General features: G+C 42.0%; 3 protein-coding genes across 5 annotated transcripts in view; 2 read left to right on the plus strand and 1 right to left on the minus strand.

The window, feature by feature from the left end:
- Positions 1-13311: 13311 nt before the first annotated feature.
- LOC311052378 (NACHT, LRR and PYD domains-containing protein 3-like) lies at positions 13312-83795 on the plus strand. Of its 2 annotated transcripts, XM_084067309.1 has the most exons (15): positions 13312-13385; positions 32506-32588; positions 33224-33269; positions 33479-33721; positions 34169-34213; positions 50918-50962; positions 52372-52434; positions 66352-68161; positions 71681-71854; positions 74057-74230; positions 75397-75570; positions 76889-77062; positions 78349-78522; positions 80329-80502; positions 83063-83795. In XM_084067309.1, the coding sequence occupies exons 2-15, from the start codon at positions 32586-32588 to the stop codon at positions 83145-83147; spliced, it is 3384 nt and encodes a 1127-aa protein (XP_083923435.1). In that variant the 5' UTR covers positions 13312-13385; positions 32506-32585; the 3' UTR covers positions 83148-83795. The 2 variants fall into 2 exon arrangements, with proteins under 2 accessions (XP_083923435.1, XP_083923436.1); XM_084067310.1 differs by lacking the exons at positions 13312-13385; positions 34169-34213 and having other exon boundaries at positions 32453-32588.
- Positions 83796-130927: 47132 nt separating this feature from the next.
- LOC311052385 (uncharacterized protein) lies at positions 130928-141187 on the minus strand. 2 transcript variants are annotated; one of them, XM_084067320.1, is made up of 4 exons: positions 140682-141187; positions 135327-135411; positions 132629-132910; positions 130928-132367 (listed from the first exon to the last, which is right to left on the minus strand). In XM_084067320.1, exons 1-4 carry the CDS (start codon positions 141018-141020, stop codon positions 131880-131882), a joined length of 1194 nt encoding a protein of 397 aa, XP_083923446.1. In that variant the 5' UTR covers positions 141021-141187; the 3' UTR covers positions 130928-131879. The 2 variants fall into 2 exon arrangements, with proteins under 2 accessions (XP_083923446.1, XP_083923445.1); XM_084067319.1 differs by having other exon boundaries at positions 132608-132910.
- A 1715-nt stretch (positions 141188-142902) lies between these two features.
- mysm1 (Myb-like, SWIRM and MPN domains 1) overlaps positions 142903-144179 on the plus strand; it is a gene marked incomplete at its 5' end in the record, with an annotated part of 25743 nt that continues 24466 nt past the window's right edge. The window contains one exon of the mRNA XM_084067313.1: positions 142903-142958. Within this exon, the coding sequence (XP_083923439.1) occupies positions 142903-142958 (56 nt within the window). The remainder of the gene's footprint in view (positions 142959-144179) is intronic.

Here is a 144179-nt window from a genome sequence, read left to right on the forward strand (position 1 = left end):
AAGAAATGATGATGATGCCAGTGTATCCAGGGGCTCCGTGGTTACCTAAATTTGCGGGCACAGAGGGTGAGGAGAAATACAGAGAATGGAAAGAACAGATTAAAGGATTATTGGGCACTCAGGATTTAACAGAAGAGAAAAAAATTGCTTTTGTAGTACAAACCCTTACTGAGGAAGCTAAACGACAAATTAGTGTAATTGACAAGGAAGACCGAAATACAGTGGCCAAAGTCTTTAAATGTTTAGACACTTTGTATAAATCATCCGTTTCTGCTTCCCAGGCTCGTGCCTTGTTCTATGGCTGTGCGCAGCGCACAGGCGAAAGTGTGCAGGCTTATATTTTGAGGCTTAGAGAGTTGTTCTGCGGGCTGCGGCGGCTCGACCCAGACACCGCCCCCTCTGATGCCATTCTGCGAGAGCAGTTACTTGTAGGGCTGTCTGAAGGCCCTCTGGGCCAAGCCTTGAGAATATATGCCCGTCGAAACCCCACAGAAGACTTCGCCGCCCTAAAAGACGAGGCCTTCCTATTAGACACTGAACATAGAAGAGAAGGAGCTGCTGAAATCTTGTGCCATGCTGTTAAACCTGTCTCTATTCCAAAAACCTCACAGGAACCTGAATGGAGAGAGAAACTGAAACAGGAGATTATGGAAGATGTCAAATCGCAAATGCAGGGGTTTACGCAGGAGCTCATGAAAGAGATCCGACCGCTCCTTCGACCCAACACCACCGATACACGACCTCGCGTTTCGCCCCCACCTGAACGACGCCGGGAGCCTTACCAACGCAACGAGTGGGATGAGGGAGGTAGGCCGATATGTAGGATTTGTAGGCAACCCGGGCACATTGCTCGATTTTGTAAATCCGATCCCAATCGTTTAAACTAGTACGCCCTGTCGCCGAGGTCCGGGAGACAGGGGTGCAGCGCGCATTCGCCAGATCAAGGGCTAATGAAGTGTTTATTGGGGACTGTCCGACAATTGGGATCACCATGGGAGGGGTCCAACTAAGGGGGTTACTGGATACTGGGTCACAGGTCACATTAATGCAGCAAAGCTTATTTGAGGAAAAATTCTCACACCTGACGTTGGGAAATGGGCCCCTTGTTTTTAAATTACGCGCCGCTAATGGTCTTGACTTACCGTATACTGGCTATGCCATATTGGACCTAGAACTGGAGGGAATGAAGATACCAGGGAGGGGAGTTGTAATCGTTAAGGATGAACATTGTACTCAACCACTGATTATTGGGATGAATGTCGTAAACGCTGTATGGCATGCCCTCTTTAAATGGAAGGACGCATTCGCCACCTGTAGGAGGGTGGAGGCAGTGACGAACGAAGATGGGTCCATAGGTTATGTGTGGCCTGTCGGCCGGCGGAAGATTCGAATCCCCGCGCAGAGTGAACTGATGATCTGGGGCCGCGCTTGGAGAGGACCAAACGGAGCGGACTACGAGGCCTTGATGGAAGCCTTGCCAGATGGAAAGGATTTGGGAGTGGCCCGTGCCCTCGTCACGGTGCGCCACGGACGCGTTCCCATACGAGTTTGTAACCCACACGCATATAGTCTGGTCCTGGACCGCCACCAGAAGCTGGGGAGGCTGTACCCGGTGGAAGAAGCCGACGTCCGAGGCGGCAGGGACCTGAGCCTGTCCCTGGGGACTGACGGAGAGGTGGAAGTGGCCGTAATCAGTGTGGAAGATGATGGACCACCGAAGACCGTGCCAGAAGAGATGGAGGTGTTGACGGAGCGTGATGACCTACCGGAGGCGCAGAAGAGAGAGCTGCATGAGATATTGTGTAGGTGGAAGAAGGTGTTCGCCATCCATGATGAGGATTTCGGACAACACCAGATACCGACCGGAGACGCTGCACCCATACGAGAGAGACACCGGCCGCTGCCGCCCTCCATGTACCGGGAGATGAAGACCCTGCTGAATGAGATGTTGGAGAAGGGAGTCATCAAAGAAAGTTGCAGTCCGTGGGCGGCACCTATCGTACTGGTCAAGAAGAAAGATGGCAGCTGGAGGTTCTGTGTCGACTACAGGAAGCTCAACGCCGTGACGCACAAGGACGCCTTCCCCCTACCCCGAATAGAAGAGACGCTCACCAGCCTGACGAAGGCGCAGTGGTTCTCCACGTTGGACCTGGCCAGTGGATACTGGCAAGTAGGAATGGATCCCCGGGACCGGGAGAAGACCGCCTTTACGACCCCCCTGGGGCTATTTGAGTTTCAGCGTATGCCGTTCGGGCTTTGTAATGCCCCCGCGACTTTCCAGAGGCTGATGCAGCAGTGTCTGAGTGGTCAGGTGACAGAATCCTTGCTGGTATATCTTGATGACATTATAGTGTATTCACCTGACTTCTCCTCTCATCTGCAGCACCTCGAACTCGTCTTCCAACGCCTGTGTTACAGGCCTCAGGAATGAGTACCCGTTAGCAGAAGATATGTCCTGTTTTATACAGGGAAGATATTCAGACAAGAGACGTTAGATTCACGTTGTTCAAAGCAGGCTGTAGTCTGTCTGAAGAACGGAAGCCTCAGTGGTCCATAATATCACCCACACCATGGCTCACCCTAGGGCGATACTCCCCCTGGTGGCGTGACTAAGTAACTACTTTTACTATGAGTTGAACACAAAACACATGGATTTGGCCTCTCTCAATACACATACACAAAATAAAATAAATAGCATATCACAATTGTGCACCTACACTTGTGGGTGTCACACCTGTGGAGACATGGACTGAAGCTGCGGTTAGACAAATGCAAACTTCTGCGGAGGGAAGTGAAATTCCTGGGCCATGTAGTGGACAAAGAGGGAGTGCGGCCCGATCCGGAGAAAGTGGTAGCGGTGCGGGACTGGACACCACCCTCAACGGTCCGAGAGGTCCGTGCGTTTCTAGGTTTAGCGGGCTACTATAGGTGTTTCGTGTCCTCTTTCGCCGCCATAGCACGGCCCTTAAACAATTTATTAATAGGAATCCCAAATGACGTAAAATCACACCAGTGTAAGGTTGAGTGGACTTCAGAGTGCCAGTGGGCGTTTGATGCGTTAAAGAGTGCCCTCACACAAGCCCCGGTGTTAGCGTATGCCGATTATACACAGCCTTTTGTGGTTTACACTGATGCGAGTGGCCGTGGGTTGGGAGCGGTTTTAGCGCAGGTCCAAGACGGTCACGAACGTGTAATAGCTTATGCGAGCCGGAGTCTACACCCGACTGAGCAAAATGACGCGAATTACAGCTCCTTCAAATTGGAGCTTTTGGCCCTTAAATGGGCCGTGACCGAGAAGTTTAAAGATTACCTCGCTGGCGCTCAGTTCACCATATTCACGGATAATAACCCCGTTGCGCATCTCCAAACGGCTAGATTGGGAGCTGTGGAGCAATGGTGGGCTGCTCAACTTGCGTCATTCACGTTTGACATAAAATATCGACCGGGCAAAAACAACGCCAACGCTTATGCCCTATCGCGGTTCCCAGTGCAGCCTGTAGACGTGGCGGCTGTACAGTTGACGCCAGCAGCACGGGAGGATGAGTGGAGAGAGACGCAGGATCGGGATCCAGATGTGCAGGTGGTGAAGAGGTGTGTGGAACGGGGGAGAGCTCGTAATATGGTGGAGAGGAAGAATTGGACTCGAGGAGCGCGGCAACTGTTACGCCAGTGGAACAAACTGACCATCCGAAATCATGTGTTATATAGGAAAGTGACCGATCCCTATACCAAAGAACAATACTCACAGATCATTTGTCCAGGTTCACGCAGAGAGGAGGTGTGGAAGGAATCCACACGGCCGCGGCGCATGCTGGGTTGGAGAGGACCTTGGCCCAGCTGCGGCGTCGGTTCTATTGGCCAGGCATGGAGGGAGCGGTGCGTCAGCTACAACAGGGTTGTGTCGCCTGCAGCCTGCAGAGGAACAGGTCAGAGCCTCGGGCCCCCTTACAACCCTTTGAAGTCTCATATCCGTTAGAAGTAATAGCCATTGATTTCCTCACACTAGGTAGGCCTGCTGATGCGTGGCAAAACATTCTGGTAGCTACTGACTTATTCACCCGTTATAGTTGGGCTATTGCCACCCGTGACCAGCCTGCGCACACCACTGTCCGTGCGTTATGGACGCACATTATCCAGCCGTTCGGCTGCCCGGCCCGGTTTCATTCGGATCGAGGCCCTAACTTTGAGTCCGAGTTAATGCACCATTTATGTCAGACTTATGGTATTGCAAAAAGTCGCACCACTCCGTACCACCCGGCTGGGAACGGTGGAGTGGAGAGGTTTAATCAGACGCTACTGAACATGTTTCAGATTCTGGGACATTGCGCCTCGAGTCAGGACCGGCAGTGGTGTAAAGTGACAAAGTACATTTACTCAAGTACTGTACAATAATATTTACTTTACTGGAGTATTTCCAATTGTTTGTACTTTTACTTCTACTCTACTACATCTGAGAGGAAAATAATGTATCTTTACTATATAAAAACTTAGTTATAGTTAGGTAGATTTTGATTATCATTACAAAACATACATTAACCACTTCAGCCCTATATACATTTCGGCCATTTGAAAATAGCTGATCAACATGCTCACAATGCGTTGCATCGCAACGCATTGTGAGCATGTTGGATCGGCTATTTTCAAAATATCTTTTATACATTTTTAACTTTAAAAATGGGACATATTTTCAAAAGATTTGTTTAATACATTTTGAACTTGTAAAATGGGACATTCTGCACAATGATTACTTTTGCTTTTGGTACTTTAAGTATAGGCCTATTTTGATGCTTTTGTACTTTTACTGAAGTGAATTTAGAATTCCGGACTTTTACTTAATGTATTTCTACATTGGAGTATTGATACATTTACTTAAGTAAAACATTTGAGTAGAGCAAATAAAGAGCCATCTTTTATAGTAACCACTCATTCAATAAAAGTGAATATCTCTTTATGATTGCATTGCATGCAATGAACTAGAATGTTTCACTTAGGTATGAAATGCAGTATAGTGTGTATAGGCCTACTGTATGCAGGAATGACTGCATGAGTGTATTCACAGTCATAATAAATGAGTAGGAGTCAGTGTAACAGCCTGTGTAGAGATGGTGACTCTCACTCTCCTATTATTGGTCATAGGCTATGGACCTATTATGATATGGTGCACCTTGACTGATGTGTGCACCATAATTATGTTTCCTATTCAATATCCACATTAATTTCCATTAAAGTCTGATATAGCCAATACAGACTGCATCACAAATTAATAGTGAAATACTCACTCACCTCAGTAATCTCTCTCTCTCGTTAGCTTGTAGAACAGATCTACAAGCTTACCTAGCACGTCGCAATGCAACACGTTTTTTGCTTGAAGATCTGTTGTTTTTGCACACGCATGCCTTTGCATGCATGTGCAAAAGTCCCTCCCCCTTTTAACTGCCTGCTCTTGGCAGCGCGTAGCAATCAATGGACAGACAAACACACAGAGGGAGTTCTAAATAATTACACGTCGGTCGTCATGAACTTGACCAGACGGAGAAAATTCCAGGGTACACCTGGCAGCTAACATTTTGGATGTGTAGAACATAGAACATTAGTTATTCTTAAGATCTATGTTGTTGATCCTCTGGAATGACACAAGCGTAAAATGCGTCCCCCACACGCGCGCGCACGCACGCACGCACGCACGCACGCACGCACGCACGCACACACACACACACACACACACACACACACACACACATCATTTCTGCTTTTCACTACAGTTAACGGGTGGGGCTACTTTAGAAACGATATTTTAATTCCCTTTATCGCTCGGCAGAAGTGGAGGTCTCAGTGGTGCATGAGTTGACGCAGTTTTCCACTTGGAGTGATCAGACGGCGTGAGAAATACGATGTGTGGCGTGAGTGTTGCAAGAGGGTCATTTGCGTGTGTCTCACGCTCATTGCGTGAGAGTTGGCAGCTCTGTGTGTGTGTGTGTGTGTGTGTGTGTGTGTTTGTGTGACAAACCAGAGTTCACACCTACTGTACGCCGCACCGCCGATCTGACTGGTATGCCCATATGTGCCCCTTGGTTCTTGTGACTTTGATTGTCCTACTAATGTGTGAGGAGACCGTGTTTTATCAATTACTTTTAACCAGGTTGCAAAACCTGGTCTACAGTACATCTACACTTGCTAGTCCTGACTTTTGCGTAACTTTTTCCTCATTGGCTGGTCCTTTAGCCAATGAGGGCTCAATGTCCACTCAGAATATGGGATCTAAAGACGACCCGCAATACTGTGTTCGGCCACTGTATGTATCTCTATGAACTGTGGCTCTGTTCCTCATTTGGCCTTTCAACGTTGCCATGTTTAGTGAGAAAAATAAGCAACCAGGTCTAGGAACACAAGCCCAAAAGAAGCAACTATAGGCCACATGAGCATTTTCAACCGCCACAACCTGTTATAATATGACTGTGTCATATCTTGTTTTCTTTTCTTTTCTTTTCTTTTTTAATTATTGTTTTTTTTTCCTTTTCCCCAAAAAATATGAAAAAGTAATTGAAAAACAGAAGGACCATGTCAGTCACCAGAATCAAGGACAGGTGTTTTCAATGAATGTAACATGGTTAAAATGGAGAAGGGATCAACGCTGGAGCAACACAGACATTTTAAGCCTTTTTTATTTAGGTGCAAGCATACAGTGACTGACATTTCGGTCTTACGACCTTCCTCAGAGTCATGGTTAAAATGGAGTTTGAAGTTATAATGTGTTTGTATAGGAAGGGGGCGTGTCTGTTAAAATGAATATCAAATATCTGAATCAAGCAACTTATAAACTGTCTGGGGTGTTCACGAAAGCCAGAGTAGACGTTAAAATGTTTAAAAGTGAAATATCCCTTTAAGCCAATTTTAATATAGGATAGCTTAAATATACAAAGAAGTCGCTGACATTTGTTTGTTTTTTATAGTGGAAATACCCGATCTGCAAGATTACAACACCTCACATCACAGCGTGTTTAGATTGTAGATCTGCTATTACCGTTATTTTTGGAAATGTTTGAACATTTTTCAACATGGAAACGATTATGACGATTATGCAAAATAAGTGAGATTATGTCAAATAATTGTAATCAGGATGATTATGTAATAATTGTGACAGGCCTGTATGTGTGCGTATGTGCATGCATGTGTGCGTGGGTGGGTGCGTGCATGTGTGTGTGTGCGTGTTAATGGGTGAAGGTAATTCCACATTGTAAAGTGCTTCAGAGAAACGTGTCATATGAATGCATCGTGTCTCTTGTAACACTTGCTAGAACTTGTTTGGTTGAAGCCTGATTTAAAACTAACAAGTAATCTTTGTACATTACAGTGTTTTGACTTGCAGTAGTGTAGTATAGCATTATTGCCACATCAGCTTCAGGTTCAGCTTCATCTTCAGCTTCAGTTTCAGCTTCAGGTTCATGTTCATGTTCATGTTCATGTTCAGGTTCAGGTTCAGGTTCAGGTTCAGGTTCAGGTTCAGGAGTAACTAAAGTTCCTGGAGTAACTAAATGTAGAAATAACTCTGCATTCATGTGTATTCTCTGATGTACATAACTTCAACTGGAATGCCCAGACTTCAAATTTGAAAATTATTTTGCATAATAGGATTTTTACTGACTCCCACTGACTTCCACTTTCACAATCATACGATGGCAACAATGGCCCAAGGGTTATGAGAATCTCTCTCAACACCCTTTAGGATAACCACCAGCCTAAATAGTATGTATAACTAATAGAAGCCCAGGCTTCATGACACAATCCTCTTCAAGGTCATTTAATATCATTTGTAACACAGTGTAAATGTCATGTCAACATTAAAGTCAATAACTGAAATCTAAAGTTATTGAATGATTCTAAAGTCTCATAGTGTATGACAGTGGTTCTCAAACAGTTTCATGTCAAGGACCCACAATGCATTTGGCCACGGACCCCCATCTGACAATATTTTGTGCCAGGGACCACCATACAAGATTTGTGTTGTTGTTTTCCAAGATATTTTGAAAAAAATCTACAGATCTACAAGCTCACAATGTGTTGCGGTGCGTTGTGAGCTTGTAGATTGGCTATTTTCAAATAGCCAGTGTAGGGTTAAAGTTTTTAAAACTTGATTCTATAGTAACTAATTTATTTAGCTGGGGACCCCCTGGAACCCCCTTAAGGACACCTGGGGGTCCCTAGACCCCACTTTAAGAACCAGTGCTCTATGAATCAATGGGAGCCTGAAAAAGATGACACAGCGTGTTTAAAACACTTGGTCAAAATGTCTGCATTAATTCCACATTCATTTCACCACCATCCTGAGAGTGACAGCAGTGGACTCAACCTATGAGGACTGAATTATAAAATGTAATTTGACAATTTCAATTCAATTCAATTCAATTTTATTAAAGTGTCAAATCACAACAAGTTGTCTCCAGACACTTTACATGTAGAGAAGAGACCCGACAATCCCACCCTGAACAAGCAATTTTTGCGACAGTGGCAACGAAAAACTCCCTCTTAACTGGAAGAAACGTCAGGCAGACCCTAGGTTCTAGGGCGGGGGCCTTCTGCCTCGACCGTGCAGGGGAGGGGAGAGAGGATAACTATAGGGTGACTGAGTCTATACACTTCGGCTATAGGCTTTATCATAGAGAAAGGTTTTTAGTCTAGTCTTAAATATACGGGAGTTATGCGTTAATCCGACAGACCTTTTCTCCGACTATGTGGCATCCGCGTGCGGTGTCTGCTTCGCGGACTGAGACTGGGGGTTCCACAGCTGAGGTGCCTGAAACTTAAATGCTCTGCCTCCTGTTTTAACTTTTTTGGGGTTTTCTGGAGCCGTAAGCATTTTTTCATACTGTGGGCGCAGTGGGGTTCTGGTTGGTTTATAGGGCTCGATGAGTTCTTTGAGATATACTGGTGCCTGTCCATTGAGAGCCTTGTATGTGAGGAGGAGAACTTTAAACTCGATTCTGTATTTAACCGGGAGCCAGTGCAAAGAGGCCAATGAAGGAGTGATATGATCTCTTCTTCTGGTTCCTGTCAGTATGCGCGCAGCGGCATTCTGGACAAGCTGCAGGCTATTTAGGGACTTACTTGGGCAGCCTGATAGTAGAGCGTTGCAATAGTCCAGCCTAGAAGTAACAAATGCGTGGACAAGATTTTCTGCATCATTTTGTGACAGAATGTGCCTAACTTTTGCAAAATTACGCAGGTGAAAAAAAGGCATTTCTTGAAATTTGTTTTATGTGGGACTGAAAGGACATGTCTTGGTCAAATGTGACTCCCAGATTCTTTACAGTGGCCCTGGAGGTCAAGGTAATACCATCTAGGGTAAAATTCTCATCGGCTAATTTATCTCTGAGGTGCTTAGGGCCAAGTACAATAACTTCAGTTTTGTCCGAGTTGAGGAGTAGGTAATTACGGGTCATCCAACTCTTGATGTCTATAAGACATGCTTGAAGTTTAGCCAGTTGATCTGTTTCATCTGGCTTCATTGATAGATATAATTGTGTATCATCTGCATAGCAATGGAAATTTATAGAGTGTTTCCTAATTATCTCACCTAAAGGAAGCATATATAGAGTAAATAGTATTGGTCCAAGTACAGAGCCTTGTGGGACTCCGTATTTAACCTTTTCGCGTAGTGAAGGTGTATCGTTAACGTTTACAAATTGAAATCTGTCAGACAGATAGGACTCAAACCAGTTCAATGCAGCACCCTTAATGCCAACCAGATGCTCAAGTCTCTGCAACAAAATATGGTGATCAATAGTATCAAATGCAGCACTGAGGTCCAACAGAACCAGTACAGAGAGAAGGTTATTATCGGATGCAATCAGGAGGTCATTTGTGACCTTCACCAATGCCGTCTCAGTGCTATGGAGTGCTCTGAATCCTGACTGAAAAGCTTCAAATAGCTTGTTGTTATGTAAAAAGTCACATAACTGCTTGGCGACTGCTTTCTCAAGGATTTTAGAGAGAAATGGGAGGTTCGATATAGGTCTATAGTTAGCCAAAATGCCTGAGTCGAGAGTAGGCTTCTTGAGGAGGGGTTTGATGACAGCTACCTTAAAGGACTGTGGTACGTAGCCCGTCACCAGAGATATATTGATCATATCGAGTAGGGATGAACCAACCGGGGTCAGGACCTCTTTAAGCAATCTAGTTGGGACTGGATCCAAGAGACAGGTCGTTGGTTTGGAAGATGTGATCATTAAAGTGAATTCGGAGAGCTCGACCGGGGAGAAACTGTCCAAATATACACTGTGTCGTACAGCCACTTCTGGGGATATTACGTCAGAGGGCGGTCCGGTAGGGGCTGAGAGTAGTAGGTTATCAATACTATCTCTGATAGTATTGATTTTACCATTGAAAAAAATCATGAAATCATTGCTGTTAAGGGATATAGGAATACGCGGATCAGTAGAGTCATGACTTTTTGTCAATTTGGCTAGAGTGTCAAAAAGGAACCTATGGTTGTTTTTGTTTTCCTCTATTAGAGAAGAATAATAGGTGGCTCTGGCATTGCAGAGAGCCTTCCTATATATTTTAAGGCTGTTCTGCCAGGCTATACAGGATTTTTTCTGTTTGGTTGAAAGCCATATCCTTTCAAGCTTACGTGACGTTCGCTTGAGATTTTTAGTTCCAGAGTTATACCATGGGGCTAGCCTCTGTTGCTTTATTACCCTCTTTCTTAAAGGAGCAACAGAGTCAAGCGTTGTCTGAAGGGAGCCTGTGACATTATCAACAAGGTGATCGACCTGAGAGGGGCTATAAGTATAGAGATCTTCAATTGTGTTGGAATATACTGAGTTGATGGCTGATGGTATTGCTTCCTTAAATTTGCCCACAGCAGTATCAGATAGATTTCTACCAAATACATTTTTGTCCAATGGTGAGTAATCAATTAATGTAAAATCAAAAGTTATTAAATAGTGGTCGGAGAGGTTCTCATTATATGGGAAGACTATGAGATGTTCAATTTCAATACCATAGACCAAAACAAGGTCGAGGGTATGGTTGAACTTGTGAGTAGGTTTATCTACACACTGAGAGAAACCGATAGACTCAGTTAATGTAATAAACGCTTTACTGAGGCTATCGGTTACTACATCCACGTGGATATTCATGTCGGCAGCCAAAATGATTCTATCAGAGTCTAGGACTAGGCGTGATAGAAACTCTGAGAATTCAGATAGAAATTCAGTGTAGGCCCCAGGAGGGCGATACACTGTAACAAATAATAGAGGCTGTAGTGATTTCCAGCTTGGGTGCGAAAGAGTGAGAACCAGACTTTCAAACGTTTTGTAAGTCAGCCTGGGTCTGGGGCTGATTATTAGGCTTGAGTTGAATATGGCTGCAACTCCACCTCCAATCTGGCCGGTGTCTCGGGGAATATGAGCATTTGTGTGACTTGGTGGGGTGGCTGTATTTAGAGAGACGTATTCTTGCTCACCCAGCCATGTTTCGGTAAGACAAAGTAGATCAAGATGGTTGTCTGATATGATTTCATTTACCAATACACCTTTATAGCGTAGAGATCTAATGTTCAGGAGTCCACATTTAATAATTTTGTTTTGTGGCACTACTGCATTAATTTTGATTTGTGCCAGGTTTTTATGCACAGCTCCACGAACCCTTGGTTTCACATGCCTAGGGGGTCGAGTAGTTTCAATTGTTCTGATTTGTAGGGTAGGTGGCTGCTCTGGTGGAAGCACAGAGGAGTGTGTAGGACTGCAACTCTGCTTCCTGGTCCCAACTCTGGGTGGTCATAGTTTATTGATAAACTCGTCTATATTTCTAGAGATGAGCGCCGCACCATCCCAAGTTGGATGTATGCGGTCTCTCCCCATCAGACCAGTTTTCCCCTCGAAAGTTTGCCAATGATTTATAAAGCCCACGTTATTATCTGGACACCACCTTGATAACCAGCGGTTGAATGAAGACATACGGCTGTACATCTCATCCCCAATCATATTTGGCAGGGGACCAGAGAAACGGAGTCCGACATTGTCTTTGCGTATGTGCACACAGACTCAATATTTATCTTTGTGATCTCTGATCTCTTACGTCGTGTGTCATTGCCACCGCAGTGGATTACAATTGTATCATAACGTTTATGTTTAATTTTAGCCAGCATTTTTAAATCTGATTCGATGTCGCCCGCTCTGGCCCCGGGGATGCATTTGACTATGGTCCCTGGTGTCACTAACTTCACGTTTCTCATTATAGAACTACCAATAACCAGAGTTGTATTCTCAGTGACATGCGGAGGGGGCGTGTCACAGAGTGGGGCTGACGTCTCACTGCTAAACTCAACGGGTGTAGCAGCGAGAGGGGAAAATCTGTTTGAAACGTGAAGTGGTTGGTGTCCCGTGTGCTTTTGTTTATTTCTACGCTTACGACCAGGAGCAGTCACCCAGCCGTCTTGGGTCGTAGGGTGCGTGTGGGGACTATGATCAGTCACGGTCGGTGACCGTGGCTGGTAATGTCCCCCTGTTCCCTGTTGCACGGGAGCAGAGGCTAGGCTAAAGTGAGCACCACTAGACATGGTTTCCTCTAGCCGCCAGAGCATCTCCTCTAGCGCTGCAAATACACTGCACTTGACACAAACATCCGTACATCCAATAAAGGCGTCGGAGCTGTAACTATGCATGAGACATACAGCACAGGAGCGAGGATGAGAGCGAGACGGGAACCCGGGGGGGAAGGAGAGAGAAGCCATCGCCCAGCAGCCCAAAATAGCCGCTAAGCTAAAGCTAAAGCTAGGCTAACTGTGAAGCCAACAGCCAACGGCAAAGTTAGTCCTTTAGCTAGACAGTCAGCCCAAGCAGCGATAAAGTCGCCACACAGTAGAGAGATAGGGTAGTAGTTAGCAGTGATAGTGTGTGTTCAAATCATAACAATACAATAATATCAACGTTAGCGTCTTGCGCAGCTAAACGATGTACGTCTCGCTAGCGTCGCAGACAGTATACTAAAGGGGAAAATGGAGAAAATGGAGAAAACTAAAGGAGAAAATGGAAAATATATTAATACATATGAACAACTAAAAGGCAACACTATTCCCTGACACACACACACACACACACACACACACACACACACACACACACACAGACAGACAGACAGACAGACAGACAGACAGACAGACAGACAGACAGAGAGAGAGAGCTACATGAGCAAGGATCATGTGATCTGAAAGTTTTAGTTCCTGTTTTATTGTCTTTTGAAAGAACAGTTGTAATTTTCCACTTCAGTGTCTCCTGTTCTAGTGTACAGATATACATGGTAAAATACAAACATCAGCCTGGACAGTGTGAAGAAGATGGACCTGGACAGTATCTTTGATAAATAACAGACCATACACAGATCAGGTTATACATCAGTTATTTATTCATTTGAAGTACTACTGAGTATTTTTACTCAATTTAGGTACTCTTAAGTATTGTTACTCAATGTATTTACTTGAAAGTATTTTTAATCACTTTATTAACTTTAAAGTATTTTTTACTCATTTTTACAACTTTTAGGTATTTTTACTGTTTTTATCAACTTTTAAGTATTTTTTTATAGAGAGAGAGAGAGAGAGAGAGAGAGAGAGAGAGAGAGAGAGAGAGAGAGAGAGAGAGAGAGAGAGAGAGAGAGGATCATGTGATCTGAAAGTTTTAGTTCCTGTTTTATCGTCTTTTGAAAGAACAGTTGTAATTTTCCACTTCAGTGTCTCCTGTTCTAGTGTACTAGTAGTGTACAGATATACATGGTGATCTGTTTTTATCAACTTTTAAGTATTTTTACTCTTTTTTTCAACTTTTAAGTATTTTTACTCTTTGTTTAAACTTTTATGTATTTTCACTCATTTTGAGTACTTTTAAGTATTTATACTCAATTTAAGTACTCTGAAGTATTTTTACTCAAGGTATTTACTTTTAAATATTTGTACTCACTTTATTTACTTTTAATTTTTACTCACATTGTAGATCGGTCGTTTTAGTGTGTGTGTGTGTGTGTGTGTGTGGTTGTGTGTGTGTGTGTGTGTGTGTGTGTGTGTGTGTGTGTGTATGGCGCTCGTTCCGTGCCACGTCAAACCTTGACACGTCACATGAACGTGTGATTTTTTTAAATGTGTGCGTGCGTGCGTGTGTGCGTGCGTTCTGCGCATACACTACACGAAAGCAAGCGTGGCGTGTTGCATCAGCGTGTGAACGTGTCGTGTAATGTGACTTGTTTTTTTTTATGCGTGCGTGCGTGCGTGCGTGTGTGCGTGCGTTCAGCGCAGAAAGCAGGCGTGATTATATGTGGCCTGCTGCACCGCATCATGTGAACGCCTGATTATGTGGCTTGCTGCATCGCGTTGTGTGATCCTGTAGCCTAAAAAATATAAAATTATTATCACATGCATGTATCCAGGTTAGTGGCATTGATACAATTTAGATATTAATATTTGTTTCTAAATACCCCGCATTAAATTAACTAAATAGCCTAATAATAATAAATAAGTATGTAAAAAACACTCAATTAAGTATTTCATGTTATCTTTAACAATTGCAGATGTATTCATTGATAGTCATGTTGTGTGAAATGCAACTTAGATGAAGTCTGCACCAAGTGAGGCTTGAACCTGTGACTTTGAGGTTGTGAGACATACACTTAAGCGGGAAGCTATTAAACCAACAGACAAACCTCTGAAAAAAGAGATCACTTTGGTCATACAGTTTCACGCAAATAGCTGAAAAATCCTGGGTTTAAGTGTTTTTCAAACTGCTCAAGATTGCGGACAATCTAAGGGCGGTGCTTACTGGTCAACGTAATAGATGTGTTCCTCATTAGTCAAGGCACATGTGTAAGCAGGTCTAATGGCTGTCGGCCAAACGAGGCATGACTTTTGCCTGTTTAAAGTTTGCATTTTCAAAAAATTGCTATAGCGCCCCCGTTTGACCAATTGGAGTAAGATTGGTTTCAGTGATATTTGGAATGGCCCTTTACATTTCTGCAAAGTTTCAAAGAATGGTAAGTCTGCATGTATGTGTTAGGGGCAGATGAATAATTGTCATAAAACTGCAATATTCATTGGCTCATTAAAGCTTCATTTTTTCACTTATGGAAAATCCGCTGCAAACGTTTGTCGGCATAGGTCCAAAGTTCATGTGTACATTGTTTCGTGCAGATTGCTCAAAAATCCCAGGAGGAGATAGGTTTTAACTGCTTTTTACTGCTTTTCATATAATTCGAAATGGTGGGAGATCTAAAGGTCAGAGGTCAAAAGTCAAACAGTGAAAGTTGTTAGGCATGAGGAGACGCATGTGTGCATCGAAGTTTCATGGCTGTAGGCCAAACAGGGCATCAGTTGTACCTGTTCAAAGTTGGCATTTTCAACTGAGTGCTATAGCGCCACCTTTTGACGAAAGATTGTGATATTTATTTTTTGATCGTTTTTCATGACCATCTATCATATGGCCGAGTTTCATAAAAAGCGTATGCACGGTTCAGCCAGAACTGGCAAAAACGGCAGAAGAAGAAATGGAATACTGCCAATAACAAAACGGGTCCATGCTGGAAGCCTGGCCCCGTAAATATTGTTTCGCCATTGTAAGCTATATCTTTATCTATATCTATATCTATATCAGCTGCAGCTCCGCCAGAGCAATATTACTGAAGTTTGTTCGGTATCGTTTGTTCCCATTATTATGGGGCCAGGCTTCCAGCATGGACCCATATTGTTATTCGCATTATTCCGTTTCTTCTTCTGCCACTTTTGGCAGTTCTGGCTGAACCGTGCAGTCGCTTTTTATGAAACTCGGCCATATGATAGATGGTCATGAAAAACGATCAAGAAATAATTCTCACAATCTTTCGTCAAAAGGTGGCGCTATAGCACTCAATTGAAAAATGCCAACTTTGAACAGGTACAACTCATGCCCTATTTGACCTACAGCCATGAAACTTCGACGCACACATGCGTCTCCTCATGCTGAACAACTTTCACCCTCTGACTTTTGACCTCTGACCTTTAGATCTCCCTCCATTTTGAATTATATGAAAAACAGTTAAAACCTATCTCCTCCTGGGATTTTTGAGTAATCTGCACGAAACTTTTTACACATGAACTTTGGACCTATACCAAAAAACGTTTGCAAAATATCTTCCATAAGTGAAAAAATGAAGCTTTAATGAGCCAATGAATATTGCAGTTTTATGACAATTATTCATCTGCCCCTAACTCATACATGCAGACTTACCATTCTTTGAAACTTTGCAGAAATGTAAAGGGCCATTCCAAATATCACTGAAACCAATCTTACTCCAATTGGTCAAACGGGGGCGCTATAGCAATTTTTTGAAAATTGAAACTTTAAACAGGCAAAAGTCATGCCTCGTTTGGCCGACAGCCATTAGACCTGCTTACACATGTGCCTTGACTAATGAGGAACACATCTATCACGTTGACCAGTAAGCACCGCCCTTAGATTGTCCGCAATCTTGAGCAGTTTGAAAAACACTTAAACCCAGGATTTTTCAGCTATTTGCGTGAAACTGTATCATCTGTGTGATCTCCTTTCACAGGTTCTTGTCTGTTGGTGGCTTCTCGCTTAAATGTGTGCCCCACAACCTGAAGGTCACCAGTTCAAGCCTCACTTGGTGCAGACTTCATCTAAGTTGCATTTCACACAACATGACTATCAATGAATACATCTGCAATTGTTAAAGATAACATGAAATACTTAATTGAGTGTTTTTTACATACAGCTGATCTACAATCTCACAACTTTTCAGATAGCAATGAGAGTATGTTTTTTCAATGTATAACATACTTCATTGTGAAAATAGCCGATGTACAATCTGACAACTTTTAATGGTTTGTGAGCTTGTAGATCGGCTACTTTTACTAGTTTTGGTTCTGAGGAGATGTACAATTTTGAACAGTTTGAAAAACACTTAAAGCCAGGATTTTTCAGCTATTTGCGTGAAACTGTATCATCTGTGTGATCTCCTTTTTCACAGTTCCCTGTCTGTTGGTCCAATGGTGTCTCCCTTAAATAAGTGCCTCACAATCTCAAGGTCGCCAGTTCAAGCCTCACTTGATGTAGACTTCATTTAAGTTGAATTGCAAACAACATGACTGTATCAATGAATACATGTGTAAATGTTAAAGATAACCTGAAATGCTCATTTGAGAGTACGTTTTTTCAATGTATGACATATTCATTCTGAAATTAGCCGATCTACAATCTCAAAACTTTTCAGATAGCAACGTGTTTCTGAGCTTGTAGATCGGCTGCTTTCACTGTTTTCGGTTGCGAGGATATATACAATTTCTCTATTTGTAAATGGTTTGTGAACGAGTGGTCTTAGTGTTGGCTTGGTTCATGACAGAATGCAAGAGTTTATGATCTTCAACAGACAACATCAGCCTGGACAAAGCTATAGCAATATAGGTAGTGTTGCAGCTACCTAAGAGTGCCTCATGACCGCAAGGTTGCCGGTTCAAGCCTCACTTGATGCAGACTCATTTAAGTTGAATTGCAAAAAACATGACTCAATCTATTCCGTTTCCATGGCTCTCTCTCTCTCTCTTCAATCTATTCCGTTTCCATGTCTTTCTCTTCAATCTATTCCGTTTCCATGTCTCTCTCTGTCGCTTCAATCTGTTCCGTTTCTATCTTCAATCGATTCCGTTTCCATGTCTCTGTCTCTTCAATCTATTCCGTCTCTCTCTCTCTCTCTCTCTCTCTCTCTCTCTCTCTCTCTCTCTCTCTCTCTCTCTCTCTCTCTCTCTCTCTGAGGGTCGGCCATAGCTGAGTGGCTAGGGAGCCAGAGGCTCTGGTTGACCTGGTTGATGAAATTTGTCCCTGAGCAAGACTCTTAACCCCTAATTGCTCACAGGCCCTCATTGGAAACAAGACCGCAAGGACTTTCATGAACTGACCTGTTAAAGGAATTATCATTTCTCTTTCTCTCTCCTGGCCCCATATTATCGCTGCTTGCAGCTATATTTTATGTTATGTTATGGCCTCATTAATTCGAAAATGCGTCTTTTATTTATTCGGACAGCAGTCGTATTTTGCGGAAATTCGCTGGCGACTGCTAGACCTTTGACCAATCAAAATGCGTTTATGTATTCATTATGTATTCATCCCATCCAACTCCTGTTGAAGATGAGCGCATTGGTGCTCAAAGTGGGGTCCGGGGACACCCCTGGGGGGCAGTGATGCGCGGGTCAGGTTTTTTTCATAACCCGCCCCGCCACGGAGCACAACAAAACAATATATAAATCAATATAGAGAGAGAGAGAGAGAGAGAGAGAGAGAGAGAGAGAGAGAGAGAGAGAGAGAGACCCCCTCGCCTACTTAAAGTAGGCTACCAAAAGTAGTAGGCTACTCGCAGAATGTCCCATTTCACAAGTTTTCTGTGTGACATAATACAAATATTTTGAAAATATTTTCGAATGGTCGAAATGTAGTATGATACAGACTTGGGCTGGATATAGACCAATTGACAGTGGTGTGCAGTAACTAGGCTACATTTAGCTGAAGGACCGCCTGCCGCTCCAAGCCGCTCCGGCTGGGGCCGCAAACCAGATTTTGGCTGAATTAACTCGCTTTGCGACTGGAGCCCCTCTCTCTCGCAGTGGTGTAAAGTAACAAGTACATTTACTCAAGTACTGTAGGCCTACTTAAGTACAATCTTGAGGTAATTTTTACTTTACTGGAGTATTTCCAATTTTCAATACTTTTACTCCTACTCCACTACATCTTAGAGGCAAATATTGTACTTTTTAGCCTACTCCACTATAATCATTTGAAAACTTTAGTTAGTAGCCTACTTTCTATATCTTGGTTATTATCACAAAACACACTTCAGCCCTAGCCATGGTTCACATGACGCTTGTATACAAGCGTCATGGTGCCATGTCCCCCTGGTTTATAGCGGTGTTCGATTTTTGTTACATTGCCAACTCTCACATGTACATAAACGTTCAGATTTGATTTTTTTTAACCCCTCCGAGCCATGGATGTTACAAGGCGATCCGGACCACGATAAGTAGCCGTATCTCCCGTATTGTTCAATAAAAAGCATTTTAATCCGAGCCATTTTCTCCAAATTTTCTCCGATACTTTCAACCATGCGACACTAATGGTTGGGAGGTGTATTGCACTCTGATACATTACAAAAAAAAAAAAAAAAGGCTGGCGATGGGATTAAAATGCTTTTTATTTAACAATACGGGAGATACGGGTACTTATTGCGGTCCGGATCGCCCTGTAACATCCGTGGCTCAGGGGTAAGCACTTTATATTTCAAATCTGAACGTTTGTGTACATGTGAGAGTTGGCAATGTAAAAACTGGGGGGACATGGCACCATGACTGTCATGGTATGACAGTCATGTTTCAGGGCTATCTTCAGCCCTATATACATTTCGGCCATTTGAAAATAGCCGATCTACAAGCTCACAATGCATGGCGATTCGACGCATTGTGGAGTGATTGATGCAACTTCTTGGATTTCTGCGATTAATTGTATAGCCTAAACAAAGCGAGACACGAGACTATACATACATCCCCTGCCAGCCTGCCCCCTGATCAAGAACTGTGGCTTTAGTTTTAGATTGTTGGAAAAGCCACTATATTAGTTAAACTCAAATGACTAAAGAACACTCTGTGATCAATCACCACGGGACGATCATTTCATTGTGGATTATCCTATACTTCAATATGGCTTGGAATTTGCAACAGCAATGGTATTGAACTGAACATGAACTTGGACCTGGACTGCTTTCGAGATTGATTGATTGAGAGGGCCGTGACACACACTCTCTCTCTCTCTCTCTCGCTCTCTCTCTCGCTCTCTCTCTCTCTCTCTCTCCCCCCTCTCTCTCCCCCCTCTCTCTCCCTCTCTCTCTCTCTATCTTTCTCTCTCTCCCCCCCTCTCTCTCTCTCTTCCCCCTCTCTCTCTCTCTATCTTTCTCTCTCTCCCCCCCTCTCTCTGTCTCTTCCCCTCTCTCTCTCTCGTCTTTTTTTTGTTGCGGGCAGGAGCCGCGTTCATGTCCAGTGACCCTCCGCTTGTAGATCTGCTGATTTTTAGATTTTATTTGAAAACTTGTGAAATGGGCAGCCTACTTCTTGCCTACTTTTGGTACTTTAAGTACATTTTCATAATTCCCCTAGACTGTGTTTTTATGAACCAAATTAAGTTGCAGTCGCAGACATGTTTGAATTGGATCGGACTTGGTAGGCTAATCACCGGTCAGTTATGCCATATTTTGCACCCAAGTTTATATGAGGGGGGATAATGTGGAGATTGTGGACACCGCTGGTCGCAAGTTTTCCCACATTTGGATTATCAATAGATCATCCATGATCCATCCATTGAAGTAATAAATACTGCGGGCCAAGTTGTTCAATCACAATCTCCAATCGGAACCTCTCCCTCCGCTACAGTATATTGCAGAGGGAGATGTTCCACATTGGGCTACACAAACCAAACGTGGCCTGCACTTGCACTCAGGGGTTGTGGAGATGAAAGCTCCCTTGTCCTGTAGCTTTTCATTATAGGCTATAATTATTTATAATTGTGTCAACCTGAGGTGCTGGGGAGGCCGCCGTGCGCAATGACAGTTATATGCCCACAGCACTTCATGGTTTGCCCATGTGGTCCTTGTCTCTTTGACTGACCAATAAACCCCAAATGATGGACTTCTGATCAAAGTTTCACACAAGTTTTAAAGATGAATACAGTTATTAGCTTCTATATGGGGACAAAAAGCATCATAGAATAAATGCAAGCCTTTAATTGAGCCTGGATCTGCGCACAAACTCATTCATGAGGTAGGCCTATGATGAGAGATGATCTTTATTATTCGTATTAAAGTGGACTTTATATAGAACGTGTCACACGCACGCACGGTGCTGTGAAACAACAATATTCACGTGTGATTTTGTGCAGCCCTCATTGCCTGCCTCCTGTAGTCGCGTGACCCAAAAAATAATGCGTGCGTTGATGCGTGCGTTCGCTAAAAACGCATAAACTAAGTGTTAACGTGTAACCCGCGTAGGGCACGGGGGAAGGGTACGCGGGGAGGCATGCGTTAATCCGACAGACCTTTTCTCCGACTATGTGGCATCCGCGTGCAGTTAGGGTTAGGGTGCGGGTTTGGTTCGGGTTTACTGTTTAATGTCGGAGCACTGCGCTGTCGGACTAACGTATTGCACCCGGGTACGCGTGCACGCATGCACGTCCCATCGCGTCGCATACCCATTGTGAGTCAATGGGAAAATAATAACAAGTTCACACGGTACAGTGCAGAGCAATAAAAAAATCACGCGTTCATGTGGCGCGTCAAGGTTTGACGTGGCACGGAACGAGCGCCATAGTATGTATGTATGTGTGTGTGTGTGTGTGTGTGTGTGTGTGTGTGTGTGTGTGTGTGTGTGTGTGTGTGTGTGTGCGTGCACACGTGCGGGCCAGTCTGTGTGTGTGTGTGTGTGTGTGTGTGTGTGTGTGTGTGTGTGTGTGTGTGTGTGTGTGTGTGTGTGCATGTCTTGAAGTGGCGCATGTGTTGCATCTTTGCCGTCCGCAAACATACGGACGGACGGACGGACGGACACACAGACACGGTCAAATGTAGAGCGGCTGGCACCGCTAAAAAAACTTGGACATGCATGGGTGTATGACCCTGTTGATTCACCATTCCATCTAATGATGAGCTAAGGAGTTAAATAGAGATCATGATTTCCAAAGTGGAATACATAACACTCACAGAAACACAAAACTCAGTGTTGAAAAATAAAAGGCTTAAATTGTCCGTGTTGCTCCAGCGTTCATCTCTTCAGCATCTATTGTCCCTACCCTTGTGACGCAAAGGACTGGCTGTTTAAGGCTGAGGCGCAACAGTAGAATCCCTTTGTTCTTGTGTATTGTTATTATTATTATTCACTATCAGCTGTGTGACTACATTTAATTTATAGATGAGTGATAGACTGTAGGATTGTAAAAAGCAGCTTTTATTTTATATCAGTGTTTGCCCTGACAGGGTGGAGTCTGTGTCACTGCTCTCATAAATATGTATTAGCTCATTTGTGGTGCCATGTGACTGTACCTGTACATATATTAGTTTATGTATGAGGTCGGTGCCTAGAGCCAATCAAATAGGGCTCATTCAATGTGATAGAATGCAAGGTCAGCCTCTACACACTACACAAAAATCACACCCTGTGTGAAGGAAGCGGTGCCTTTGGGGCGGGGCTTAACTCATTGCAGTTCGTCCCTATTGGTGGTCTGAGTCCACTTACCAAATTTGTACTTGGTAGCATGCTGCAAACTGGAATAATGGCTGTTTAAAGCCCAGCCAATGGGCAGACAGAGGGGGCGGGGCTTAAGTAATTGCAGTTTGTCCCTATTGGTGGTTTTAGTCCATGTACAAAATTTGTACTCCGTAGCATGCTGCGAACTTGAGTTATGGCTGTTTCAAGGCCAGCCAATAGGAAGACAGAGGGGGCGGGGCTTCAGCAATTCATGCTCGTCCCTATTGGTGGTCTAAGTCCACATACCAAATTTGGACTTGGTGGCATGCTGCAAACTGGAGTTATAGCTGTTTAAAATCCCGTGCTCATACGGGCGGACGGACATAACATACGCTGGGGGTCCCTGGACCCCTTGTTGATAACCAGTGGCACGTGTGGCCAATGAGAGGAGAGATGGCATAGGCAATCTCCAAGTCCGTGTGTGTGTGTGTGTGTGTGTGTGTGTGTGTGTGCGTGTGTTTGTATGTGTTGCTTCTTTGCCGTGCTCATCCCGGGCTCATACGGACGGACACACAGACACACAGACAGACACACAGACACACAGACAGACACACAGACACACAGACACGGATGTAGAGCGGTTGGCACCGCTAAAAATGGTGCTAAATAATCACAATAATTTGAGATAATCACAATTATTTTGTCATAATTGCTTCCATGTAAATAAATCTGTTCATACCTTTTCAAATATTTTATAAAAAATAGTGAAAATAGCCGCATTGCAATCCTAAGATTGTAGATCGGCTACTTCCACTATTGATAAAAAATGAAAGTATGAACATGTCAGTCATTTTGTTGTCTATTTAAGTTATTTGTCACTAGACCATACCCGGTCGACGCATCCGTGGGGGGATATGCGCACATGATCTGGCAACCCGGGAGGCGACATTGTTTGACACATAAACGCTAATAAGAAGCTGAGATTTGATGAAATTGAAAAACGGGCTTCACAGTTAAGTTCAGATGGTAATGGTCAATGGCTGTGTGCAAAATCAGAGCAATTGGTCCAGCCACTGAGGAGAACCGGGTAGTGACACCACTACAGACAGACACCACTACAGACAGACAGACAGACAGAGGTTACTAGAATTATAGTAGGATAGTAGGATATCTGCTCTGTGGAATTTGTGTTTACGAAGCCTAAAAGTTAGTTCACAAATGTGTGTGACAATGTAACGTCAAGTAACATTTCATGAAGGTGACAGTCCATCACAGCTCTTGTCTGGATTGTGGAGCCACACAGTGAGATGGGTTTCAGTGCCAGCAGGACTGATGCACTGAACTTGAACTTTGTCCTGAAGTGAGCTGAGGAGAGCTCTGCTAGACTCTGCAGTGTGCTACTGTGCAGCAAACACCTCCTATACAAAGCCCACGTGAGTTTATCTTAAGGTTAAACACCACAACAACAGGCTAACACTTTAATCTGTCAAAAACTGTCTTTGATCATGTATTAAGTAGGGGTGATGTTTTCACTGACTCCTGTTGTCACTGACTTTCACTTTCACAGTATTTATAATCATTATGAAAAATCGCTCAACAGCTAGATATATAAAAAATACCATCATAGGTTTCAGCACATGTTTTTCCATGTCAGTTTTGATTATCTGAGCCTTTATTGACCACTAGTATAGTCATGTTTAAGGGTGTGTGAGTGGCTTGATGTTTTTGCCGGAACTATACCCCAACCTTCACCTCCTCATATTGTTTTCCTCATTCATACATCCCCCGAACACATTCAATGTCTTTATGGCTGTACAGTATGGTGTAGAAATTACAATTACATGATATTATGCATAGAAAATTATATATTTAAATCAAATGGTGTGTGTAACACAGAATAACATGTTAGTGTTGACACAAAATGAATGTGTTAAATGTGTTAAAAAAGCTTCAATATGAATATCAATTGCGTTTCATTGCGTTTCTTTGAAGTTTTGAAATTAAAAGCACATAAAGCACTTGTTATAATATATAGAACAATGAAATAAAAGTCTGTATTGATATGCCGTGGCAGACCTGTCACTCTTGGTTCTGATATATCACGAAGGCAATTCGCTCCACATCAAAGTCTGCATGCAAACAAGCGTTCGGTTGAGCGCCTGGAGAATTCTGTTTATTACATTCTATCTATCTATAACATTCAGTATATCAACGCTGTGGCAATCAAGGCCTTCTTACTGGAGCAGCTACTGTGCTCCACACTCTATAAAGTAAAGGTTGACGGCCCAAGGTTCCACAATGGACCATCAGTATGTACCACAGATGTGTTAATCTTAACTTCAATATCAATATTAAATTCAACAAATTAATTTTGTTTTAAATTTAATTAAACATTACTGTAACTCACAACTAAATTAATTATCCTAATCATGTGTCAGCCCGGGCCAACCACAAACATGTTTAGAATGTTGGTGGAATTGAATTTCTCTGCCTGTGCTCCTCATGTTAAGAGTGTGTGGTTTGTTTGGTTGAGGAGGGAGTGTATTACTTTGTGTTTGTGGGTTCATTCCAGTTATTGAAAGAGTAGAGGTTCTTTACTGGTTGAATCTTGGTAGTGGTTACAGGAGAGGCACAACAACAACGTTCACTCGCGGGCTTTCAGACATGAATCAATGAGATTCTTGCGCATGCTCTGTGTGTGCTAGCTAGGCATTACTAGTCAACAGATGTACTGATCAACACAGGCAAAAGTAATCGAGTAGGCAAATAGGATTTGCTCATATCATTACATCTCCTTTTCTTAAAATAAAAGTTTTACTTTTATCAAATGAAATGAATAATTGCACTCTGCATTTTAACAGTATTCACAACTCAGTATAACAGTATTCACAACTCACACTCTTAGCTGCTTACAACAAACTTAAAGTCACAGTATTCACAATTCACTGTTTTCTTTTTTTTTTTTTTTTTTTTTTCATCATTCTGCAATAAAGAAATAAATGTTAAATGGTCACAACCAGTCTCTTTGTTGGTTTCACAGTCCTTGTGGACTTTCTGACTGATTGCTGAGGTTGTTCAACAGTCTCTGTTCCTTGACTTGCTGTGGCTGGTCCTTTGAGAAGGTCTCGGCGGTTTCTGCGTAGTACAGCGCCCTCCTCTGTCTGAATGGTGTATGATCTTGGTTGGACCTGGCTCAGAACAGTTCCTTTCTGTGACCATGTGTTTGTTTTGTCTTTGAACCTTATTTGGTCACCAGTGTGTAGTTCAGGTAGGTTCCGTGTTCCTCTGTCATAATAGAACTTCTGCTTTTCTTTCTGTTGTTCTTTGATTATCCTCACTTTCTCCCCTTCTTTTGTTTTGAGCAGGTTCTCTGGGATGGGTAAGTTTGATCTCAGCAGGCGTCCCATGAGGAGTTGGGCTGGAGACATACCACACTCGAGTGGCGTCGTGCGGTATACCAGCAGGCTTTGATAGAAATCAGTTCCACTGTCTGCTGCCTTGTACATCAGTTTTTTCACTGTTTTGACAGAATTTTCCACTAATCCATTGGACTGTGGAAAGTGTGGGCTTGAGGTTGTGTGCTTAAAGTCCCACTCTGTGGCAAAGGTTCTGAACTTCTCATTTGCAAATTGTGGACCGTTGTCCGAAAAAACCTGACTAGCCACACCGTGTCTGGAGAATATGGCTTTCATGCATGTTATCACTGCTTCTGCAGTGGTGGTGTTCAGTCTACAGACCTCTGGATACAGGGAGTAATAGTCTGTGACAACAAGATAATCTTTACCTTGACATGCAAACAGGTCAGCACCCACCTTCTGGTAAGGTCTGTCTGGCGCTTGGTGTGGGTGTAGTGGTTCTGCAGGGTGACTTGCTTGATATTTGAGGCATATTGTGCAGTTTGACACTTCAGTTGTGACATCTTGATTTATTCTAGGCCAGAACATCACTTCACGTGCTCTCTTTTTGCACTTTTCGATTCCCAGATGTCCTTCATGAATCCTTTTGAGCATCTCCTTTCTCAGGCTCTTTGGAATGACAATTTTACTGCCTTTGTAAATAATGTCATCGACCTCAGATAGCTCAGCCCTGTAGTTCCAGTACTCTGCTGTTTCTGGTGAGCAGTTTTGTTTCACGTTGGGCCATCCATCTCTGATGATTTGACTCAATTGTTTCAGTGTTTCATCCTTTTTAGTCTCAGTCCGTATGAGCTCCATTTTCGCATCTGCTACTGGCAGTGCACTTGTGATCATGTGTACGTAGGTATCCACATCTTCATCGAGTTTAGTGTTTGCACGCTCCTTAGGGTCAACAGCTCTGGATAGTGTGTCAGCTGTATACATCAGCTTACCTGGGGTGTATGCAACGTTTAGTGAGTAGCGTTGCAGCCTGATCATCATTCGTTGTATGCGGAGTGGACAGTCATTTAGTGGCTTTTGGAACAACGTAATCAAGGGCTTGTGATCAGTCTCCACACTGATTACTTGTCCTGACACAAACTGATGGAATCTCTCGCAGGCATACGTGATGCTGAGCAGCTCTTTCTCTATCTGTGCATATCGCGTTTCCGGGTCTGTCATAGAACGTGATGCATATGCTACAGGTTGCCAGTCCTCATATTTTTGTAGTAGAACTGCACCGAGCCCACTCTGTGATGCATCAGATGATATTTTGATAGGTTTGTCTGGGTCATAGAACCTCAGGACCGGTTCCTCTGTGAGCAGCTTCTTCAGTTCAGTCCATGACTTTTCATGCTCATGATTCCACTGCCATTCTATGTTCTTTTCAGTTAGTTGTCTCAGTGGGGCCATTTTTTCTGACAGGTTGGGTATGAATTTTCCCATGTATGTGATCATCCCATTAAATCTTTGCACATCTTTTTTGCATTGTGGCCTTGGCATGTTTTCGATAGCAGACACCTTACGTGGGTCTGGTCTGACACCTTCACTGCTGTCTCCCACGAATGTCAACTCTGTCACACCCAGCTGACATTTCTCTTTATTCAGCCTCAGGTTTGCTTTCTTTGTTGCTGCTAGCACAGCTTTCAGTCTCTCATCATGCTCAGCTCTGGTGGCACCCCATATAATGATGTCATCCATTGAGGTATCAACTCCTTCTACATGCTCATAGATCATGTTGATTGTTTTGTGATACACTTCAGGAGCTGAAGCAATACCAAATGGTAGTCTTAGAAATCTATATCTGCCAAATGGGCTGTTGAACGTGCACAGTTTTGAACTTGGCTCGTCCAGCTTCATCTGCCAAAATCCTGAACACGCATCTAGCTTGCTAAAATATTTTGCATTTGCAAACTGTGCCATGATGTCTTCACGAGTAGGAAGCTTGAAGTGCTCTCTCTTAATAGCTCTGTTCAGATCTCTTGGATCCAGGCATATTCTGAGTTTTCCATTCTTTTTGTCCACTACAACGAGGGAACTCACCCACTCAGTCGGCTCATCTATCTTCTGAATCACTTTCAGGCTCTCCATCTTGTCCAATTCTGCTTTCAGTTGCTTTTGCAGAGCAAATGGGACTTTTCTGCATGGATGTATGACTGGTGGCACACTTTTGTCTACTCTGACAGTGTGTTCTCCTGGCAGGCAGCCTAGACCCTGAAACAGGTCTTTGTACTCCTCCATGAGTTCATCATATATAGTCTCTTTTTTTCTGTCCACGACAAAGACTCTCTTCACCAGGTGTAGTCTCTCACAGGCTGATAATCCTAGTATGGCCTGTACATCCCTGGGTACAATGATAAACGATAGCTTATGCACTTTGTCTTTGTGTGTCACATTGACAATGCATTTTCCTTTCTTTGGTATATCTGCACCTGCATAGGCTGTCACTTTCATGTTTGCTCTATGTATTTTTGGTCTGGGTCTTATTTTCATGAAATCAGTCTCTGACATGACATTCACATTTGCTCCGGTATCCAATTTGAATGGAAGATGTATGTCATTCACTTTCAGTGTAGTGATCCAATCATTTTCTCCTTTTTCATCATCATTTACAGCGTCCACGTAGAATTCCTCCACTTCATCCTCGTCATCGACTGCATCTACCTTGCCTTTCTGTGCTTGGTTCTTGCAGCAACGGGCATAATGGTTGTCTTTATTGCAATCATTGCATTTTTTCCCATATGCAGGACACTGCTTAGGTGGATGTTGTGTACCACATCTAGTACAAGATTTCTGATTGGCCATTTTATTTTTGTATGGTTGTCCTGCCCCTTTTTTCACATCAAAGGTCTTATTTTTGTTGAATCTGTGTGTGTCTTTTTTCACTGCATCTACATTGCAACTAGTGTCACTTAACAGCTCTTTAGCCTGAGATCTCACTGTCTCTGCAGCTCTACACAGTGCTAAGGCTTTCTCCAGGTCCAGATCTGACTCTCTGAGCAGTCTCTCTCTCAGACCATTATCTGTGATGCCACACACAATCCTGTCTTTTATCAGTGATTCTGTCAATCCACCGAACTCACATGTCTTGCCTCTGTTTCTCAGCTCATTCACATACTGATCAATGTTTTCTCCCGTTTTCTGCACACATGTGAAGAATCTGTGCCTTTCAAACGTCACGTTGCGTTTTGGAATGCAATAAGCCTCAAACCTTTCCATTATTTTGGGTAGCTTCATTTTATCCGCCTCAGTAGCAAAGGTGAAGTTATTGTACACTTCTAGTGCTTCATCTCCCACGACATGCAAGAAAACTGATGCTTTCATTTTAGCACTCTTTTCATCAGCTCCAATTGCAGCTAGATACAGTTCAAAACGCTGTTTGAATCTCTTCCAGTTTCAGCCACGTTACCTGTTAGCTGAAGAGCTGCTGGTGGACGTAAAGCTTCCATTCTTGCTCCGTTTACAGTTCTCAAAGGTTAGTAACGTCGTCGTCTTTTTCAGCCGGTTTATTGCATCAGCTTACATTCCTCGAATTCCTCGGATTCCTTTTTCTCCGTGGATTCCGTGTATCGTTCCAATTTTCAAACTCTTCTCTTCCAAGCCAGTTCTGACACCATGTATTACTTTGTGTTTGTGGGTTCATTCAATGAAGACAAGTTATTGAAAGAGTAGAGGTTCTTTACTGGTTGAATCTTGGTAGTGGTTACAGGAGAGGCACAACAACAACGTTCACTCGCGGGCTTTCAGACATGAATCAATGAGATTCTTGCGCATGCTCTGTGTGTGCTAGCTAGGCATTACTAGTCAACAGATGTACTGATCAACACAGGCAAAAGTAATCGAGTAGGCAAATAGGATTTGCTCATATCATTACAGGGAGGAGGTCTGTTTACTGCTCAGTGATCCAATCCTGTGTAGAGCCCACCTACTGTATCCGGTAATTTTGTACACACACAAATAGGCACGCACAAAGGCCTTTTCTGTATCTGGTCTAAACCAGATCTGCGACTTGTAAAGTGAACTGATCCCAGGCAGTCTAGCATTGTTGCGCACACATGTGCACCACAGACATGGACGTTGTGGCTCACGGGTAAACAGAACAGAACACCATAATAAACAGCATGGAATACATTGACAGGAACACACTGGAACAATTTAGAAGCACTTCATAAGAAAACAAACATTTATGTTGATTTAACGCTAGTACTTGTGTTTTCTTTTTGGACATGCGTTTGTGGCAGGTTATATGGACTATTGACAGCAGTTACTTGCTTTCCCCTCTTCTTCCCAACACGGCGTAGCGGCACTGAATCTTTTAACCGAATGCCGTCCCTGGTCATGTTAAATGTAGCAACAATATCATATTCACCGACTATTTACATTAATTTGCATTCGATTGCATAGTTTTTGTCCCAAGTAGCCTACATGTGGTCTAAAATGCATAGAGCTACTGTCCTGGAGGTGGTTTTGATTTCAAATAAAACAGTTTATGTGACATTTCAATAGACTTGTGCTCCTGAAACTGCTCATTACGACTACGATTAAGATTTTGCATTTATTCTCCAGCTTCTGAGTAACAGCTGGTGATATGACACAATAATATCCTCATACTGCATCTACAGTTGACATAGAAACATTTGCACAGAGACCTGCAGAGAGGCAAGTGTTTTTTTTAGCGGTGCCAGCCGCTCTACATTTGACCGTGTGTGTGTGTCCGTCCGTCCGTCCGTATGTTTGAGCACGGCAAAGAAGTAACACACACGCGCACACACACACACACACACACACACACACACACACACACACACACACACACACACACACACACACACACACACACACACACACACACACACATACACAGCCCTCACATCTAGAGTTCTAGCAGCTACACAGCCCTCACATCTATAAGTGCTGGCTGCTACACAGCCCTCATAGCCGATCTACCAGCTCATTTTCCCTATTTTAAAAGGTTTTTCAAATAGTAAAAGATGACCAAAAAGTTTAGGCACAAGGGGTAAGGTGTGCAAGATAGGGCCCTTAGAGTTCTGGCTGCTACACGGCACTATGGTCATTCCAAATAGCGCTGAAACCAATCTTACTCCAATTGGGCAAAGGCTGTAGCAATCATTCAAAAACATGAAATTCTATTTGTGAGTATTTCTTTTCAATGTATGTCATACGTCCTTGTGAAAATAGCCGATCTACAAGCTCACAACCTTTCGTATCGCAAAGCGTTATGAGCTTGTAGATCAGCTATTTTCACAAGTTTGAGTCCCGGGGAGACATCAAATTTCTCTTATGGGTCTCGAGCTACATGGTTGTGAACCACTGATCTAGAGTAGTGTTAGTGAAACAGGGGCTTGGTTCATGACAGAAGGAAAGACTTATGCTCATCAACAGACGGCAACAGTGTGGCCATATAGCTCAAAGAGTACAGTGGCAGCCTGGAACGTCAATGGTTCGATTCCTGTCCTGTTAATTGCATGGTCTTCTTTCACTCAAGTTCAATCTATTGTGTTTCTATGGCTTATTGTGCATTATTGCATATTGCAATATTTGCAAAATATATTATTTTGAAATCCTGCCATTTAGGCCTGTCGAACACCTCTGACATGTGCGTTAAGGACATGTAAGCTGTGAGATGGAAATATGCATTATTTGTCACAGTACATTGTTTGTTTAGTATACTTTTGTGACTGTCTGCTTGTGGTTAATTGTTTTATTGGCTTATATACTTTGCAGACGGAGACTGGAGTTACTGGTTTTATTCAGGGTTAGTGCTAAATGTAGGTTTATTTAGGATGATGTACTTGCAGTGCTCACAGTGTTCGATGTGCGCAGGGGGAAACGTTTTTCCTACAGCACCGCAGACAGCGACTCTGGCAATACCGTCACATAAAACACACTACTATGGCGTTGTTTTCCTAACAACAGATTGCATTGGCTGCCAGGCTTAGCTGATACAGCAATTCTAATAACATAAATCTTTTTAGAATTAAGTGCAGAATTGTCGTGTGCTCAGGTTGCAATGTATTATAAAATAGCCTAAACACAATAGGATTTGCGCACACACAGTGGCCAGCAGGCTATATGGCACAGAGACCCATCAGAACAAATAGGCTATACACTATGGCAAGCCACCAATTATCAAAAGTTCAAAACATATTACAGTTTGGCAGTTGAAAGGCACAGTGGCCTGTCAGAACACAATAGTTACAGTAAACTAAAGCATTAGTAGTTGGCACAGCGGCCAGAACACAATACAGTAGACTATAGCATGGCAGCCCATCAGGACATAAACAGTCTGGCACAGCGCAAAACATGTTGTGTTTAATATACACAACAAGTCGAGAGCAATTTCTTCTTTACAAAACCCAAGCCAGCCAGGGTAATACACATTCCAGTACAATAGAGCTTTTAACCAAATAAATGAGCTATTATCTTTTTACCTTACGATATTCCAAATGTGATCTTGAGCTCTGGGGTGATGGTAATTCCCTCTTGTCAACAACTCGATAGACTCCGGCTATTTACACATTCAGGTGGCGATGTATCAATGCTAGTTGCTTCTGTGCTGTTCTTAATTGATTTGGGCCCACCAAAGAAATCAGACATTTGTTTGTTTCTGTGCCATGTTGTAAACAACCTGTTCACTATGAGGCTTGTGCGCCCCACGCGTAAAATATTTATATGAATAACGAGGTTTTTACTTATTTTCTTTTTTCCATCATTCCTTCGTTCTCAACATCCTTAACCTCCTGGCCGAGGGGGGGCACCACTAGTTCCTAGCCTTTATCACCATTGTTTCTATTTTCTCTCCCTGACAAAGTGGTTTTATTTTTATTTCCATTTCAGACTTGACATGACAGAAAAGACAAGTTGCTGATCTGGTGAAGCAGGGTTGTTGATGGTTGGTGGCTTGATTGAGCAACACAATGGTAAGTTTGAGCGATTTTTCCTACCATACCATACAAGACATAAACAAGGGATAATTGATAGTGAGCCAGCCATTGTTGAGAAATAGCCCGGACAGGGTGATAGACCCTGATGCAAAGCAGAGGGGTCTTTATCACCCAAGAAAACGATGTTATTGATTTGAAAGGATTTAATTACGTACAGTATGAAAGTAGTTATTAGTAGTTATTATTAGATTATGCCAGGCGTATACAGTGTCACACTGTCGGCTCGCAAAACTGGTAGTTAGTGTCAATCAAATATGAATCAATGTTCTGGTACTACATTGTCTATTTCTCTCCTCAAACATTTTCATAATCATTCTTCAGTGTACTGTTTAGCAGTAAATTGCATTGTGTTTATTTACTTGGCGCCACCATGTTGGATATGGCAAAAACAAATCACCATGGGCTGATATGAACCAGTAGCTCAGGCTCTGTCCATAGCAGTGGTTTGTTATTGATAGCAGCGGTCATTATTTAAAAATAACAGACCACTGAATTCAGTAATTGACCAAGCATTTAAGCATTTAACCAGTGTAATAACATTGCTTAATAGCGTTCAGTGATGATATGATTTAATAAAATGACTCTTATGTACAACACTTTGTGTACAACAGGATGCTGGTGTCGACTTGACTTCAGAAAAAATGGATGAAGCAAAAGGTGAGTTTTTTTTGTCAGTAATATAGTTCAATGCTTGACTAACCATTGAGTAAGGTGTTTACTTGTGCTACCTTTGAGTGTATATCCTTAATGTCTTATGTATGTGGGGATGTAGAGATGCAGAGCTTTATTTTTCATTGATATAATGATGTAATTTTCTCTGATAAATGTAATGCCAATTAACCTCTCTATTTTTCTGTTGCAAACAGCACGTGTTGTGAAACAGCACAGGGCAGATTTTATTCAAAAGGTTGTCACAGTGATGCCTATAGTAGACAGTTTAGGAATCATGGTCCATCCTGAGCTGTATACTGGGATTCGAGCAGAGAAGACGAGGCAGGACCAAATGAGGAATCTGTATACAACTGTGCTAGATCCAGGGGGAACACGCGTCAAAGCAGCATTTTACGATGCCCTTAAACAACACCAACCCCACATGTTGGATAGTTGTGGTAAGATCAAATGTCAATTGATTTTTTTTCCCACTTAGCTTTTTTAAATTATTTTCCTACAGCAGTTGTCACTTTAGTTTAAAAGAACAAGGGCCAACACACGCAACAACATTATCATAGGGTGGATGTGTTTCTTTGCATTACTATACAGTAGACCTATAATCCATCATGTCAATATTTCTAAACAACATAGCCTACTGTACATTATAATGTAAATGTACATACAAAGTATTGTCATGAGAGAAAACTAATCCAGAATAGCTCGTTCTGGAGTCATGTTTCAATATGGTCTGGTCAACTGTTCCAGGGGCCAACATGCATTTGTTACCAAATAAATGTGGTATTTCTACTGGAAAGATATGAATGTCATTCTATACAAGAATCACATGGAATGAATGTCATGTCAACTCACAGACACAACTTCATAATCCTCCTCTCCTTATGCAGGGCCTGTACTTGCATCAGAAGACTCAGCTAGCAATCAAGCCTCTGGTGAGTTATGAAAGAATCTGGGCAGAGATATTTTACTGATGAGAATGATCTTATACATTGATTGATTTGTTTAACTGCAAATACTTTAGATCAGTGGTTCTCAACCTTTTCAGGCTGCAACCCCCCAAATTAATTATATTTGAACTGGGGACCCGCCCCAAAATAATTAGATATGAACTGGGGACCCCCCAAAATAATCTTATTTGAACTGAGGATGACCCCAAAATAATTATATTTGAACTGGAGACCCCTAAAATAATCATATTTGAACGACCCCCACCCCAACAAGCACTTGAAATTGTAGTAGTCGAGGCATTACATTTAGTTTGACTCGGTTCCAGAGATAAATATTGTGGAAATAGCCGATTTATAAGCTCACAACGCCTCGCCACGCTAATCAACTATTTTCAAACAAATATCTTTCTTATATTGTTTGACAATTTGGCCAATATTTGAACAGTTTTTATAGTATAGTTTGTTGATTACTTTTGATGCAGTAATGTTTTTTTTTTCATTTCATATTGTTTTTTTTAGGTATTAAAAAGGTCTTAACAGTCCTTAAATTGTTACTTTACTGTCATGTAGGGACCCTCCCAAAATCATGTGGGGACCTCCCTGGTGGTCCTGAACCACAGGTTGAGAACCACTGCTCTAGAAAGCAGTATAAGCATGTTTATTCAAATCTTTGACAGGATGGGAGGGAGTAAGAAAATCTATTTATATCTTTAGCATGATGGAGATTTGTAATAGTCTTTATTCACAGCTTTAACAAGATGGAAAGGAATAGATTTAAATGTAATAGATGGAAACAATTTATCTTGCATCGAAGCATCAATTTTAAATTGAACGATCCAACTACACTGCTAAGGGAGGGTGCATTTCTCCTTGCCGACATGTCGCCTTTCCGACGTTGACGAACCCTATACCTAACCCTAACCCTAACCCTAACCGCACGCGGAAGCCACTAGTCGGAGTGGTGAGATGTCGGAATGGAGAGTGAACACCGCTAAGGGAACAGCAACTGTTACTTCTAGTGTGACTTGCATCAATCTAAAAGTGCTTAGCAATGCAAATCATTGATTGTATCAACACATACTAAGAGTTGTTCCTATTATGTTTAAATGTTCACGTAGGGTGTTGCCCTAAAAGAACATATTTACAAATTAAGAACACATCACGAAGCAACATATTATCTTGTAGATCTACTCAGCGTTGCCTAGAAATTACAATAAATCAGTGACCTCTTGATGAGATCATAAACAGTACAGACCTTAAAGGAGCATTTCACCCCTGGAAGAAACTGCAATCACTCAATGGTAATAGTATTTGTAGTAGATAACAGTAGCACAATTTAAAATGTGCACCCTATGGCCAGAAAAATAATGAAATCTGTGTGTTTGACTAGCTTTTGACTGGACTGCTTATTACTACAATGACCATAATGCTTTTGGTGCACTGCCCCTCCTTGTGGCAGGGGAGGTGCGGTGTGGGTGGGATCTCCAACAACAACGTTGAAACAGCATGGCAGTGTTGCCATGTCTGCTTATTATAAGCGGCTTCTTTCTAAAATGTAGTTGATATTTGGGCTTGTATCCAAATGTTTTGATTGTTGTTTAAACCAGTGGTTCTCAAAGATGTTCATGTATTTTTCCACGGACCCCGATCTGAAATTATATTTTGTGCCAGGAAGCCCCAACCAAATATGTGTTGTTAAACGATTAAAAAATACTCCACATTTTGCACTTTTTCCCCCTCAAGATTATTTGGAAAATAGCAGATCTACAAGCTCACAATGGGTAACATCGCAACGTGTTGTGAGCTTGTAGATCGGCATTTTTCAAATATATAATATCCCATGTTAAAGTGCTCTTGGCTTAGTTATCTTCTTTTGGGCTTGTTTTCATAGACCTGGTTTCTTATTTCTTTCACAATATCTGGCAACACTGGAAGTCAGTTTGTTTACCATCTCCACGTTGTATTTGGATTCTTTCACGCTTGCGCTTATGAAACACTACACAGGATTATTATTTCATGTCAACATTCAAGTACAACTATCAGAAGATGTAACTCAGGTAAAGTAATGCGTCACTCTTCAAATTTAACAAAAGGTCCTCGAACAAATGCGCAGTTTGGGCTGTTTTCTGTGTTCTGTTGTGTCTAAAATCTCTGGCAGGAGGGGGGTGGGGGGCTGTCCGCTGGCTGCATGACGCGTCGAGACAACATGTAGTGCGGAAAGGAATGATGTAATATCTCGTGACGTAAATAACGTCACGAGATGTTCGAAGATTACTATATATCTCAAAACACAGATCATTCACAAAAATAATAATAATTGAGTCCTAAACTTCATTACCATTGGGTCAGTTTCTTCCAGGGGTGAAATGTCCCTTTAACCAACCAAGGGTTTGAACACATTTTACCAAATGAAAAAAATGTGTCACTTAATGCTTTCACATACCTTGTAGTGAATTGTATCTAAAGTTGTAACTTTTTTTAGCGATTACAATGTTAGTTAGCCCAATCTTTATGGTAGACATAACATAACATAACATATACAATTGGGGTGGTTGTCACTGTTGGGCAGAAAGCAGCTCAATTTTGTTTACTTAAAAAATAAATCAGTGCAATTGAACACCCTTTACGTCTGTGTGTGGGTTTTTACAAATATTGAACCAATTAAAAGTATTAAAAAGCGCCTCTGACTAAACCTCCTAACTCCATTGGATCCTCAAACTATCAGTCAAACTACCTAACTCCAACTTGTGGAGATAGTTGTTTGTCCATCATTAATTAGAATGACAAAGTCAGTGGTAAAAAATATTAATGGTCAAAAACCTCCTCACTCCGCTTGAGCTGTATCTGGGTAAAGAGATGATAATATAAGGACACATTCAAGTACATCGCTCGCTACAGAGCTTAGGGAGGAGGTGTGTCTTATCCGGCCCCATCCCGACTATGTTCAAGAGCACTGAACGTTTCAGCCGTGTTTTCAATCTGCATACATGGATGCAAACTTACTGCTTTGCCACTGAAGTTGACTTTATCAGTAACTTTGACTCTTTCTGGACTCAGAGGGACTTATACAAACAAGACGGGCTACATCCAAACACCAAAGGAATAGCCGCACTCACCCGAAATTGTATAGATTTTATTGCTTTTAGCCTCAAATGATGTTCTCCCCAGCAGGACCAGAGCCCTCTCTTAAACGTAACGGGCCCTGCTGGTACGATGGCACTTGGTAACACTTGTGCTGGGAACGCTAATGTCACTGTTATAGCCTGTCCTCTACCCTCAGCCTCCTTGGGCTCTGACGCCCTCTACTGTCCATCTGACAGCACCACCCCCCATCAAACCAGTACCAACTTTATTCCAGTTTTCATCGGAAATAGGCCCCTCCTGAGCACCCCTTCTGCACATAGAGTAAATAAATGTAATATAATCAGACCAGTTAATCAGCATATGGTTAATTTCAATAACTTAGCCAGACCCTCTACCCATATCAAACCAACACGTTCCACGCCACCTGCCACCCCCCCAATCACTATGTGTCTCCTAAATGTTAGGGCATTAAAGGAAAAGGGTTTTTTATGTCAGGATTTTATTATATCCAACAATGTGGATTTTTTTATGATCACAGAGTCATGGATGATGCCAGAACACACAGCCCCTCTTATAGAGGCCTGCCCCCCAGGCTTCGCCTATTTTAACCAGCCCAGAGTAACCCGTGGTGGCGGTCTTGCTGTTATTTTTAGAGACAATTTTAAATGCTCCCAATTACGCTTCGGCAGTTTCACCTCCTTTGAATTTTTTTGTTTTTTAATCAATGGTAAGTCCCCCCTTTTATGTGTCTTAATCTATAGGCCGCCTAAGTACTGTGCAAGGTTCTTCGATGAATTTGCTGAATTTTTATCACTCATCATGCCCCAATATGACAGGGTGCTGTGCGTAGGTGACTTTAACCTACATGTCTGCTGCCCCTCTAAGTCCATATTTGCAACCGATTTTATCAAATTGTATGAAGCTTTCAATTTTGTGCAATCGGTTACTGGTCCCACACACATTAGGGGCCACACACTGGACCTGGTGCTCTCATATGGTTTTTCTCTGAAGAACATCGACATCAGAGAATTTCCGCCATCTGACCACAAGACAGTGCTTATTCAAACACTTCTTCCATGCCCGGCTCCTAAGCCCCTATCTTCTTCCTATGTGCGTGTTTTTAATACGAAGTCTGCCTCTCGCTTCCAGCAGGCCTTCACGGCCGTCTCCTCCATCCCTCCTCAGTCCCAACACTCTGTCGATGATCTAGTATATAATTTTAACAGTACCTGCACAAATATCCTGGACAAAATTGCACCTTTTAAAACAAAATATCAGAAACCAAATGCCCTACATTGGTTAAATGACCACACAAGGGAAATTAAACAACAGTGTAGAAGAGCAGAACGGAGATGGCAAAAAGATAAGCAAGAAGGATCTCTGAATATACTCAGACAAAGCATGGCCGCCTAACAGAGTGGGGTGCATTTCGCCTTTCCAACATGACGCCTTTCCGACGTTAACGAACCCTATACCTAACCCTAACCCTAACCCTAACCGCACGCGGAAGCCACTAGTCGGAGTGGCGAGATGTCGGAATGGAAGGAGCACCCCATCAGAGTGCCGTCAAGGAGGCAAGAAACTCATATTTCTCTAAATTAATCCGCTCTCAAAGTCACAATCCTCGAGTCCTATTATAGATGCAGCAATTGGTCCACCATCCAGTCAGCCTCTGGAAGCATTACCCGAAATGTGTGAAGAAATGTTAGTCCATTTTACAACCAAAGTGGAGGCCATCAGACAGCAGATCATCCCAGAGTCCAGAGCACTAGTCATCTGTCCTGTCCCTCCTCCCATGTTAAATATGTTCGACCAGATTTCTATGCTCACCCTGGAAAAAAACATCTCCCAGATGAAATCCACTACCTGCCCTCTGGATATTATTCCAACCAGATTTTTAAAAGAAATCCTACAGACACTTGGTCCCAATATTTTAAATATTACTAATTGCTCTCTGTCCACTGGCATCTTTCCCTCCACCCTCAAAGCTGCATTAGTGCAACCACTTTTAAAGAAACCAACACTCGACCCATTGATTTTAAGCAACTTTAGGCCTATTTCAAAGCTTCCCTTCTTAGCAAAGACCCTTGAAAAGATTGTGGCTAATCAGCTGATAGCTTTTATGAATTTTAACAGTATTTTCGAGGACTTCCAATCAGGTTTCCGTGCCTTCCACAGTACCAAAACAACTCTTCTAAAAGTCACCAATGATTTAATACTTGCAGCTGACAAGGGTGACTGTTCAATTTTAATACTTCTAGACCTTAGTTCAGCATTCGACACGGTAGACCACGCTATTTTAATTGACCGCCTGGAAAAATGGGTTGGCATTAGGGGCACAGCACTAAACTGGCTGCGCTCCTACCTTACTGACAGGAGTTTTTCGGTAGTGATCGGGGAGGCGTCTTCCTCTGAGGTCCCCCTGTCCTGCGGAGTCCCCCAAGGCTCAATTCTGGCCCCACTGCTTTTTTCAATTTATATGCTCCCACTTGGCCATATCATTAGAAATCATAACATACATTTCCACTGCTACGCAGATGACTCACAACTATACATCCCACTCAAACAGAATGACTCAGGTAATATATCCCGGATCCTCACATGTCTCTCAGACATTAAGTGCTGGATGTCCCAAAACTTCCTCCAACTAAACTAGGCAAAATCCGAGATCCTCCTATTCGGCCCCCCAAGTTCCACCCTCACTATCCAGGCACAACTATAGGCAGCCTGGCAAACAACGTGAAGACTTCAGCACGAAACCTAGGTGTGTGGTTCGACTCTGATCTGTCCTTTGATGGACAAATATCCAAAGTAGTACAGTCATGCTTTTTCCAGTTGAGAAACATCTCCAGAATAAAACCATTCCTCACATTTTCAGACCTCGAAAAAGTAATAAATGCCTTCATCACCTCACGCCTAGACTATTGTAACTCGCTGTATTCTGGGCTCAGCAAGAAAGCTATCTCTTCAACAAAGCCTCCAACTTATTCAGAACTCAGCAGCTAGATTACTGACAAACACTAGGAGGCGTGACCACATCACACCAGTCCTGGCCTCCCTTCACTGGCTGCCAGTGAGATTTAGAATTGATTTTAAGATCCTACTGACAACGTTTAAAGCCCTGCGAGGTCTAGCCCCCTCGTACATCTTAGACATGTTGACACCACATCAACCTGGGCGCAACCTCAGATCGTCAGGTAAGGGTCTCCTGACTCCCTTTCAAACAAACCTAGTCACTATGGGCGATCGGGTATTTACAGCCCAGGCACCTACTCTATGGAACGCCTTACCCCAGAACCTGAGGGATGCAGACTCAGTGGCATCCTTTAAATCACTCTTGAAAACCTACCTCTATATCAAGGCTTTCTCTTAGACCATGTGATTATTGTTTTGTTTTATTGTACTGTTTTCTTGTCCCTGCCTGTAATGATTTTATGGATGTTTATCCTACCATCTGTTTTTAAACTGAATTGCCTCACCGTCAACACCAAATATGTTCTTGGTGTACTGTATCTGAATGCCAATGTTAAAGCACTTTGTAACCATGTTTTGAAAAGCGCTTTATAAATAAAGTTTATTATTATTATTATAAGTATCTGACAATGTATAAAGTCACCATACCAACTTTGATGAGGCAGAGTTGTGTTGTTCTTTTTTTTGTTATCAATTGTTTTTATTATATCGAAAGTACAATCACATTTTTAAATGAATACATTTTTCAACAACAAAAACAAGATACAAACAACTTAAAACAGAAACAATAATAATACAAATAAAAATAAACCCACCCACCCCTCCCCGGACCAACAATGTCTCAAAATGTAAGGATCAAACACCATGTCTTTACCTGTGCAAGGTCATAACACTGTTATACAACACTTAAACCAAGTCTTTAATCTTATCTGCAACGTTAGACCACATATCAATGTTCTTCTCACTTGCTCCATGCAACCTTGCCGTTGACAGTTCTAAATAAACAATATCTAAAAAAGTTAAAGCCCATTGGCGAAAAGTTAGAGTATGAGGAGGTTTCCACCTTGTAGCTACCATTTTCTTTGCAGCTGTTAAGCCAGACATCATTTAATATAAATACCGATGGAGAAGGTGTAATATTAGCTCCCAAAAGTAATGACAATTTAGCAGCAACCATACTCCAAAAAGAGGAAACATTTGGACATTCCCAAACCATGTGAAAAAAGGTACCAATAACATTTGGATTACAAAATGTGCAGTTGGGGCTATTTATAAACCTCATAGCACATAATCTACGGGGAGTCAAATATGTACGGTGAACAAAATTTAAATGAATCTGTTGATGATCTGGATTCCTAGAAGACAGCAATATATTAGACCAAACTGTGTCCCAATCAAAATCAGGCTCCAAATTCCCTATATCATTTCTCCATAGAGTATCCACAGCTAGGGACCCATAATTAGATTCTAATAAAAACCCATACAATGCGGAAACAAGGCCTCTTGACCTACTAACGTCACAGATGAGTCTATGTAAAGGGTGCATTGCAAGGGAAGTCTGCCACGGAACTCCATAAGTCCTCATGGCTGTTCTCAGTTGTAAATAAAAGAAAAATGAGTTACCTGGCAAATTAAATGTGTCACATAAATTCTGAAACGAACGCAAACCATTCTCATCAAATAGATCACCCAACGTATGAATCCCCTTTGAACTCCATCTAGGAAAGCGAATGGGACGTCCCTCCAACAAAAGTCCTTGATTATTAAACACTGGGGAAAAAAGATTCCATTTCAAGTCAATCCTGCACGTTTTTTCTGCTGCCCTCCACACCGTTACCAGCTGAGATATTATTGGCCCAAAGCGAACTTTGCATTGATTAGTAGTTATATTTGAATAGATAAGATCTCTCAACCCAATAGGATGTACTAAACTCTCCTCAAGCTCTCGCCATGAAACCGTAGTTGCCGAGTCAAACCATTTTAAGAGGGGACGAAGGGTAAAGGCCCAATAATATAATTTGAAATCGGGCAATGATAAACCGCCATCAGCCCTGGCTCGCTGCAATAAAGAAAGTTTAAGACGTGGACGTTTCCCATTCCATACAAATTTAGACACAGCTGAGTGAAGCTTAGTCCAATACTGTGGTGGCGGTGGCAATGGAAGCATAGAACTTACAAAATGTACCCTAGGAAGAACGTTCATTTTTTAAAGACCTATTTTATTAAGAGTGTCACCATAGTTGTTTCTAACAATAGCTTGTAGAGAGGGGAAAATATCCATGCCAAGGTACTTAAATTGGCTCACTACTGGGATTACGGCCGGCAAAGTGGCAGTTCTCATCTCGTCATTCAGCGGCAGAAGGGCAGATTTTGTCCAATTGATTTTGTAGCCTGAAATGGCACTAAACAGATCAAAAACTTTAAGAACATGCGTAATTGACCTTGGGGCATTCTCAACATACAAAAGAATGTCATCAGCATATAAAGAAATGCGATGCTGTGTGTTTTGGATTGAATATAGGACTTATCTCCGTAGACTGACGAATCGTCTGATCCAGGGGTTCGAGAGAAGTGGCGAAAAGGAGTGGACTAAGAGGGCAACCTTGCCTGGACGACCTGCCAATCGTAAATAGCGGAGAACAAAGTTTGCCTGTCAGTACCATCGCTGTCGGATTGGAATACAGCACTTTAATCAAATTGATGAATGTAGCCCCAAATCCCATTTTACCTAAAACAGCCCATAAATAGGACCACTCTAAGCGGTCGAAGGCTTTAAGCGCATCAAGCGATAGCACAGCAGCAGGGGTCCTCAGTTCCTCAGCTCTATCAATGATATGCAGCAGTCGCCTGACATTATCCGAGGCCAATCTGGTCCTTATAAAACCTGTTTGGTCACAGTGTACTAACCTAGTCATATAATCCTGCAAGCGTTGAGCAAGCACCTTAGCAAAGATTTTTAGATCAGCATTGAGAAGCGAAAGAGGTCTATAACTCGCACAATCTGTGGGATCTTTGTTTTTCTTTAACAGCAGGGATATAATGGCTACATTAACATCCCTGGAGAAGGAGCCTCTCTCAATAGCATATTGAAACATATCGAGCATCACCGGGCCCAGATCATCCCAAAATGCAGCATAGAATTCAGGTGGTATCCCATCTAGACCGGGAGACTTGCCTTTACGCATTCCGTGAGCTGCCACTTTCATTTCCACTATGGAGATTGGACTATCTAGCGTCTCAGCATCTGCTTCATTTAGACTTGGTAGCTGTATTTTAGATAAAAAATCGTTGCACTTTTCTTCATCATGAGTGACCTTGGAGGTGTAAAGCTCAGCATAAAAGGCTCGAAAAGCAGCATTGACCCCTTTAGGTTCTGTGATCAGGTCTCCATCTATTGATTTGACACTAACTATATCAGAAAAATGTTCATTAGATCTAAGACGTAAAGCCAATAAATGACTGGGCCTTGAACTATTGAAATAAAAATTTTGTCTTGTACGTTTCATGAGAAATTCTGAGCGAAGTTTAAGAATGGAGTTAATTTCTTTTTTAACTAGCTCTCTCTGAGCTGCTGTGCTATCAACAAAATTGAGCTGTAAAGAAGCATCTAAAGCGGCAAATCGCGCCTCCAACTCCACAAGTCTGGCCGACCTCCGCTTTCTTAAAGTGGAAGAATAGAGTGTTGTATTACTTCTAATAAAGCCCTTAATCGAATCCCATAAAATTCTCGGGTCATCAACCGATCCTGAATTAATGTTTATAAATTCACGTAACCCAGATTGAAATTGAGCTACAAATGATGAATCACGTAATAGTGTGGTGTTAAATCGCCATCTAGGTGCTCTATCCATCACCTGGCGTAATGATGCAACACACAGCACTGCCTTATGATCTGAAAGTGACATTGGAAGCAACTCAGCCTTACAAATTTTGTGAAACAAATCAACAGGAGCAAAAATGAAATCGATCCGAGAAAAAGAAGCATGCCTTCCAGACAGAAAAGAATAATCCCTGACTGTAGGATTCGTTAATCGCCATACATCAACCATGCCTGTCGAGCCTGCCCAAGCTCTCAGCTCCGCAGATGCCGATGCCTGTTCTCTGCCTTCTGCATTAGAGGACCTATCCAAACCATGCTGCCATACTGCATTGAAATCAGAGCCGACAATAACTTTAAACTCTGTTAAATCCAATAGTGTTTTAGTTAGCAATTTGTAAAACTCCTTGTCCATAACATTAGGTGCATACACAGATACTAATGCTAGCATTTTGCCCTCCAGGCGGATTTTGGCAATAGCTATTCTCCCCTTCACTGTCTGACCAGTCACCCAGCAAATCTAATCTTAGTCTACGTCTAGCCAGAATGGCTACTCCCTTGACTTTGGAAGTTGCAGCTGAAAAGGCCAAAACACGATAGTGTTTATTAGCCAGTCGTTTGGCATGCTGCTTTAAAAGGTGAGATTCCTGTATAAAAGCAAAGTCAATTGATTTAGCACGCAAAATCCCCAATATGCTGGTCCGTTTATGTGGCACATTCGCTCCCCTTACATTAAAACTCAAAAATTTAAATTCTGTCATAACCGCAGATCAAAACCGACATAAGAAAAGCACAGTGAAACATTATTAAAAAATCCCTGTTGGTCCCTTGCAAACACCCCTCCCACTGAAAAAACAAAACCCCCCAGCAATAAAAATTCAACACACAAAAAACACAATATTGATGCTTGGAAGAAAACCCCCCATTAGCTTCATAGAACACACAAACAGTTCCCCCCAAAATATCCCTTGAGCCCATGCAATGGACTTCCTCCCCCCTCCCTACCTCCCACCTCAAAATGGCTAAAGACCATTCCACACTCAGTGAGGAGTAGTCAAGCATCACCATGCGACCTGTGGTGATCTCTCCCTCCACTAATGTAAATGAAAACAGAACTATATCAATAGTTTTAAACAGTGAGCAAAAATAAACAAAAATTGAAAACTTGTTACCACCCAAGTATGATTTTTTTTTTTTTTTAATTTTTAAATGTTTTAATTTTGATTTTTTAATTTTTTGATTTTGATTTTTTTAATTTTTAACTTTTTAATTTTTTTAAATAATTAGTATTAATTTTATTTGTATACATACATACGTGTATACATGCATGTACACTCCCAAACTCACATGTGCACATCCACCAGCCACGGTTATAACCTAGATATAGATACTCCTTCCCTGTATTAATTTATCCCACTAAGTATTTTCCTTTCAGTTCTAAATCATTCTTAAATGTAGAATGGAATATAGACAGGCGCACCCTAAAGTGCCCCCATCCACAGTCCATCCCTTCTAACAGATGTACATAAAAAAAAAGAAACTGTAAATCCGGGTGCAATACCGGAGGGCGCCAACACCAGCGCATACCTTACATTCTAATGACCCACCCTCTTGTACATGAACCGGAAGTATAACGTGAAACCGGATGCCAAATGCATCATGGGAAATTGAGTTCCTTGACTAACGCGACACCACATGCCGTTCAAACATACCGAAAAAAAAGCCAAAACAAGTACAAACTCGGTCGAATATGAACAGGATGATTATAAATGAAACATATCCCAACCAGTGAACAAGAACAGTGCGAATCACAAACAAAAACAGCGCAGAAAAACGCTAACCACAGGGTTAGCTTAACCATCGTCCACTATTAGCTTTTAGCCCCCCTGCTAGCCCCACTTCCAAGACACACTAAAGCGATAGCACAGCAGCAGGGGTCCTCAGTTCCTCAGCTCTATCAATGATATGCAGCAGTCGCCTGACATTATCCGAGGCCAATCTGGTCCTTATAAAACCTGTTTGGTCACAGTGTACTAACCTAGTCATATAATCCTGCAAGCGTTGAGCAAGCACCTTAGCAAAGATTTTTAGATCAGCATTGAGAAGCGAAAGAGGTCTATAACTCGCACAATCTGTGGGATCTTTGTTTTTCTTTAACAGCAGGGATATAATGGCTACATTAACATCCCTGGAGAAGGAGCCTCTCTCAATAGCATATTGAAACATATCGAGCATCACCGGGCCCAGATCATCCCAAAATGCAGCATAGAATTCAGGTGGTATCCCATCTAGACCGGGAGACTTGCCTTTACGCATTCCGTGAGCTGCCACTTTCATTTCCACTATGGAGATTGGACTATCTAGCGTCTCAGCATCTGCTTCATTTAGACTTGGTAGCTGTATTTTAGATAAAAAATCGTTGCACTTTTCTTCATCATGAGTGACCTTGGAGGTGTAAAGCTCAGCATAAAAGGCTCGAAAAGCAGCATTGACCCCTTTAGGTTCTGTGATCAGGTCTCCATCTATTGATTTGACACTAACTATATCAGAAAAATGTTCATTAGATCTAAGACGTAAAGCCAATAAATGACTGGGCCTTGAACTATTGAAATAAAAATTTTGTCTTGTACGTTTCATGAGAAATTCTGAGCGAAGTTTAAGAATGGAGTTAATTTCTTTTTTAACTAGCTCTCTCTGAGCTGCTGTGCTATCAACAAAATTGAGCTGTAAAGAAGCATCTAAAGCGGCAAATCGCGCCTCCAACTCCACAAGTCTGGCCGACCTCCGCTTTCTTAAAGTGGAAGAATAGAGTGTTGTATTACTTCTAATAAAGCCCTTAATCGAATCCCATAAAATTCTCGGGTCATCAACCGATCCTGAATTAATGTTTATAAATTCACGTAACCCAGATTGAAATTGAGCTACAAATGATGAATCACGTAATAGTGTGGTGTTAAATCGCCATCTAGGTGCTCTATCCATCACCTGGCGTAATGATGCAACACACAGCACTGCCTTATGATCTGAAAGTGACATTGGAAGCAACTCAGCCTTACAAATTTTGTGAAACAAATCAACAGGAGCAAAAATGAAATCGATCCGAGAAAAAGAAGCATGCCTTCCAGACAGAAAAGAATAATCCCTGACTGTAGGATTCGTTAATCGCCATACATCAACCATGCCTGTCGAGCCTGCCCAAGCTCTCAGCTCCGCAGATGCCGATGCCTGTTCTCTGCCTTCTGCATTAGAGGACCTATCCAAACCATGCTGCCATACTGCATTGAAATCAGAGCCGACAATAACTTTAAACTCTGTTAAATCCAATAGTGTTTTAGTTAGCAATTTGTAAAACTCCTTGTCCATAACATTAGGTGCATACACAGATACTAATGCTAGCATTTTGCCCTCCAGGCGGATTTTGGCAATAGCTATTCTCCCCTTCACTGTCTGACCAGTCACCCAGCAAATCTAATCTTAGTCTACGTCTAGCCAGAATGGCTACTCCCTTGACTTTGGAAGTTGCAGCTGAAAAGGCCAAAACACGATAGTGTTTATTAGCCAGTCGTTTGGCATGCTGCTTTAAAAGGTGAGATTCCTGTATAAAAGCAAAGTCAATTGATTTAGCACGCAAAATCCCCAATATGCTGGTCCGTTTATGTGGCACATTCGCTCCCCTTACATTAAAACTCAAAAATTTAAATTCTGTCATAACCGCAGATCAAAACCGACATAAGAAAAGCACAGTGAAACATTATTAAAAAATCCCTGTTGGTCCCTTGCAAACACCCCTCCCACTGAAAAAACAAAACCCCCCAGCAATAAAAATTCAACACACAAAAAACACAATATTGATGCTTGGAAGAAAACCCCCCATTAGCTTCATAGAACACACAAACAGTTCCCCCCAAAATATCCCTTGAGCCCATGCAATGGACTTCCTCCCCCCTCCCTACCTCCCACCTCAAAATGGCTAAAGACCATTCCACACTCAGTGAGGAGTAGTCAAGCATCACCATGCGACCTGTGGTGATCTCTCCCTCCACTAATGTAAATGAAAACAGAACTATATCAATAGTTTTAAACAGTGAGCAAAAATAAACAAAAATTGAAAACTTGTTACCACCCAAGTATGATTTTTTTTTTTTTTTTAATTTTTAAATGTTTTAATTTTGATTTTTTAATTTTTTGATTTTGATTTTTTTAATTTTTTACTTTTTAATTTTTTTAAATAATTAGTATTAATTTTATTTGTATACATACATACGTGTATACATGCATGTACACTCCCAAACTCACATGTGCACATCCACCAGCCACGGTTATAACCTAGATATAGATACTCCTTCCCTGTATTAATTTATCCCACTAAGTATTTTCCTTTCAGTTCTAAATCATTCTTAAATGTAGAATGGAATATAGACAGGCGCACCCTAAAGTGCCCCCATCCACAGTCCATCCCTTCTAACAGATGTACATAAAAAAAAAGAAACTGTAAATCCGGGTGCAATACCGGAGGGCGCCAACACCAGCGCATACCTTACATTCTAATGACCCACCCTCTTGTACATGAACCGGAAGTATAACGTGAAACCGGATGCCAAATGCATCATGGGAAATTGAGTTCCTTGACTAACGCGACACCACATGCCGTTCAAACATACCGAAAAAAAAGCCAAAACAAGTACAAACTCGGTCGAATATGAACAGGATGATTATAAATGAAACATATCCCAACCAGTGAACAAGAACAGTGCGAATCACAAACAAAAACAGCGCAGAAAAACGCTAACCACAGGGTTAGCTTAACCATCGTCCACTATTAGCTTTTAGCCCCCCTGCTAGCCCCACTTCCAAGACACACTAACGCGAGATATTAAAACCAACATATTCTTTCTCGACTGTAATAAAAAACTATATAACGTAAATCACGGGTTATTGTATATAAAATAAAAAATATAAAGGATCTGTGCCCTGTGTATTAATAGTGGTTTTTAGGTGCCTCAAGTTAGCTAGCTTAAAAAACAAACAAACACAAATAGGGCTAGCTAGGCCTGGCCCCCAGCCAACATTGACTCCTCAGATTAGCCCCCATTTTTAAAACAACAACAACAAAAATTTGAAATAAAAACAGTAGTAGTTGACTCTCAGGTATAATATAAAACAGTATCGCGTGCCTAGCACGACTGTAACCTAAGCATTTTAAAGACAAATATTACGAATTATTGTGTACAAAGTTCCACGCCCCGTTTTTTAGCTGCTTCGGGCTAGCCAGCTAGCATACCTCTCCTCGTCACACCGGCTCCAGCTCCGATGCGGGTGCCGGTGCAGATGTGTGTTGGAGGCCTCTCCTCGCTGGTGACGATGTAGCCGACGATGTAGCAGACCCTGGAGGTGATGGCGTAGCAGCCTTCTCCTTTCCTTTGATACGTCGGATAAAGTCATTCACATCCGCTGGTTTGTCAAAGGCCTGGGTCTCGTCCTTGTATGTTATCAGCAGTTTCGCAGGTTATAACATGCCTTGACGAATACCAGGAATCTCGCAGAGTTGTTGACGTACCGAGTCGAATTCTTTCTGCTTCTTCCGCACCTCCAGGGCCAGGTCCGGGTAGAATCTGACCGTCTTGTCATCGTACAGGATTTGGGCTTTGGCTCTGGCTGCCGCGATCACCTTGTCCTTGTCTCTGTAGTCCAAAAACTTCATGATCAAAGTTCTCTGTCCAGCGTTGTCGTCCTTCCTCCGGCCTACTCTATGAGCTCTTTCCACAGATAGCTTCGATGCTATCCCCAGTGTTTGAGGCAACCACGCTTCGAGAAAGGCACAAGCATCACTGCCTTCTGCTTTTTCAGGCAAATTGACCAATCTTACATTGGATCTCCTGGCCCTATTTTCAAAATCAATACATTTAATCTCCAATTCCGTGTATTTCTTTTCGAGGCTCAGGATCCTAGACTGTAATTCAGCGACAATGTCCTCAGTTCTAGAGATGCGAGTCTCCGCACATTTGACACGTTCTGTACATTCCCCGACCTCCTTCTCTATTCCGTCAATCGCCGACATTACAGAATCAAGCTTAGTGGAGAACTCGGACTTCAAATCCTTGATAGCCTCGAGTACTGGTGCATTACTGCTGCCCAGATCACCTCCCGAGTTCTCCGGTGTTCCAGAGGCCATGTTGCTATCGTTAGCTTCCTTTCCGGTGTTGTGTGTAGTGGAGCTGAAGTTTAACTTAGGCTGGTTCTTCCCACAAATTCTTTTTGATCTTCTGCTCATCTGGAGACTTCTAATATTATAGTTGCTCACTTTTCCATTATAGTCTGTTTCATATGTCACATAATTTTAACAAGCCTACGGAGCGGAGAAACACACGTCCGTCTAGCTCGCCGCCATCTTGGATCTCCGAGTTGTGTTGTTCTAAAAACATGTTTTTTTTTTCCTACAGTAGTTGTCACTTTAGTCTAAAAGAACAAGGGCCAGCACACGCAACTACATTATAAGTATCATAGGGTGGACTTGTTTGGACCAAGAAAGCCTATGTTCTACAACATAGCCTACTCTAAATTATAATATAAATGTACATACTGTATAACAAACATTTAATGTGAAGTATTGTCATGAAAGAAATACCTCATTCTGAAGTTATGTTTCAATCTGGTCTGGTCAACTGCTCCAGGGGCCAACATGTATTTGTTGCCAAATAAATGTGGTATTTATACTGGAAAGATATGTATGTCATTCTCGCCAGACATGAATCACATTGAATGAATGTCATGTCAACTCACAGAGACAACTTTATAATCCTCTTCTCCTTATGCAGGACCTCTACTTCCATCAGAAGACTCAGCTAGCAATCAAGCCTCTGGTGAGTTATGAAAGCATCTGGGCTGAGATATTTTACTGTTGAGAATGATCTTATACGTTGATTGATTTGTTTAACTGCAAAATGTCTAGATCAGTGGTTCTCAACCTTTTCAGGCTACAACCTCCCAAATTAATTATATTTGAACTGGGGACCCTCCAAAATAATTAAATTTGAACCGGAGACCCCCAAAATAATCATATTTGAACTGGGGACCCCTCACCCCGACAATTGGAATCGTAGTAGTCGAGGCACTACATTTCGTTTGACTCGCGGTTCCACATAAATATTGTGTAAATTGCCGATTTATAAGCTCACAACGCCTCGCCACGCTTATCAGCTTATCAGCTATTTTCCCAAAATAATCTTTTTTATATTATTTTACAATTTGGCAAATGTTTTTATAGTATAGTTTGTTGATTACTTTTAATGCAGTAATGGTCTTTTATCATTTCATTTTATTTTTTAGGTATTAAAAAAGTCTTAGCTGTCCCTAAATTGTTACTTCACTGTCATGTAGGGTCCCCCCCAAAATGATGTGGGGACCTCGCTAGTGGTCCCGACCCACAGGTTGAGAACCACTGCTTTAGAAAGCAGTATAAGCATGTTTATTCAAATCTTTGACAGGATGGGAGGGAGTAAGAAAGTTTAATAGCATATTTAGCATGATGGAGAATTTTAATGAAGTCTTTATTCACAGCTTTAACAAGATGGAAAGGAACAGATTTAAATTTAACAGATGGAAACACATTTTACCAAATGACAAAATGTGTCACTTGCTGTCACTTGTATCTAAAGTTATAACTTTTTTAATGATTACAATGTTATAAAGTCATGTGATTGATTGATTGAAATGTGTATTAGGCAAAAGAATGTAAAACAACACAGTTACATTTATAATACTTTTGTCTAAATGGTCCGACCAAAAAAGTCCTTGTGGACTTGTTTCCGTTGGGGTCCTTGAATTAATTTCATAGACATATATAGTAGCAACCAAACAGTTCAAAAATCAACATAAAAATACAGAGAAAAAATACCACTATGTACAAAAAAAAAGCATGAAAAATAAAAAATATATACAAAAAAAAGGGGAGGGGGGTCGTCTGTCTACCGAGAAATTGTTATAAATTGTTAAAATGTTAAAACTTTATTGTTGTCTCATCTTTAAATCAAATAATAGAAAAGGATCTATAGCAGTATTGATAAAGAGTGCTATTAAGATATTAAGATAAAGATCATTAAGCAGTATAAAAAATCTTATCAGCAACACAAATGCTGCTTTATCAAGATATTTATTTCAAACAAGTTTTGGCTAAATGACTCACTTAATCGTGTGTGTGTGTGTGTGTGTGTGTGTGTGTGTGTGTGTGTGTGTGTGTGTGTGTGTGTGTGTGAGATCCTGTTTATCCTAGATGTCAGTAATGTTCCAGATACTCCAGGGAGCAGTGTAGCTTCCTCTCAGAGACCAGACGATGGTAAACATTCATCCATTTATCCATTTATTTCAACAGGATACATTCAGGGTAGACCCATAGATTAACTCACTTTCTGCAAGGACGCACACACACGCACGCACGCACGCACGCACGCACGCACGCACGCACGCACACACACACACACACACACACACACACACACACACACACACAGTGGTACATGTACTCAAGTACTTTTGAGGTATTTTTTTTACTTTACTGGAGCATACAATTTTCAATACTTTTACTTCTACTCTATTATCTATTAACAGTAACTATTTTACTGTTACTCCACTACAAAGATGTGAAATCTTTTAGTTACAAGTAAGACGCGCGAACGCTGGAAGCGAACGCAGCTCGAAAACATTGTGTATTTACGGACTTGTAATCCGTGTTATTTCACCGTGATGGGGAGAGTGTTGAGAGAAAGTCACGTGACTGCCTCCGCCTCGTATTGAAGTTAATGGGGGGGATATGGTTCTCCTATGCACAGCGTTTTGGAGTTCCTAGTCATCTATGCACGGAATTGCCGTTTGTCCATCTGTGGCCACCCGGCCAGACACAGGCCTGCTAAGTTATAAAGTGCAAAATGTGCTGTGTCTGAACCTTAAAAGAATAATACCGACTACGCCACCTTTTTTAGAAGAGGTATTTGGTCCTCTGAAATATCAGTCACTTAACAAGTGACATAGGCAACACAGGTTCGACCAATAATTTAAAAAGCTTTGGCAAAGAAATATTTGAAGCAGGCAAGGTTAACTGGTTTAAAAAGGTAAATACCTTTTTTATTATAAAAAGCCCTTTACAATATTCTAAAGAATAAAACATACAACTTTAATTAAACACTTTAAAATATTCAGATACCACAAATAAAACTATGAGACCACTAAAACTAAATGAAAACACACTAAGCTAAAATTGTAAATTAAAGTGACCGTGACTGGGAATGGATTGGAGTGGGGACAGTTCTGTTTGAGGAAGTGTGGGGGTCTTCTGACGCGGCGCCGTCCACAGCTCCTAGAGGGACAGAGAGCGTAGCGGCAGATCACTCGAATTTCAACAGTTTACACAACTCAGTTTCTCAGGTAATGGCGTAGCCAAATGTGGTTAATCTTCGACAGTGCGGGACGATTCAGGTACTCACCGACAAGGCAGAGCTATTGCTCTGCCGCTGCGGTAGTTGCGTGTCGCACTGTTCAGTATTCTCTCTCCGTCTCTGAGGTGATCCACGCCGTCTGCTCGTCTCTCTGCTCTTATGTTGTGCTGGCCGTCGCTCTCCCCACTCTCCACTGTCCGTAACTGTTCCTCTCCCTCCACGGTGTTGTCGCTCCTGTGTCTCTCTCTCGTGTGTCTCTCTCCTCTGTCTCTTTTCCCTTTCCCTTTCAAACATTTCCCCGTTCTCTGTTGTACACACCCCCTGTGTGCCAACTGGCTCCGTGGGTTTCCAGCGCGTGCTCTGGTTGGCGGACCGTGTCTGTGCGTCTGTGCCCAGCTGTAGGCTTTTCGCTAATTCCAGTGATTGACAGGCTCAGTTCAGTCAGTGGCAGAACAAAATCATTAATACACACAACACAAATAAATCAACTCAAATAACTCAACATGCAGCAAAAAGTAATAAACAAAATCACAGCAAAGTAAGTATAATCGAAATCACAACAAACCAAAATAAATGATATCACAGCAAAGTAAATCATAATCAAAACACAGCAAAATCATAATAATAATAGTTCTGCCGACTGACATCCCCCCACACTTTTCTGTTGGCAGTCCCCTGCCACAACTCAGTCTCTGTATCGATTGGGCGGCTGGCCAAAGTTTGTTCTGGTGGAACGCCGGAGATGTCCATCTGGTTCTACTGGGGGAAGTCTAGCTGCCACTACTGGTGGGAAACAATAAAATACAGGTACTGGGGGCTCCTGGGTTTCTGTTACTGGCAGAGGGGCTTCCAGTGGGGGAGCTATACACACCTTCAAATTATTTCTGTGAATAGTCTGTTCTCGCCCGCCCTTCTCTGGTTGCACTTGGTACACCAACCTAGTATCACCCACTGAGCGTAGGACCACATAGGGTTCAGGATTCCACCAAGGGCACAACTTTCCTCTTCCTTGCCTGTTCCTATCTCTGACCCACACACGTTCCCCAGGCAACAAAGGTAAAGCTTTGGCTCTCTTGTCATAACGCTGCTTGTTTTGGGAGGCTGCATGACCCGTTCTCTGTCTAGTCAGATCATAGGCTGTGGACAATCTGTGTTGGTGCCCTGTCACCCAGCTATCCAAGTCGAACCTTGGCTGTTGGGGGCCCACACCTAACCCAACGTCTACAGGGAGTCGCAGATGACGCCCAAACATGAGGAAGGAGGGGGCATAGTTAGTTACAGTATGTGGGGTATTGTTATAAGCATGTACTAGCTCTTGCATATATTCGGGCCAATGATGCTGCTTATCTGTCTCTAGGGAGCGGAGCATATTCAACAGGGTTTGATTAAAACGTTCAGCACTGCCATTCCCTTGCGGGTGGTAGGGCGTGGTTCGACTCTTAGCTATACCATATGTGTCACAGAGCTGCTTCATTAACGTGGACTCAAAATTAGCACCACGGTCCGAATGAAAACGGGCCGGGCAGCCAAAAGGTTGGATTACATGGGTCCATAAAGCCCTTACTGTAGTCTGCGCCGTCTGATCACGGGTATGGATTGCCCAGGAGTAACGTGTAAACAAATCCGTAGCAACAAGGATGTTCTGGTAAGTATCTGCAGGTCTGCCTAATGATAAAAAGTCTAACCCTATGACTTCTAGAGGGTAGGAAACAGTGATAGGGTTTAGTGGGGCTCTAGGCTCAACTCTCTCCCTCTGTAGGCTGCAGGCAACACAACCCTGGTGGAACTGGCGTACCTCTCCCTCCATGCCCGGCCAGTAGAACCGCTGGCGGATCCAGCCTAAGGTACGGTCCACACCAGCATGTGCGGCAGCCTCGTGTGACTCTCTCCAGACCTCTTGACACCTGGAACTTGGGCACACAACCTGGAAGTGTTCTTCGAGTGTATGAGAGTCAATTACTTTTCTACATAAGATGTTATTTCTGACTTGCAACTTTTTCCACTGTTGGAGCAGACTCTGGGCTCTACGAGACATTGCCAAACGTTCTGGGTTGCTGGGACATGTTTGCTTCTCCACATACCTCCTGATGGTTTGAATGTCCGGGTCACCCAGCTGTGCGTCTTCCCATTCACTGCTGACCCATTCCTCTCCTCCACTAGGGGTCAGCTCAACAGCAGCCACGCTGGCAATTGGTCCAGGGGGCTCGGGGGGCTCAGCAGGGGCTGGGCACCTAGACAGTGCATCTGCATTGACATTACTCTTACCGGAGCGATACTTTATGTCGTAATCGAAGGAGGCCAGCTGGGCTACCCAACGCTGTTCTACCGCACCTAGGCGGGCTGTTTGTAGGTGGGCGACTGGGTTGTTGTCCGTATAGATGGTGAAGTGCGCCCCGGTCAGGTAATCTTTAAATTTTTCGGTTACCGCCCACTTTAGACCTAGAAGTTCCAATTTGAATGAACTATAATTGGCGTCGTTCCGCTCGGTTGGATGCAGGCTCCGGCTTGCATAAGCTACTACTCTCTCTTGCCCTTCTTGGACTTGGGCCAGGACCGCGCCAAGGCCCAGGTTGCTGGCATCTGTATACACAATGAAGGGAAGGTTATAGTCAGCATAGGCTAAGACAGGGGCAGTTGTCAGTGCCGTTTTCAATGCTTCAAAGGCTTTCTGACATTCTGGGGACCACTTTACTTTCCAGGACTTGGTGGCCCGATCGACTGGAATTCCTGTCAGTAACGCATTGAGGGGGCGGGCGACCTTAGCAAACCCAGACACAAAACGTCTATAATAACCAGCTAGGCCTAGGTATGCTCGAACCTGACCTACAGTACCAGGGACTGGCCAATTTGAGACTGCTGAGATTTTGCCTGGGTCTGGTCTTACCCCATCACGATCTACTACATGGCCCAAGAATTTAACTTCTTTTTGGAGGAGCCTGCATTTGTCCATCCTCACCTTCAGCCCGTGCTGCTGGAGGCGCTCAAACACTTTGTCTAGGTGTTGTAAGTGGGAAGCAAAGTCAGGGGAATAAATTATGATGTCATCTAAATATACTAATAAGGAATCTGTCACCTGTCCGCTTAGGCACTGTTGCATCAAGCGCTGAAATGTGGCCGGGGCGTTGCAGAGTCCGAAGGGCATGCGCTCAAACTCAAACAGGCCCAGGGGAGTGGTGAAAGCTGTCTTTTCTCTGTCTCGGGGGTCCATCTCAACCTGCCAGTAACCGCTGGCCAAGTCAAGAGTAGAGAACCACTCAGCTCGGGTCAAGTTGGTCAGGGTCTCCTCGATTCGAGGCAGGGGGAAAGCATCTTTATGGGTTACAGCATTTAATTTTCTATAATCCACACAAAATCTCCAACTGTTGTCTTTCTTTTTAACTAGCACTATAGGTGCTGCCCATGGGCTGCAACTTTCCTTGATCACTCCTTTTGTCAACATTTCTGCAAGCATAGTTTTGACTTCCTTATACATGAGAGGAGGAAGGGGGCGGTACCTCTCTTTGATGGGTGCTGCGTCGCCGGTATGGATGCGGTGTTGCACCAGGTCGGTCCGTCCAAAGTCCTCTTCGTCTCTGGCAACTACTCGCTCCCATTTAAGGAACAGGGCATGCAATTCCTCCTTCTGCTCTGCAGACAGATTAGATTTGTTAGTCATTTCGATCACCTCTTTTGGTAGGCCTCGGCTCTCCTGGTCACAGGTAACATCCACCAGTCCCACATCAACAACACAGTCTTCACCCAGGGACAGATCTAAATCATGGGAACCATGTACATTAGCTTCATCCACACGGTACAATTTCCCTAGTCTCTGGAAGCGGCCTATAGACATACTGTAAGGGTGGGGGTTACATACACGGATGGGGACTCTCCCTCGTCTTACTACCGCCAATGTTCTGGCAACACCAACATTGCTGGTCTCCTGTAGTGCTTCTACCATGGCATAGTAGTCTTCTCCATTGGGGCCCATTCGAGTTCGTCCCCACACTAGCATTTCACTCCTGGGGGGTACCTTTATGGTGCCACGGCCAGCCGGCCGCACATATCCTAGGGATCCATCCTCCTCCACGGTGGCTTCCACCCGACGGCAGGTTGCAAAGGCTTCTCTCCAGATCTTTGGGTTCTTAAGCTGGCGGGGAGAGAGGTCAGACCTTCCGGGCCACTTAAAGAGTGCATCCCAGCACGCTTCAACCACGTTCATGCCAATAAGCAGGGGTTTAGTGGTGTCCTCATCTTTTACAATTAGAACCCCCCGCCCCGATATCTTAATCCCGTCTATCTCAAAGTCTAATACAGCATAGCTGGTGTAAGGGATCGCAAGATTATTGGCGGCTCTCAATTTTAGAATTAAGGGGGCTCTACCAAGCTTTGCTTGTGTAAAATGTTCCTCAAATAAACTCTGGCTCATTAAAGTGACTTGTGAGCCGGAATCTAAAATGCCTTGGAGTTTTACCCCTTCAATAGTTACTTCTAGGTTTGGACATCGTCCAACAAATGCTTCAGTGGCCCTCAACTCTCCCAACCGGTTATCAACCCCTGCCCCTCGGGCCTCAGCAGCAGGGAACTCTAGTTTAACTGTGGCCTGCTCCTACAATTCCTAGCAATATGGCCTGCTCTTCCACAATGGCGACAAATGGGCCTACCCTGTTTGTCCCAGTCGTTGGCGTAAGAGGGCTGTGGGGAGTCTCTTCTGGTCTGTACAGGAGGTGGCTTGTCTCTGGGTGAGTGGAGGGGCGGTGGCGTTGTAGATTGGAGGAGCGGTCGGATCTCCTTCATCAAGTCCTGGGCGAGTCCCTTCATCTGGGATTTTACATCCTCCATTATCTCCCGTTTCATGGCCTCTTTCCAGTCGGCTTCCTGTGGAGTGGGAACACGAGGGCGGACATATGAATTGTCAACTGCAGAGCAAGTTACCTCAGCTTGTGGCCGTCCATACTCTCCTTCTAGCAACAGCGCCTCCTGGCGTAATGCAGTGAAATCCTTGTCGGGGTTGCGGCGTGCATAGACCTTGATAGCCTGAGACAGAGGGCTCTCTCGTAGGCCCAGTAGCAATTGATCCCGCAGGTTAGCTGCGGAGGGAGGGCCGTCAGGGTCATGTTGCCGCAGCCTACTATGAAGTTCACGCAACCTTAGCAAGAAAGATGGCATTGACTCACTGGGGCGTTGAACACAACTAAAAAACTGTGAGCGTAGTACTGCATGGGGGGTCGTCTCATGATAAAGGGAGTCTAAATATGTGAAGACTTTTGCCACAGTATTCTTTTCCGCAGCTTCTAGTACATTAACCTGTCGTTTAGCTTCTCCAGCTAAGGCCCCAATAATGATAGCCACACCTGTAGCTTCCTCTAATGCTTGTGCTCCCAATATCCCTCTAATTTGTTCTTTCCACTCTATGTATTTAATATCATTTGCTGTTCCATTAAACTTCGGCAGCCACGGGGCACCGGGAAAAATTGGCATCATCATGTTTAAATTGAAATGAAAAAGAACTTAATTTTAAACAAAAACACCTTGCTTCAAATTTCTTTGCCTTCACTTTATATTGGTCCTGCCGACATACGCCAAATGTGGCCACCCGGCCAGACACAGGCCTGCTAAGTTATAAAGTGCAAAATGTGCTGTGTCTGAACCTTAAAAGAATAATACCGACTACGCCACCTTTTTTAGAAGAGGTATTTGGTCCTCTGAAATATCAGTCACTTAACAAGTGACATAGGCAACACAGGTTCGACCAATAATTTAAAAAGCTTTGGCAAAGAAATATTTGAAGCAGGCAAGGTTAACTGGTTTAAAAAGGTAAATACCTTTTTTATTATAAAAAGCCCTTTACAATATTCTAAAGAATAAAACATACAACTTTAATTAAACACTTTAAAATATTCAGATACCACAAATAAAACTATGAGACCACTAAAACTAAATGAAAACACACTAAGCTAAAATTGTAAATTAAAGTGACCGTGACTGGGAATGGATTGGAGTGGGGACAGTTCTGTTTGAGGAAGTGTGGGGGTCTTCTGACGCGGCGCCGTCCACAGCTCCTAGAGGGACAGAGAGCGTAGCGGCAGATCACTCGAATTTCAACAGTTTACACAACTCAGTTTCTCAGGTAATGGCGTAGCCAAATGTGGTTAATCTTCGACAGTGCGGGACGATTCAGGTACTCACCGACAAGGCAGAGCTATTGCTCTGCCGCTGCGGTAGTTGCGTGTCGCACTGTTCAGTATTCTCTCTCCGTCTCTGAGGTGATCCACGCCGTCTGCTCGTCTCTCTGCTCTTATGTTGTGCTGGCCGTCGCTCTCCCCACTCTCCACTGTCCGTAACTGTTCCTCTCCCTCCACGGTGTTGTCGCTCCTGTGTCTCTCTCTCGTGTGTCTCTCTCCTCTGTCTCTTTTCCCTTTCCCTTTCAAACATTTCCCCGTTCTCTGTTGTACACACCCCCTGTGTGCCAACTGGCTCCGTGGGTTTCCAGCGCGTGCTCTGGTTGGCGGACCGTGTCTGTGCGTCTGTGCCCAGCTGTAGGCTTTTCGCTAATTCCAGTGATTGACAGGCTCAGTTCAGTCAGTGGCAGAACAAAATCATTAATACACACAACACAAATAAATCAACTCAAATAACTCAACATGCAGCAAAAAGTAATAAACAAAATCACAGCAAAGTAAGTATAATCGAAATCACAACAAACCAAAATAAATGATATCACAGCAAAGTAAATCATAATCAAAACACAGCAAAATCATAATAATAATAGTTCTGCCGACTGACACATCCGTGCTATTTCACCGTGTTTGGGGGCGATCGGGTTGGTTTCATTGTAAGCTCCACTCTGAGATCTGTCAGCAGCTAATGAGAGCGTGAGTCACATGGGGGCGCGGCTGCACACAGGCTGCACACAGGCAGTGCACACTGCACACAGACACACGGGACACACAAGCCGAGCAGAGTTTCATAGTAAGCTCTACTTGGGCTCTTTCCGCGTTCGCAACTAGTACATTTGTAGATTTTGATTATTATTACAGAACATAGTAATAGTAAAAACGAGGTTAGTTTTTTATATGTCTACGAAATGACACACAAAATGCCTTTTTTTATAATCAACTATTAAATCAATTAGTCTGACAAAACACATTTTTTTAGCAACCACAATTTTGTTGTACAACAACGTTGCACAAAGATAGTGAAAATAGCCGGTCTACAAGCTCACAGCTTGTCACAATACAACACATTCTAAGCGTGTAGATAAACCCAGGGTTACGTATGTAACCCCGGTTTTATTAGTAGCGTAAGCAACTGCTTACTATGGGATATCATCGCCCCCTGGCGATTGCACAGAGCAACAACAGGACTCCCGGAACTCCAATGTCCATTGGATAAGGGTCGTGCTCCGCCTCTGAAACCTTCCACTCTGCACGCTCAGAAGCACACAGAGGGGGTTCAAAACGTAAGCAGTTGCTTACGCTACTAATAAAACCGGGGTTACATACGTAACCCTGGGTTATTATAGCGTAGCTTTAAGCAACTGCTTACTATGGGACACATACACGTCCCCCGGGGGAGCCCCCAGTTGTGACAACCCTTACCCCCACGCTTGCCCAAGGCCTCAGGACCTGCCCCCGGCAGGACCCTGACCCCCAGGCACCCCAGACCCCTCGGGTCGGGACGCGCAGGACCTAAAAGGCAAGACCTTGACGGACAAAGGTCCTGTCCCTGTCACCAGTACAGGACAAAACCTAGATTATCCAACCAGTGACAGAGAACCCAAGGCCTCCTCCTCCCCGGACCATGCCTAGCCTGTCCCGGGAGGGCACGGAAGGCCAGCCAGGTAGGAAGAGAAGCATGCCCTCGGGCACCCCTCGCATTCCCCACCATGAAACTGGCCACTGCATACTTACAGGGAGAAACAACATGCCCCAGGGCAAGTTTTACACTCTCCCACCAGTAAGAAAAGTGCAAAAAGGTCGAGAGACGACCAATCAAACCGTGACAGGGAGAGAGAAGCACGCCCCCAGGCGTGCCTCGCAGTCCCTACCGTAAACCGTCTGCTGCACTGACCCAGGGAGAAACGGCATGCCCCAAGGCACTCTTCTACCTGGAGTCAGCTCCTACACCCAAAACTGTGCGCGCCATCTCAGACGCCGCCACGTCAAGGCTGTAGAAAGATGCAAAGGTCGAGGGAGACGACCAGTTAGCCGCGGAGTAGATTTCCTGCATCGACACCCCCTTGTAAAGGGCCCAAGATGCAGCCACACTCCGAGTAGAGTGGACCCTCAGTCCCACTGGGATAGGGACCCCCGTACTCACGTATGCCAACCGAATCGCCTCCACGATCCATCTGGCCAGGGTCGGTTTAGCCACCGCCTTCCTCTGACCTCGGCCAAAGGTCACGAAAAGCTGAGACGACCTACGGCCCATGGCAGTCCTCTGACAGTAGAGCTTCAGAGCCCTTACTGGACAGAGACAATGTAACCGTCTATCCTTCGCCGAAGAGAACGGCGGAGGATGAAAAGCCCCCAGTTCCACTGGGGCCCTGGCAACCGCGCCGGTTTTGGACACGAAGGCCAAGTTGGGTTTCAACAAAACCCTCTTGCCGTCGTCCGAAAATCACATGCAGTCCTCACTCACCGAGAGCGCCTGCATGTCACCGACGCGTTTTGCCGTACAAAGGGCCACCAGGAGCACCGTTTTGAAGCTGACGATCTTCAGATCTACAGTCTCAAAAGGTTCAAAGGGGGGCCGGCATAGCGCTTCCAGCAGTCAGGTCCCACTTCGGGAACAAAGGTCTGTTCACTGGCCTAGCTCGCTTAGCACCGGCCATAAACCGTTGCACCAGCGAGTGCATACCCACTGACTTGCCATCAAACCCATCGTGGCAAGCGGAGATAGCCGCCAGGTACACCTTGATGGTAGAGAAAGCCAAATCGTGGTCCAACCTGTCCTGCAGGTAGATCAGAATGCTTCTCACAGGGGCCTGAAAAGCAACCACAGGAGGCGACTGCTCCAGGCACCAAGTCTCGAACATATTCCACCGAATGTCGTACTGACTTCTGGTAGAGGCTGCTCTAGCCCCCTGAATGGTGGCTACCACGTCAGGGGGCAGCCCTAGTGAGCTCAGACTCGACCTTTCACGGGGTAAAACCACAGGTCTAGTCTCTGGGGGTCCTCGTGGAACACCTCGTTCTCGCCTTGTCTCAGGAGGTTCCTGAACAGGGGGAGAGGCCACGGCTCGTCGTAAAGGAGGGGAGAGGTCCAGGGGTGGAAAGGCATAGAGTAGCACGCTCGGCCAGTCGTGCGCTAGAGCGTCTACCCCCAAGGACCGGTCCTTGAGCCCCATCGAGAAGAACCGCGAGCACTTTGCGTTCTCTGCGGATGCGAACAGATCGATTTTTGCCCGGCCGAACCGGGCCCAGATCAGGTCCATCACTTTCGGGCATAGCGACCAGTCCCCGTACCGGAGCCCCCGTCTGGACAGCAGGTCCGCACCGCTGTTCAGGTGGCCCGGTACATGGGTGGCGCACAGCGAAGCTAGGCGTTGCAAGCTCCAAAGCGTCAACTCGCTCGCTAGTCTGTCCAAAACAAGAGACCCCAAGCCTCCTTGTTTGTTGACATAACACATCGTTGTGGTGTTGTCCGTCCTGACCAGGACATGGCACCCCACAATGCGGCTCTCGAAATGCTTGAGAGCCAGGAAGACTCCCAGCAGCTCCAGGTAGTTGATGTGGAACCTCCTCAGAGAGGAGTCCCAGAGCCCCCGGGCTGAGTAGCCTTCGTGGACAGCCCCCCAACCTGAGAGGCTGGCGTCCGTGGTAATCACCTTCCACGACACTACTGCGCCTATCCTGACTCCTTCGGACAGGAAGGTCGCGCGTGTCCATGGTTCGAGTGACGTCACACACTGTGATGTCACCACCACATTCCGTGAGCCCATGGAATGCGGTATCCTCAGAGACCGCATCCATCGCAGGAAAGGTCTCATGTGGAATCTGCCCAACCGGATCAGGTGTATGGCCGAAGCCATGAGACCTGCAGCTTGCATGCATGTCCTGTACGCGACCCGACGCCGCAGGCGCAGGGAGCGCACGCATGCCAAGAAGCTCGCCGTCCTGTCTTGAGACAGGCGCGCCACCATCGTGGTGGAATCCAAGGATATCCCCACGAAGGTGGCTAGTTGGGAAGGAATCAGAACGCTCTTCTGAGCGTTGATTGTGAAGCCCAGGGACTGCAGGTGCGCAATGGCCACCTTCATGTGCCGTGCCACCTCCTCCCTGGAGTCCGCTGCCAGTAGCCAGTCGTCTATATACGTCGCCAGACGCAGACCCTGCTGCCGCAGCGGGGCTATCGCCGCTTCTGTGCATTTCACGAAAACCCTGGGGCTCAGTGACATGCCGAAAGGGAGCACTGTGTACTCGTAGACCTTGCCTTCGTAAACGAAGCGCAGGAACTTGCGGTGCGGTGTGTAGATTGGGACGTGAAAATAGGCATCCTTGAGGTCTATACTCGTCCACCAATCTCCCTGTCGTATTGTCTGCAACAGCGTCGCCGTTGTGAGCATACGAAAATTGAAAACCTTCAGGAATCTGTTCAAACCCTTCAGGTTTAGAATAGGTCTTACGCCCCCCCCCATTCTTTTTCACCAGGAAATACTCTGAATAATAACCCAGACGGTTCTGATCCGGAGTCAATTCTCTGATTGCACCCTTGCTCAGGAGAGCTGAAACCTCTTCCCTCAGCGTTATGGCCGCTTTCAACATCCTTTCAACACGGTGCGCAGCACCCAAGGATTCGGTTCCATTCGGAAAAGCATCGAGCGAGAGGGTTCGTGGGGATGGTGGGGGCTGCTGACGTCACCTGCCCCGTCGGGCTTTGACCGATTGACAGTGGGGAATGCCCGTGACGTAGACGGGGAATTCCACACACCGTAGACATCCGCCCTGTAGCATTGCTTGGTAGCGCTAGCCGGGCTAATGTTGGTCTCGTCACAGAGCGCGCGGCCGTTCCCATGGGGACACGGGACGCTGCCGGCTCTCCAGACGTAGTCCCGGAACCTTGCCCCGGTGTAGTACCTACCCGGATCAGAACACCTCTCCCACCAGGGGAGTGTTGACCGGGGCCCGTCGAGGTGACTTCCGTTGAACTTCGTCCGCCATGTTGGTGAGGTCGATAGGAACGGACCTCTCGTGTGGTGTGTGTACCCGGAGCGAAAGCATGGTCCCCCTTGGGGACTTTAGCTGGTGTAACACCGGGGTTCTGTGAGACGTAAACTTCCGCCTCACCTCCGCCCTTTTGGCGAGGTGTGGGGAGGCGGCCATTTTGTGTCTCCTCCGTCTTGCAGAGGCGCTTTGCCGCCCTCTGCCGGACGGAAGGAGTAACTGCTGTGTCGCAGTTGGAATCAATGTTTTGTTTACACAGAACCCCCCTTTTACACCGCATATTAGAGACATTTGATTCGAAATTAAAGGTTTCTCTACCTGTAATTGATTCACAATTACAGCATGCACAGGATCTGTCCCTACAGTGTTTGGGATGTCGCCCCGTTCTTTTGGGGGACATAGCGAACACCGAGGGCTCATGAAATGTTGCAGAGGGCCCTGCTTCCCACCGGGAAACAGGTTGCCTTGACTTTTCATGGCACTGGAAAAAATGAGCATTTGTGTTTCTGACAATAGATTTATTCCACACACAGGAGGCATTTTTTACATGTATTTCTGGAAAAGGACACACATGACTTTGAACCGTATTCACTGTCTTTAGCGTCTTTCTTAGTCTCTTTGCACTGGTGGACTCGTCCTCGACTCTGTCCAACCTGGCAAGGAAAGCGCCAGTCCTTTTTCGTAAGTTGCGTTTCGAAAGCTGGCCCCGCATGATGCCGGCCGAGGGGCCGTGACGGGGCCCACTGTCCTTGCGTCGGGGCCGAGGTGAAGGGGGATGTGGCGGAGCTTTCTTGTCGTCCTTACGTCTCACGTCCTGGGCACCGAGAGAGCTATTGGGTCGCTCCCAGGAGCTGGCTCTGGTGGAGGACGCCCTGGATGCACCACGCTTGCGTCCAGAGGTGCGTCTGCCGCCCGCGGCTCCTTGCTGTTGAGGCCTGGCCACAGCGGGGGTTACGGGGGTTGAGAGGAGGCCTGTGGCTGTCTCCTCGAGCTGCTTCTCCGCCGCCTTGGTCTTGGTGATCAAGTTGGCAGCGGTGTCGAAGAGGTTGCCCGGCTTGAGCTGGAGGCTTTTCAGACCCGAGGTCAATATGGCCTTGCAACCGGAGGCGAGGTCGAGCCACTGTAGAGGACGGGAGAGTTACAATAAACTGAAACTGTTTTTAAACGAAAGCTCCCGTAGAGTAGCACGGTAGTGCCCTCGCTTTGGGTGTTTGTTTGATTTCATCATTTTCTCCTTAGTTATGCTTCGTTGGCTCTGTGTGCTTCGCGCTGGCAGAGTGGAAGAAGAGGCGGAGCTCATGTTAGACCCTTATCCAATGGACATTGGATTTCCGGGAGTCCTGTTGTTGCTCTGTGCAATCGCCAGGGGGCAATGATATCCCATAGTAAGCAGTTGCTTAAAGCTACGCTATAATAACTATAGATACTATAACTAAGATTGATTATATATATTTTTATAATCAATTGAATTGACACACACACACACACACACACACACACACACACGCACACGCACACGCACACACACACACACACACACACACACACACGCACACACAATTCAAAATACCAGGTGTAAGTTCGAGATTTTAGTGTGTGTTTTGTTATTCATGACCTTAAAATAAACATTTCTACAATGTCTATCATTTACAAAAGGAATTGTATTGTTTCTTACAGATTTTCTGGTGAAAACACAAGGGAGTGAACAACGGATTTCATTCTACCAAAAAAAGTTCAAAACAAATGTTGAGGTCCCCTTTGCGTGTGTACCTGAAGGGACAGTCCAAATGATGGACAAGCGGGAATTTGTAGGAAACTACACATATGTCAGCGTCATACAAGTTGAGAGCACAGAGGTCAGCAGTGAGCATGAGGTCACACAGATGGGGATGAAGAAAGCAGGCCAGGAGATCAAACTCAGTGAAATCTTTAAATCACCTTTTGGACCAAATATTCACATAAGAACAGTGATGTCCATTGGTATCGCAGGAGTTGGAAAAACCTTTCTTGTTCATAAGTTTATCTATGACTGGGCAACGACAGAAATGCAACATCCCCATCTCATATTTGTGCTCCACTTCCGCCGGCTAAATTTGCTGCATGGAAAAAGGTTTAGTTTGGCACAGCTAATTCACAAATGCATCGGCGCAGCCACATGCATCCCGGAAGAGGCTCTTAATTACATCTTCACAACGCTTCAAGAGTCAGGAATCTCTAGTTACGACAAGAGTCCCTTCAAACTTTTGTTCATCCTCGATGGATTAGATGAAAGTCGGCTGACCCTAGACTTCAATACTTTCCATGACTGCTCTGGTCCCACCTCACTGGAGGTCCTATTGGTAAACCTGATGAAAGGGGAGCTGCTTCGCTGTGCTCACATCTGGATAACCACACGCCCTGCAGCGGCCAAAAAGATCCCTTCTGGCTTTGTTCATATAGTGACAGAGGTGAAAGGGTTCAGTGATGACAAGAAGAAGGAGTACATCATGAAGAGATTCGGTGATGAGAACCAGGCCAACATAATCATCTCACACATCACTGCATCAAAGAGCCTCCACATCATGTGTGAAATCCCAGTCTTCTGTTCGATCACTGCCACAGTTCTGGAGGACATGTTGACAACAGACCAGACAGGAGAACTGCCCAAGACCCAGACTGAGATGTACTGCCGCTTCATGTTGGTTCAGACAAGGAGGGATGGGGAGAAGTATGAGACACAGACTGATAGAACTGTTCTTCTGAAGCTGGCCAGACTAGCATTTGAACATCTGAAGACAGGGAACCTCATCTTTTACCAAACAGACCTTAAAAAATGTGGTCTTGGTGTTAAAGAAGCCCCACAGTACTCAGCCATGTGCACAGAGATCTTCAAAAAAGACAGTGATTTCTGCAAGGAAGAACCCGTCTACTGCTTTGTTCATCTGAGCATTCAGGAATTTCTGGCTGCAGTTTACCTGTACCACTGTTTCAGAGAGAGGAAGATCCTGGCTGACTGGAAGATATTCCTGAAATTAAGAAAGCTCAAGTCCCTGGATGACTTCCTGAAATATACCATGCGCAAAGCCCTAAAGAGTGAAAACGGCCACCTGGACCTCTTTGTGCGTTTCCTTCATGGCCTCTCACTGGAGTCCAATCAGCGTCTGTTACAAGGCCTGCTGGGTCAGACAGAGAACAGTTCAGAGAGCGTCCAGAAAGTCATCCAGAACTTGAAGGAGATGAACACTGATGCCTCTCCTGACAGATGTATCAACATCTTCCACTGTCTGATGGAGATGAAGGACCAGTCAGTATATCAGTACATCCAAACATACCTGAAGTCAGAGAGCAAGAGGGTGAAGAAACTCTCTGAGATCCAGTGTTCAGCTCTGGCCTACATGCTACATATGTCAGAGGAGGTTCTGGATGAGTTGAAGCTGAGCACATTCAACACATCCTTGGAGGGGCGTCGGAGACTGATCCCAGCTTTGAGGAACTGCATAAAGGCTGAGTTAGTAGTCATGTCAATATCAACACATTAGAACAGTCAAAATCATTCTAAAGCCCTTCAGTCATTTTATACATTTTGACTTGCTTTAATGTAGTTCTGTTATCTGTTTGGGTTATAGGTGATATTAAATATAAAACACTTCATATAGTCATTATAAATGCAGCAAAATTACAGCAAGACCTTGGTTTATGTGCAGCCTATGTACATATTATTGCATTATTATGTTTTTGCTACTGTATCAATTATTGTTTTCATACATATTATTAATACTAGCATTAGTTGTTGTAATATTAGTATTATGGCCCATCACAACAAACAGATGATGGCTTGGGACAGATTTGAACATCTGTTAATATTTTACATCAACCAAGCAACGTTGCATGCGTGCTCTGTTACCTCGAATACAATACGTTTTTTATTTTAGGCCATTTATTATTAATTAAACTTTCACATTTTCCCCTCAATGTCCCTTCCTGCAATGGAAAAGGACTTTGTTATTCACTGTTAGAAAAATGGCCCGTGAGCCAGGTGATCTGACTCTTACGCTCACTACGTTAGTTGCAGAGCAAGTAAGGCAAAGGCCCCGCCTCCCCCTCATGTCAATGTAGTTGTCAATGTTTACAACTTGATGAGAGGACATATGGAAATATCCTTATGGACTCCTTGACGAGTGATCAGGTGAACGTGTTCTCTCTCTCTCTCCTTTGCAGATGCACATCTCTCTACTAGTAGTTGGTAGAGGGAGAGGGAGATAGTTAGATGGATAGATAGATCTATCTATGGATGGATGGATGGATGGATGGATGGATGGATGGATGGATGGATGGATGGAGATAGATAGATAGATAGATAGATAGATAGATAGATAGATAGATAGATAGATAGATAGATAGATAGATAGATAGATAGATAGAAAGATAGACCATTTCGCCAGTTATAAAAAAAGTATACACATATATATATCTTTTTTTTAAATGGCAGATCTACAAGCTCACAATGCGTCGTTTTACAGTGCGCTGTGAGCTTGTAGAGAAGTACAGGTGTACAGGGCTGAAGTGGTTACTGTATGTTCTGTAATAATAATCAACATCTATAAGTAACTAGTAACTAAAGGTTTCACATAGTTGTAGTAGAGTAAAAGTACAAAGTTTGTGTGTGTGTGTGTGTGTGTGTGTGTGTGTGTGTGTGTGTGTGTGTGTGTGTGTGTGTGTGTGTGTGTGTGTGTGTGTGTGTGTGAAAAGTGTTAATAGGACAGATTAACATTTTCATGTGTTCATATCCATTCAGTTTGCAGAACTGTGGACTCACAGAGAGATGCTGTGACGATCTGGCCTCCGCTATCAGCTCCAACTCCACTCGGTGCCGCGCTATGAGCTTGTAGATCTGCCGAGCCCGTAGTACTACGGGCTATGGTCTTTTTAATGGTTACCACGTTAGATTACCCCCTCAGGCATATTGTGGGTTAATCTCATCCATGAAAATTACATAGAAGTTGAAAAAAGTGGGGGGAAAAAGTGATCACACAAAACACATTATTACAAAACACTAAAGCCAAGATATAACGTCAATCAGGGGGTCCGCGATCTACCCGTAAGCTTAATCCGAGCAGCGAGCGGCTGCCTGTGATCAGTGAGAGGGAAGCACCCGGGGGAAGCATGCAGCACCCGGGGTAAGCATCCGTGTGCACGTCACATGCTTGCGCTCGTAATGTGCACGCGCCTGTGATCAGTGAGAGGGGAGCACCCGGGGAAGCATGCATGCAGCACCTGGGGGAAGCATCAGTTTGCACGTCACATGCTTGCGCTCGTAATGTGCACGCGCCTGTGATCAGTGAGAGGGGAGCACCCGGGGAAGCATGCATGCAGCACCTGGGGGAAGCATCAGTTTGCACGTCACATGCTTGCGCTCGTAATGTGCACGAGCATACTCATACACGCGCGGGGATGCACTATTCCTGACCCCAAACACATCAGCCGAGCCGAGTGATGTGGTCGCCTCGCTATCATTGTTTTGAAACAAATAAAGAAAAACTTACCGCGATCGCGATCATTGCAACACAAGTGCGTCACAGTCGCCATGAATCCGTCCATGGAGTTTATTTTTATATGGATAAATCCGTGTGCCATGATCGGCGCGTTGCAGAGGACTACTGAAGGTAGGACTTTGTTCTTTTTCCAGCGCCCTTACCCGCCACCGAACCACCGTCCCTGGGCACGGAGGTTGTGTGTGTGTGTGTGTGTGTGTGTGTGTGTGTGTGTGTGTGTGTGTGTGTGTGTGTGTGTGTGTGTGTGTGTGCGTGTGTGTGCGTGTGTGTGTGTTTGTGCGCGCGCCTCAGTGCAGGGAGGCTGCGCGCACACGCGCTCACACAGGGACCGTGAGTCTCTCATGTGTAGTTGCCGATCGCTATCGTTGTTGTTTTGAAACAAAAAGAAAAAGTTAGGCTTGTGTTTGTGTGTGTGTGTGTGTGCGCGCGCGCCTCACTGCAGGGAGGCTGCGCGCACAGGCGCACACAAGAGTTGCCGATCGCTATTGTTGTGTTTTGAAACAAAAAGAAAAAGTTAGGCTTGTGTCTGTGTGTGTGTGTGTGTGTGTGTGTGTGTGTGTGTGTGTGTGCGAGCGCGACTCACTGCAGGGAGGCTGCGCGCACAGACGCACACATACTCACACGTGAATGAGTCAGAGTTGCGATCGCTATCGTTGTTGTTTTGAAACAAACAAAGAAAGTTAGTCTCTCCCGTGTTCGGATCGCCGTGCTCACAACCGTGTGTTGTGGATCGGCTATTTCCCCAATAGACTTGAAATGTGATTTGTGGACTATTAGTCAATTTAGTAAGTTACGCGATACAAATAGTACATATCACTTTGTTTTTTGGGCTTGTTTTCATAGACCTGGTTGCTTATTTCTCTCTCACAAGTCACAACCTGGCGTGGAATGTGTCTCACGTGAGCAGAGAGTCTTCAACCTGTGGGTTGGGATCTCAATGCCTTGTTAGCTTGTTAGCTTGTAGACAGATACTTTATTGTCCTTGCGGAAATTCATTTTGTACCAAGCAGCCATCAGGATACAAAAAAATCACACAACATAACATAAATACATATGTGGGCAAAAAGTTTGGAAAAGATAGCTCTCGATGAATGTATTGATGTTGCACTTTGAACTTTGAATTATTATTTATTATTATTTTTCATTTATTATTATTTTGAAAAAAAAATACAGTGAAAAATGTTGTTTGAAATGAGCTGAAATAAGCTTGCACTTTGGAAACAGTGATAAACCTTTTTTCAAATGAAAGAAGAGATTCTAAGCTTTGTTTTGAGATATTCCATGTGTTCATAGTCATAGCACAAAATATTCTGTGAGTCAGAATGGTCAAAATGTCTGGCAGTGGGGAAGCCTGTTCTAGAAAACCCTATGGCAGTCAATGTGTTAATGGGTTAAATGTATTATTTAAAAAAAGGACTTGACCAAAGACAGTTAATAAGACAGATTAACATTTTCATGTGTTCATCTCCATTCAGGTTGCAGGACTGTGGACTCACAGAGAGATGCTTTGACGATCTGGCCTCCGTTCTCAGCTCCAGCTCCTCTAGTCTGACACGACTGAACCTGTCTGGTAACGTGCTGCACGATGCAGGGGCTAAGCGTCTCTGTGTTGGACTGAAGAGTCCACATTGTAAACTGCCGGAGCTCTGGTCAGTAGTCCTGAAGTTTGTCACAGTCCTGTCTTTTTCTTCAAGCCTGTCTCTCTCCCTGGTGTCTTTTCTTTGGCTTGTAAATCTATGTTGCAGATTGGTGCAGTCAAATTGACTGACATCACTGTATGAATTATTGTTCTCATACATATTATTAATACTAGCATTAGTTGTTGTAGTATTAGTATTATGGCCCATCACAACAAACAGATAATCAGTTGGGACAGATTTGAACATCAGCAATATTTCACATCAACCAAGCAACGTTACATGTTGACGACTAGCCTGCCTGCTGCGCTCCGGGAAATCTAGAAGGTGCTCCGTCACCTCAAATACAAATACGTTTTTTATTTTAGGCTATTTATTATTAATTACATTTTCACATTTTCCCTTCAATGTCCTTTCCTGCAATGGAAAAGGACTTTATTATTCACTGTTAGAAAAATGTCCCGTGAGCCAGGTGATCTGACTCTTACGCTCACTACGTTAGTTGCAGAGGACTCCGCAAGTAAGGCAAAGGCCCCGTCTCCCCCTCATGTCAATGTAGTTGTCAATGTTTACAACTTGATGAGTGGACATATGGAAATATCCTTATAGACGTGTTCTCTCTCTCCTTTGCAGATGCATATCTCTCTACTAGTAGTCGGTAGAGGGAGAGGGAAATAGATAGATAGATAGATAGATAGATAGATAGATAGATAGATAGATAGTTTGCATCAAAATAGCAGAGCTACAAGATTACAAGTCGCCGCAATGTGACACTCTGTAGATCTTGCAGATCAGCTATTTTCAAAATATGTTGGGGAAAAAACTACATTTTAATTTGGGGGTACTTGACATGAAAGGTTTGAGAACAACACTGGTCTAGAACAACTCTGACAGCTGGGTAGCCACAGTTTTTACAAATTGTTTGATATGGCACTCAACAACTACAACAGCAAAGCTTGGATAGAGATAAACTGCATCATATTTTAGAGGGAAATCTCAATGTTTCAACCTCAATGACTTGACTGACTATCATTCACTACATCAGTGATATTATTTACAACATCACTGCACACATTTTACTATTGTTACAGTGTGAAGGGCATACCTTGAACCTTACATTCCCATATTTATGTGAACATCCCCTTAACTTAGACATATTATGTAAACGATGAAAATGTAGTTTATTGGTCATTATGGTTTATTGTTCATTCTAATCTAGCATTTCACAGCCTTTATGTATTAATGCTGTTTCAAATGATACAGCAACTCAGTGGTTGCATACAGAAGCAATACTGTTAGATTGCAGTATGTATGGGAGAAAGGCGTGTGTGTGTGTGTGTGTGTGTGTGTGTGTGTGTGTGTGTGTGTGTGTGTGTGTGTGTGTGTGTGTGTGTGTGTGTGTGTGTGTGTGTCAGGGATAAACTAAAACAAATGTTGAATCTTAACAGTCATGCTTTCAATAAACCAAATTGAAAGCATGAGCGCGTGCACGTGTGCGTGTGCGCGCGCGTGTGTGGTCGGGGCCATATATGTTAGTGCACTGTGGTTGGGAAGCCTTGTGGCTTGCATTGCATTCTAGTGTTGGTTCTACCGAATTGCTTGGGGGGCGGTGAAAACGAGTGCTACTTATCTGCTACTTAACATTATACTGTATATGTGTTTTGAAGTGGCAGATCTACAAGCTCCCAAAGCGTCGCATTACAGTGCGCTGTGAGCTTGTGGAGAAGTACAGGTGAACAGGGCTGAAGTGGTTACTGTATGTTTTGTAATAATAATCAAAATCTAAGTAACTAGAAACTAAAGGTTTTACATACATAGTTGAGTAAAAGTACAAAGTTTGCTTCTGAGATGTAGTAGAGTAGAAGTAGAATGTGTGTGTGTGTGTGTGTCTGTGTGTGTGTGTGTGTGTGTGTGTGTGTGGGTGTGCGTGTGCGTGCGTGCGTGCGTGCGTGCGTGCGCGTGTTGTATGAAGTAAAGTCAAATGTTGTATGATTTGGATTGTGGATTAGTGGTTTAAAAATGCTTTATGTGTGTTTGTGGTTGGATGTGGTGGTGGCTGCACTTTGTGTATATGTTTATTTATAATTATTTGTTATTTTAATGTGAAGCACACTGAGTGTATCTGGTATTAAATGTGTTATACAAATAAAAAGGACTTGACCAAAGACAGTTAATAAGACAGAATAACATTTTCATGTGTTCATCTCCATTCAGGTTGAAGGACTGTGGACTCACAGAGAGATGCTGTGAAGACCTGGCCTCTGTTTTCAGCTACAATTCCTCTAGTCTGACAATCCTGGACCTGTGGGGTAACGCGCTGCACGATGCAGGCGCTAAGCGTCTCTGTGTTGGACTGAAGAGTCCACATTGTAAACTGGTGGAGCTCAGGTCAGTAGTCCTGAAGTTTGTCACAGTCCTGTCTTTTTCTTCAAGCCTCTCTCCCTGGTGTCTTTTCTTTGGCTTGTAAATCTATGTTGCAGATTGGTCCAGTCAAATTGACTGACATCACGTGATGGATATGAGTCCAAAAATACACAAACTAATTAAACGAATACATTTTCACCTTCCAAATTGTTCCAACTTCATCTATGTATTCATTCTATGTTTACCAAACAGAAAATGGAGTAGTTTTTCCTGTTCCATGACCCTGGTACCACCATAACACATTATATAATGCAAGAGTTTTCAAAGTGGGGTCCGCGTACCCCCAGGGGTCCTTGAGGTGGTTCCAGGGGGTCCGCATCAAAATGTGATAATAGTAGCACCAACAACTGTTCAATCTACAAGCCCACAACACGTTGCAACTTTAACAACATAAATCGTGTATGGGGGTCCATGGCACAACATATTTTCAGATGGAGGTCTGCGGCCATTGAGCATTTTCATGTGACCAAAATATGGACTCCTGGGTTAATGTGGTTAAAAGAACATCTTATTCTCCCAGGCCTGTGGTCAGTTTTGTTTGTGTGTGTGTGTGTGTGTGTGTGTGTGTGTGTGTGTGTGTGCGTGCGTGCGTGCGTGCGTGCGTGCGTGCGTGCGTGCGTGCGTGCGCGTGCACACTGAGTGTATCTGGTATTAACCCATTAAGGTTTAAGGTTCCGATTCTACAAAATGTCTTCTAAATCCTAACAGTTTTTTGAAAAAACTTATGTTGCTATTTCAGTGGTTTTCAAACTTTTTCATGTCAAGGACCCCCAAAATATATATGTATTTATCCGCGGACCCCCATCTCAAAATATTTTGTTCCAGGGACCCCCCAGAAGCAAAGATTTGAGTTACAAATGTTCGCTTTAAAAATATATTCAAAGATTTGCACAAATTTCCTCGATTTTTCAAAAATAGCAGATCTACAAGCTCGTAGCCGGCACTCGGTGCCGCGCTACGAGCTTGTAGATCTGCTATTTTTGAATAGCCAAAGTGTAAAATAATTATTTTTAGCTCAAATCTAAAAATGACACAGATGCGTCCCTGGTCTTAATCGGTTAAAAAAAAAGACTTGACCAAAGACAGTTTATAAGACAGAATAACATTTTCATGCGTTCATCTCCATTCAGGTTGAGGGGCTGTGGACTCACAGAGAGATGCTGTGAAGATCTGTCCTTCGTTATCAGCTCCAACTCCTCTAGTCTGACCATCCTGAACCTGTACGATAACAAGCTGCACGATGCAGGCGCTAAGCGTCTCTGTGTTGGACTGAAGAGTCCACATTGTAAACTGGTGGAGCTCAGGTCAGTAGTCTTGAAGTTTGTCACAGTCCTGTCTTTTTCTTCAAGCCTGTCTGTCTCTCTCCCTGGTGTATTTTCTTTGGCTTGTAAATCTATTTTGCAGATTGGTCCAGTCAAATTGACTGACATCACGTGATGGATATGAGTCCAAAAATACACAAACTAATTAAACTAATACATTTCAACTTCCAAATTGTTCCGACTTCATTTATGTATTTATTTTATGTTTACCAAACAGAAAACTTAGTAGTTTTTCCTGTTCCATGACCACCACGGTACCACCATAACACATTATATAATGCAAGAGTTTTCAAAGTGAGGTCCGCGTACCCCCAGGGGTCCTTGAGGTGGTTCCAGGGGGTCCGCATCAAAATGTGATAATAATAGCACCAACAACTGTTCAATCTACAATCTCACAACACGTTGCAACTTTAAAGGTTCTATGACATTCATTTTCATGGGTGTAATTGACCTTGACCTCAATTACACCCAAAAAATCTGAACTTTGAACATTCAGTGGATTTTCTGTGGTCCCTCAACAGCGACACCCGCAGGCAAAGATTTTTTTTTTCATTGCAGTTGAAAAGGCTTTAGAAATGTGAGAGAAAAACACCTGCCATGGATCAATGGAGTGGATTTTTTTGTTAAAACCTTTAATACACGTTTGAAGGACCATGACAAAAACTTTTAATGTGTGGTAAAACTGAACGTCATGAAACCTTTAACAACATCGTGTATGGGTCCATGGCACAACCTATTTTCAGATGGAGGTCTGCGGCCATTGAGCATTTTCATGTGACCAAAACATGGACTCCTGGGTTAAGAACATCTTATTTTCCCAGGCCTGTGGTCAGTTTTTTGTGTGTGTGTGTGTGTGTGTGTGTGTGTGTGTGTGTGTGTGTGTGTGTGTGTGTGTGTGTGTGTGTGTGTGTGTGTGTGTGTGTGTGTGTGTGTGTGCGTGCGTGCGTGCGTGCGTGCGTGCGTGTGCATGTGCGTGCCTGTGTGTGGTGTCATTGTGGGGTGTGTGTGTGCGTGCATGTGTGCGTGCATGTGTTTGTGTGTGCGTGTTGTATGAAATGAAGTGAAATGTTGTATGATTTGGATTGTGGATTAGTGGTTTATAAATGCTTATAAATGTGTCTTTGTGGTTGGATGTGGTGGTGGCTGCACTTTGTATATCTGTTTATTTATAATTATTTGTTATTTTAATGTGAAGCACACTGAGTTTATCTGGTATTAAATGTGTTATGCAAAAAAAAGGACTTGACCAAAGACAGTTAATAACACAGAATAACATTTTCATGTGTTCATCTCCATTCAGGTTGGGTCGCTGTGGACTGACAGAGAGAGGCTGTGAAGATCTGGCCTCCGTTCTCAGCTCCAACTCCTCTAGTCTGACACACCTGAACCTGTGGGGTAACGAGCTGCACGATGCAGGCGCTAATCGTCTCTGTGTTGGACTGAAGAGTCCACATTGTAAACTGGTGGATCTCTGGTCAGTAGTCCTGAAGTTTGTCACAGTCCTGTCTTTTTCTTCAAGCCTGTCTGTCTCTCTCCCTGGTGTCTTTTCTTTGGCTTGTAAATCTATGTTGCAGATTGGTCCAGTCAAATTGACTGACATCACGTGATGGATATGAGTCCAAAAATACACAAACTGATTAAACTAATACATTTTCAACTTCCAAATTGTTCCGACTTCATTTATGTATTTATTCTATGTTTACCAAACAGAAAACATAGTTTTCCCTGTTCCATGACCACCACGGTACCAACGTCCAGTCCTGTTTTAAGTTAAACATTATAAAACTGAATGAGAGAGAGAGAGAGAGAGAGAGAGAGAGAGAGAGAGGGAGAGAGAGAGCGTGATCTGTGTGTTTTTGTTTGTGTGTGTGTGTGTGTGTGTGTGTGTGTGTGTGTGTGTGTGTGTGTGTGTGTGTGTGTGTGTGTGTGTGTGTGTTGTGTGAGCAGCAGCGTGTCTGTCACACGGGAACCCGTGCCTTCTTTTGTTGTTGTTGCCAGATTTTGCCAGAGAAATAAGCAACCAGATCTATGAGAACAAGCTCAACAAACGCGACAGGCCACATGAGCACTTTTAACCTATATACAGATACATTGGATTTTTGAAAATAGCCGATCTACAAGCTCATGTTGTAGATAGGCTATTTTCAAAGAAGAACATATTGGAGAAAAAAAGATGGAAATTGTGGAATATTTTCCAGATCCACAAAGATCTTGTATGGGGGTCTGGGGCACAACATATTTTCAGAAGGGGGGAGGTCTGCAGACAAATATTAATTTGGGGGTCCTTGCCATGGAAATGTTTGAAAACAACTGGTTCAAACAACATTAGGTCACAAGGCCAAATAAGCAACTAAACTGTCAAGCAACTTCACAGAAAAAACAAGCCCAAAGTCGCTTATAATAAGCGGACATGGCAACGCTAGTACTGCGTAGCCTACTTGAAGAGAGAGAGAGAGAAAGAGAGAGACGCATCACGGGAGACGTCGATTAAAATGACTTGGAATAAAAACAAATGTATGTATTGGGTCTGATCCTGTATAGCATCTTAGTGAACTATCCTACAGTGTGTAATCCCTGGTCGGGGATCAATCTGTAGTGTGAAAACCACAACGATATATGAGAGCCGATTTCAAGAAATAAACTCCTGCTGTGTGTAATGTTCAACGATCAAATGAATCCCCGACCACTTTAAAAGTCCTACAGTGTGTACCTGCCCTTAATAAAACAGATTAACATTTCCATGTGTTCATCTCCATTCAGGTTGGGGTACTGTGGACTGACAGAGAGATGCTGGGACGATCTGGCCTCCGTTCTCAGCTCCAACTCCTCTAGTCTGACACACCTGAACCTGTGGGGTAACGAGCTGCACGATGCAGGCGCTAAGCGTCTCTGTGTTGGACTGAAGAGTCCACATTGTAAACTGGTGGATCTCCAGTAAGTAGTCCTGAAGTTTGTCACAGTCCTGTCTTTTTCTTCAAGCCTGTCTGTCTCTCTCCCTGGTGTCTTTTCTTTGGCTTGTATGGATGAGTGTAAATAAAAGATGAGTGTTAAAATGTTTTAATTTACTGCTTTCTATAGTTTTAGCAATTTTTGCGATCTTTTTTTACAGTGGGCGGAGGCATTCTGTCCGGTGGCTAAATATGTATTTTTTTTACACAATAACCCGGCGTTTTCTTTGTTATTATTTACAGTAGCTCTTCTAGCCCCCAATAACTCACATCTGGCCATCAAAGACCACCGTACCTTTTTTTATTGTGTAAAAAAGGCATATTTAGCCACCGGAATAGACAGAATGCCCCCGCCCACTGTAAAAAAGATCGCAAAAATTGCAAAAACTATAGAAAGCAGTAAATGAAAAAGAAATAACACTCATCTTTTATTTACTTTAATTACAAGCTAAAATATAAACAACCGTAAAAAAACAAAGTTGTCCTTTTTTAAGCCTTTTATTTATTCGTTGCACACATGAGCATTTGGGATTTGAGCAAAGGGTTGATGAGGCTTTCCGGTTGTGGAGTAGTTCTTCTTCTTCTTCCTCCTCATCTTCATCTGAACCAGATTCAGGTTCAAACATTTATGGCTGTATTTGTCCAATTTGTCCTCCCTCTGCCATTTTGTAAACAAATGGGCAGAACCATGGGCAGTCCTTTAGTGATAAGGGGGAAGGACTAGGACAGGTGGGTGGTCTTATAGGAGGAAGCGGAGGGACTGGATTAGATGTGTGGTGCTAAGTGAAACCAGGTATACTTAATGAACTGGTGGGTGTGTCTACATAAAAACAACATTTTAACACTTACCGTGCACTTTTTTTTTTGGAAAGAAATCCTTACATAATAATAATACCTTATGATCAGGTTTTAGGGTTGAAAAGTATCATGGCACTCCATCTTTAACAACATAAATCGTGTATGGGGTCCATGGCACAACATATTTTCAGATGGAGGTCTGCGGCCTTTGAGCATTTTCATGTGACCAAAATATGGACTCCTGGGTTAATGTGGTTAAAAGAAGAACATCTTATTTTCCCAGGCCTGTGGTCAGTGTTGTGCGTGCGTGCGTGCGTGCGTGCGTGCGTGCGTGTGTGTGTGTGTGTGCATGCCTGTGTGTGTGTGGTGTCACTGTGGGGTGTGTGTGTGTGTGCGTGCATGTGCGCATGTATGTGTTTGTGTGTGCGTGTTGTATGAAGTGAATTGAAATGTTGTATGATTTGAATTGTGGATTAGAGGTTTATGAATACTTTATGTGTGTTTGTGGTTGGATGGGGTGGGGGCTGCACTTTGTATATCTGTTTATTTATAATTATTTGTTATTTTATTGTGAAGCACACTGAGTGTATCTGGTATTAAATGTGTTATAAAAAAAGACCAAAGACAGTTAATAAGGAGTATTTAGCCGCGGACATCTCAAAATATTTTGTTCCAGGGACCCCCCCAGAAGCAAAGATTTGAGTTACAAATGTTCGCTTTAAAAATATTCAAAGATTTGCACAAATTTCCTCGATTAAAAAAAAATAGCAGATCTACAAGCTCGTAGCGCGGCACTCGGTGCCGCGCTACGAGCTTGTAGATCTGCTATTTTTCAATAGTTTAAGTGTAAAATAATGCTTTTTAGCTCAAATCTAAAAATGACACAGATGCGTCCCAGGTCTTAATGGGTTAAATGTGTTATACAAAAAAAAGGACTTGACCAAAGACAGTTAATAAGACAGATTAACATTTTCATGTGTTCATCTCCATTCAGGTTGAGGGGCTGTGGACTCACAGAGAGATGCTGTGAAGATCTGGCCTCGGTTCTCAGCTCCAATTCCTCTAGTCTGACCATCCTGGACCTGTCTAGTAACGCGCTGCACGATGCAGGCGCTAAGTGTCTCTGTGTTGGACTGAAGAGTCCATTTTGTAAACTGGCTAATCTCCTGTAAGTAGTCCTGAAGTTTGTCACAGTCCTGTCTTTTTCTTCAAGCCTGTCTATCTTCTCGCCCTGGTGTCTTTTCTTTGGCTTGTAAATCTATGTTGCAGATTGGTCCAGTCAAATTGACTGACATCAGTCAATTTGTCCTTGAGGGGGTTCTAGGGGGTCCCCAGCAAAATGTAATAATAATACCATTTAAATAATTGTAACCACTTTAACTCTATATCGGCTATTTGAAATCTACAACACGTTGCAACTTTAACAACATAAATCGTGTACATAGGTAAAAGTATCAATACCACAATGTTGGAATATTCAAGTAAACTACATATACAAGTAAAAGTCCGGTATTGAGTGAAAGTACAAAAGTATTGGCATCAAAATATACTTATATAAAATAAATAATAATATAAAAGTACTCATTACGCAGAATGTCCCATTTCGCCAGTTATCAAATTCTATAAACAATATGTTTTAAATAGCAGATCTACAAGCTCACAACGTGTCGCATTAAGGTGCGTTGTGAGCTTGTAGAGAAGTATATAGGGCTGAAGTGGTTACTGTATGTTTTGTAATAATAATCAAAATCTACAAAGTAACTAGTAACTAAAGATTTCACATAGTTGTAGTGGAGTAAAATAACAATTTTCTTTTCTGAGATGTAGTGGATTAAAAGTAAAAGTATTGAAAACTAGAAAAAGTGCTCCTCGGAGCACAGGTCTCCGCCAGGTTCGGTAGGTTATTGTGGCCTCCTGGTGGCGCTATAATAGGCCAATGTGAATTGGGTGCCATTTCTTCTTGGGCCTTTCACGTTAATCGGACCTTTCATTCATGATTTGAGGCATTTTGTTCCAAAAATGTGTTTTGCTAAATTATACCTGCTGGTGGCGCTATAACAGGTCAATGTGAAAAGGGTGGCATTTCTTCCTCGGCCTAGTGGGAATGTGAAATTGCACGGAAAGCGCAAGCTGCGTTCATGATTTCAGGCATTTTGTTCAAAACGGACCAATCCTGCAAATTTTGGAAGGCAACCTTAGCCAATGAGGATGGAATATGGAAAATCGGACAGATCTGTGTTGATCACATGACTATAGAGATACTGTGTACCGATTTGCATGACGTTTTGATAAAAATCTGTAGGAGTAAATGGCTTTTGCACAACTCGGCCTCCTGGTGGCGCTATAACAGGCCCTGTCTGTCAGTCTGTCTGTCTGTCTCTCTCTCTCTTTTATAGATGTATCTCTCTGTATCAGTCCTCTCTCCTGATTTGATGGCAGATTGGCCAGCCCAGTTCTGATCTATTGATTGATGAAAAAAAAAAACAGATCTAGCTCTGTGTTGAGTTCTCATACTGATTTGCCATTTCCATACAAGTGGCATTAGGCATTGTAAATAGATTGTGTATGAAATGAAAGCCTGCTAGATACTTATTAAGGATTAAGCACGCTGACGTCACCAAATTTAGAGCGACGCCCTTCTGCACTCTGATTGGTTAGGAGATAACAAGGTCCTAAAACCATCGTTCCTGCATGGTTCACCCAGGCTTTTTTTCTTTTGTAACAAAAAAAATCACACCCTGTGTGAAGGTAGCGGCGCCTTTGATACATTTTGTCATCGATATATGTTTATAATGTGTTTATAGCCACGTGTCATGACTGTGAAGCTTGACCAATCACTTTGTTGACGCACCTGACCAATCAAAACGTTGATGGACCTGACCAATCAGAACGTTGACGGACCTGACCAATCAGAACGTTGACGGACCTGACCAATCAGAACGTTGACGGACCTGACCAATCAGAACGTTGACGGACACGGACAAAGTCAGGTATAGAGCAGGATCCGCTCTACCTAAAGGTATAGAGCGGCTAGCGCCGCTAAAAAAAGCATGGGTTTCCGAGGCTACCCCATGGAGACTTGAATTCATGGATATCTTTTTTTTTTCTCGGATTCCTAAGCCAATAATTTGATGACCGTATCATATCGATGACAAAATGTATCAAAGGCGCCGCTACCTTCACACAGGGTGTGATTATTTTTTGTTACAAAAGAAAAAAAGCCTGGGCGAACGATGCAGGAACGATGGTCTTAGGACCTTGTTATCTCCTAACCAATCAAAGTGCAGAGGGGCGTCGCTCTAAATTTGGTGACGTCAGCGTGCTCCGTGCACAGGCCGTGGGGGGGAGGGGGGAGGGGAGGCGGGGACATAGATTGGTGAAGCAATAGGAAGCCCCGCACGAATCCGGGCGGCTGGGTTTGGATCCGCCCTTCAAGACCATCGATCGGGCTCGTTCTTTCAGTCTAGTCTCACCCAAGCACGCTCACACACACACGCACGCACGCACGCACGCACGCACGCACGCACACACACACACACACACACACACACACACACACACACACACACACACACACTCCTGGTAGACTCTGTGGTCAGATCAGTTCATAGTGATATTGAGTTCTAATATGTTATAACTATAATAATGTGTGTTTAGCTTTAGTTTTCTTCATGAATATACAAATACTCATTTTCTATTCTCCATTGTCTTGTATTCGTTTGTTTCAGGTTGCTGTACAACAACCTCACAGAGGAATGCAAAGAGGAGTTATCAGTTCTCAGCTCCAACACATCCTGTGAGATAAAAACCTAAAACTGTCCAACACATCAGTGTGATAACTGTGTAGCTGTGATGTGAGCTGATGTGGGAGGAGAGTCACAGTAGCAGGTGTGTCATTAGTAAGTCAGCAGCACACACAGGGTTAAATGTGGTGTCAACGAGGACCATGATCTGCTTGGCCTGCAGCCCACCTGCTGGGACCACCAGGTCAAGCGGTGTACAGGCACACACACACACATGCATGTTTTGTGCCGTTTTCCTCACTTCAGTTGGTGGAGACGCACCCAGATAGACCAATGGTTCTCAAACTGTGGGTCGGGACCCCCAGGGGGGTCCCCAAATGATGTATTTTTTAAATTTATTTTAGGAGTGGGGGGTGGGGGGTAAACAGATCAACAGGCAATAAACTGTAAGTGTATCTGCACACTAATTACTTTTGACCATAAAAACATGGTCAAACGTTGGCCAAATTGTCAAATATTACTTAAGAAAGAGGCAAATAACTCCTAAAATTCCGAGTGCTTGTCAGGCTGGGGGGTCTACACACCCTGATGAAGACCACTGTTCAAAACCTTCATCATTAAAACCACTGTCAGTGTTTGTACAGCAGTCTACACACCCTGATGAAGACAACTGTTCAAAACCTTCATCATTAAAACCACTGTCAGTGTTTGTACAGCAGTCTACACACCCCGATGAAGACAACTGTTCAAAACCTTCATCATTAAAACCACTGTCAATGTTTGTACAGCAGTCTACACACCCTGATGAAGACAACTGTTCAAAACCTTCATCATTAAAACCACTGTCAGTGTTTGTACAGCAGTCTACACACCCTGATGAAAACCACTTGTCAAAATGTTCATCAATAAAAGTATATAAATGGAGTTGCATTGAGTGTGTGCTTTTCTTCTCTGTTTCAACTTATCACTGTACCTACAGTATACAGTATACATGTTATTTAATACATGACAAGTGTTTTTACAAATACAGCTCCAAACAAATATGGATACATGTTGATAATAATACCATCAACAATGAAGGTGCTTGTAATAAGCATTAATTAACATTTGCCATTAACCAATCCTTGTTTTATGGTTGTTTGTCGTGTGTTGTTCTATGTCTCAAAGTAGACCACAATGGAAACAAGACTCAGCTTTTTACCACATCGGCGTTTTTTAAATGGAGATTTTTTTTAAACAATTATTATATCCTATTAACAGTTGATAAGACACTTGTAAAGTCCTTACAATATGCTTACTAACCTTATTAAATGTGAATAGGGCTATATAAGTCGTAATAATAGCATTGCAAACACACTTATTGATATGTTAGATGTGTATATACACATCTAGCAGTAAAACCCATAATATTAGACATGGCTGGAGTTAAAACAGTTCATGCTTGTTTCTTTGTCAGCTGAACCTCTGCCTTTCTCCCACATCACATAGTGACACAAATAAAGCATCTAAATGAGCTGGCGTGAATGAATAAGCATTGGTTTATGAATTGTGATAACAGAATACTACATCATCTACAGCACTTGTAGACATGTTTGAAAATGTTCTCATCTAACCTTTAGTAAGAAGAGAAGCATAGGAGAAACACATTTCTTCCTTTCATACACACTCATAAAGGGGAGAGCGTGAAGTCAGTCCCCCACTAGCAGAAATTATGCAGTGGAGATTCCTCTGTTTGAGGGATTCACAGTGGTGAGTGTGGTCTGAGTGCAATGGGACTATGCCTTGTTCAGGGTGAACGTCCTTGGTGATCAACATTCACCCCGGACATTTTACTCATTATGGATATCAACTGACGGCCAAAAAGTACTATTTTTCTCCAAACACAGACATTATCAAATGCAGTGGTGGAAAGTAACTATGTACATTTACTCAAGTACTGTACTTGTACTAAAACATTTTTTTTTAGCGGTGCCAACCGCTCTACACTTGACTTTGTCCGTATGTCCGTCCGTCCGTCCGTCCGTCCGTCCGTCCGTCCGTATGAGCCTGACGGCAAAGAAGAAACACATACAAACACACGCACACACACACACACACACACACACACACACACACACACGGACTTGGAGATTGCCTACGCCAACTCTCCTCTCATTGGCCACACGTGCCACTGGCTATCAAAGAGGGGTCCAGGGACCCCCAGCGTATGTTCTGTCCGTCGTCCGTTTCAGCACGGGATGAGCACGGCGCTATAACTCCAGTTTGCAGCATGCCACCAAGTCCACATTTGGTATGTGGACTTAGACCACCAATAGGCACAAGCATGAATTGATGAAGTTATCAAAGAGGCCTCCAGGGACCCCCAGCGTATGTTATGTTTGTCCGTCCGTTTAAGCACGGGACGAGCACGGGAATTCAAACAGCTATAACTCAAATTTGCAGCATGCCACCAAGTTCAAATATGCTATGTGGACTTAGACCACCAATAGGGACCAGCATGAATTGCTGAAGTTATCAAAGAGGAGTCCAGGGACCCCCAGCGTATGTTATGGCCGTCCGTCCGTTTAAGCACGGGATGAGCACGGGATTTTAAACAGCTATAACTCCCGTTTGCAGCATGCCACCAAGTCCACATTTGGTATGTGGACTTAGACCACCAATAGGCACGAGCATGGATTGATGAAGTTATCAAAGAGGGGTCCAGGGACCCCCAGCGCCCGTATGAGCCCGGGATTTTAAACAGCTATAACTCCAGTTTGCAGCATGCCACCAAGTCCACATTTGGTATGTGGACTTAGACCACCAATAGGGACCAGCTTGAATTGCTGAAGCCCCGCCCCCTCTGTCTTCCCATTGGCTGCCCTTCAAACAGCCATAACTCAAGTTCGCAGCATGCTATGGAGTACAAATTTTGTACATGGACTAAAGCCAGCAATAGGGACTAACTGTCATTACTTAAGCCCCGCCCCCTCTGTCTGCCCATTGGCTGGGCTTTAAACAGCCATCATTCCAGTTTGCAGCATGCTACCAAGTACAAATTTGGTAAGTGGACTCAGACCACCAATGACTTAAGGCCCGCCCCAAAGGCACCGCTTCCTTCACACAGGGTGTGATTTTTTTTTTAGGAATTTCTACTTTACTGGAGTAAAAATGTCAGTTGCATTATACGTTGTTATGAATATGTATAACTGCAATCATCACGTGTTATAAGCATGATACACGTGATGATTCACGTGATGAATACAAGTCATTATAACAAGCTTTATAATGTGTTATGGTTATGGTTATAAAGCATTATGAGTATGTATGAGCTCTTATAAATCTGATTATACAGGGTTATGAGCAGATTATAAAGCCTTATAAGTATGTTCATGATGCGTTATACACATAGGATGCATAGCAAGTGCTACCGATCATTTCTATGGCACTATAAACTGCGAGGCGGGAACTTTTATGTCTGCTTTGACTCTTTATTTATACTTTGTTGTACGATGGGAGTATAAAACCACACCCAATATAACACACATCATTTCCTATAGATTTATCTCTGCATTGTTATAAAAAAAATGACATTTGTCAGCAAATGGTGTCATGGAGCTCTTCCATTAATGGTGTGGTCGACACACAGACAGAGAAGTTACTGCTACAAGGCATCATACACAAATGACACCAACTAGGCTCTATGTACAGGACATTGTGTCTCTTCCTTACTTCCTTCACAGGCCTTAGCACTTAAACTAATTAAGGCTCTGATCCATTTAGTGTAGCACAGTGGTTCTCAAACGTTTTAATTTCAAGGACCCCCATAACTCTGAAAGGGTACAAATGGAACCATCCATTTGTACACTCTCAGAGTTACACACCCGTAAGGGGCCATTTGGAAGCTCCCTCAAGTGAAATAAGGCTAACTGATTTGCGTGTCACTGCGTAATGAGGTTGCACATTTATGTGCACTGCACACAGGAGTTACACTCCTGTGTGAGGCAGATTTCTGCATTAAGGTGCACTTCACTCTGCTCACCCGGGTAAGAATTATTATTATTTTATTTTATTACGTGCACGTAATGTGTACTGTATGTATTGAATTATTTTATTGTTACCCATTGTATTAATGTATTGGTCCCTTGAACTGTTCACCTTGAATGCCATGTTAGGGCATGGTTGAGTGCAGTATAGCCTACTAATTGTGTTTATTTTGCAGTGAAACTATTAACCTGATGCCTTGGTGTGGTGTGTTCTACCGGCTCTTAATGATGCACCGTATGGAGGCAAAAATGTGATTGTGTTAAAGGACCACTTTCATATTGGCAGTGACCTAATTTGTGTATGCCACTGACCCTGACATGAAGCTCAATGATATCAATGATATCAATGACTTCTATGAAACCATAGAAGTCTAAACTATGAAACTCACCTCCAATATCCACAATAATGCAAAAAACCTAGGTGTTATTTTCGACAGCAACTTCAAATTTGATAAACAGATTAGCTCAGTCATAAAAAACAGCTTTTTTCATCTACGACTCCTGGCCAAAATTAAACCATATCTCCCCCTCAAACAATTTGAATTAGTAATCCATGCCTTTATTTCATCTAGGATTGACTACTGTAATGCACTATATTATGGCATCGACGGTGTTCACTCTCCATTCCGACATGTCACCACTCCGACTAGTGGCTTCCGCGTGCGGTTAGGGTTAGGGTTAGGGTTAGGTATAGGGTTCGTCAACGTCGGAAAGGCGACATGTCGGAAAGGAGAAATGCACCCGGCATCGACCTCTCCCTACTCAGGCGTTTGCAACTAGTCCAAAACGCTGCTGCTCGCCTCCTCAAAGGTATAAAAATATATGACCACATCACCCCAGTTTTGGCCTCTCTCCATTGGCTCATGGTGAAATACAGAATTGATTTTAAAATTCTATTATTTGCTTTTAAATCCATCAATGGTCTGGCCCCCCCATATATGGCTGAACTTCTAACACCTCATAAGAGCACTAAGGTCTGCTGACCAGTCGCTGTTGACTGTGCCATCAAACCTAACCCTCAAAACCAGAGGAGATCGCTCTTTTGCGGTGTCAGCTCCACAGCTGTGGAACAATCTCCCCCTCCACATCAGATCTGCTCAGTCCATCCATATCTTTAAGAACTTACTCAAAACTCACCTCTTCTCTCTGGCCTTTAACCACATCCAATCATAAATGGTCCTGTTTTTAACTCTTATACAATCGTTTCCTTACCCTCTGTATAAACCTACATAGGTGTAATCATACAACATACAACATGCTATGCGTTTTTTTTTATACTTTATTATAAAGTATGGGAAGCTTTTGGGAAGATCTTCCACCAAGCTATTGACTCAACCGCACCACTTAGGCAGGTGAGAATCAAACAGAGGTCCAGCCGCTGGTTCAATAATGACATTTTGGAGTCAATCAGGTCCAGGGAGAAAGCTCACAAGAGCTATTGTAAAACGAACACAGTTGAAGATTTGGCCCTTTTTAGAGAGCTGAGGAATAAAACTCAGAGGCTCATTATTAGTACAAAACAGACTCACTATAAAGAACAAATATTAGAAAATAAAAGCAACACACAAAAACTCTGGAAAACTCTAAAAGAACTAGGTGCAGGAGATAAAATCAAAAGCAATAAATGCAGTAATATAGGTCTTAAAATTAATGAAGAGATGGTATTCGATCAAAAATTGGTTGCAAATAAATTCAATGACTATTTCACAAATGTCGCAGCAGACCTGGTCTCCAAATTGCCATTAGCACCGGGGATCTATGACATAGACAGGGTCAGGGAGTTTTATGGGAAACAAGGAGTGTGTTCCTACTCATTCTCCCTGCAGAAGGTAGAGGTGGAGGTGGTCTATGAGATGCTGTCCAAGATCAATTGCGCACAGGCCTGGATGGAATAGCTCCTCTCTTTTTAAGGGATGCTGCAATGCAGATAGCGCCCAGTATCACGCACATCTTCAACCTATCAATTGAACAGGGTGTCTTCCCCCATGACCTAAAAAAGGCCAAAATACTCCCCCTGTACAAAAAAGGAGCCAAAAATGACCCCGGTAACTATCGACCGGTGTCAGTTTTGGGTTCAGTGTCAAAAATATTTGAGAGGGTAATCAATGACCAATTAAACGAGTACTTAAATAGGAACAATCTAATGTACAAACTCCAATCAGGCTTTAGAAAGTCATACTCAACTGACACATGCTTACTATTCTTAACGGAACAAATTAGGAAAGAGGTTGATAGTGGGAAGCTGTGTGGAATGGTACTACTGGACTTACGGAGAGCATTCGACACGGTGAACCACATTAGACTTCTCAACAAGCTTGAGGCCCTGGGGGCAGACAGGGCAACATGCAAATGGTTTCAATCCTACCTAACGGACCGCGAACAGAGGGTAGAGGTAAATGGTGTTTTGTCAGATCCAAGCTTCATGAAATGTGGTGTTCCTCAGGGAAGCATTCTAGGCCCAGCACTGTTTTTGGTATACGTGAATGATATGACAGACGCCTGTAACTGTGATTTGTTCTTGTATGCCGATGATTCTGCTCTGCTGATGTCCCATAAGGAACAATCCACACTGGAGAGTTCCCTGAGTGAGGAATTGACAAAGGTTAATTCCTGGCTTATAGATAATAAGTTATCTTTACACACAGGGAAGTCGGAATCTATTCTATTTGGTTCTAAAATCAAATTAGGAAAGAGCCCAGAGTTCAAGGTCAAATTAAATTCTGACTTCATTGAGGCTAAATCATCGGTGAAATACCTGGGTTGTATCTTGGAGGGTAACCTAGATGGCCGAAATATGGCCAGCAAGGTGCTGAGCAAAGTCTCCGGACTGACTAAATTTCTGGCAAGGACAGCAAGGTACTTGGATAGGGAGACAAAACAGGTGGTAGCCAATTCTCTTATTATGTGCCATTTTGATTTCGCTTGTACATCTTGGTTCGAGGGCTTATTGAAATCTCTCAAAACAAAGCTACAGTCAGCTCAGAATAGACTGATCAGGGTCATTCTAGGGTTAGGACCCAGATCCCATATAGGTAGGAACCAGTTTAGAGAACTCAACTGGCTCCCAGTAGAATCCAGGGTAATCATGGCCAGATTGACCATGGTTCATAAGATAATATATGGAGAGGTCCCCATATTTTTAAAGACATGTTTTACTCAGAGAAGCGAAGTACACCATTTTTTCACCAGAGCCAGTGTAGCAGACGTGAGCCTTCCGGCTTTTAAAAGTAAAGTAGGCAGGGAATCATTTACTTACATAGGAGCCACACAGTGGAATGACCTCGAAAACAGTGTCAAACTGACAACTAGGGGTGTGCCGATACACTAATTTCACGAAACGATACGATACGATATTTGGCTCACAACTTCGATACGATTTCGATACGATACGATACGCACTTTTTTATTATGAAAATATATGGAGGAGAAAAAAAGAAAATGCAAACAAATAATTCTGTTTTTGCATTATTCAGACATGCAAACTTGTAGCTTTTCAGCTACAATAGCCGTTTTGAATCCAAATAGTATGACACCTGACCCGAAAAAAAAACATGTTGTCTCTCTTTTCACTTCGGGGCCGTTTGCATGCCTGATTATTATGATTGTAAAAAAAAAAAAAATATATATATATATATATTTTTTTTTTTTCAAAAACGATATTTTTTTTTTCCAAAACGATACATATCGTCGCGAAAACGTATCGCGATATATCGCGGGACGATATATCGGCACACCCCTACTGACAACAAATCTGAGGACTTTTAAATACAAAACAAAAGCATTTCTATTAGAAAAGGTTCCCCTATAGAGGGTCTTTAGACTAGGAAAGATAAGGTAGCACTTGTTTGTGTACTGTGTATGTTACTTGTGTTCTTGTATTGTTTGTAAGTATGTACTGTGACTGTTACTTGTGTTTTGTATTGTTGTGTAATGTGTACTGTGTCTGTACTGTGTATGTCACTTGTGTCTATGTAGTGTTACGTTAGTTACATGTGTTGTATTGTAAAGTATTTTTAACGTATTGATTGTTAATTGTAAGAGGACCTCAACGGAAATAAGTCTCAGGACTTTCTTGTGTTATCCTCGAACTGCGGTGACCATGTGGTGATGGCTTTTCAAATAAATCAAATCAAATCAAATCAAAAATATGTGTTTTTCTGTTATTTTTTTTTGATTTTTTTTTTTGATTTGATGTATTGTTGCTTTTTCGTTCTGTTCTGCTTTTTACCTGTGCAGCACTTTGGTCAACTAAGGTTGTGTAAAAATGTGCTATATAAATAAAGTTTGATTGATTGATTGATTGATTTGATGTCAAGGGAAAACTACATCAAGGCAGATCTTACATAACTGGAGTGGTGGAATCACGTCAAATTACCCCAGGACTATTGATTTGTAATGAAAACAACAACAAACAAACCATGTGGTAAAAACAAAAAGGGTTTTGTAAATGTACAGATGAAAGAACAACATTGTATTGAGAATTAACTAATGTAGAATATGTTGATCTCTCCTGATGAGGGAACCAAATGATGTATCAACCTTATAGTTTATAGATAACTTATAGAATCATATAGAATAGCAGTGTAATGGAAATGGTATGCATATCATTTCTAGTAGGGCGGTTAAGCAAACCAATTGTGCATTTTATGATAGAAGCATGAAACTTTCAGGATATCATCTACATACCCCAAGGTTTGATTTCAGACGTGGAAGCACTTTCAGATTGACCTCTGGTGACCTTGAGCGGTCATTGACCTCAGAATAGCATTTTTGCCCCATTATTCTCCATTATAATAATATATATGCCTGTTAAAATGACAGTTTTGTTCTAATAAATGAAAAATGAAACCTAATAGTCACTCTACAGAAATGGTGATTATTACTATTATGATAGTTCTGTTATGACATTGTTATGACATTAAAAACATCTAGGAGAGAGATAGAGAGAGCAGCAGTAAAATAAAGAAAAACAACATTGGTAAGAAAGTGCTAATGCATTCAAAGTGCAATATAGGTACAATGCTACTCAAAGGTGCTATTCATCTCATGTTGACTTTGGTTTTGGGGGCAGTACATGGTGAGCGTAGTGGGCAGATAAGCCCATATATGGAAGGTATTGTGAATTTCATGAAAGAAGCATGAAACTTCCTACAGTGTTTCTATATATCATGAAGTTTGTTTTCAGACGTGGAAGCATTTCTGAATTGACCTTTGAAACTTGTCAGAGGCTGTACACATTTTGGGCTGTCAAACCATGTTTGAAACACCCATAAGGCCCATCTTAAACCCAGAAATGTTGTTTCCTGTAAACCTTTATGATTAAAATGTCATCTATAGGCTTAGCAGATTTAGTTTAAGCTTGATTCCTAAAAGTTGCATTTTGGGCAATTTCTGTAATAAGCAGAATCAGCAAATGAATCGATTAATGTGCAAATTGCATGGAAATGACTAACATTTTGCGTCCAGTTAACTTAGAAAGGTGACTTAAGAGTCAAAGTCCATGTTTGTGATGTCCAGAAATGCATCTATTATCATGGTGAAGTCATGCAACCTTTCCTAATTTGCACAATTTGCATAAAGTATGTAATAATTAGGCCATGTTTTAGCTTGTAACCAATTTAGAAAGGTGCTCTTAGAGACTAAATCTATTTTTGAATGTTCAGAAATGAATCTCCTGCCAAAAAAAACAAACAATGTATCTGGATGCATGTCCATGTATTTATTCTCCACCTTCTCACCTACCTGCTCCCAATGAGCAGGTCGGGGTATTGTATGTTTCCTCTACCATCGGTGTGTGAATGTATGGGTGAATGTGAAGTACATTGTAAAGTGCTTTGAAGAGTCAGGAAGACTAGTAAGGTGCTATTTAAATGCAGTCCATATACCATCATCCATCCCAGCATGGTGCCCACTGGCACTCTGATGACATTCCTTGGTTGCAGTGGAACATTGATGAACATTTCTGGGATAAAAGCATTGCTTGCGGTGGCATCGCCTTCATTCTCAATGGTAAATCCTGGACAAAATACACTGTGCTTATCGGATGCTTGTGGTTGTCCTCCTCCAAGAACCTGTTAGGATGTGATACTGTCTCCTACCCTGTGAGAAGGGCAAGGTATGTGCTTAAAGTACTCGTAGAAAGTACCATGACTAGTGTCAATACAGTGCTTGGAGAATTTCATGCTACGCACAGTGACCATAAAGATACCGGTGCAGAGTTCTTCTTCGCATTATATTGACAGACAAATATGATTCTGCACACTGTATATATATATACAGTAGTTCATCTGCAGGTCATGTTGTGGAAGGCTGCAGATCAGAGCGAGCCACCTACAGAGGAAAGAGACGTTGTTTACTCCCAGGTGCTCCAGCTGCAGCTGCAGAGCATTGAAGGCATGCAGCGAAATTAACTGCAGACACCATTCTTTAAGACTATGTAAGTGTGAAGGAGGTGAGGTCCACTACAACCCATTCACAAGGGGGGCCAAAGCTGTATGAGTAGAGAGGCCACCTGGGAAACAGAAGGTCCCAGGTTCGATTCCCAGCCCTGACAATGTGTCAGGGTGTACATAAGCAAGACCCTTAATCCCTAACGTCTGATATCATGTCTGACCACTTGAGCAGCAATAACCTCACTGAAGCATAAGTCTGAGAGGAGGGCTGTGGACAGTTGCCTACCAGTGACATCATCAGTAGGCAGGTTTCAAACAAGATTTAAATGTTTTCATTTTATTTTGTATTAATGCCAGAACAATGGCTTCTATTATAGCATGCAAACTTTCCAGGAATATAAAGCCTGCAGTTTATATTAGCTTGGATTCCCCATTGATGTCACTGGTAGACAGGCTTCTGACAGAAATTGTACCATATTATCTCAAACCATATCCTTGAGCTCCTGCCATCTGATAGGAGGTTTAAGAGCATCAGGAGTCGGGACAAGCACCAGCACGCGGTCCAACAGTTTCTTCCCCCAAACCATCAGAACCCTGAACGCTCACCATACTGCCCCCACAACCAAAACCAACATCATGAGATGAATAGCACCTTTGAAACGCATTGTACCTATATTGCACTTTGAATGCATTAGCACTTTCTTACCAACGTTGTTTTTCTTTATTTTACTGCTGCTCTCTCTCTCCTAGATGTTTTTAATGTCATAACAATGTCATAACAGAACTATCATAATAGTAATAATCACCATTTCTGTAGAGTGATTATTAGGTTTCATTTTTCATTCATTAGACCAAGACAGTCATTTTAATAAGCATATATATTATTATAATGGAGAATAATGGGGCAAAAAGTGGGAAAAATGCAATTCTGAGGTCAATGACCGCTCAAGGTCACCAGAGGTCAATCTGAAAGTGCTTCCACGTCTGAAATCAAACCTTGGGGTATGTAGATGATATCCTGAAAGTTTCATGCTTCTATCATAAAATGCACAATACCTTCCATATATTGAGCTTAACAGCTGTACTATTCTACAGTATTATGTACATGCTCTTTTAATTTGAAATAGTATATACTTAAACAGTCCAGTATTGAGAACATAACAAGCTTTATTAAGCCATAAGAAGGAAAAGTCCATGAACTTGAATAATTGAATTGAATACTTTATTCCCCACAGAAAACAATACAGATACAACTGGTTTTATGAGAGCAGAACACATTCTATTCAACACTACTGTCTAATACTATATTGTTTGTGTGTGTGTGTGTGTGTGTGTGTGTGTGTGTGTGTGTGTGTGTGTGTGTGTGTGTGTGTGTGTGCGTGCGTGCGTGCGTGCGTGCGTGCGTGTATATATATATATATATATATATATATATATATATATATATATATATATATATATATATATATATAATATATTACAAATAATTATGTTGAGATAATATATATATATTTATATATAAAATATATTACAAATAATTATGTTGTGATAAAATAAGAATCTGCGTGTGTCCATGTTGGGAAGGCAGATTATGTATAGTCAATACAGTATGCTGTTCCTGATATGTTCCTGTTATTAAGAAATGAATAAAAAAATTAAAGATGATGTTAAAAAGTACAGGAAAAACACACTCCAACCTTGTGTAAAAATATCATCAGCAACAGGGGATGTGCAAAAAAAGGGATAATCAGTAAAAACACTTAATTATTTTGTTAACCGACATTTCAAAATGGTTATAAGACATTATATAAATTAACATTTAGACCCACAATACCTCCAGAAGTCTACGTCCTAGAGCACACATGGGCAACAAATGGTCCGGGGGCCGGACCCGGCCCTTTGACCATCTCAATCCGGCTGCCAAAGAAAAAAAAAATGACCCCCCAAATAATGTACATTCTAAAAGGCAGCTGTATGTTAACACATTGGCTGCCATGGACGCAGATCTGCGTTCTTTCAAATAATTCCGTGGGCTGCCAAGAACGCAGATCTGCGTTCTTATGTCTTTTTTGTGGTTTAAGTTATATTGCAATCTTATGCAACCGGTGTCTTCATATAGTCCTTCTACAAAAAAAAAAAACTCCAAAAAAAGTCATGTGATCAAAAAGTCACATGATCAGACCAAAAAGCACAAAGAAGCCTGAAACCCCAGTGTGCCGTCTTGCGCATTCAAACAAACAACACCAAGAGAGACACCGAGAGAGAGAGAGAGAGAGACAGACAGAGCAAGACAGACAGAGGAGCGATTGAGAGAGAAAGTGAGTAGCCTAATTGTTGAGGTTTAGTTTAGTTTATAGTTTGAGTAATTTGAGGTAGAGTTTAGTTTATAGTTTATTTAGTTTATAGTTTATTTAGTTTATAGTTTATATTTAGTTATAGTGTAAGCTACAGATAGTTGAGGGAGAGGAGGTGGACCGGAGTGTCGGAGGGTTTCGAGGTAGAGAGAGGTGCCTAGGTGCCTTTATATTTTAGGTGAGAGAGTAGAAAGAAAGAATAAAAGATGGTAGGGAAACGGACCAAAAAGACCCGACATATTGGGCCCAAGAGGACCGTTCAACCGAGCGATTCTCGCCAAAAGAGGCTGGAGGACTGCATGTCATTCGTAGCTCCGCGGCCGCGACCATCACCCCCTCGACCTGAGCACGTACCGGACTCACAGGAGGACGTTGAACCTGTAAAGGTCTGCTTCACAGCGCCTGAGAGATCACTAGTCCCGCGAACATCACCCCCGCCATTACCCCCTGGACCTGAGCACGTACTGGAGGATTTGAAGCCTTTCAAGGGCTGCTTCACCGCGCCTGAGCTATCGCTAGTTCCACGGTCATCACCCCCGCCATTACCCCCTGGACCTGATGTGAAAGACTGCTTCACCTCGCCCGAGCGATCGCTAGTTTCTGTACCTGTTCTGGACGTACCGGAGCCTCCGGAGGAGGACGTACCAGAACCAGAACCCGAAATCGACACCCGCCCAGCCGAGACCTCGGACGGGGAAGGGAGCTCGGATTTCAGCGACGAGGCCGGGTCTGTTGGCTGGCAGCCAAGCCAGAGATCATTGGAAACCAGTGGTAAGTTCAACACAATATAGTTTTTTCTATTGTTATGGCTCTATTTCATATTTTGATGAATATAGACGATCTACAAGCTCAAAATGCGTCGCGATGCGTGTGTATCTTTTTTTGTTTTACCTACCTTATGTAGAACGTATTATACATACTTTTATCAACTTTATAACAACATTCACCGCACCAAACCGTTCAATCACAATATATTTGTTCTATTGTTATGGCTCTATGTCGTAATAAAGCCGATCTACAAGCTCACAATGCGTTGCGATGCGTGTGTGTCTTTCTTTTTATTATCGTCCGTTCATCACAATATATTTTTTCTATTGTTATGGCTCTATTTCATATTTTGATGAATATAGACGATCTACAAGCTCACAATGCGTCGCGATGCGTGTGTGTCTTTTTTTTTTGTTATTATCGTCCGTTCATCACAATATATTTTTCTATTGTTATGGCTCTATTTCATATTTTGATGAATATAGACGATCTACAAGCTCACAATGCGTCGCGATGCGTGTGTGTCTTTTTTAGTTTTACATTACCTTATGTAGAAAGTATTATATATACTTGTATCAACTTTATATCAACATTTACCGCACCAAACCGTTCAATCGCAATATATTTGTTGAATTGTTATGGATCTATTTCGTAATAAAGCCGATCTACAAGCTGTGTGTGTGTGTGTGTGTGTGTGTGTGTGTGTGTGTGTGTGTGTGTGTGTGTGTGTGTGTGTGTGTGTGTGTGTGTGTGTGTGTGTGTGTGTGTGTGTGTGTGTGTGTGTGTGTGTGTGTGCTTATTGGACGATAGTGTAGCCCTGTGGATTGCTACGGTATTACCCCATAACCCTAATTATGAATGAATATTATGTATTTTATCATGGGTCTATGCATGTGATTTATTTGATTATGATGAAGCTTATGAATTTACTATGGTGCAGTAGACCTGGCTCGTTTTTGGGGGTGTGGGAGGGGGGGCTACTTCAAAGGGAAGAGAGGTTAGGTCATGTAAATAACAACAAATCCTTTGTTTTGGGTCATCGTAAGGCTAAAACAACAAATCCTCTGATCTTGTTGTGGGTCACCATTAGGGCTGTCAACAAGGATTTTCAAGTCCCTTTGATGTTATTTTCAAATGTCTGAAGAGTATATACGTTTATATCTGGTTTTGTGGGCTGCCAGGTGCACTATAGCCCCCACCTCTGATCCACTGTCATTTGTCAAAATCTTCAAAGGCCACTAAGGGGCATGTCATGTAAACAACATACATATATTTGGTTTCAGATGAAGAAGATTTTGAGGACAGACAGGTCACCAGAAGGGCAGCAGTGGGATCAGCTGTGTGTCTTGAGAAAGGTAATGCTTTTCTATCTATATATATGTTGAATATAATGTCTATACATCATTACAGTGCAATCAGACAATACAGTACAACACAGGATGTAAGGAGACAAATTGTTGTAGTGATCACATGGAAAGTGAACTGGTGTCATCATAAACTAGGACAACCATGACAATGTTATGTTTTACTGTGATCTCAGACGGGGCAGGTGGACAGGAGAAAGGGAGAAGGAGAAAGGGAGCAGGAGGAGGAGAATCTTCGCGTGTTGGCGAAGGTAAACACATTTCTATCTTACATTTGCACCACAAGTTTATATGTTGAATAGAATATCTAGGACCCCAATAGATGATGTGGTATGTTATATTGATGTGTGACACACACACACACACACACACACACACACACACACACACACACACACACACACACACACACACCTTTTTAGACAAGGTGTTTGGAACATATATTTACCACATATGCTTTACTGTGATCTCAGACGGGGCAGGTGGACAGGAGAAAGGGAGAAGGAGAAAGGGAGCAGGAGGAGGAGAATCTTCGCGTGTTGGCGAAGGTAACTACATTTCTATCTTACATTTGCACCACAAGTTTATATGTTGAATAGAATATCTAGGACCCCAATAGATGATGTGTTATGTTATAGTGTAATACATTGCTGTGTGTCTCTCACACACACACACACACACACACACACACACACACACACACACACACACACACACACACACACACACACACACACACACCTTTTTAGACAAGGTGTTTGGAACATATATTTACCACATATGCTTTACTGTGATCTCAGACGGGGCAGTTGGACAGCCGAAGGGGAGAAGCAGGAGAAAGAGAAAGGGAGCAGGAGGAGGAGGAGAATCTTCGCGTGTTGGCGAAGGTAAACACATTTCTATCTTACATTTGCACCATAAGTTTATATGTTGAATAGAATATCTAGGACCCCAATAGATGATGTGTTATGTTATAGTGTAATACATTGCTGTGTGTCTCTCACACACACACACACACACACACACACACACACACACACACACACACACACACACACACACACACACCTTTTTAGACAAGGTGTTTGGAACATATATTTACCACATATGCTTTACTGTGATCTCAGACGGGGCAGTTGGACAGCCGAAGGGGAGAAGCAGGAGAAAGAGAAAGGGAGCAGGAGGAGGAGGAGAATCTTCGCGTGTTGGCGAAGGTAAACACATTTCTATCTTACATTTGCACCATAAGTTTATATGTTGAATAGAATATCTAGGACCCCAATAGATGATGTGTTATGTTATAGTGTAATACATTGCTGTGTCTCACACACACACACACACACACACACACACACACACACACACACACACACACACACACACACACACACACACACACACACACAGTATGTGGTATTGCACTCTTGTCAACCAATGATGATAATGAATGATATGTATTTTATCATAGATCTATGCATGTGATGTATTTGATTATGATGAATCTTATGAATTTACTATGGTGCAGTAGACTTGTAGATCTGCTCCTTTTTTTGGGGGGGTGGGGGGGGCCTACTTCAAAGGGAAGAGAGGTCATGTAAAACAACAAATCCTCTGATCTTGTTGTGGGTCACCATTAGGGCTGTCAACAAGGATTTTCAAGTCCCTTTGATGTTATTTTCAAATGTCTGAAGAGTAGGCCACTAAGGGGCATGTCATGTAAACAACATACATATATTTGGTTTCAGATGAAGAAGATTTTGAGGACAGACAGGTCACGAGAAGGGCAGCAGTGGGATCAGCTGTGTGTCTTGAGAAAGGTGATTCTATCTATATATATGTTGAATATAATGTCTATACATCATTACAGTGCAATCAGACAATACAGTACAACACAGGATGTAAGGAGACAAATTGTTGTAGTGATCACATGGAAAGTGAACTGGTGTCATCATAAACTAGGACAACCATGACAATGTTATGTTTTACTGTGATCTCAGACGGGGCAGGTGGACAGGAGAAACGGAGAAGCAAGAGAAGGAGAAAGGGAGGAGGAGAATCTTCGTGTGTTGGCGAAGGTAACTACATTTCTATCTCAAATTTGCACCATAAGTTTATATGTTGAATAGAATATCTGGACCCCAATAGATGATGTGTTATGTTATAGAGTAATACATTGATGACACACACACACACCTTTTTAGACAAGGTGTTTGGAACATATATTTACCACATTATGTTATGTTTTACTGTGATCTCAGACGGGGCAGGTGGACAGGAGAAAGGGAGAAGGAGAAAGGGAGCAGGAGGAGGAGAATCTTCGCGTGTTGGCGAAGGTAACTACATTTCTATCTTACATTTGCACCACAAGTTTATATGTTGAATAGAATATCTAGGACCCCAATAGATGATGTGTTATGTTATAGTGTAATACATTGCTGTGTGTCTCACACACACACACACACACACACACACACACACACACACACACACACACACACACACACACCTTTTTAGACAAGGTGTTTGGAACATATATTTACCACATATGCTTTACTGTGATCTCAGACGGGGCAGTTGGACAGCCGAAGGGGAGAAGCAGGAGAAAGAGGAAGGGAGCAGGAGGAGGAGGAGAATCTTCGCGTGTTGGCGAAGGTAACTACATTTCTATCTTACATTTGCACCACAAGTTTATATGTTGAATAGAATATCTAGGACCCCAATAGATGTGTTATGTTATAGTGTAATACATTGCTGTGTGTCACACACACACACACACACACACACACACACACACACACACACACACACACACACACACACACACACACACACACACACACACACACACACACACACACACACACACACACACACACACACACACCTTTTTAGACAAGATGCTTGGGACATATATTTACCACATTTATGTTTTACTGTGATCTCAGGTGGTGGTGGTGAGGAGGAGGAGGAGGAGGAGGAGGAGGAGGAGGAGGAGGCAGCATTTTATGCAGTACCACACCGTAAAAGAAGAGGTAAGGACTTTTTTCTGTTCTGCTCATCACACCTCGTACCACACAAATAAAAGTATGTATTTTATGGTAATTATATATTTCTATAATTCACAGATCGTGGTGGCAGGCCTCCAGTTGTAGAGGATGTGTGGCAGGAAACGGAATTTCACCCACGGACCGACATTCCTTTCACTGCTGTTCCGGGTCCTCGCAACGCTGCAGCTGAGATCGAGTCGGATATCCCCGCAGACTTTCTGTCGCTGTTCCTTACAGATGAACTGCTCCAGATGATCTGTGATGAAACCAACAGATACGCTACGCAGTACATCGCGGCTGAAGACCAGAGTGAGACTCCGCATCCATGTGCCAGAACACTGGCATGGCGTAAACTCAAAGTGGGAGAACTAAAGAACTTCTTGGGCCTGCTGCTCCTCACTGGCATAGTGCGCAAACCTGCCATCGAACATTATTGGGCGACTGATGAGGCTCCTTATACACCATTCTTCAGCAGAACAATGTCTAGGAACAGGTTTCAGATAATATGGCGCTTTCTGCACTTCACTGACAATGAGGCGATGAGTGCTGCTGAAATTGAAGCTATGAGAGTGGATGACGGTGAGTCTATAGATCCTGCTCGCAAGCTGTGGAAAATCAACCCAGTCTTGGACTACCTCCGCATCAAGTTCAAGGAAATGTTTGTTCCAGGTCTCAACATCTCCATCGACGAAGGAATGCTTCTGTGGCGGGGGCGTCTGGCCTTCAGGGTGTACAACCCCCAGAAACCCATCAAATATGGAATCAAGTCTTATATATTGTGTGACTCCGAAACGGGTTACTGCTACAGCCTGAAGCCATATAGTGGAAAAGGATCTTCCCTTCCAGATACTATCACTTTCTTGCTGGATGGGCTTTCGGGTCATGGGTACCGTTTGTTTATGGATAACTATTATAACTCTGTGTCTATGTGCAAACTCCTTCTGAGTAAGAACATCCATGCCTGTGGTACCATGAGAAAAAAGAGAGGGGAACCACTAGACATGAGGGAGCTCACAATGTCCAGCCTGAAAGCAGGAGAACGAAAGATGTTGCACAATGGCACAGTGATGCTACTGGCATGGCGGGACAAACGCATCGTTCGGACAATCACAACGTTCCACAAGGATGAGATGGAGACTGAGATGGTGAGGCAGAAGGGCCACAGAGGGAAAGTGCCAGTGGAGAGGCCATCCTGTATCTGTGACTATAACAAGAACATGAATGCAGTGGACAGAATGGACCAGAACATCAGCTACTATCCCTTCGTCAGGAAGTCAGCGAAATGGACAAACAAGTTTGTGGTTTACCTTTTCCAGATCAGCTTATACAATGCATTTGTCATTTACAAGGCAAGGAATCCGAAGGGCAAGTGTAAGTGTATGTACGAATTTTTGCTCAGTGTCATCACCTCTTGGACAGCTGTGAGTCATGCCCCAGTCCCAGCAGATGTCCCAGTCCCAGCAGACCCACCTGTCCCCGCCCCCACCCCGCCCCCGCCCCCGCCCGCACCCCCCCAGCCCGCCCCCCAGCCCCCCCTGGCCTGCCCCGCCCCCCCCCGCCGACCCCCCCGCCACCGCGGCACCCCCCCCTCCCCGCCCCGCTCCACCCCCTCCCCGCCCCCCTCCCCGCCCCGCTCCCCGCTCCCCGCCCGTGCTCCTAGAAGACCATATGCACCAAGAAAAGACCCGGCGAGCAGGCTGAATGGTGACATTACAGCCCATAAGCTTGTCCCAATCCCCCGCACAGCCAAAAGAAAGTACGCAGCCAAGAAGTGCAAGGTTTGTACCCGAAGGGGAGGGAGGAAAGAAAGCAGGTTACAGTGTAAAAGCTGTAGGGTGCCTCTCTGTGTGGAGTGTACCACTGACTACCACACAAAGCCAAAATATTTTTGAACTAGAAAAAGTGCTCCTCGGAGCACAGGTCTCCGCCAGGTCAGGTACGTTATTGTGGCCTCCTGGTAGCGCTATAATAGCCAATGTGAAAAGGTTGTCATGTTTTCTCAGGCCTTTCACGGCAATCGGACATTGCATTCATGATTTGAGGAATTTTGTGCCAAAAATGTGTTTTGCTAAATTAGACCTGCTGGTGGCGCTATAACAGGCCAATGTGAAAAGGGTGCCATTTCTTCCTCGGCCTAGTGGGAATGTGCGTGTGAAATTTCACGGAAATCGCATGCTGCGTTTATGATTTGAGGCATTTTGTTCAAAACGGACCAATCCTGCAAACTTTGGAAGCCAACCTTAGCCAATAAGGATAGAATATGGAAAATCGGACAGATCCATGTTGATCACATGACTATAGAGATACTGTGTACTGATTTGCATGATGTTTGGATGAAATCTGTAGGAGTAAATGGGTTTTGCACAAATCGGCCTCCTGGTGGCGCTATAACAGGCACAAATGAAAGTTTGAAAACATCTACTGTACATTTGTGTACTGTACAGAATGTCTGTAATTGTAGTGTTGTACTGTCACACTGAAGGCGAAAATAAACGGGTCGAATCTCTTTAGTGCTTGAGAGTCTGTTTCTTGTGAAACTTTTCTGACATTTTGAATTTGATTTATTATTGTTATTTGATGTGTATATCAGTGGTTCTCAAACTTTTTCAGGTCAAGTACCCCTAAATGAATGCGGATTTGGTCGCGGACCCCCATCAGAAAAGAGTTCCAGATGTGGTGATAAAAATGTAAAAAATATTCAAACATTTTCAAAGAATATCAAGATTTTTGGAAAATAGCTGATGTGTATATATAGGGCCCTGGGGGTCCCCGGACCCCACTTTGGGAACCCCTGCATTAAACCACGGACCACCATAACTCTGAGAGTGTACAAATGGAACCAAATGGACCCTTACGGGTCCATTTGGTTCCATTTGTACACTCTCAGAGTTACAGCAACATAAGGGTCCATTTGGTTACTAACTATCCAACATTTATCTGGGTACCCCCTGGAACCCACTCAAGGACCCCTGGGGGTCCCCGGACCCCACTTTGAGAACCATGGGTGTATATAACTTGAGCTTGAACAAGTTCAACTAATCTTGCACTTTGGAGTGAAACGGTAATGACATAGGTATAAACAGCACCATAAAAGGTCATTCAAAAGTTTTTTTTTTTTTTTTTTTTTTATTATAAACTATTACTTTTGAGATGACTGGTGTCACTGAAGGTGCAAATAAATGTCAGATCACTTTTGAAAAGATTTTTGATTGTTTTGTTCTTTTTTCACTAAAACGGCCATAACTCTCTTTCTAGAGAAAAGGATCAAATTTTGGTGAAAGCGAGCTGTATTCAACTACCTCTAGCTAAAAAACGGAACATGCTATCAACTCACTTTCTTTTCAGGATTAAAGCAGAGATTCTATTCTTCGATTTGAGATATTCCATGTGTTCATAGTCCAAGCACAAAATATTCTGTGGCTCTGCGAAGATTGGCCAGAATGCTCAAAATAGCTGGCAAGGGCAGCTATGGACTATGTTTTAACTCTGGCAGTCAATGTGTTAATATGTACTCAAATGTTTTATGTTTATAATGTAACAGTGACCTTGATTCCATATTTTTTAACATGATGCAATTGGTTTTATCAGTGACCTATGGAGTGGTGCATATCAGATAAGAAACAGTATACATTTATAAGCTCATTTAAAAGTTGATACGGCATTGACGTGGATTGTTTTATGCAAACATTATAATCATTTTATTGTAAGGCCACAGTACACCAGAGTGATACAGTACAGTAAAATTATTGATGTGAAAGCAAGTACCTTCTTATAAAGTAGTCTGGCATGTCTATCAAATTCATGCAGTTTTAACATAATTCAGCATGTGTTTCAAGTTTCAATTCAATTGTACAATGTGTGGCCCTTCACTCACTTTATCGAAGTCAGTATGGCCCTCTGGAAATAAATATTGCCCACCCCTGTCCTAGAGACACACTGAGCCTGTTCGTACAAGTTTAAAAAATAACCTGAGTCAAGTGACGGCAAGGTTCATAGTCTACCTTACCCCTTGTGTTCGCCAGACCCAGGGGGTCGGCCTACATGAGGCTTTGTCTGTCCCCCTTTCGTCCATACATGGGCATAAAAGGGACCTCGGTCTGTCCCCCTTTCGTCCATACATGGGCATAAAAGGGACCTCGGTCGGTCCCCCTTTCGTCCATACATGGGCATAAAAGGGACCTCGGTCTGTCCCCTTTTCGTCCATACATGGGCATAAAAGGGACCTTGGTCTGTCCCTGTCAGACAACACCATCTCCCAGGTCCTGCAGGTCACCCTCTCCCACTAGATAATAACAAGCATGAGGATATTTGATTGGTTGATTGAAACCTTTATTTCAGGGAAATCCATTGAGACCAGGGTCTCTTTTTCAATGGCGCCCTTTGTACAAAAATAACATTTACAACAATGGTTTTGCAGACATGACAAAGACAACAAGGTACACATAGATACAATAAAAAGGTTGCAAAAAATATACATTAAAACCAAATATTACACCAAGCAGGTGCATAGGCCTTCTTCCAATGTAAGGTCAGCTAAAAAATCTTTTAAAAATAGTAAAAGAAACAAGGACATCTAACTTTCTATGCCAGGCTATGCCAGGCTGTTATTCATCAACTACAACTCGGCCTTCAACATTATAGTCCCCACCAGGCTGGCTAGCAAACTGGTCAATCTGGATCTGACCACTGTGTCTGGGTCCTGAACTTCCTAATTGTTAGATCTCAGGTAACCATGTGTAGTGAGTCCTCTGCTGTACTTCTATACCCCCATGGACTGTGTGGCCAAAAAAAAACTCCAACATCAGTGTCAGAACAATAGAATTAAACAAATAAAGTAGTTCCTGTACAGACTGCTCAATGAAGCACTGCTCAATGTATATACTGTATACAAGGTATCGGTACAAATGGCCATGCTTCATTTCTGCATAGTTTTCTCTATAATGTTATGTTGATGTTACACTTGGTCATACCTTGTTTTTGCATATTTCTGTTATTGCTATGTTGATATTTGCTTTAGTATTAAATACAAGGTAAGTGTTGATTGCTTTTTGTTGCCAACATAGTGTGTAGCATCAACACTAATTCATCAGAAGTTTAAAGAAACATGTCAAAGGATAGGCAAATATCAAATATACAGTATAGTATATAGATGTATGTGATTTTTGATTAATGCTAATACCTATTGACCTACTCCTCATTCCAAATACCACATTGTATTTAGATTGAGGAATTCCAAATACTACCTAAATGGAAAATTGTTAAAATTATAGCACTACCTAAAACTTAAAATGACCATTATCTGGATATAATAGTCATCATATAAGTTTATTACTGTTTTAAGAAAAGATAAATATGGAAAGGATATTGTGTGACCAGGTCAAATACTACATTTCTATGAATAATTTATTTTAACCACTGGTTTTCCACATAATATTGAGAGGGGAAGGGTATTCAACAGCTGCTGCTCTGAATCAAATAACAAATGATTGACTGAGAGAAATCCAAGAGAGTAAAAAAATGAATACTGTCCTATACTCGATTTTACAGCAGCTTTCAATCATAAATTAAAGAAAGGGCTGGAATATTGTCTTTTAAATACCATTTGTTTTGAGTTGCAATGAATGGTATATATGGATACAGAATTTAAAAAAATAGTTATTACTATAGTTTAATTTAGATTTAGATTTAGATGTAGTAGGAAACCAGTTTAACATATTTGCATTGATGACATGTTAATTAACAAAGTCGGGATCAATCTCGTAGGAAAAAAATTATACAATGAAAGAACATAATGCACAAATATAAGATAGTTGTTGGATGGAAAACATTATTTCTGTTATTGAAGTGCATAGGTGATTCAGGCTTTAATATTGTCAAATCTTGATTATTTCCCAGCAGTATGGTCCAGTGCTACAATGAATAAAATAAAATAAAATAAAATAAAATAAAATAAAATAAAATAAAATAAAATAAAATAAAATAAAATAAAATAAAATACAAAGTGTACAAACTCGAGCAGCAGGTTTAGCACTCGAATACAGAACTAATATTGTTTCAATGCAAAATTGTCTAACTTGGTTATTTGTTAAAAACAGATTACTCCAATCATTACTCGTATTTACTAAGTATTTCTGTTACAAACACTCAATTTATTTTATATAATATTAATCTACCACACATGCTGCAGGAGGAAATTTCACATTACCAGGAGCAAGATCAAACTCAATTAAACAAACATTTATGAACTATGCATGAATCTACTCCCCAGACATATCACACAATAAGATACATTAAGCTTAAATATGTATTAAAAGAGCATCTTTCAACTAGGAATTGATTAATAAATGCTGTAATAGAATGTTATGTATTATAAATAGGGATGTCCGATTTTATCGGCCTCCCGATATTATCGGCCGATATTAGCATACATTTTTTTTTTTTTTTTGGCTTTATAAATAAGTTACAGGAGTTCTTACTGTATATGGTGTGTGTGATATGAAATTTGAGCTTACCCTAATCACAATAATCCCCGCATATATCGGTATCGGTTGATATCGGTATCGGTAATTAAGAGTTGGACAATATCGGTATATCGGTTATCGGTAAAAAAGCCAATATCGGACAACCCTAATTATAAACCTCAATAAATTATTTGAAATTTCATTAGTGGGTGTTAGGAGTGTATGAATACTTGATTGTTATTTACTCAAATGTTTGGATTATTGTACTGTAAGGATATTTATTTTTATAATGTTGTGCATTATGATGTCTTGTATGTCATTATGCTCTATAACCAAGCATACATGAGGCATAAGGAAGAGGTGATGGATGCATTTTCTCAAAACAAAGTGGCGATAATAGTATCTTTCTAAATGTTTGTTTAATTCAATATTGATAGTGAGAAACAATGTTAACAAAGACTTAAACTAGGGACATTATCTCTATGATTATCGTTAGTTTTAGTTAGTATGTTGACTAGTTCATCTATATGGTATGAATAAGTTAATACAATACAACTAGTTCATCTGTATGGTATAGAGTATGTTAATATAATGTAACTACTGTAGTGGTGGTTAGAGGTGGTCTCCCTACTCTTCCAATGAGAAATATAGATGCTGTGGTTGGGTAGGACACCTACTGGTTGAGCAGAGGTATTGCATTAAACCCAGGTGGAAATAACTCACCTTCCAACATGCTCTCGGTTATAGCTCAACACAGGGCCGGTCCATCTGGGGACCCTAAGCGGGTTTAGGGAACTCAGATTTAAGACTTTTTTTAATGCCACTTAAATGAAATTTAAGACCAATTTATCAATAACAAAAAAGTGGTCAATGACAGTATAATTACTCATATTTAGGGTACATTTTGTCCACACATGTAATAGGGTTCACCATAAGGGTTGAAAACAATACACATATGGCATACATTTTAAATGTATTTCATGCAAAAACACACAATAACAATATTGTATCCCTATCCACTCAGTGTGGATAACTGAGTTGTGATCCAGAGAAGATTTTGCCTACATCAAAAAACAAAACAGAAACATCATCATCATCAAAGTACTGTAAAAGTGGATATAGTTTCTGATTCCCAGGAGGACAATTAGCTCAAGTATAAAGAGAATAATGGGGTTTGTTTGTTTATTTGTTTATTTATTTATGTCACTCATAAAAGTATCTCTGTAGGCAGTGGTGTGGCATGTTCCACACTGTGTTAAGACACAATTGCAATATAACAATATAATAATATTCCTGGGGTGCCTCTGGTATACTACAAATATCCACACAAGCCCTGGTCTTAGCTGCAGCAGAAAACTGTTCAGATACTGCCATTAACAACGCTCTCTGGATCGTAACTGGTTGCCTGAAGCCCACCCCTGTGTTCTACAGTACCTGCCAGTATAGCAGGAATATCCCTGGCTGGCCTACGACGAGAGGCTGCTACCCTCAAGCCCAGAAACATGACAGTCCTATCAGTCTGTTTGAATGGAGGCCATATATCTTTAACTTTTGTGTGAAAGCCAGCAGATGTGTCCAGCACTGCTGACTGATAGAGCAGTAAATATAACTGTAGATAAGTGTCTCAAAGTGGAGACCGGGCACCATAAGGGGGTCCTTGAAGATTATTATTTTAAAATTCAGTAATCTCACCAGTATCACCATGTCCCTATTTTGGGCAAATGTTTCAATTAAATAATGTATTATTCTTTTTCGAAAATAGCATATATATAAGCTCACAAGGCTTTGTGATGTGTCTCGAGTGGAGATACCAAGACGAAATACTCTTGATTATTAAAAAGAAAAAAAAATGTTTTTTACATGTTATAATATTTGATATATAAACTTCCCAGGTTTATTTCTGTTATGTCAATAGAGTTTGTCAGTTTGAACTGTAGGCAGAGACATACAGTAGAACAAAAAACAACAACATTTAGGCCTATTGATGTGGATGTCTCCATAATGAAGATGTGTGGCTGATTGTTTTTTGGGCTATAAACTGTTCTAAGATCAGCTGAGCTGACTTTGCCTGTATTCTACAGCCAGTCTGGAGAGACAGGCCGAGATCTGTTCACACAATTCTTTCTGAGTGATGTCATGTATGAACTATATTGCTGTGCAAAAACAGAACACTGTAAAGTAGATAAACACACACACACACACACACACACACACACACACACACACACACACACACACACACACACACACACACACACACACACACACACACACACACACACACACACACACACACAATCAATATCACATTTGTTTCAAATGTTTGCCTCTACCATGATTAATGAACGATTACTTAAAAACGAGTGAAAATAGCAGATATACAACCTCACAATGCGATTGGCTATTTCCGTAATTTGTGTACACCGCATTGTAAAATTAAGTATAACACAGAGTTGAGTGTTTAATCAGACGAATCAATGTAGTCTATTTAAAAAAAAACTGTCATACTAGTCAGCAACACTCCCACTATTCCCATGGATTGGATCCACCCCCCTCTCACCGGCTATCACTCACTATCAGGGCGGATTCACACTATGGTCCCGGGTGCGCACCATGGAGGACCACTCCCTCACTCCTCATCTGTGGCCTGCTACATATGCTAACCTTCTCAACACCTGAGAGTCCTCTGTCCTGCAGTCTCAGACCTGGCCGGTTGTACGTGGATGAAGTGAGTTTACTGCTCATGATTGTATTCATATGTTCCTTTTTGCTGGTATTTGTGATTAATGTAATGCTCAGCTCACCTGCTTGCCTTGAAACCGCAGATGGATTCGTGTAATGCGCTGTGCACATAATGTATTGTGGTTGGCAAGGAAATGCAGTAATCACTTTAACCTATGGATAACTCCACTGACACATGCCTACTGTACTTGACCGATCACATCAAACGTGAGGTAGACTCGGGCAAATACTGCGGCATGGTCATGCTGGACCTCCAAAAGGCATTTGACACTGTAAACCACGAAATTCTACTTGATAAGCTGAGGGCGATTGGTTTTGATTGCACATCACTAAATTGGATGAGATCTTACTTGGAGGGTAGAGAACAAGTGGTTGACATCAACGGAACCATGTCCTCATCCCTCCCGGTGAGCTGCGGGGTTCCTCAAGGCAGCATTCTAGGGCCGTTACTGTTTCTTCTATACATTAACGACATGAATGCTGCCTGTAACTGCAAACTGTTCCTGTTCGCTGATGACTCGGCACTCCTGATTTCGGGTGAGGACAAGTTGCAAGTCGAGGAAGCTCTCAGCTCTGAACTCTCAAAAATCCGTACCTGGCTTACCGATAACAAACTGTCACTACACCTTGGGAAAACCGAATCCATCCTATTTGGGACCAAACATTCCCTCAGTAAAATGAAGGTAAATGACTTCAAGGTCAAAGTCGATGACACAATCATCACTAGCAAAGAAGAGATTACCTATTTGGGATGTATTCTTGACAAACACCTGACAGGTGAAAGCATGGCAACAAAGGTGTTCAAAGGAGTAAACCAGAGAACCAGATTTATGGGCAGAGTTTCCTCTTTTGTCAACCCTCAGGCACTCAGGACCCTCTCTGGGGCCCTGATTCAGCCCCTTTTTGACTATGCTAGCTCCTCTTGGTACTCCAACACCTCAGTGTCACTGAAGACTAAGCTTCAAACCTCCCAAAACAAACTGATTCGACTACTTCTCGGACTGGGGCCCATGACCCACCTCTCTCCCACTCACTTTGCCAGCCTAGGCTGGCTCAGGGTGGAAGACAGGGTTATACAATTAAAAATGGGACTGGTCTTCAAAATTGTAAATGCAGATTTGCCCGAAATGCCCCCTATACCTGCATATCTGTATAAGTACCTCGAAAAAGTTAGTGACACCCACAGTCACAAAACTAGAGGGAGCGTAAACAACAATCTGGTAACACCCACCCATAAAACAAACATGGGCAAATTCTCCTTCTATAGCACTGCCACCAAGGAATGGAATAGTCTAACCCCATCCCTCAAAAAATGCAGTTCGCTGGGCTCATTCAAAACAGCCCTAAAAACTCATCTTTCTGGAGGCCTAAAGAGGAGCTAGTACCAGTTTCCCTGTAGACAGACGACCCCCCCCCTCCCCCTTTTTTGTACATACTTTTTATTTTATTTTGATCATGTTTTGTTTTGTATATATTTCATTATTTTCCCATGACCTTTTTTGTACATAATGGTATATATATATATATATATATTTTTTTTTTCCCCCTCTGTATTCTTATGTTGATTTTTGAACTGTTTCGTTGCTACTATATATGTCTATGAAATTAATTCAAGGACCCCAATGGAAACAAGCCCGCAAGGACTTTTTTGGCCGGACCTTTTAGACAAAAGCATTATAAATGTAACTGTGTTGTTTTACATTCTTTTGCCTAATAAAAATTTCAATCAATCAATCAATTGAATGTTAGTGTTTGTTATATGTTTGCTTAGTACTCTTAATCTATTCAGTGGTTGCTATCCACCCCTTAGAGTGTAATCTAAGGGCGGATCATATGGGTGTATATCATATGTTTTAGGTACCCAATTATTTATTGTCATTTGTTAAATGTGATGTCATTATTGTTCTGTATGATAATTATGTGTTTCTGTTTACTTATAGATGAAACCATAACCGTGAAGCCTTATCAACTCCTTGCCCAATACTCAAATGTTCATGTGTGCAACAGAATAATAAAAGGCTTAAATGGGGCTCAACCATACATCCATCCATACATTCGTACCCATGTACCATGGTGATGTTGAATATCCTGTGAACGAGTGTTAAACTAGAACTCTATCCTACATACATAGTAGATAAAACATGTACTTGATTTCATTATACTGATAACGTATCATACTGATAACGATCCAACACACGATTGTCATAATGTTGTTCATCCATTATTTGATACAATAGAACTACTGTTACTATGACCTTATAGATCTGCTATTTTAAAGCAGTGAGATTTACTGTATTTCATCACATAACTTTTTTCATAACCTGATTTATTTCACTGTTTATAATTGGAGGGCAGGTCTTACGGTATGACGTAATTTTTACTGAATATTTTTAAGGATTAAATTTATAGTAACGGTCATGTGATCGCAAAGTGACAAAGTGTATCATCATTCTCATGAGGTATGGGAATCACACAGGTTATTATACCACATTATACCACACTACTTTTCAGCTGTAAATAGCGGTATGAAATATTTTTTACTGAATATTTTTAAGGATTACATTTATAGTAACGTGACGTACATGTGATCGCAAAGTGTATCATCGTTCTCATGAACTATGGGATTCACACAGCTGATTACACCAAACATGTTCAAACATACTGTAAGCAGTTAATTATTAACTCCATAGTAAAGCCACACTAGTTTTCAGCTATAAATAGACACACCACACACACAAAAATCAACAAGGATCTGTCCGATTTACTATATTCTATCCTGATTGGCTAAGATAGGCTTCCAAAGTTTGCAGGATTGGTTCGTTTCAAACAAAAAGCCTCAAATCCTGAACGCAGCATGCAATTTCCGTGAAAATTTCCACGTAGATTCTCACTTGGCCGAGGATGAAATGTCACTTGAAAACTTTCAAATCAGCCTCATGGTGGCGCTATAACAGGCCGATTCACGTTTTTATCTATAACTGTACCGATCTGCGTGAAACTTTGCACGCACAATCACTTGAGGCAAAGGAAAAACCTTTGCCCTGCATTTTTTGCCTGTTAGAGCGCCACCAGGAGGCTGACTTTTGTAAAACATTTCTTTTGCTCTTACTCCTTCAGATTCTGTCCAAAATCACACAAATCGGTACACAGTATCTCTATAGTCATGTGATCAAGATGGATTTGTCCGATATTTCATATTCCATCCTACTTGGCTAACATTGGCTTCCAAAGTTTGTAGGATAGGTCTGTTTTGAACAAAATTCCTCAAATCATGAACGCAGTGTGCGATTTCCGTGACATTTTGCACGCACATTCCCACTAGGCCGAGGAAGAAATGCCCCCCTTTTCACATTGACCTGTTATAGCGCCACCAGCAGGTCTAAATTAGCAAACCCCATTTTTCGAACAAACTGCCTCAAATCATGAATGCAGTGTCCGATTGCCGTGAAAGGCCTAAGAAGAAATGCCACCCTTTTCACATTGGCCTATTATAGCGCCACCAGGAGGCCACAATGACCTACCTGACCTGGCGGAGACTTGTGCTCCGAGGAGCACTTTTTCTAGTTTGTATTGATTGATGTCTTATTACTTCAATTTAAATAACGTCTAAGGATACTAAGTGATGTAGTGGTGGTTTGAGATGGTGGAGCCTTTATGTGTATGTCTTTGTTCAAATGTTTTGGTTCTGTGTTGTTGGATTATTTTCTTGTTGTGTGTTGTGCTCTGATAACCCCCTCGAAAACGAGATGCTGCGTCTCAAGGGGCTTATCCTCTAGTGACATTTCAAAAAACTAAAAACTAAAACAAATATTGTGGACCTGCAAATGCATAAAATCATAACCACTTCAGATGTCAAGACATGACCTTGACAGTTCAACAAATATTTCAGGAGGATTATGTTATAAAGACAGTTGTCAGCTTTAATATCACCTCTTTACACAATGACAGACTTTGAGCAGCAAGTCATTCTAGGTCATCAAACATTAACCACCTCCTCAATAAACCTGCTATAGTTGTTCAGTATGAGGAACTGTGCTACTGATAAGATAATGACAGAATTTAACTTGTGCACAAAAACAGTAGCACGAAAACGGTGCAATTTGTAGTGAATTTGCACTGTGTGCAGGCACCGCAATCTAGGGACATCTAGAAAGGTACCTTTTCTTAAAGGAGGTAAATCTGATTTCACCAATACATTTCTGAAATTAGGAGGACATTTGCATACCACCTTTGGGGGATCTTTGAAGACATTGCATAACTGTGTATCTGTATTTAACATTATGCCAATCGTTTTTATTTATTTATTATGTTCTCATATTCCTTCTAGTTACTGTAGGGAAAGTTAGCCCAATTTTTATGAAAAAAAAGGGTAATTTTTCTTACCAATAGCTTTCTTCACAAATGTGTTCATAAAGGTGTCTACTAACACCTCTCAATTTGTGCCAACCCAACTCCCTTGGGAAACTTTGTGGGAGCCAATTAAATTGGGGTACTCAGAGGGCCTGGGCAAAAAAATGGAAAATTTTACATTGGCTAAAATGAACTTGTGGGATGTGTAATTATAAGTTTTCAGGGGTCCTGAATCTATTCCAACCATTAGTTCTGAGTAAAAAAGAGGACTCCTACTATGGTGCATTCATGCAACAGAAATGTGTTATCTTGCCATAACTAAATCATGCATCCATTTGTAATTAGTAAAATAATAATAATTTGGATAAAACCAGGATATAGATATATTTGAGCTAATAATTGAGATCAGGTGATCTGAGAGTCTCAGTCTGTTTGGATGTTCATAAATTAATCTATTCCAATAACTAAATCATGCAACCTTTACTTATTAGTATTATTTGCATACACTATGTAAAAAACATATATTATCATGTAAAATAAAGAATTACATTTTTTTTCACAGTCTACCAAGATTACCTTTATTTTAATAGCAACTAGAAAAAGTGCTCCTCGGAGCACAGGTCTCCGCCAGGTCAGGTACGTTATTGTGGCCTCCTGGTGGCGCTATAGGCCAATGTGAAAAGGGTGCCATTTCTTCTTAGGCCTTTCACGGCAATCGGACACTGTATTCATGATTTGTGGCATTTTGTTCAAAAAAATTGTTTTGCTAAATTAGACCTGCTGGTGGCTCTATAACAGGCCAATGTGAAATGGGTGGCATTTCTTCCTCGGCCTAGTGGGAATGTGCGTGTGAAATTTCACGGGAATTGCAAGCTGCGTTCATGATTTTAGGCATTTTGTTCAAAACAGACAATCCTGAAAACTTTGGAAGCTAACCTTAGCCAATCAGGAAGGAATATGGGAAATCGGACAGATCCGGGTTGATCACATGACTATAGAGATACTGTGTACCAATTTGCATGACGTTTGAATAAAATCTGTAGGAGTAATGTCAAAAAATAGGTTTTGCACAAATCGGCCTCCTAGTGGCGCTATAACAGGCCCATGTGACAAATTTGGGGCAGAGGTTCTGAATTCGTATCGAGGGAGTGTGTGTGCACAGTTTCGCAGCGAGCGGGCCAACGGTGCCGGAGATTAGCTGGTAACACACGGACAGGACACACACACGGACGGACACACGGACGGACGGACGGACGGACGGACAGGGGGTAAAACATACTCTCTCGCCATGCCTTTCGGCCTGGCGGAGACAATAAACTGCATAGTGCACATAAAATGTATGAAAACTAGAAATTATTACCAAGTATGAATATACAAACAAAATAATCACTGATGAAACTAGTCTTGATGGCATCTTCCATTACACAGTTTGGTAACCATGTTAATTGAAAGATCTCCATCTGCCCCGTCATCATCGATGCCCACCAGCAAAATGTCCTGTCAGCTACAGAGAAGGCATGGAAGGCTTGTAAGGCTGCAGTTTAAGTGGATATCCTTCCTTGAAGTGACTATGAAAACTTTGTGTGTCGTCTTCCACATGGTAAGTAGTTGGAGGCACCAACTACTACTGTTGCCTAGATCCATACCTTGCACATACAATAATGGTGGCTTTTAACAATATACTGTTAATTAAAATGATCAATTTCTGCACTAAACACAGAGAGGAGCAGGATCGACATGTTATGTTGTGACACAGAGCTTGTAGATTGTCTATTTTACATTGTTTGCTCGTAGATTGTCTATTTTATGCTGTGAGCTTGTATATTGTCTATTCTGGCTTTTGCCCTTAAATCAGTTCTATTGAATACCCTTTACGTCTGTGTGTTGATTAAACCAAAATTGAACCAATGAAAGTTATTAAAAAGTGCTTCTGACAAAACCAGCTTTAACTCCATTTAGTAGGGCAGTTTCGAGGCTCCGTGAGCACCCCAAAAACACATCTCTTAAACCTGTTTTTTTAGGACCCTAAAGGTGTCTAGTTATGATTTCTGCTTGTTGCCCATGTCAACTAATGTCCCATGGGATTTATTTTTTTAACCCTTTCTGACACCTACCCCCAACCCAAACCATAACATGAAGATAACAGAGAATACCATAACTCTTGAAGTAAACAACATACAGCAACAAATGAACAAATTTTTCTATATCATTTTGACCCAAGGAATGCATTAAAGTGGTTATTATAAAGATTCAAGCACATCTTGACTCTATTTCAGGACATAAACAGCCAAAAACAAGCAGAAAACGTTCAAATCACAATTATCACATCTATATTTCTCTTTGTACTAAACTTTTAAGGTGTATTATTTTTTACCATATGTTTTTTAGGACCTTTATGGTGTCTAGTTAAGATTTATTCTTGTTGCCCTGGTCAAATAATGGCCCATGGGGTTCATTTTAACCCTTTCTGACACCTATTGCCAATCAAACCATAAAATTGAGATAACAGAAAATACCATAACTCTTGAAGTAAACAACATACAGCGACAAATTAATACATTTTTCTATATCATTTTGACCCAAGGAATTCATTGAAGTGGTTATTATAAAGATTCAAGCACATCTTGACTCTATTTCAGGACATAAACAGCCAAAAACAAGCAGAAAACACTCAAATCACATCTATATTTCTCTTTTTACTACATTTTTAAGGTGTATTCTTTTTTACCATTTTTTTACCTTTTTTACCACTTTTCGGACCCTAAAGGTGTCTAGTTAAGTTTTAATCTTGTTGCCCTGGTCAAGTAAGGTCCCATGGGGTTTATTTTAAATTCAAATCACATCCTACTATCCTACTATCCTACTATAATTCTAGTAACCTCTGTGCGTGCGTTTGTAGTGGTGGTGGTGAAGCTACCCGGTTCTCCCCACTGGCTGGACCAATTGCTCTGATTTTGCACACAGCCATTGACCATTACCATCTGAACTTAACTGTGAAGCCCGTTTTTCAATTTAATCAAATCTCAGCTTCTTATTAGCGTTTTTGTGTCAAAGAATGTCGTCCCATAGCTGCGGCTGCCCAGCTATGGGACGAACTGCCTCCCGGGTTGCCAGATCATGTGCGCATATCCCCCCACGGATGCGCTGCGCCGACCGGGTATGGTCTAGTCTATATTAATCCTTGTATTAAATACTTAAAGGGTAAGACCACTTTAGTAGAGGTTTGGGTTGTGTAGTTACCTTGCCATGATGTAACTCCAAAGGTGGGCAAGAAATCAAAAATAATTGCTCCATTGATTAGAAATTGATAATTCAAAATATGCTCCTCATTGACTTACATTGTACGGTAAAACAGCTCTCAAAGTCACTCTTTTAGCACATAAATTAACCCAAACATAGCTGATTCAGACAATATAGAGCATCACCGAACCCAGTACTGTTTGTTTTTTTAATAAAAATGTCAACTTCCTGTTGATTTTACTATTTGAAGATCTGGATCCGGATCCGCCGATCCAGTCCGGGTTTTCTACTTATTAAAAATGGCAAAATCAACAGGAAGTTGACATTTTTATTTAAAAAAAAAACAGTACTGGGTTTGGTGATGTTCTATATTGTCTGAATCAACTTTGTTTGCGTTCGTTTTTGTGCTAAAAGAGTGACTTTGAGAGCAATTTTACCGTACAATGTAAGTCAATGAGGAGCATATTTTGAATTATCAATTTCTAATCAATGGAGCAATTATTTTTGATTTCTTGCCCACCTTTGGAGTTACATCATGGCATGGTAACTACACAACCCAAACCTCTACCAAAGTGGTCTTGCCCTTTAAGGTGTATTCTACTTTACCCCATGTTTTTTTGGACCCTTATGGTGTCTAGTTAAGATTTCTTCTTGTTGCCCAGGTCAACTAATGTCCCATGGGGTTCATTTGGTGACCATTTTAAATCGATGTCCACAGGAGAGGCGTACAAAGACAAATAAACCCACTTTTTCATAGAATGTTTACACCAGGAACCTAATGGAAAGGTCACTAACATGGTCCAACCATTCTTTATTGGTGAAAAACACACAAATATCAAATTCTGGCTTATATTTAGGCATAATATAACTTTCTTGAATAATCAAAACATAATGTCACTGATCGGTATCATCCATCTCAACCTCTTCCCTCTTATCATCATCATCATCATCATTAAATATTGTTAGGATGATCATACACCAACCTGAAAGCCTTTTGAAATTTGTGGTTCTTCTGGAGCTTTTTGAGTGGTGCCACCTTGCCCTTGAAGGAACTAGTACAGCCCTGATCACTGAATACATGTATGGTACCCAAGCAGGGTGCTACAGTATGGCTGCCCAAGAGAGGTTGCTAGCTCCGTGACATTTACCAGCTGACGGTGCCTGCCTGTGCCAGTGTCAAGGTAGATGAGCAGGTTGATGTCGTCATTAACATCAACAATCATTGTAGGCAAATCTGCTAACACAAGAACTCACCAAAGTTATATAGGTATTGATCAATCAACTCACTTCTCAATCTAATGCCACAAGTGTATGAGCTGTTCCTTCCACGATGAGAGCAGCTGTTTCACATTTTGCCGGTTACATGGCGGCTTTCCGACATGTCGCCTTTCCGACGTTAACGAACCCTATACCTAAACCTCACCCTAACCCTAACCGCACGCGGAAGCCACTAGTCGGAGTGGCGAGATGTCGGCGTGGAAGACGGTTACCCATTTTGCCAGCCGGGATGCTGCCTCCTTACTCCCCCCAGACCTTGAGCATCAACTGGCAGAGCTGTCGCATATTTTCCGCATTGCCCAGAAAGAACATAAAGTCATGGGGTTTCCTGGTGGCTTGACCTTGCACTATGAATTTCTCAGAAAGTCCACGCCTCAGCCTCTACTGCGCCCTTGATGGAATCAAGAGTGGTCTTGATTCCATCTAGGCGCAGTAGAGGCTGAGGCGTGGACCAGCTCGCTTGCCCCCATGCCAGGACACACTCATCCCCCACATCCAGTGGGTGAACTATAGAGTGACCTGTTACAAGCGAGCAGCTGAGCCAATCTTTTGGAGGCCTAAATCCTATGATGATGGTCAGGGGTGGCAGAAGACAGAAGGAGGGATTTTGGAGCCTGTCTGGTCTTGTGGGCCAATTCTACCCCTATCTCTCATTGACCTCTTGGCTGCTGGTGTCATCAGTGATGATGTGAGGGAAGAGGAGGAGTTTGATGATGAGATGGATGATACTGATCAGTGAAATTGTGTTTTGATATAAGCCAGAATTTGATATTTGTGTGTTTTTCACCAATAAAGAATGGTTGTACCATGTCAGTGACCTTTCCATTAGATTCCTGGTGTAAACATTCTATAAAAAAGTGGGTTTATTTGTCTTTGTACGTTGTCTGGTTCAGATATGAAAACGCCACTCCTGTGGACATCGATTTAAAATGGTCACCAAATGAACCCCATGGGACATTATGTTGACCTGGGCAACAAGAAGAAATCTTAACTAGACACCATAAGGGTCCTAAAAACATGGGGTAAAGTAGAATACACCTTAATTATTTAATACAAGGATTAATATAGATGTGATTTGAACATTTTCTGTTAGTTTTTTTGCAGTTTCTGTCCTGAAATAGAGTCAAGACCTGCTTGAATCTTAATAATAACCACTTTAATGAATTCCTTGGGTCAAAATTATATATAGAAATGTGTTCATTTGTCTCTATATGTTTACTTCAAGAGTTATGGTATTTTCTATTGTCTCCATTGTATGGTTCGGGTTGGAAATAGGTGTAACAAAGGGTTAAAATAAACCCCATGGGACCTTATTTGACCAGGGCAACAAGATTAAAACTTAACTAGACACCTTTAGGGTCCTAAAAGACATATGGTAGAAAAGAATACACCTTAAAAATGTAGTACAAAGAGAAATATAAATGTGATTTCAAAATATTCTGCTATCTTTTGCTGTTTCTGTCCTGAAATAGAGTCAAAATGTGCTTGAATCTTAATACTAACCACTTCAATGAATTCCTTGGGTCCAAATGATATAGAAAAATGTATTAATTTGTCTCTGTAGGTTGTTTACTTCAAGAGTTATGGTATTTTCTGTTATCTCCATTTTATGGTTTGATTGGGAATAGGTGTCAGAAAGGGTTAAAATGAACCCCATGGGCCATTATTTGACCAGAGCAACTAGAATAAATCTTAACTAGACACCATAAAGGTCCTAAAAAACATATGGTAAAAAAGAATACACCTTAAAAGTTTAGTACAAAGAGAAATATAGATGTGATCATTATGATTTCAACATTTTCTGCTAGTTTTTGGCTGTTTATGTCCTGAAATAGAGTCAATATGTGTTTGAATATTAATAAAAACTACTTTAATGAATTCCTTGGGTCAAAATGATATAGAAAAATGTGTTAATTTGTTGCTGTATGTTCTTTACTTCAGGAGTTATGGTATTCTCTGTTATCTTCATGTTATGGTTTGGGTTGGGGGTAGGTGTCAGAAAGGGTTAAAAATAAACCCCATGGGACATTAGTTGACATGGGCAACAAGCAGAAATCATAACTAGACACCTTTAGGGTCCTAAAAAAACAGGTTTAAGATATGTGTTTTTGGGGTGCTCACGGAGCCTCGAAACTGCCCTACTAAATGGATCCTCAAACCTTCTGCTAAACCAGTCCACCAAAGAGGGGTGGAGTCAGCTGGTTTTGCTGACTCCAGCCTCCACCCCCTTTTGACCCATTTTACGTTGTGAGCTGAGCTTGTAGATTGTTTATTTTATGCTGTGAGCTCGTAGATTGTTCTAAGACTATTCTAAGATATATAAGTAATAAATAAGTATTAGTCTAATTTCCTCCAAAGGGAGGTGTGAGAGACGGACAAACACCAACAACACAAAAGGTAAAATAATTAATTATTCATATATTCAATTTAGGCATTTAGCAGACGCTTTTAACAGTATATGTATGAATATAATCTGCAATGCATCTGTTTTAATAATCTAATATGTTAATGTGCAGACATGTGGACATAGACAGAGTGGTGTGGTATATTATTTTTGTATACAGTATATAAATAGTGTCTTTTTTTATTAAAAGGTGTGTGGTCTAATTTCCTGCAAAGGGAGGTGTGAGAGACGGACAAACACCAACAACGCAAGAGGTAAAATAATTAATTCATCTTAAAATAATCTGATTGCTAGTCATATAGCATACATGATTGATTTTTGGTGAAAATTACTTCTTTTTTTGTTATCAATTGTTTTTATTATCATATCAGCAATACAATTATGGATGAATGGATACATGTTTCAACAAGATACAAACACATACACAACTTAAAAACAACACAGAAGGTTAATTAAAATAATAATAAAAATAAAAATAATAAAAATAAACCCACCCACCCCTCCCCGGAACCAACAATGTCTCTAAATGCAAGGGCCAAACACCGTGCCTATACCTGTGCAAGGTCACAACACTGTGTGCAACACTTAAACCAAGCCTTTAAGCTTATATGCGAAGTTAGACCACATATCAATGTTTCTCTCACTTGCTCCATGTAACCTGATGGTGATGGTATAGGTGGTTTGATTGATTGATTGAATATTGTATTAGGCAAAAATTAGTCCATGGGCCAGACGAGATGTCGGTACACCGAAAGGTGGCAAAGGTTACATATCATTTTTGAGAAGCTCTATGTCTGTAGATATCATTTTGGTATGATAACCCTTCCTGAGTCACAGCTAAATTGGTGTTATCAGCTGCTGAAGTTACCCTCCCCCATTGAAAAAAGCCATTTTAGATGCAGGTGCATATCTTGGTATTGGCTTCTGTTGAGTACATATTTCAATATCTTTCACTATGGTGTTTGGTATCATTTTTAAGGGGACACTTTAAGCTTTCATTCAAGCCCTTTTGTGTATATGTAGGACAAGTACAGTGGTTACTGGAGCCCTTCAAACTTTGAATAAAACATTTTTAACACAATATTTGCCGAAATCATATTTTTTCTTTTAGTCCTGTGCCATCAAGAAACATCAGTGGCACAAAACACAAAATCTGGAATGCTGACATGACCCTAAGGATTCAGGAAATGTATAATTTACCCATATTATTTCATTCTGAGGGACAGATTTTCAGCCTTATATTAAACAAGTAGTTTTAGCGCAAAACTAATCAGGCCATAGTCAGTTACAACACAGACTCGTTTTAAGTATTTGTTCAATAGTAGCATTTTATAATAAAGCAGTTCATGAGTCACAGTAGTAGTCAAATCAACATGAAAGTATATGCATGAAATTATGTGTCCTTTTATCTACATAATGCTGTATATACAGCAGTAACAGTGTAGTAACATCAACAGTATATAGATATACATTGTGCAACATTGGGTCGATCACACTATATATAAGAGACTTCAGTCCTTTGTGCCGACCCACTTTATTTTTTGTTCAGTTTTTTCCTTGTATGGCTTATTCTTTATTTCCTTTTTTCTCTTTTTGTCTCTTTTTTTCCCAATGTCCTTGTTCATGGCCTAGCTGCCGGGTAGTTTTTTTCCAAGCCTAGGGCCATGTCACACATTAAAACTGGTCATCAATTTCTTCATCTGACTCCCCAAGTTCAAATTCTGTTCCAGTGAACAGAATCCAGTGAATGGCCAGCTTGCCATCGTTGTCGGTCCATCCATGGAGAATAGGGCTTGGCACAACAGGACATGCCTGTAGACAGCAGTTCCAGATTGCTGCCTGGTAGTGGTTGAGTTGGAAAGAATGGAAATGGCAGTCTCTCTGCATCTAGAACTGCCCTTCTAGAGAGGGAGACTGGATGCTTCACCTGGCAAGCATTCGAGCAATGATTCCTTGGTGCTTTGCATATGACCAAATTAATTATGCACACTAGTACCTTCCCTACTATTACGCCCAAATGTCTCAACTGCCACACACCCAGATGTGTATACAGAATTCATGGAAGGGGGTTTCTCAGTTCAAATGGGCTCCACCAATCCCTTTCTCCGAATCCCTGTTGACCAAGCCATAGAAGAAACGGTGAACAAAGACACCCAGACAGCTGGAGGGACAAAGGGATTCAGCTTGAAGCCAGGAGATGTGATATTACCTTACAGCTGAGTACAGAACCGTGTTCCTCAGACATCTGAGAGACTCGATAGGTCAAGGCAGTTCCAAGCTGTCCCATCCAGATCTACAGGGTCCAAGGGTCAAAAGAGATGATGAGGATGTCAAGGCTTTCATTGACCTTATGGAGAATAACTGGTTCAATCCTGTGGCTCCAAATGGCATTGATCTGCCTAATTGGCTTACACACCTTCACAGGATGTGACACAGTGAGTGCATTCACCGGTCGAGGGAAGCTGAATGCTCTGAAGATGGTAAGAAAGGACCCTTCCTGGCAAGATACTTTCAGTCAACTGGGGAAGTCGTGGAATGTATCTCATGATCTCTTCCAGGAAATTGAGAAGTTTACCTGTTGCATGTACATCACTAATAGCAGCACAGGTGATGTAAATAAGACGTAAGTAAGCTGCGCCACAAACGGTTTTGCTCCAAAAGGGGGGAAATCGAATCCAGCCAGCTGCCACCATGTAGAGATTGTCTCTATATGCATTATTGGACGGGCAAACTACCAGGCAGCAATCTGGAACTGCTGTCTACAGGCACCTCCTGTTGTACCAAGCCCTATTCTCCATGGATGGACCGACAACAATGGCAAGCTGGCCATTCACTGGATGCATTCCCCACCTGCACCAGATGTGGTCTTGGAGCTGTTGTCCTGCAAGTGTGTGCAAACTGCCAGATTGCACGTGCCTGTCAAATGGACTGACCTGCATGGACCGACATGTGCAGGTTGCAGACCTGCAGCAACCAATACAGGCAGATGATCCACAACCAAAATTTGAACTTGGGGAGTCAGATGAAGAAATTGATGACCAGTTTTAATGTGTGACATGGCCCTAAGCTTGGAAAAAAACTTCTACCAGGCAGCTAGACCATGAACAAGGACATTGGGAAAAAAGAGACAAAAAGAGAAAAAAGGAAATAAAGAATAAGCCATACAAGGAAAAAACTGAGCAAAAATAAAGTGGGTCGCACAAAGGACTGAAGTCTCTTGTATAGTGTGATCAACCCAATGTTGCACAATGTATATCTATATACTGTTGATGTTACTACACTGTTGTTACTGCTGATATACAGTATATGTAGATAAAAGGAAACATCATTTCATGCACATACTTTCATGTTGATTTGACTACTACTGTGACTCATGAACTGCTTTATTATAAAATGCTACTATTGAACAAATACTTAAAACGAGTCTGTGTTGTAACTGACTATGGTCTGATTAGTTTCGCGTTAAAACTGCTTGTTTAATATAAGGCTGAAAATCTGTCCCTCAGAATGAAATAATATGGGTAAATTATACATTTCCTGAATCCTTAGGGTCATGTCAGCATTTCAGATTTTGTGTTTTGTGCCACTGATGTTTCTTGATGGCACAGGACTAAAAGAAAAAATATGATTTCGGCAAATATTGTGTTAAAAATGTTTTATTTGAAGTTTGAAGAGCTCCAGCAACCACTGTACTTGTCCCACATATACACAAATGGGCTTGAATGAAAGCTTAAAGTGTCCCCTTAAAAATGATACCAAACACTATAGTGAAAGATATTGAAATATGTACTCAACAGGAGCCAATACCAAGATATGCACCTGCATCTAAAATGGCTTTTTTCAATGGGGGAGGGTAACTTCAGCAGCTGATAACACCAATTTAGCTGTGACTCAGGAAGGGTTATCATACCAAAATGTTATCTACAGACATAGAGCTTCTCAAAAATAATAAGTAACCTTTGCCACCTTTCGGTGTACCGACATCTCGTCTGGCCCATGGACTAAATGTAAAACAGCACAGTTACATTTAAAATACTTTGTCTAAAAGGTCCGTTCATAAAAGTCCTTGCGGCCTTGTTTCCAGCAAGGTCCTTGATATTCAATTCATAGACATATATAGTGGCACCACAGTTCAAATATCAATACAAAAAAAAACAGAAAAAGATAACATTATGTACAACTAAACAAAAAAAAAGTAAAAAAATAAAAACTATTTGTAGAAGAACGGGGGGGGGGGGGGGGTCGTCTGTCTGGTGGGTGAGTTTCTGGTTTGGGAAAGCTTAAAACATGAATTATTTTCTACAGAAAATAATATGGATCATATATTTCCGGTTGATAATAATAACACACATCAACACCAACTCCACAACCCAGAACAGAGAGATCATTTAAATATGACTCTCTCTCTCTCTCTCTCTCTCTCTCTCTCTCTCTCTCACACGCTGCACGCACGCACGCACGCACGCACGCACACACACACACACACACACACACACACACACACACACACACACACACACAAATATCCAGTTTTAGAAAAAGAAAGAGGAACACGTTATGCCCAGTCATACTGTGCACCCAAGATGTTCCTTTTATTTATTTATTTAAAAAGGCCAAGTTTAAGATAAGAATTTAATACATAAATTATCAATACGAGGCACATGTTGTTTTCAATGGTAGTGGATGGAGAGAGAGAATGTTTTGTCCAACCAAGCAACAACAACCAAATGGTGCAAAGATGGGTGAGATCACAGGCTTCATCCTCCGTCTCGTAGCTGTTTGGACACATTTTATCAACACATAAGTATCATCTAGTTTTGATTGATTGATTGATTGAATATTTTATTAGACAGAAATGTAAACTAAAAGGATAACACAAAAAAGTGTTGTTTGCATTGTGGTCCTATGTATTCAATTCATCAACAGAGCATCACACATTATACATGTATACATAGCCTACATGTCATCAACACATATAAACAGCTATATATAGAAAAGGAAAAACGGCGGTAGTGTAAAGACACCTAATTTCGAAGGGAAATTAAAACTAGCTCCCCCTGTGACCTGATAGATGTTTTTTTTTTTCAGGCCGATTTTGAAAGAAGCCAGTGATATCATTGCTCAACATCTCTCAGAGGTCACACAGTAGATATGCTAGCTGGAAAGATGTGTATTTTTTCTAAAAGAGTTTTGAGATAAACTTTACTTGAACCCGATTTATTTTTCTTCTTTTACCTTTATTTACCCAGCCCAAGTCAAGAAGAACAAATTTGTATTTACAAATGTTGTCCTGGAACTGTTCTCTTTTTTTGTTTTGTTTAGAATGGGCAACGCAGAAGTCACGATTCACCACCCAACTGACCTGTCAGCAGACATCGACATGCAACACGGCTGGGTGACGAAGCAGCATCCCGGCATGATCCACCTGTCGAAGACCGGTAGTACCTTTTATGGATGTGGTGGGATCATCACGTTCAAGAGGGACGTGAAGGCGGCCGGAGCAAAGCAAAGCCAGAGCCAAACCACGACCGCAACCGGTTCTGCTGCTGGTCGTGCCCCTTCTGGTGGCCTTTCGTATAGCGAAGAAAATGCGCATGGTATGCATACCGAATACGTTATATCGGGTGAAAACAGAGTCTCCCAGCTGTTCTGCTATGTCAACTGTGGGGAAGATGAGAAGGGAGTGGTCGAATGGAAGAAAAATGAGCTAAACCTTCAATATGAGAGCAAATGGATTGATCCCAATGATGCACGAAGGATGACCATCTATATTAAATCTAAATAAGACTCTTGCTGTCAACACAGCAGGATCAGCACATTGGAGAGCAAGGCGCACTACATGACTACTCTGCAGTGTTCAATTTGGTGTTTTAAGTTTAATTTCCAAATATTACAATATCATAATAATATCAACATCTAGCAGCATTGCCAGTGAAAGCAAACGGCTCTGTCCATGAACTATTCAATTCTTTGATTACCTCTTTGCCTCTTTACCTTTACCGCGTTACCTTTTTGCATTTGGAATCCTTAGCGTAGCAGGAAATCACACACTGGTTTGTTTACACAAACCACCTGGCTGGCCAATAATGTAAATGTAATGTAATGTGAATGTGGAAAATATAATGTTTTCTATAGCTACAGGGAGCCACAAGGGAGGGGCTAAAGTGCTGCATGTGGCTCCAGAGCCGCAAGTTGCAGACAGATGCAGACAGATGAGAGCCTCCAAACGTCACCCTGCTGCTCCATCCTGTAAGATGTGGTGCATCTAAAGGGAAGTTGTGACCCCGTTATTTTGGTCCCAGGAGGAATGTGACCATGCAGACAGTTAAAAATATATATAAATCTGTAATACAGGAGACAATATGTGCTCATTAGAGATGTGTGTGCTCTGCAACAATGGTTTATTAAACAATTTACAGTAACAATGATTAGTGAAGCTTTTTTTTTCTCCCTGTCTATGCTTCAACCTTTGGGCCATTTAGGGTGGTGGAAGGGAGTAGGGGAATTAAAGAAGACTGGAGGGACAGTTGTTGGGCACTTGACAAACATCAAATGTGTGTTGGAATTGTCAAATGTTTGTAGTATTGTGCAGCTGATATGCTTGTCCAAATCTCCAGCTATGTAAACATAAAATAAAATAAAAACTTGAATACAAAAAATGTATTCAGAATATTTACTGTAACAATGATTAATCAAGCATATCATCGCTGTAGGGCAGAAACCAGCTAACTTCATTTCAGCTTTTAAATCTTTTTTCCTAATTCAATTCTATTGAACACCCTTTACGTCTGTGTGTGGGTTGAAAAAATATTGAATGAAAAGTATTAAAAATGACCCCCCAAATAATGTACATTCTAAAAGGCTGCCGTATGTTAATGGTTTTGAGAACATTTTATTTAAATCGACTCCAAAAAATAGTAATTCATATTTACCATTTACCTGCATTCCTCCATCCGTAATATGTACTCAAATGTTTTATGTTTATAATGTAACAGTGAAACATTCAACCTTGATTCCATATTTTAATTTTTCTTAAGATAAGAAACAGTATAAATTTATAGGCTCATTTAAAGGTTGATACGGCAATGACGTGGATTGTTTTATGTAAACATGTAGTCTTTTTTATTGTAAAGCCACAGTACACCAGAGTGATACAGTACAATAAAATTCTTGTTGTGAAAGCAAGTACCTTCTTGTAAAGTAGTCTGGCATGTCTATTAAATTCATGCAGTTTTAACATAATTCAGCACTATATGTGTTTCAAGTTTCAATTCAATTGTACAATGTGTGGCCCTTCACTCACTTTATCGAAGTCAGTATGGCCCTCTGGATGTAAATCTTGCCCACCCCTGTCCTAGAGACACACTGAGCCTGTACGTACAGGTTTAAAAGGTAACCTGAGTCAAGTGACGGCAGGGTTCATAGTCTACCTTACCCCTTGTGTTTTCATAAAACTTCTGTAATATTTAACTTCTTCTAACTATCATATCATTTACAATGTCATGCTTTATAATGTCATGCATATGGAACAAAGATTTGTTGTTTGATGCAACTGAACGATACAGCTAGCATACACCTCTCTGAGCAGGATGTGGCACGGGTGCAAGACAGGGTGACTATCAGGAAAGCAGCCGGAACGGACCGGATCTCCAGGTGGGTCAACAAGACCTGCACTGACCTCCTGATGCCAGTGTTCATAACCAAATTCAACATCTCCCTTGCTCAGTCCTTGGTCCCCTCTTGCTCCCAGACGTCCATCATTGTCCTCGGCTCGTACCCAAGAACACCTCCCCAGTGAGCCTGAACAACTACTTCTCAGTGTAGCACTGACTTCAGTATTCATAAAGTGCTTTGAGAGGCTAGTAAACGACCACATGTGCTCTCTCCACAGTACTCTGGACCCACTGCCGTTTGCCCACCATCCCAACAGATCCTCAGACAACACCATCTCCCAGGTCCTGCACGTCACCCTTTCCCACTGACTAGATAATAACAAGCATGAGGATATTTGATTGATTGATTGAAACCTTTGTTTCAGGGAAATCCATTGAGACCAGGGTCTCTTTTTCAATGGCACCCTGTGTACCAAAAGAACATTTACAACAATGCTTTTACAGACATGACAAAGACAACAAGGTACACATAGATAAAATGAAATAAAAGGTTGCAAAGATTATACATTAAAGCCAAATATTACACCAAGCAGGTGTAACTTATTCATTCCATACAGATGTATTAGTTATATTGTATTAACATACTCTACCACACAGATTAATAGTTGTATTGCATTACCGCATTCATACCATACAGATGAACTAGTTATATTGTATTAACTTATTCATACCATACAGATGAACTAGTCATCAACTAAAACTAACTACTGTATAATCATAGAGTTGAAGTCTTTGTTGATATTGTTTCAAAGAGTTACAAAGAGGCTCTAAAGTGAAGGTGACCCAATATGGACAAACAGTAAAGCCTGATTATACTAGTTGTGTGCCGCGATGTCACACAGCGAAAATAGCAGATCTACAACCTCCTAACATGTCACACAGTGACCTTGTATAGATCTGCTATTTTCAGTATGCACAACCAAACATACATGACGCATAAGGAAGAGGTGATGGATGCATTTTCTTAATTTAATATTGATAGTGAGAAACAATGTTAGCAAAGACTAGGGACATTATCTCTATATTATAGTTAGTTTTAGTTGATGACTAGTTCATCTGTATGGTATGAATGAGTTAATACAATACAACTATTAATCTGTGTGGTAGAGTATGTTAATACAATATAACTAATACATCTGTATGGTATGAATAAGTTAATACAATATAACTACTTAAATTGTATGGTAGAGTATGTTCATATAATGTCATTAGTGGTGGTTAGAGGTGGTCTCCCTACTCTTCCAATGAGAAATGTAGATGCTGTGGTTGGGTAGGACACCTACTGGTTGACAAGGGGTATTGCATGAAATCATAGAGTTGTAACATCAAACCCAGGTGGAATCCTACGCACATGCCCTTAATACCACCACTTTTTCTGAAACGCCTCCCTCCATGTTCTGGAGCCTTGAGTAAAATAAATGATAACTACACTGCCCATACACAACTACAGCCCATAAATATGATAGTTAGCCTACAGTACTCGCAAACAATGAGAGTGTTGCTCTTATAAGGAGGATGCAGGCTAAAGCACATCATGGCACTGGAAGCAAGCAAGCCTACTCTGGGGAGATCATCTCCACTGGACATTATATAATGGACCTATTACAAACCTGGATATGAGCAGTAGAGGACTATTATGAATGGGTGAAGTATGAACATGATTACATGCAAAACTGAGTCTGTATGTAATCAGAACTTTAGTTTGCTAAAGTATAGACAACAAGGCTAGGCTATAATGATCTGAGAATGCATCTGTTATAGGCTAGATCTATAGGCTGTATGAGGATATGCCTAACTTATACATAGCAAAGGCTGTGATTTGCGTATTGTGTTTGGAAAAAGGTTGTTTTATTAACAGCAAAGTCATTCAGTGTTTTTAATAACAGCTATGCATGACCCTGTGAACATTTTTGAAAGGTCAGTAAAAACAATAACAATAACTGAAACAATATGTTTGACTTTGATCAATGTCCTTTAAGCCCATAGGCTGCCTGCGCAACAGGAAAGATGCATTCAGATGTAATTATTGGCAGAAAATGTTCATTAATTACAAAAATAGCAAATCTACAAGGACACACCACATCACAATGAGACTGAGGTTGTAGATAGTTATTTTTGTGTGACATAATTGTATGACTAAAGTATAGAATAGGGCTTAAGTGGTTAATATAAGCATCTAATCAATCAATTTACTAATAATAATTACTTGCAACACACCATGCAGTTTGCCGTTTAATGTTCTTCAGATCGCTAGCAACCATTCTGAACCATTTAGTGATAGAAAGCAGGAAGGCATAGTCACCACATCACCTTCTTCACATGTTAAACTGTCGTTCTACAAGTCTACATTAGATTAGCGCTCTCTCTCTCTCTCTCTGCCAAGTGTACCGACAGACGCATTCCTTTATTTATGTTTCGTCAACGCGTCGAGGCAGCGACGTGTTGTGGGCTTGTAGATCAGCTGTTTGGGTTGGACTCCTGGGCCACTTGGGACTGTGATTCGGCCACTAGGATGGTATTCAGATGATAGACAAGCCAGTGGGCCAATCATGTGATGTCTCTCTGCTCTGTGGGTTCTTCTTAAGGATTGGTCCTCTCCACTTAGTGGCCAGTGGCCACCCAGCCCAAACATTACCGTAACTATCCTAAAACGGTGGCAAAAATACCCGAAAAAATACCTGAATACCCGAGAAAAAAAAAAGTTTTACAATTTTACCATTTTACTTTCTTCCACCATTAATGGTTCGGCCGACTGGGCAAATGTCCGGTATGCCAGATGCCCAGTCCACCCCTGGTCACAGTCTTTACAGTGGAACGGTTTTAGTTTCTCTCCAGTGTGGACAAGCTGGTGTATCTTGAGGGCACATGGCACATCAAAACCTTTCCTACACTGCGTACAGCGGAAAGGTCTTTCTCCATGGCCGGTGACAAGATGGTGTATCTTCAGACCATCTGAATGGGTATAACTCTTGTAACATTGTTTACAGAGGAAAGGTTTTTCTCCATTATGGACAAACTGGTGTCTCTTCAATGCACCTGGCTCGCCGAAACTCTTGTTACACTGGTTACAGTGGAAAGTTTTTTTTGTGTGTTTCCGCCTTATGTGTTCATGGAGACAGATCTGAGATGTGAAGGCACATGGACACTCAGAACAAGAGAAGGACTGAATCTGGGAAGAATGGGACCTCACTCCTGAGAGAGGGGGGGGGGTGGAGAGAGAGTCGGGGAGAGAGAGCAGAAGAGAGAAGGGGAGAGACAGGTTAAAGATGGTGAGTACAGGTACAACTTGAAAAGCTTCCATCATCAAACAAGTCCCTTGTTTGGGAGCACTATGTTTATATAACATGTTTAATATAATTATTTCTCTTTTATTCTCCTAATTTAGTCATTATTCCAAATCCCAGTTTCCCCCCACACATGTAGTTCCTGTACCTATGTTTAACACTGACTGACCTCCACTGGTCTCCTCCAAATCATCACCGTCTTCAGTGACTTCAGTGTCAGGTTCAAGCTTGACTTCAATTTCATAGCAGTGTGAAGAGATGTGTTCATCGTCAACTTCACTTTTCACTGCTAGTAATGTCAACATTGACCCATCAGGCTCCTTTATTCTTTGAAGTAGCTCCTCCTGTTCCTCTTTTATGTGTGGAGGCTCTGGTTCCTCCTGGAGCAGACTGGGACTCCACTCCTGTTCAGGAGAAACCTCCTCTTTACACACAACCATGTGCAGGATGTCTAGGAGCAGAAAAATAACATCATAGTCAACACTAGATTATCTTCCATTTACAAAATGAGCTATTGCCTACTAAGATCTAATCAGGCTTTTGTGTGCACCCCAGAAAGTTTTTAAGTTGCTTGATTTAATATTTAGATATATAACATTCATTTTATCAGACACACACCCTCCCTATATGTAACTTCAAACACAATTTTAACAATGTTAGATTCATGGAAAACACACATCCCTGGTTCCGGTGACTGATATTGGCCTTCTAATGTGTGAGGAGGCCGTGTTTTTTCAATTACCACGACTCTCGGTTAGTTACCGTTGGTGTTGGCTTGTGATGTCTGTGTCATTGAAGTGACGTCTTTGTTGAGTTTTCTGCCTGTGAAGGAGAATATGACATCCTTACGTTAGGTTTACTAATGGCATGTCATCACTTGGATTATGTTGTGAAATCAGTTGTATGTGTTTGTCAACTTGATGTTTTTTTTTTTTAATGATGTGTTCATGGAGGAATACCTGAGCTGTAAAAGCGTACGGACACCCTCTTGTAAGGACAAGAGAGTGTCTGACTCTGGGAAAACTGGGACTTCACTCCTGAGAGAGAGAGTTTCAATTTAAAAGTATGAAGGACTAGTTAGGGGCCAAAAAATAAATAGTGGGAATACTATTGTGTGATCGCTAAGGCGATCCCACAATAAATAGTGAAGATAACATTAAAGTGTGATTGCCTTTCTTCTGCTTCTTTCTGTTTGACCGAGACTTTGAGTGCCACCAATCAGAGTTGGAGTCGTTGCCCCTGTCGTCTTTTGGTTCCCAGCATGTACCAGAATGATTAACATTCTCCTCTTCATCACTGCTGCATTGCTGCAGGTGTGCTGGTGGATGGAGAACCTGGCGAACCATGTTCAGAGGGAGTTCGTGAAGGACCACCACTGGATTCATATTAGCCAGAAGAGGAGATAAATAAGGTATATTGCCTGGGAAGGAGAAAAGTTTGGAAAATATGACATCCTTGGGTTAGGTTTAATAACTGCATGTCACCACTTGGATTATGTTGTGAAATCTGTAGAGTATCTGATGTAGGCAGCAAGTTGACAGGCCTAGAGTTGGCATATATAGACGTTATAGGCTACCTGTCAGTCGACAGTCAACATGTTCATGTTTCCATATTTAAATGAATACAAGTTATGATGTTTAAGCTATGTGATATAATAGCCCGTATTGCTTTCTCCGCACGCTGAAAAACATCAGACCATTCTCAGCAGCAATGGAAATTAAAAAATATATAATATATTTGTGAACGGAAGTGCTAGCTTCCTCTCTCAGATTTCTGGGGGTGTAGTTCCAGACTCTATATAGCATTCGGAGATTGTGGAATAGTTGTCTGGCTACGCGAGACTACCGTGCGCGGGGCAATTCATGGTCGGAATATTGGGATGTCGGAATTATGGGTATAAAATGGCACAGTTGGAACATTGGGATTCCGGGATTATGGGTTTAATATAGTCGAGGATGTGTGGAGTGGAGAATTTGCTAAAGTACATCAATATTGAGGAAAGCTCATTTTCCGGTAAACAGATACCTGCCAAAATGGGCTTTTGGATATGGTAATGAGAATAAAGGATGTTAAAAAGGAATATTAACGCATAATGTAATGTATGCTATGCATATCGAAATCTTTTGCCAAAATTATCGCATAGTGAAAATTTGAACCAAACAGAACCAAAAAAGTGAAAGAAAGAGAGAGCACATGAAACTTACTGAGGTGTGCGTGGTCTTCAGGTTCCTCCAGTTTAATAGAAATGTCCCTGGCTGAGTCTGGAGAGTTCATCTGCACCTGCAGTCTGGACTCCACGGACTGGTCTGAAATGAAGCAATTGAATAATGACTTTAACTGGAGACCTAGTGGTGTCAAGAATAAAAATATTTGCAGAAGGTAAAGTAACTTTCCAACATATGAATCTTGGGTGCAAAGATTTTGAGACTTATACTATGGAAGAAATCACGCTCAACTTAAACTCGCCAACATTGCAGATGTACGGAAAGCTTGAATTATCCTCTTTGTATCTACCTATGTTTTTGTTTTATAAAGATCCATAGACATGTTATGCAGGTGATTATTTGGAGTTGGAGTTTGGAGAGTTGGAGATTCCAGATATTAAAGAGATCTAAGAGTTGCTTGCGGCTAGTCCAGACTATGGATGTGCATAACCGACCAAATTCTAAATAAAACATTCTACTGCAAATGTGTGTTTATCTCTTGTGATCAATTCATATTACTACCATTACCTTTCTGGCCTATTTTTGCACAATAATGTCACTGCCTATAGTGCCAGCTAGCAACTGTATTGTATGTTTATGTGACAATAAACACCTTGAAGCTAGAAAAGGGGAAGAAAGAGAGAGACAGACAGTGACACTTACTGAGGTCTGGCTGGTCTTCAGGTTCCTCTTGTTTCACTGAAACGGGTCTGGATGGGTCTGGATGGTTCTGTGGACTCCACAGAATCTGGAATGAAATCCCAGGAGTTTAGGATTCATTAAGAGGAGAAACTCCTCTTACACTCAACTTCAACAATAACAGACATTAAGGAAGGATTCACTAATTGTGTTAATAGCCCAATAGACCAGTCAACTGGTCAAGTTACTCACATGCATCACAGAGCACTTCATGAATATTCAATTATAATACACAACCTTTTTCACTTCAAGCAGCCCAGCAGTCTTGAATATCATGTAGAGAATATAATTAATATCTTAATTTAATTGTATCTCTGACAGACAATGTTCCTTCTTAAAAGGTAAGACGTTCTTTCCCCATTGAAAAATTAGTACATTATTTAGTAATGATTTGAGCAACATATACATGTTCACTAATGTCTGTTCAATGCTTGTGTAGTTGTTGCCCAAAACCCCAACGACCCCCTTTGTAGTGTTGCCATGTCCGCTTATTATAAGTGACTTTGGGCTTGTTTTTCTGTAAAGTAGCTTGTAAATATTGGTAGTTGCTTATTCGGGCTTGTTTCCTATTGTTGTTTAAACAGTGGTTCTCACACATCAAGTCCAGGACCATGGACCCCCAAATTAATATGTATTTTGTCCTGCAGACCCCCATCTGAAAGTGTTTTTGTGGCAGCCTGCCAGGGACCCCCATACAAGATGTATGTTGTTATAGTGGTACTAGCTGTAGAATAGAACTCTCGTAGACGTATTTATGATTCTGACGTTTTCAATCTACGAGAGCTGTAGGGTTCACCCCCATGGACACAGGGCCTTTCAGCACTATACCCCGTAGACACTCCAAACATGTACAAATTGAAAATAAAGGTGCTTACCCCCACGCCCCAAATGTTACTTCTCTCTACGGGGTAGTAGTTTAATGTAATAATCCATATATTTCAATAAAGAAGTGTTTTAATGCCGTCTGTGGCCGAACGCCATTTTCCACCCTCGTTTACTTCCTGTTTACATTTAGTGTAATTCCGGGTTTCACCGGATGCGCCCCGTCCCTACCGGCCATTTGGGAACTTCCGACAGAATCGGCCACAGACGGCATTAAAACACTTCTTTATTGAAAGATATGGATTATTACATGAAACTACTACCCCGTAGCGAAAGTTAACATTTGGGGCGTGGGGGCAAGCACCTTTATTTTCAATTTGTACATGTTTGGAGTGTCTACGGGGCATAGTGCTGAAAGTCCCTGTGTCCATGGGGGGTGAACCCTACAACTCTAGTAGATTGAAAACGTCAGAATCATAAATACGTCTACGAGAGTTCTATTCTACAGCTAGAGCTGCACCTTCATATAGTCCTTGGGCCAGACGAGATATCGCTACCACGAAGTTGGCAAAACCTTACCTATACTAAATTGTTTTTTGGGCCAATATAAGTAAATAAAAATATGATAGACTTTCCATAGGAGCAGCTTTTTATATTTTTTGACATGTTGTTATTTTTCTCTATAGGCGGATTTTCATTCATAGCCAACAGCATATTAAAAGTTATATAACACACTTTTTGGACATCACACTGCTCCTTTTTTTATAAATTAAACAAACCTGTGTCCAATTAAAGTAGTTGATGAAGTGGGTGTGGCCTATTTGGTGGTGGAGCAGTTTTTTCAGGAATCAAAGCTGAAGTAGTAGAGGCCCTAGGAGGGGTCCACGCGCGACTGCTTATTCTTTTTTCTAGTTTTGATTTTTGGCATCCATAGGACCTCTTATATTGGGATTTTGATGATCCCAAGAAAAAAAGTGGTCCCAAGTGTGTTTTTTTCAATGTTTTATTAACCCTATGAGACCTGCGGGATGGCTGGCTGGAACGCCGGCGAGACTGTCTTTCGGAGACTGTGGAACACTCAAATTTAGACGTAGCCCAAAGATAGAGATTTTGATTTGATTCCAGACAACCTCAGGTTTCCAATGGGACCAACCTTGTCATGCTACCTTGTCGGGAATGGGGCTAAATACCTAATGATTCAAAGTTAAGACAACATTTTGGCGAGGGAAAAACGACCATCACCATTTTCCAAATGGTCCCTTGAGCTGTCAATTCAATTTATGTGAATGAAAATGGGTTACATGGATACCTACAAGCCTCTCCTGTACAGACATGCCAAATGTATGCCTATCTCATGCAGTTCTGGGCAAGAACCATGCAGTGTTTTGCATGCAGTACAAATATGTAATTTCTGCCTATTGTAAAAAGGAGACCACTTCTAGGAGAGGAGACTGCATCTATAGCTGTATGAGACCACTGCACTGTATCTAGAAACCACTGTACTGTATCTAGACCACCACACTGTATCTATTGCTATATGATACCACTTTAATGTATCTAGAGACCACTGTATTGTATATATATATTGTATATATACCACCGCACTGTATCTATTGCTATATGAGACCACTTTACTGTATCTAGAGACCACTGTATTGTATATATACACCACTGTACTGCATCTATTGCTACATGAGACCACTGTACACTACTGCATATATATGAGACCACTGTATTGCATCTAGACCACTGTGCTGCATCTATATCCCACTGTACTGAATCTATAAACCACTGTGCTGCATTCAATCCCACTGTACTGAATCTATAAAATACTGTACTGCATGTATAGACCATTGTACTGCATCTATAGACCACATACATTGACCACTGTACTGTATCTATAGACCACTATACTGCATCTCAACTCAACACAGCTTTAAACATGTATATATAAAGCACATTTAACATGACTATGTCGCCACAAAGGCTTGGTAGTAGTATGCAGTACAGTGATCTACAGATGCACTAGAGTGATCTACAGATGCACTAGAGTGATCTACAGATGCAGTAGAGTGGTCTACAGATGCACTACAGTGGTCTACAGATGCAGTATAGGGGTCTACAGATGCACTAGAGTGGTCTACAGATGCACTAGAGTGGTCTACAGATGCAGTAGAGGGGTCTACAGATGCAGTAGAGGGGTCTACAGATGCACTAGAGTGATATACAGATGCAGTATAGGGGTCTACAGATGCAGTATAGGGGTCTACAGATGCAGTATAGAGGTCTACAGATGCAGTAGAGGGGTCTACAGATGCAGTAGAGTGGTCTACAGATGCAGTAGAGGGGTCTACAGATGCAGTAGAGTGGTCTACAGATGCACTACAGTGGTCTACAGATGCAGTAGAGTGGTCTACAGATGCAGTAGAGTGGTCTACAGATGCAGTATAGGGGTCTACAGATGCAGTAGAGTGGTCTACAGATGCAGTATAGGGGTCTACAGATGCAGTATAGGGGTCTACAGATGCACTAGAGTGGTCTACAGATGCAGTAGAGTGGTCTACAGATGCACTAGAGTGGTCTACAGATGCACTAGAGTGGTCTACAGATGCACTACAGTGGTCTACAGATGCACTAGAGTGGTCTACAGATGCACTAGAGGGGTCTACAGATGCAGTATCAGTGTCCAGAGATGTCTACAGATCACGACAGTAGTCTACAGACATACTAGAGGGGTCTACAGACACACTAGAGGGGTCTACAGATCACGACAGGGGTCTACAGATGCACTACATGGTATACAGATGCACTACAGTGGTCTATCGATACAGTACAGCAGTCTATAGATACAGTAGCTAGTCTATAGATGCAGTACAGTGGTCTTTAGATGCAGTACAATGGTCTATATATGCAGTACAGTGGTTTATATATTCAGTACAGTGGGATATAGATGCAGCACAGTGGTCTAGATGCAATACAGTGGTCTCATATAGCTATAGATGCTAGGGGTGTGCCGATATATCGTCCCGCGATATATCGCAATACGTTTTCGCGACGATATGTATCGTTTTGGAAAAAAAAAATATCGTTTTGATTTTTTTTTTTTTTTTTTTTTTTTTTTTACCAATCAAAATAATCAGGCATGCAAACAGCCCCGAGGTGAAAAGGGTGACAACATGTTGTTTTTTTCCGGTCAGGTGTCACACTATTGCCCTATTTGGATTCAAAACGGCTGAAAAGCTACAAGTTTGCATGTCTGAATAATGCAAAAACAGAATTATTTGTTTGCATTTCCTTTTTTTCTCCCCTATTTATTTTCATAATAAAAAAAGTGCGTATCGTATCGAAGTTGTGAGCCAAATATCGTATCGTATCGTTTCGTGAAATTAGTGTATCGGCACACCCCTAATAGATGCAGTACAGTGGTATATATACACAATACAGTGGTCTCTAGATACAGTAAAGTGGTCTCAGATAGCAATAGATACAGTGTGGTGGTCTAGATACAGTACAGTGGTTTCTAGATACAGTACAGTGGTCTCATACAGCTATAGATGCAGTCTCCTCTCCTAGAAGTGGTCTCCTTTTTACAATAGGCAGAAATTACATATTTGTACTGAATGCAAAACACTGCATGGTTCTTGCCCAGAACTGCATGACCATCTTGGATGGCATCTTGAAAATTATGCCTTTCTGCTAAGTATATTTTCCTGGATATTTGGGATGTTCTCAAGCATGCCTAAAGGTACCAGAATCAATTGAAAATCCTTTTGTGTCAATGTTTAGGGAGGTTTTTTCAGTGTAAAATAACATTTTGGTGGTGGGAAAATTAGCATGTAAAACAAAATGGAGAGGTTCAGTAAGTTACTTCTGGATTATGGCACAAAAGTAGAATGTATTCAACCTTCATACGATTCAAATAAAGCCCTAATATTTCAAGTTAGAGTAACTACCATAAGTAATACAATTGAGAATCTTGAGATTAGATGAAATGAATTATGTGTAACACCTACTATTTTCTTAGAAATAGTGGCTCCTGTGTGGACAAACTCAGAATACTATTTGCATGTGCAACATTACAAATATGTGGGACAACAGAGAAAAAAAGTTTGTTTCAGATAAAATATGTGTTTCTGATTTCTAGATTTGTTCGGTATTCAGTGAGAACTACAATACAATAGTATAACCAGATACAGTAGTCTATATGAACGTGAAAAGAAAACATGAAATAGTGAATCTACACACTATATCGAATGAATAAAGTATTTTGAATAACATTCAAAGCATGACACCATGTTTGAATTTGAAAATAGACTACCATTGGTGAATAAACAGAGGTGAATAATACAAGCCATGGGTCTTTTGTTTTGCTTGAAAAAGACGCTTTAGATCCAGGCGTTGGAGACACTGGTACACAAAGTAATGGTTTGCTGGTGCATAGAAAGAAAAAACAGATAAAGTACACATCATAATAAATTATATTATTTGTAATGTTACCTCCACTGTAGAAGTTCGTGGAACTGCGTGTGACTTCAGTCTGGTCCGTTCGATGCTTTTTTTTTCTTTTCGCGGTTGTTGTCTGAGACCTGATCTTTTCTGCAACGGGGCAACAGATGTTGCTTCTTCCTTTTTTCTAAAATCCTCTGGCTCGAAGTGATCACTACAAACGAGTAATCCTTTGCACTGCTCGGCTGTAGTATTGGGCGACATGCGTAATGCAGCGAGCCAAAGTTTCCTCAACTCCTCTTCTAACGGTATACGATGCCAACTTTTAGACCTTTGCGTGTAACAGCCCCTTTTGGTAGCACAACTGGGATAAGCGCACTCCATCGTCATGTCGATAATAAAAACAAAAGAGTAGCTGCTAAAATAAGATGCTGCTTCGTCAGAAAGTACAGAATGAATGAACAACAAGACTCCACGCGCTGAAGGAATGTCAACAGAGCGCACACGGGTAGGGGAGGGGGGAAGCGCTCCTCGGGAAAACGCGAGAGGAAAACATTGAGGCCGTTTAGCATGAACAGTAGCTCAAAAGTGATAAACAATGCATCTGAGTGTATCAGGAGACACGATGAGGAGGATTTGTGGAAAAAAAATGAAGTTTGGAGCTGTTAAAATAGGCGAATTTGGGATATCCAACCCGGCTCCCATTTTGCCAACTGGGGGGGGTCTGGAGACTGAGCGACAGGGGGATTCTTCGACTGAGTCAATGGCCGTTCCTACGCTGGTGAGTGATTTCAGACACATCAAAGATACAACTTAAAATGCCCGGATGTCTCCTTTAGGGTCATGTCAGTATTCCAGTTGTTGTGTTTTGTGTATCTGATGTTTCTTGATGCCACAGAACTAAAAGAAAATATATGGTTTAGGCGGAAATTGTGAGAAAAAAAAGGTTATTAAAGGTTTGAAGAGCTCCAGTGACCACTGTACTTATCATACATAGTCACCAAAGGGCTCGAATGAAAGCTCAAAGTGTCCCCTTAAAAATGATACCAAACATAAAATATAAAACATTGTAATATGCCCTGAACGTGAGCCAATACCAAGATATGCACATGTGTCTAAAATGCCATTTTTCAATGGGGGGTGGTAACTTTAGCAGCTGATAACCCCAATTTAGCTGGGCCTCAGGAAGGTCTATCATACAAAAATAATATCTAGGGATGTATAGGAATAAAAAAATCCCAACTAGAATTTGCCATCCCAGGTGGTAGCGATATGTGAGATTTTGGGGTTTGGCCCAAGGACTAATAGAGTTATAACATAATATGGGTGTACCTTATTTAACGTTCCTGGATGTCCCTCTGGACATTCCTTTTCCACAACTTTACACAGACTGTCGTGCAAAGACAATCTCAGACACAAGTTACACAAAGGTTTGTTTTACCGCAAACTTCATACATTATAACCTTTAACTCTATGATTATAACACAGACTTCCTGTATCACGTTCACTCCGCTGTGTTTGTTTGGCTCTCCCGTTTCACAACACATTCCTTGGATTCACACCGGAGGAAATGGAGGGATGGACACCAGAGTTGCCAGTTTGTGTGAGAGAAATAAGCAACCAGGTCTATGAAAACAAGGCAAAAAGAAGCAATTGATCTACAAGCTCACAGCGCGTTGCAACTTGCAATGTGACGCACTGTGAGCTTGTAGAGCTGCTATTTTTTTTTAAAAAGTGGAAAATGTAGAATATTTTTAAAAACACAAATCTTGTATGGGACTATGGGGGTCCCTGGCATAAAACATTTTCAGATGGGGGGGGGGGTGGTCTTGGATAATTATTACATAATAATTTGGGGGGTCCTTGATATGAAAATATTTTGGAACCACTGGTTTAAACATCATTACAAGCAACATCACAGAAAAACAAGCCCAAATTCGCTTATACTACGCGGACATGGCAACACTGCCTGTGTCCATCCTTCTCTCTCATCCGGGTTAAAAGAAACACACACTACTACTCTGAGTTCCTACAGATTGTTAAAAGGCCCCATAAATGCTGGTTTGAGAATATAAACAGAAAACATTATTTAAAAAAAAGAAGGACTCCCAATGAATGAAATGACCATGAATTCCACAGTGTATTTTTTATGACCCGAAAGAAGAAACTATGTAAACTTCCCACCAGCAGGGTTCGCTGTCTGGACACGTCCACTGTGCTCACCCTATGATTCTCTCTTGGCCCGTTGTTTGTTATTATCATCCAGTAAAACATGGCGGACGAGGTTGATGTTGACATCGAAGGAGACGAATTCGATGCCGATCTGGGGTAAACAGCGCGTTTATTCGCTTCGTTCAGTGTGTGTCCGTATCGTTGCTTGTTGCATATGAATTATTATGCCCAGTGAATGAACGTAAAGGTATGATAATGCATGTGAGGGCTTTGCACTGCAGACTAGTTGATGTCTCATCATCAGCCAGGCTGCCCAGTCTTAATGTCTGCCTCCTCCTGTAGACACACCATGTCCTAACCAGTGGTGTAAAGCAGTGGTTTTCAAACCTTTTCATGTCAAGGACCCCCAAATCGACACTTATTAGCCCGCGGACCCCCATTTCAAAAGATAAGACAGGGACCCCCATAAGACAGTTTTTTTTTTTTTACAGCTCTAGTGATTCTCAACCATTTTAATTTCAAGGACCCAGTTTGACATGCATTAGGCTACGGACGGACCCCCCATTTAATGGCATTTCTATCTCTGGGACCCCAATTTATATTGTAAAATCTATGTCAATTTAACTCTGAGAGTGTACAAATGGAACGGGTCCATTTGGTTCCATTTGTACACTCTCTGAGTTACAGACCCATAAGGGTCCATTTGGTGCCTAATCTATCATTTAGCTGGGGACCCCCCGGAACTCCCTCAAGGACCCATGGGGGTCCCCGGACCCCACTTTGAGAACTGTAAAGTACATTTAATCAATTACTGTACTTTCAATTTTACTGTAATGGAGTATTTCCAATTTTCAATACTTTTATTTCTCCACTACATCTCTGAGGCAAATATTGTACTTTTATTCCACTACAATAATTTGAAATCTTGAGTTACTAGTTACTGTGTAGATTTTGATTATTATTACAAAACAATAACATACATTAACCACTTCAGCCCTAATTATACATTTTGGCCATTTGAAAATAGCAGATCTACAAGCTCACAATGTGTGAGCATTGTATGACGCATTGTGAGCTTGTAGATCTGCTATTTTCAAATTTGAGACATTCTATGCATTTGAAAACTTGTGAAATGGGACATCCTGCATGCATATAATGAGTACTTTCTTCTTTTGGTACTTAAATACATTTTGATACCAATACTTTTGTACTATTACTCAAGTAAATTTTGAATTCAGGATTGCAGTAAATTTTGAATTACATTGCAGTATTAATACTTTTACTTAAAGGGATATTTCACTTTCAAAAAAACTTTTGGTCGTTTTATAGTCTACTCAGGCTTTTGTGAGCCCCCCAGACCGTTTTTAAGTTGCTTGA

The sequence above is a fragment of the Gymnoscopelus microlampas genome (assembly GCF_963454915.1).
Source record: "Gymnoscopelus microlampas genome assembly, chromosome: 9".
Taxonomy (NCBI): Eukaryota; Metazoa; Chordata; class Actinopteri; order Myctophiformes; family Myctophidae; genus Gymnoscopelus; species Gymnoscopelus microlampas.

Bases quoted from the DNA above. Each gene is read 5' to 3' on its own strand.
- LOC311052378 (XM_084067309.1), top strand. The intron at 33,270-33,478 runs GTGAGTTTTTTT...TGTTGCAAACAG, and splicing joins AAAAATGGATGAAGCAAAAG to CACGTGTTGTGAAACAGCAC. The intron at 75,571-76,888 runs GTCAGTAGTCTT...ATCTCCATTCAG, and splicing joins TGTAAACTGGTGGAGCTCAG to GTTGGGTCGCTGTGGACTGA.
- LOC311052385 (XM_084067319.1), bottom strand. From the start codon at position 141,020: ATGACGATGGAGTGCGCTTATCCCAGTTGTGCTACCAAAAGGGGCTGT. The intron at 132,911-135,326 runs GTAAGTGTCACT...TTCTGCTCCTAG, and splicing joins TGAAGACCAGCCAGACCTCA to ACATCCTGCACATGGTTGTG. The intron at 132,368-132,607 runs GTACAGGAACTA...CCCCTCTCTCAG, and splicing joins TCAGTCAGTGTTAAACATAG to GAGTGAGGTCCCATTCTTCC.